This window comes from Meriones unguiculatus, chromosome 3, assembly GCF_030254825.1.
Source record: "Meriones unguiculatus strain TT.TT164.6M chromosome 3, Bangor_MerUng_6.1, whole genome shotgun sequence".
NCBI classification, from domain to species: domain Eukaryota; kingdom Metazoa; phylum Chordata; class Mammalia; order Rodentia; family Muridae; genus Meriones; species Meriones unguiculatus.
Genome location: NC_083351.1, coordinates 177,359,568 through 177,502,373, shown reverse-complemented (window position 1 = coordinate 177,502,373; position 142,806 = coordinate 177,359,568). Strand labels below are relative to the sequence as shown.

Here is a 142,806-nt window from a genome sequence, read left to right as displayed (position 1 = left end):
GAGTTTCCTGGGAAAATTATTCTAAGGTGGCATAGACCCAAACAGCAGACCCCATTTGAAAAACACGTATCATATGATATTTATTTTCTTGGGTCATGTCTCCCACCAATTTATCTTACCTCTGGGATCGACATTTCCCTAAAACAAATAGAACATCTGTGATCACTACAGACGAATACCTACACCCTAGAGGAAGATCCACCTTGGACTCCAATTTAGACAGAGATAAAAAGGCATAAACTCAGAGAACCGGTTTTCCCACCAGGTCAGAGGTAAGGTAGGCAAAGCACTACTTGGATCAGTGCCGGCTTGTAAATAAAATAGCCAAGATTTAGTCTTCTTTGTGAGAGTGGCCATGAACGCACTATGTAGTTAAGGACAATTTTGAACTTCTGATTCTCTATCTACCTCCTCATTGCTACGGTACAGTACAGGCATGTGCCGTACGCCAGGTCTATGCAATGCTGAGGATTAAACCCAGGCCTGGCTCGACGCATACCAGGCAACACGTTACCAATTTGGCTGCAGCCCCAGACCTAGCCAGCCATTCTGCTGGTTCCTTCCACTGTCCTACCTTGCTCAGTTGCAATCACACACAATCAAAGCACCGAGTGATTCATAATTTATCTCTGTCAGTGTGAGCTTGAGAGAGTATAGCATTCGAGGAAGACAGAGACCTAATGGGTAAGACAGAGCACAGGGCTCTCGTGGGAAGAAGTCAGGGCTGACAGGAAGAGTAACAGAGGGCAGTGTCTGGAGAGGCGAGGCCGGCCATGGCAGGGGGCTGCCTCATTACACAGGCAGTGGGAAGCTATTGCAGAGTGTTAAGGATCTCATATGATGAGAGCTACATTTTTATAAGCTTTTCTGCTAGATGGAGAAAAGGAGGTCAGTAGAGAGGGAGGCAGCGGGAAGGAAGCGAGAGGCCTCTCAGGTTTAAACGAGCCACAGAGAGACCCTGACCACAGGCAGGTGTTTGTTTTGTTGCTTTTGTTTGTCTGGAGAGCATCGGAGAGAGGATGAGGTGTTTCAGAAGCACGGAATTTCAGGAGCACATTAAGTTAGTTAGGTCAGGGTTCCCAAACAGAGACCACGGACAGGGCGACCTAAGCAACAGATAACAGTTAGGTTTCTTATAGCTCTGTGGCTTGGAAGGCCACAGTCAAGGTGCTGGCAGAGGAGTCTCATTCAGAAGATTTTTTTTATAGTCTATATTTTAAATCTTTTGCTATGACATTGTAAAAGCATGGAAGATCCATATTGACTATTTTCAGTATGGTGATGGAAGGACTCAAGAAGGACTCAAACATGGTAACTACATCGATGTTGACTCTTTGACGTGTGTGACCATTGTCCTTCCCAGCACCTATCTCTGCCCCAAGCGTAGGCTGCTCTCAGTCATTTCTAGTTCCCTTGCTCAGTAGACTTGGGCTTCAGTGGCCAGCAATAGTGCTAAGGTCCTGGGAGAAGGTCCCACTGTGAAGTCGCTGTCCATCCTGCTGCTGGGCTGTGCCCCAGCACTGAGCTTTCTCCTCAGGCTGCCCAGAGGAAACAGAGCCCTGTAAAGCAGCAGCCACCACCTTCGGCAGGCCTTCCGCTGTCCTTGTTTCTCTGGCCATCTCTCTCCTCCCACCCTACTCATTCTTACTTTCTTCATGTCTTTCTCCTATCGAATGCTCTGCCTTTCATTCCTTTTTGCTTATAGAAGATAGACTTCAAGCTTGGCAGAGAAAACACAAGCTCTCTAAGAGGGAATCCTGGACTACCTGGATCTCAATCTGCAGATGGTCCTGTGCCCCTACCCTGCCCTTTCTGGTTCCAGTGGGGAAGTTCCCATTCTTCTGTTCCCCGTCTCTTCTGCCTCTGCACGAACTTCTCTCCTTCTCCCTGCCTCTGACTTTGGTGTCTTGGATCTTCCTCTCTCTGCTGCAGCCTCCCCACCCCACAGGTTAACTTCGACAGCTGCATCCTCTCTGGGCAACATCCTCAATTCTGTATCTGCCAGGAACTGTTCAACCACTTTTCTTCCTCTAATGGTCAGACCTGAAGACACTGTCTATAGGTCCCTTCTCCTGTCCACAGTCTCGATTATCCTCCTGCTGGACTCTGCTGAAGGACGCTTGCTAAAACCACCCATGACCTGAGTCACTAAGTCCCACAAACACTCTGGCTTGCTTGGTTTCTCTTCAGTGTCTCAACTGACAGCCCCCGAGGATGTCTGACCTCTTGATGTTGTGATGACGCTGTCATTTATAAGTGAGGCTTTTCTCCTTGCGCTGGCCCTTGGGACATCACCCTTTACTGCATTTTTTTTCTTACTTCTGTGAGGACAGCTCCTCAGTGTTCTCCTCCCACTTTTCTCTCTCAGAGAGAAGAAAGAATGTAGGAAGCAGATCTCCTTGATAAAGTCCAGGACCAGCTCTGCCTCTTACAACCAGCCACCCGGTGGCACACAGCTGAAGGGATGGAAAAATTCTAGCATGTGTTGAGTCGAAAGTAGAAACACGTATTGCTGTTTCTTACAAGACGCCAGGCATTCTCTCAGACACAATTTACACGTTACTTCACCTGTTTTTGTGATTACACTGAGGTAAGTATTGTCAGCATTGTTTTGCAGATGCTGAAATTATTTAGCCATCCACAACCACCAAGCTAGCAAGTAGAAGAGGTAAATTCGAAGCCACCTCTTTTGAGTCCTAGGATAAGGCTCTCTTCAGAGGTAGCAGCTGGCTTGTTGGGATTCAGGGGACACCCTAAGGGCTCTGTGATGGTTACCTTAATTATCAAGTTGACACAATATAAGATCAACTGGGAAGAGAAACTCAATGAGGGGTTAGATCCAGTTGACCTGTGGACATGTCTGTGATGGATTCTTGATTATGTTCTTTGATGAAGGAGACCCTGATAGCCGGCCGCACAGTCCCTCAATTGTGATTTGGAGCGCATATTAAAAATGAGAAAGTGATGGGCTGAGAGATGGCTCAGTGGTTAAGAGGCTGCTCTTCCGGAGGATCCGGGTTCAATTCCCAGCACCACATGGAGGTTCACAACTATCTACAATTCTGGTTCTAGGGGACCTGACACCCTCACACAGAACATGTGCTCAGGAAAGACACCAACGCACATAAAATAAAATTTAAATTAAACTATTAAAAAACGAGAAGGTGAGCTGAGGTCAGGCACCCCTTCCCTCTCTGCTAGCTCCGACTGCTTTTTGGCTGTGACCTCCCTGCAATCGTGGACTGTAACAGGATTGTGAGCCTAACATAAACCCTGTGCTGTGTGCCTGGGTGCCTCGGTGTGGCTGTGGGCACTGGCCTGTGCCTGGGTGCCTGCAGCACCTGTCTGCCTAGCGGCCAGTTGCCTTCGTCACTGTTGTAATACTCTGAAGAGACACCTGACCAGGGCAACACTTACGAAAGAAAGCATTCAGTCGGGGGCTTGTTCACACTTCTAGAGAATTAGTTCGTGATCATCAGAATCAGACAGACACAGTGCTGGAGCAGGAGCTGCGGGCTTTCCGTCCTGATGGGGAGGCAGCAGGCAGAGCGAGAGGCCCTGGGCCTGGAGTGAGCTTTAGAAACTTCAAAGTCTACCTCCAACAAGGCCACACCTCCCAATCCTTCCCAAACACTTCATCAACTGGGGACCAAGTGTTCACTTACAGGAGCCTACGGGGGCCATTTTCATTCAAGCCACCACACCAGGATACAAGTGCATAAAATCTCTCACCTGCAAACAACCCCTTCAACCCTCTTCTGGCCCCTGGCACCCCTGGACCATCTTCTTTCACTGGTTGTAGTGCTTGGGCCTCACAGCTTGTTAGAGCTGTAGAGTGCCCACCAGATACACACCTACAGAATCAGCAGAATCACAACCTGCATTTGACACCGCACGACCATCAAGAGAGGGCAGGGAGGGGGAGAGGGAAGGCCTGTCTGGGTGCATGTGTGCTCATGTGCTCTCACATATGTTTGCATGTTTGTGAAGACCAGAGATCAACTGCAGGTGGCATTCCTCGGGCGCCTTCTATATCGTTTCTTGTTTCTTTGTTTTCATTTTGTTTGAGACAGGGTGGAGCTTGCCAAGGAGCCTGGGCTATGGAGCCCTAAGGGCCTGTCTCAGTTTTCGAGGAGCCAGCTGGTGAGCAGGCACCACCATACTCAGACATACATACATGCATGCATGCATACACACATGCATGCATACATACACACATGCATACATATGTATATGTCAGCATGGGCTCCGAGACCCAGCTCTCCATGCTTGCCCTATAAGCACCAGAGCACCTGAGGACCTCCTAAACCCTAGTTGGTTCGTAACACATATCAGTTTGAAAAGAGTCGCCCCGTCATTCTTGACCACAGAAATGAAGCATATTATAAGGCATTAATAAAAGCTTACCAAGATCTTGCACAAATGAACTAGGGAGATAGGTTTAAATATGCTCGGTCCTCATTACCTTGCAATGAGGATTTGCACAGTCTGTCTTTATCCTTTGCCAGAAGTACAGACTTTGGAGCCCCACCCCAAGATTAGCAAGTAAAGTGTTGGGGATCAAGTCATGAATTATTCATTGATAGAAGCTCTGCAGGTCTCGTATCCATTCTTAGGAGAGGAGTTTTGGAAAAACCAAACTAAGGTGTGGCTCTCAATTAGATTTTCTATATTCCCAGAAAGGCCTCTTTTCTAAAGCCTCCTCGCCTGGGCTAGTCACCAGCAGGTGCTCACTTAGAAGAGCAAGATCTCATTTCTCCCTGCGTCTTATCATTTGCTTCATATTTATCATACATATTCATGACACCCTTACTTACATACTCAAATTACCATAAAGAGTGTATAAAACTTTAAAAACCCTAAGAATGCTTGACAGCCTAACCTTCATAAAAATCTAGAAACTGGAAATCCAATTATCAGGTGAATGGGGGAATTTAAACCACCCAGTATAATTTAAATTACAAATCCAATATCCCTTAATCAGCAAAAACATGCCCACAGTTTTTAGGACAGAGTAAACAATTACCTCCGTGATAGAAGGAGGCATCTGACAGTTTGTGGGTGCTCAGACGCTATCTTTGGGGGCTGGGGATGAGGCTCACTGGTAGAGCATGCTTGAAGCCTAGGTTCCATTTCCAACATCACACACACACACACACACACACACACACACACACGTACACCTACAGTATGTGTGTGTGAATGTATATTCATATATTCATATTGCAAGTCCAACTTTGCAAATAACCACATAGAGGTAATTGATCAGCACCTCCAGGACCCTCAGTAGTGTGTGCTGGTGCTTTCTGCTTGAGTATTTGGGCACACGGGTGGGGTGTGTGATAATGTAGTTGGTGGGCCTGCAATCACTGTGTGAGTGTCACTGTAACACTCTTTCAACACCATCTTATCCTTGAAATTCTTATAACCAAAGCTGTGACAAAGACCTGAACAACCATCTCCCAGCAACCGCCACAGGCTAGACTGCAGGACCCTTGGGCCCCCGTGAGGGCCCATGTCCCATCCTCGCCCTGTAAGATTCTGTCCAGAGGTCAGGGCATTTCTGTTACACCTTCCCAGTACAGAACTGCCCGGGCTGCCTCTGTACCACATTTCCTAATGTCTTCTACTGTACACCGAGGGGTCCGTCCTCGGTGAAGGCCAGGCCTGCTTTCCTCTCTACGATGTATACTAGATAGTTTAGAGACTGGTTGAGTCAAGGAACCACCCCCTGCCCTCCAGCAGATGACTACTTTCACAAACAAAAGCAAACTTTCAGGAAAAAAAAATTCAGCTTTTATTCCTTTCCTTCACCTGTTTAACTGTATTTTTTTCTGTATTTCTTTAAGGGGTTTATTCATTTCTTCTCTAAAGGCCTCTGCCATCCTTATGAGGTTGGATCAAGGTCATCTTCTTGTTCTTCGGCTGTGTTAGGGCAGCCATGGCTTGCTGTAGTAGGACAGCTGAGCTCTGGTGGTGCCATATTGCCCTGTCTCTTGTTGATTGTGTTCTGATGCTGGCCTTTAGCCGTCTGGTTGTCCCTGGCTTTGGCTGGATGTTCCTGATGCCGGCAGCCCTCCTTGGGGGGCAGGCAGAGCCAGACAATGGAGCTCAGGGAGAAGAGCCCCAGGCAGCTGCCTGGCAGGGTTTTTACTGGGGTTTGGGCAAGAACCAGGAATTCCTAGCTTAGCAGTTACACGAACAAGCGACGGCAAGCTTGTTACAGAGTGATTGGCTAACTAGCATAACGAACACTGAGCGGGCTATCTACAGACCTCAGGAATGTCAGGTCGGTGGCTGCCTGGCACAGATGCCCCACCCTGAGATAAGACAGCTTCCCATCTTGTGGTCACCTCCAGGCTGTTCCTTGGGTGGGGAATTTTACGGCTTTGTTTCTGTGACTGATGAATTTTGGGGTGGGGGTGGGGAGGCCAGGCCTGGTCCTTTCACTACCACATGGGTTCTGGGAATCAAACCCAAGTTGTAAATCTTGGCAGCAAGTGTCTTTCCCCAGTGAGCTGCCTCAGCAGCTCCCAACTACCCTGATCCTATATAGTTATTTTTTTTTATAATGAAAAAAGAAAATCCTCTAACACAGGATAGCGTCTTTAAAAAAACAATGCATCTGATACTAGAACAAGGACCATGGCTATGAACTTGTCCTCTGACTTATTTAATTAATTGACCTTCGTGTCCATCCATTTTGCTGTGAATCTTAGTCTATTGTCCTCCAAGGGTGTGAATAATATTTAGTGTATGGGTATGTGTGTGTGTAAATATATATATGTCATATTTTCTCTATCAGTCATCTATTGATAGGCGTCTACTCTAATTCTTAACTATTGTAAATACTATAGCAGTAAACATGAGCGTGTGTGTTTCTCTGATTTCCTTGTCTTTGGCTATATACCTACAAGTAGGTATAGATAGATGGCTCAGTGGTGAACAGCACTCACTGCTCCTGCAGAGGCCAGGATTTGATTCCCAGCACCGCCATGGTAGCTCACAACCATCTGTAACTCCAGCTCCAGGGGATCTGGGGTCCTCGTCTGACCTCACAAGTATCAAGCACACATATGATACATATGTGCAGGCAAAACACTTATACACATAAAAAAAAAATTAAATTTAGCCAGGCGGTGATGACTCACACCTTAAATCCCAGCACTCGGGAGGCAGGCAGCTCTCTGTGAGTTTGAGACCAGCCTGGTCTACACAGTGAGTTCCAGAACAGTCAGGACTACACAGAGAAACCGGCCTTGAAAAAACAAGAAAACAAACAAAAATTTAAATGAATTTAGAATTTCAAGCACCTAAAGGAGCCAGAAGAGAAGCATTCTCTAAAGTTTATACTCTCCACTGTTTGAACTGTTTGATGAGATAATTTGTGTTGTTTTCTTTTGTGTTGAATAAAGTAAAATGAAGACTTGAGTAACCCCTGAAATATCAGCTGTCACATTTGTTCTTTATTACCGTGGAAGTTTCCCCACCTGAAAAGCCGAGTAGCATCTTGGGTCTGTCTTACAAGGAGTTGTGAGATGACAAACGACCTTGACCTCTATGTGTCTGCGCTGCTTCTCCAAGGGCTGGGTCTTGAAACCCTCCCACCTGTCCGGTTAGACCACATGAAGTTCCCCATTCTGTGCTCTTTTTGCTTTGTAAAAACTAGATTTTCATGCCATTCATCGTAAAAGTGTCCTTGTTTCAATCATGGACTTGTTCCGTTTCGCTCTACTTCAGGGAAAGCACCCATGGCTGTCGCTAAGGCTCCCTGAAGGGTTCTGCCTCCCCGCCCATCTGCTGGCAAATGCTCTGGTTTCCCTTTGCAGGCCTCCATTCCTACCCAGGCTCTCCTGGTCTCCCAACAGCGTTCTTCTACTAGCACTCTGCCAGAGCCCATTCTGCAGGGGCATGCCAGACTGAGGCCTGCACACGCTAGACCCTTGCCATACTGTCTCACACGCTAATTCCCCAAGCCCTTCCTTCTGCATTTGCTATAACATCGAACCTCGGGTAGGGGCTGGGGGAAAGACTCAGAGTGTGACCTGCGTGTTGAGGACAGAGTCCCTCTCCTCCCTGCTCTGGGTTGAGCTGGAAGCTCTATTAGGAAAAGTGTCAGCTCAGACCCCCAAGAGCAAGGTCTCAGCACACAGATTTATTTGTCCCAGAGAGACAGAGGGCAGAGATAACAGACAAAAACAGGAGATAGAGGATGAGGGAGAAGGGGAGGGAAAGGGGGCGGGAGAAAGAGAAGCATTTGTCCCAGAGCCTGACAAAGACTGCCTCCAGATAGAGAGGAGACAGACAGCTAGGAATGGGTGGTTTATAATGTTACGGTGTTGGGGGGAGAGGTTGACCCCATGTTAGAATGAGGTTTTAATTTTGATTGGGCATGTTGGTTAGGTGAGCCAAAGGGAGCTTTTGGTTGCTGGACTTCAGTAATTCCATAGCTGGACCTTGATGGTCAGCCTCAGGAGCAGGAAGTGGCCAAAGAAGGGAACAGACCTTGGTGGCTGGCCTTAGGAATGTAATCTAATGTTCTTTAGCGAGGCAGAGGGGAGGGGAGAAGGGCAAGGCCTGCCAGGCTCCAGCTGTCCAGACTCCCTTTGTACTCCATGAGAGGCTAGACTGTTGAAAGTTTGTTCCAGCGGGGAACAGGGCTCAGGGAGCAGGAGGGTTTTCTGTGCAAACATGGAAACCCGAATTTAGATTCCCAGTTACAAGGTAAAAAGCCAGGTGCCGCTGTGCCTGCCTGTTGGCCTCATGGGGTGGGGAAGGGAAGGGCTTGGAGGTGATGGTATAGAAACTGACCACGGTGGCCTATTGGTTCCCACCGAGTCAGAAAGTGGCAAGCTCTGGTTTCAGTGAGGAACCCTAACGTGGAGTTTGACTGCACAGGAGACCTGCATACACACACACACACACACACACACGTACCACACACAAGCACACGCAAAGTCCAAGACAACATCTGACAGTAGGTGCTCAGTAAGTAGCTACTTATTGAGTGAACAGAAGATCTGCGAAAGCTAGTGAAACAGAGGGGGGAGCCTTTGGGTCAGGATCCCAATGAGCTCAGATCTGCTGCTTGCTGGGTCCTTGCCTGAGCCTCCCCCTTCCCTGATGCATTTCCTTCCATTTTTTTGTGTTGCCAGAGACAATTCTTTCTTTTGATTGTTGTAGGCACCGTTGTGTGTCTAGGACGGGTGGAGGCGGGTGGCCCCGTGGCCATCAGAGGGTAGCTTTGTGCATTACATCGCTCCTACCTTTGTGTGGGATCCAGAGTCACACTCAAGTCCCCGGACTTTTGTCAGTCACTTTACTTGCTGAGCCATCTCACTGGCCCACATTGTTTTACTTTTAAAAGTGTTTCATTTACGTTTCCGTGTGTTTCCGTGTGAGTACATGCTATGTGTATAAGGAAATAGGCAGAAACAGAAGAGGGTGTCGCAGCCCTTGGACCTGGAGTTACAGGCAGTTTGGAGCTGCCTGATCATGGGTTCTAGGAACTGGGGTCCTCTGGAAGAGCAGCATGCACTCAACCATTGAGCCAGCTCTCCAGCCCCTTCTCTGTTTTTAAATACACATGATCAAAGTGTGAACTTGGAAATATCCCCAATAAAATGACCCATTCGCAGGTTTCAGGGATGGGGGTGGGAGTGTTGCGGCCCCCTGCCCCTGAGGTAAGAGTCTATGGTGACATTGTCACTATACTTAGTGTCCACTGTGGTGATGTCAGATCTCTTCCTCAATCACGCTCCACCTGGTAGACTCTCAGGGGCCTTCCAGCCCCCGGATCTTCCTGTCTCCCCCATCTCCCTCTCCTCAGGGCTGGGATAACAGGCAAGTTATGCCTTTTATGTGGCTGTTGGGACTCAAGCTCAGCTCCTCGCAGTTAGGAGAGAACTTTACGACTGAGCCACCCCCAGCCTTCCCCTGTGTCTTCTTCAATGTTGGCGTCAAATCCAGGGCAACACACACTAAGCAAAGACTCAGTCCCTGAGCCCCATCCCCAGGCCTGGGTTCATGGTCACAGGTCTCAGCATCTATCTCAGAATGGCCTTGATCTCACTGTATAGCCCAAACTGGGTCCTCCTGCCTCCATCTGCCAAGTGCTGAGATGGTGGCCATCGCACCCAGTCTGTGAGCACAGACTTCTCAGCAAGCTTGTAGACATCATGTAAACAGAATCAAAAGGGACCAAGACTGGCAATTAGGTGGCTGAGGGACACCGGAGAGACTCCATTTCCAGGGCTGGTTCCTGCTGTCCTGGCCAGCTGAACTCAGGAATGACACAAGCAGTGTCATTATGGGGGATGGGGTGTCAGGGTGGGTTTGGGGAGAACACTGATCTAGACCTCTTGTTTACTTGAACATGCTGTACATTTTGCCACTGAGACAACCATAATCTAAAGAATACTCAAGTGGTTGGTTATATTAATCATTTATGCAAGCTTTTTGAGGGACTTTTGCCATATAAAAATTTGCTTGAAAGCAATATGAGCAAACTTCACATACTCCTCTTTAGACTGTAAGAACCCTTCTGCTCTTTACACACGGTTGGTAAGCCCTGTGAAGACCCTCTGTCCCGATGCCTGTAAATGCTCTTTAGAGATGTTTATTTCCATCTTCTGTTGATGAGGACAAACACCGGATGCCTGAGAGGTGACTGACAACAGTCCAGATGCCCTAGGAAGACAGTCACTGTCCCCCAAGACCCTTATCTTTGAGTCTATCGGGCTCTTAAGGGTGTTCTAGTATGGATCTAAAATGTGCCCCCACTGGGGTTCCTGTGGTGAAGGCACTCCCCTCCCCACTCCTCTGTGCTTTTTGACCATCACAAACTGAGCAGGACAACCCTACTTCATGCCCCAACCATGATGCCTTTTACTTTTTCTGAACGCAGATCCAGATAAACCGTTGGCCGAAACGGAACCAAAACAAGTATTTTCTCCTTCACATTGGCTTTCTTCTCCTTCTTCTCCCTCCTCCTCTTCTTCTTCTTCTTCCCTTCTCCTCCTCCTTCTCTTCCCCTTCCTCCTGCTCCTCCTGCTCCTCCTCTGTCTTCTTTCTGTTTTGTTTTGTTTTTTTGAGACAGGGTTTCTCTGTGTAGCCTTGGCTGTCCTGGGCTCACAGTGATCTGCCTGCCTCTGCCTCCCCAGTGCTGGGATTAAAGGCGTGCTCCACTGATTTGGCTCCCTTATGTGTTTTTGTTGCAGAGACAAGAAGCTGACTGAGACAAGGGGCAGTGCTGGCATCTCATACAGTAAGTAAAGAGCAAACACTTAGGTCAACAGAAAGCAGCAGACCCTCCCAAATGCCTGAATCTACCCAGCTAAGACACGTGGGTTGCTTACAGCAGACCTCCTTGTTGGTTTGTTTGAAGAACAGTGGCCTCTGGCTGAGTGTCTTCTTTTATTCTTTAACTTTGTCCTTAAAATGAACCAGAGGATTGGGGCTTGTTTATCCCTGTGTTCCAAAAAAGGAAGCACAGTCTCGGCGAGGTCACACGTGTCTGAATTGCAAGGTTAGTAGCAGGTAGACTGATGAAAGACAGGGCTGATCCCAAACCTTGTGCTCTTTGCATGAGGCTCCAGGGCCAGGAGAGGAGACGGGACTTCCTAGAGACATTTAACTTCCATGACCCCACAGTCTGCGCCGAGAAGAGTGAAGCCATAAAGACAGGCTGTAGCAGCCCTGGGGGAGACTGGGAGCATCATCACTGTTAACTCCATGGATAGCTACGGGGTGAAAAACTGCATGGACGGCTCCAGGGGCAAAGATAAGAAGTCTGGAGTCCATGCTGTTCTGGGCCTCAGGACAGAATCTCGTTGTGTTCTGCAGTGTCCTACGCACCCTGGCCCCTTAGTCACTTGACAGTTTTTCTGGCTATTTGGTCCACTGATTGGATCTTCCAAGTCACCCTTATTTTCCTTAATAGCGACCCCAAAGCTCAAGGGCAGCGCTGCTTGCAGTTGGATGCAAGGAAGAGCTGTGAAGTGATTCCTTTAATGAAAAGGGCACAAGGTACGTGTTAGTTTTGCATTGCTATGGCAACAAGGCAGGAAAGAGGCATTGGCTCACAGTTTCTGAGGGTTCAGTACATCATGCTTAGGAAAATGCGACAGAACTCCTGCTGTGGCAGGCCAGGAACAGAGAAAAGCGAAGGTTACCACGCCTCGGGTCTCTTCATTTTCCTCTTTTATTCCCTCTTGCTCCCTAGCTCATGGGATAGTGCCACCTCCCTTCAGGGTAGGAGTCTGAGGGTTTTATTGCTGTGAGGAGACAGGGAAATTTTTGGTTGGGGCTGGCTTACGGTTCAGAGGTTTAGTCCATTATCATCATGGCGGGAAGCATGATAAGGCCACACCTCCCAACAGTACCACTCCCTAAGAGCACCACAGTAGCTCTGCCCCTCAGGCAAGCCTCCCTCCTTCACTTACATACCCGGTCAGGTTGGCAAAGAAGAGGGACCGTCAGGAACGTTTCCAGGCACCTCCTAGCGCTTTTGAACCAAACAAAACACAGATAAGGAAGACACCGCAATTGACTGATTTATTGTCCCCAGTCACTTCTGGTCTGTCTCCCTCTGCTTCCCACTGTAATTCACTGACAAATTCACTGACAGTCTAGTCACATACAAATGTCTGGTTTCATTGTGGATGCTTCCAGGAAACAGAAAGATGGGTGCCGGCCTCCAGCTGGCGTTCTCTCTGTGTTTGCTCTGGGCCCTCGGCCTGTGGGATGGTGGTGTCCTCCCTCAGGGTGAGCCTTCCACGCTCTGTTAAAGCTTTCTGGAAACACCCTCACATGCACACGCAAAGAAGTGTTTTCATAAGATTCTAAGTCCCATCACCTTCCATGAAATATTAACTGTCATCCAGCACAAAGGATCTCTGTGAGTTCCAGGCCAGCCTGGTCTAGGGAGCAAGTTCCAGGATAGCCAGGGCTACAAAGAGAAACCCTGTCTCAAAAAATAAAAATAAAACAAAACAAGATCTTCTTGTGGGCTTATTGCAGTTACAGCTGACAGACATTGTGGTTGACATTTGAGAACTTTTTTTGGTTTGGGTGAAAACAACCATCTCAAGACAATTTATCATTAAAATGCAGCAGGAAAAATCTTAAGGTAAAAACTTCTAAAAATCATCAATATTTTCACCTGTTCTTTATGTGTTAAAGTCATAAACAAGTCGTCCAGAATTTTCCATTGATTTTTTTTTTAATAACTGAAAACTTCAATGCTTAATCTTTTTCTTTTATCTTGTTTGTTTGTTTGTTTCTGAGATAGGGTTTCACTGTGTAGCCCTGGCTGTCCTGAACTCACCTTGTAAACCAGGCTGGCCTCGAACTCACAGAGATCTGCCTGCCTCTGCCTTCCTGAGTTCTGGAATTACTGGAGTGCACCAACATGCCCAACTCAATACATACATTCTTAATTTCTGTAAAATGATAAATTTAATGCTGACAGAGAAAGACTGATTTTCTGGCCCTTTCTTGTAATTTACTTGAGCAAAGAGAGACGGTGTTCAGCAGTCAGCGATGGGACTCCCCGGCTCTGAGCCTACACTCTGGCTACGTAAGACTAACTCTGATGTTGTTCTCCCCTCCACAGCAGACAGTGTCAGAAATGTCCTCAACAGCTGAGCTGTCCTCGTATCTCACTGCATGACAGTTAAGCTCATCGGGAACCGTAGCCACTGAGAAAGTCACCATCACTGAAGAGTAAATCATGATAAAAGAGGAGTGGATGGATGGATGGATGGACGGACGGATGGATGGACAGACAGGAAGGAAGGCGAAAGCAGGGCACATGGCCTGGAGAGATAGACCGGTGGTTAGCCTGGCCTGATTAGTGGGTTCCAAGCCAGTGTGGATCCTATAAAAAAAAGAGGTTGGTGACTATGAGATGACACCCATGACCCCGTCCCCTATATCCACGTGAACACGTGGACACCACAAACACACATGTATACAATAACTGATTAACTAGAATTCGCATATAAACCAGGTAACCCATTTCTTATACTTACCCATGAGAAGTTAGAATACATCTGTAAAAACTCCTTATAATAGCATCACTCATAACAGACAAAAGTTGGGAGCAAATGAATAATTAATTGCCTGAGGCCTTGGCCATGGAGAAGTAAACGCTGCTTCATCCATCTGATGACTAAGCGGAGGAAGCAAAGTGCTAGCACACACCTTTACAAGCACTCACCGCAGCAGCCGGATCTCCCTGACCTCACGCTCAGCGAGCAAAGCAGAGCGTGGAAGCTGCAGCTTGGATGATGCTGTCTGTGTGGGGTTAGGAGGACAGAGCACGCGGACAGAAGATGGACAGTCCTGGGTTGATGATAGAAGAGACAGACGTGGACACGTGAGGGAGTGCGTTAGGGTAGAAAAGCGTTCTGAAACTTGATTGCACCGAAGCTTGCACAGCTGTGTGCTTTGCAGGGACAGCCAGCGGGTCTTGCCTGTGAGCTCAGCTCTTGTTGAGTAAAGGCAGGAAGGTGGAAGGTCAGGAACTGGAGGCTATCCTTGGCTACGAAGAGAGTTAGAGCAGCTGAGGTTTCATGAGAACTGTCTCAAAGCAATCCCTGAGACAACAGCAAAAAAGATGTGTAAACTTACTAGGCTCATTGAATTTATTCTTAACATGGGTAGGTTTTGTGCAACATAAATTACACTTCCATAAAGTTTTTCTTTAAAATAAACACAGCTTTTAAAATAAATACTGCCAGACAGCATTTCTGATATACACCCCATCACTCCTTTAAACAAAGAAGATGACTGAAATATTCAGAAGTTCGGTGAAGGGGAGCCTTCCTTCACGCTGCTGCCAGCATGCTCTTTCACTCCCTCACACGCTTGCTTTAGTACACCTTGTAACAGAGTTGGAATGATGATTTTTTTTTTTAAGCCTGAAATGTGTTAGGGGGCTGGGGAATGTTTTGGCTTATTTGATAAGCGGTCCATGGAATCAGATTTTTAACTACAGCACCGAACAAGAACTGTAGCTTGAAGGATGGACGACGCTGCTCCTCCAACAAACAGGCTTCTTCTTGCCGCCACTCTCTTGTCTCTGAGTCTATAATTAATACTAACCTAAAAATGCCACCAGACTTCTCCCTGGGTCTCTCCTCAGTTGAGTTAGAGATGGAGTCTCAAAACCTGTCTCGCCTGGCATGTAGGTCAGTAGTGTGCCCAGAGCCTGGCTGTGGTTCCCAGTGCTGTGTAAAGCAGGCGCGGCCACGTGTGCCATTCAGACCCTGTAATGTGCAGGGAGTGAGGGCTGCTTTGAGATGTTAAATAGGCACCTCAGCCATTTGTCCTGGGTTTGAAACTTAACACTTACATAGTGTTTTCTTGGGGGTGGGGGGATATTACTATAATAAATAAATAATTACAAATTATTTAATAGTTAAAAGCTTTGAGGTGGTGGTGGCTGCTGCCGCGGCACATGCTTTTAATCTTTTAATCTCAGCTTTCAGGAAGCAGAGGCTGGTGGGTCTGAGTTGAAGGCCAGCCTGGTCTACAAAGTGAGTCCAGTACAGCCAGGACTACACAGAGAAACCCTGTCTCAAAAAAAAAAAAAAAAACAAAACAAACAAACAAAAAAAAAACCAACCACCCTTCCCAAAGCTTTGTGACCTTCTGTAAATGCAGTTTCATTAGTCAGTCTTCAAAGCCCAGTCTTGACGTGGGCTGCTCCCCATCCTCCTAACAGCCCTCCTTCCCTGCCTCTTCAGTTCGCCCTTTCTTCTGTCCTCATCTCCTAAACCCTTCTTCTTCAACCTCCAGAGCTTCTTCTCTACCGGCGAACCGGCCATCGCTCACAGATCCACCCTCCTGAGGACCAATGCAGTGTGCTGAATGTAGACCTGCCTCCCGTCCTTTCCCAAAGCCCAAGTGCAACCATGCCTGTGGGTGTGACGTGTGTGCTGGCAGCTCCAAAAGGCCAAAGGAGTGAGTTCCCGCTGGCCTACCTAAAAACGAAATGAAAAGAAGACAAGAAAGAAGCTAAAACGTCCATTAGTCTACCAGGAGTAGAACAGAGAGGCACAGGAGTTATCACTATTTTCTTTCCCCTCAGCTCCACCTGAGAACCACATAAACCGAGAAGCAGATGAACCACAGGAAAGCAGGGATCCACATGTCAGCTTTGCTACCGGTGAAACTTAGGTCCAAGAACATGGCTGGGATGTCCAAACTTTGAACTCAGCTTTGGAAGATTCACCCATCTGGCCCGGGATGCAGCTCTGTCTGTAGAGTGCTCCCACAGCAGGTACAAAGCCCCCAGCTCAGGTGCTCTTTTCAAACACAGGCTGGTCTCTTTGGAGCCCATGGTGCCCTCCCTGAAGACAGGCCATTCTAAGAGGGCAGGAAGGACAAGCTTTCCAACCCCACATCTCTCCCAAATGGTCACACCAGGGAGGGAGTGATGAGGAAGGAGGCCAGGAACATTTGCCTGTCTTTTGAGAGAGCCCCACTCTGGCTGGCCTGGGGCTCAGTTTGGAACTCAGGCTAGTCTCGAACTTACAGAGATCTGCCTGCCTCTCCCTCTGGAGTGCTGGGAACAAAGGAGTGCCAAACCACAGCTGGCTGTGGTTTTTTTGGTTTTGCAAGACAAGTTCTCACTTTGTAGCTCTGGCTGTCCTAGATCCACCATGTGGCCCAGGCTGGCCTCCAGCCCGCAGAGATCTCCCTGCCTCTGCTGGACTCCCAGTGCTAATTCCCTCAGTCTCCAGCTCTAGGCTAGTCATCTCGAGGATCGCTTTCCTGGGCTACTCAAGGCCTTCAAGCACCGAGTGCTTCCATGTCATGGTAGTTTTCACGCGCCAAGTTAAAATGTCTGTGAAGCTCTTGTTTATGTGTGTGCACATGCAGGAGGACAGGTGAGAGAGTCTGTTTTCTTCTTCCGCTGCATCCCAGACTAGACCCGAGCCTTTCCCCACACATTCGCCCACCATAAAGTTCCTTTTTGAGTGTTGATCGAATGACACTTTCTGTCTCCCCTGTTGGCTCTGAGCGGTGTGAGCGCAAGGGCTTGTCCTGTTCCTAACGAAGGCAGATCCTCCTTTCCAGACAGCAAGCCTGGCTGCAGGTTCCCGAACAGTGTAATCTTGAGATGCAGCGGACCCAGGCCTGCTGAAGCTTTCGCAGAGGGCGTGGCCTTGAAGGGCGAGTCATTGGATTAAGATGTGAGTATTCTACAGAGGAAGGAGCAAACGCAGGGAACACAAAAGAGCACACAGTCTGACCTCATGGAGCAAAGCATCAGAATGGCTGCAGCTGGGAGAACAGCGGACTCAGATCCGTGGAGGATTTGGAATTTATCTTAAGGACAATGGTGGTGCCTTTGAAGGCGTTGCTTGGTGGTGTTTAATGTGGTGTTGGAAATCACCTGGAGGGCTTCATTCCTGCTAGGCGAACCTCCCCCGGTAATATGCTCCAGCACTCTTTGAAGGGCTTTTAAAAAGTATGAACATGGCCAGACTGACATTTTCTCCTCCTGGGAGAAAAGGTTTAAACGTACGAAGGCCTCGAAGGGGTCTTGTAGAGTCTGGGGCTGGCAGCAAGAACAGGGACAGCAACTGACCTTGGTTGCCCACAGCGAGGAGAAGCAAGCCAGTGACTAAGTGATGTCACTGAAAGACTGGTGGATCCAGGGCACCTCCAGTGCTGGCGTGGATGGTGGTGGCTTTACTGAGACTGTGGGTACCGGAAGAGGCTTGGCAAGGAGGAAGTGTGGTTTAAAGTCCCTAGTTTGGGTGTTCATAAGACAATCAAAGGGAAAGTCTGCCCCCTAAGCAGCTGGAAAAATGAGTCAACTGAAAATAGAGATGATTTATGCAGGAAATCTGCCAAGTGGATAAGAATTTTGGATTTGTGTACAAGGCCCTTGACACCCCTAGAAAACTAGAGGTGTTGGATGAGAGGCTAATGGAGAACACTGGAGGAAGAACAGCCCCTCGCTGGGTCCTGAGGAGTCCCAGCACACTGACAGAGAAGGAGGACCCAGCACGGTGACCAGGAAGGATGTACTGTGAAGAACAAGAAAAACAGGAGTGTGTGGAGCCATACAGGAGCCCGGAGACACAGCATGTACCCAGCAGGCCTTTCCTCTTATGGTGGCATCAGGTCCTGCACCAGAGTTACGGACCGTTGTGAGCTGCCCTGCGGGTGCTGGGAACCGAACCTGGGTCCTCTGGAAGAGCAGAGCACCGTGCTTCAGCCAGCCTGCCTTATTTTTTTAATGTGAACATGTGGAGGTCAGAGGACGGCTGTCAGGAGCTCTCTCCCTTCATTTCCTGGGTGCCCAGCTTGAGCTGATGTCCTCAGGCTTGGTGGCAAGTGCTTTCCCTGCTGAGCCGTCTCACTTGTTGAAACACTTAGTTTTTTGAGGCAACGCCTCATCACTTAACCTAGAGCTGATGGTTTTGGCAGGAATGACCAGCCAGTGAGCCCTGGAGACTCCTGGAGACTCACGCCTCCACTTCCCAGGACTGGGGGTGAGGAGGTAGAAGAGGACCCACCAGAACTGGGATTACAGATGGTTTTGAGCCACCAGATGGGTGCTGGGAACGGAACCTTTGCCCATTTCTTCAGCCTCTGTTATAAACCTTTAAAACAAAAAAACAGAAACTGAGGGGCATAATTACTCCCACCCCCCAGATTTTGAAATGGAAGCTACTAGATAAAGTCGCTCTTCCAAAGACACACAGGCAACTGCTGGGAAATGATGGACAGCCAGCCCTTCCTGCTTCCAAAGCCCAGGCTTTCAACCACCATCTCTCCCCGAAGAAGTAAATGTTCTCACTTTTCCAGACATCTGTGGAGACTTTTTTTTTTTTTTTTAAACTGGCAGCTCTCCCAATTTATCTCAAATTATAGCACTGGCAGAGCAATCTGCTTTCATTCCAAGAATGCTTTCTTCTGAGCCGGGCGGGCCCCTCCTGAGCCGCCTTTCCCTTTGCCCCCTCCCCTCCGCCTGCCTGCCACAGCAGATTCTGGCTCCTTAATTCCAGGTGTCCATAGTGTTTTCTCAATACCTCGTGTGGTTTGCTTCACCAGCAAGCTCGCCTGTAGGCTCCGGCAGGGATGGTGTGGGTCTGCTTCAGAACTCTGTGCTCTGGGTGTCCAACACTGTAGTTCCCAGGATCCTGAACAGGAGAGTAAGTTGCAGGCCCAAACTCAATAGCACACAGGTGTGCCGTGAAGAATCCTAACCCTTGCTTACCAGAGCCATACCAAAAGCTCGGCCGAGAGACTTGGCTTCTACGAAGATAGCCTGAACTACCTGGCAGGCCAGTCCTTCAAGACATCAAGCCACCCGTCCTCCTGTGAAGAGAGGAAGCCGAGGTGCCAGTGGGGGTGAGGGGTGAAGAGGGATGACGCCCTCTTCACCACAGAGAAACCACAAAGCAAAGGCCTTGAGGAATTTAGTCAGCTGTGTAAGCATGTAAAGCTACCATTTACATTCACATACATACATACATACGCACACGTGCACACACACACACACACACAAACCACCGAAAGCTCACACTTGGGATGTGGCAATTATTTCCTGTCTCAGTAGTGAAGGTCCCAGCTGGGTAGTGGCACTAGCCTGTGTCCCGGGAGGAAGAAGAGGCCTGGTCTACACGTGAGACCCTCCCTTCTCCCTTCTGTGCTGGGGTGGACCCAGGCCCTCGTGCAAGCTGGGGAAGGAAGCTTCTGACACCCTGCACAGCCCGGAGCCCAGATCTCTGCTCTAAATAAATAAATAAATATTAAAAAAAATCCAAATAGCTGGAGGAAAGCATGAATCCCAGCACAACTTTCTTGAGTTTTGGCCGATTCTTGGGTCCTTGCTTCTTTTCTGTCACTATTTCAGCTATTTCTCCTGGCACATCTACCTGCAAGCTAGGCAGTGCTATGTGGGTTAGATTTCACTCTGCTCACTTAGCTGGTGAGCAGCCTGGACAATGGGCCGGCTGACACGGAGCTGGCCTGCCTCACACAGCCTTCTGATACAGGGTAACTTCTGATACACAGGAATCAGCTACTCCCTGGACAGATTGCTACTTTACATCAGCGTTGTCAACCTGTGAGTCAGGAGGCCTTGGCCAGTCCGAGGACCTCTCACAGGGGTCGATGTGAAAACACAGAAATTTATATTCTGCGTCCTTACAGGAGCAGAATTAAGGTTAAAAGTAGCAATGGAGTAATTTTGTGGTTGGGTCACCTGTGACAAAGGGTCCCAGCATGGGAAAGGTTGAGAAGCGCTGCCTGTCTACTCAGTTGACTTGCTGATGGCTTTGCTCCTTCTTAGCAGCAGCTCACAGCACAGCAGTCACGGGACCTCATCACTCCTAAGCAATTCCCAAACTAGGCTGCTTTTCTTGGTTCCCTGCAACATTCTTCTCAGATTAGTCAGATTGGCCATTGCTCCTCATTTCCAAAGCCTACTGCCAAACTCATCAATTTCTGTTCCCAACCCCTAGGGATCTGCCTTATTTCCCTCCTCACTAAAAGAATTAGTCCTTATGTGTTTGAGCTTTTTTTTTTTTTCCTGGTGGCTGACAACTGAAGGGGAAAGAACATTGTTTTATGAATTTTCTTGAGCTGGGCTTGGTGGCACACGACTTTGATCCCATCACTCGGGAGGCAGAGGCAGGCGGATCCATGTGAGTTCCGGGCCAGCCTGGCCCAGGAGAGCCGAGGCTACACAGAGAAGCCCCGTCTCAAAAAAACAAACCAAACCAAAACAAGAATTTTCTGTGGACTAAGCAATGGCCATCTTCCTCCTGTAAGATCCTAACGACAAAACAATGCTCGGTTCCTCCAAAGATCGCCTTTGGTGAGCCCGATCATTCTTGGTGAGAGGGTGTGTCAGGAGGGTGGCATGTGCTGGGAAATCCCACCAGCATGGATGGTGGCTTCCCTCTTGAGCTTTCCCTTTCCTCTTGCCTAAGGCCCCGGCCAGCCTGCAGCTGGGGCAGAACGACCCTGGCCCTGCTTACAAGAGAGCGGTCAGCAAGGCCGGCTATAGTGATCATTTGCCAGCAGGCACAGCTGATTCATGAAGACAGAGGTTGCGCTGAGGGAGGACAGGTATCTGTACAAATATGAACACGTCTCTGTTTTTACGGGACTGCCCCTAACTCACTTCTGGTGCACGTCTGTAGACAGCAGATTGACAGTCAACTAGATGACCACCAGACACTAGATTACCATGCAGAAACATCCCGTGTGTAACTCACTACTGTGCTCCTGACACACTCGTCTCTTTCTCTGCTTCTCTCACTGGGATTGAACCCAGAAACTTCAGCAGCTCAGTACCATTAAGCTAAGGCTTTAACCCCTGCCGTCCCTCTTTTGCGAAGATAAAGGGATAATTTAATCTGTCACTTTCATTTGATGCATAATAATGAATTATGCAATGTGCAAAGACTTTCTAACAATCTGACATCCAAACTGTGGGTGTGATAAAAATTTAGTGTTTAAAAAATTATTTACACATGCGTGTTTGTCTGAGTGTGGTTTTGCACACGTGAATGCGGTGCCTGCAGAAGCCAGAAGAAGGGGTTGGATCCCCTGGGGCTGGAGTGACAAGCAGTTGTATGTCACCTGATACGGGTGCTGGGACCTGAACTCTGGTTCTCTGCAAGAGCAGTGTGAGCTCCTAACCCCTGAGGCAGCCATGTATTTCTAACCAAAGGTCACTGATGGGGCTAAGTTGGTAGCAAGCTTGTCTACGATGCACAGAGCCCTGAATTCAACCCTCAGCACACCCAAAACAGTTATGCCAGCTCAAGAGTTCAAGGCCAGCCTGTAGAACAGGAAACTGGTTTTTTTGTTTTGTTTTGTTTTTAACCTACTTTTACTTTTCCATTTTTTAAACCATTTCCCATGCGTACACCTTGCATTTTGACAGCATGTGGACCCTCTTCCTCCCCCAAATTCTCCAGCACATTCTTGGCTACTTGTTTCCTAAGAGATTAACCAGGCCCATCTGCATAATTAGGGGCTTTGGAGCTGTAGGAGCCTCGTGGGCTCCTCAGAGGGCACACAACTAAAGTTACGATTTCCCCACTCCTAGAACGTGCAAAAGGCGCTGTGTGCCCCCTGTCCTTGCTTGGCTGTGTGGGTGCAGGGCAGGCGGCCACAGTCAGCGAGCCAACGATTTCAGTTGTTTGGAATTTGGACAATAGAGTGCTAAAGGCTTCAGTCTGTCTTCTGGCCCTCACACACTTCCTGCCTCTCCTCCCCTGCATTCCCTGAGCCTTTCACGAGGTGGTGTGAGTTGCTTGCTTGCGCCCACATCCATCACTTGTCTTCTGTGCCCTGGGCAGCCATGAGTCTCCGAATTCACCACCGTTACTGTCAGTTTCGCCAATAAGGGTGGGGCGCTGCTGCTTCTGTCCGTGGGTGTAAGTGTGGTATTCAGAAGACCGTTTGCTGCTGGGCACGCTTCCTCCAACCACCTCACTAATCTCACAAGAAAATGACTCTGCTTTCTGAAATCGAATTCCTGGAGCCCATTTTCTCAAGTATGGTGAGAGTTAGTGTCAGATGAGGTAAGTAGGTGCAGCAAGAATGCCACGTGAGTGTGAGGCAGAGGGAGAACCTCTCTGAGGGAGGGATATTTAGCTGAAATGGTGGGTCCTGAGACCTCACAGGCTAATATTTATACAATAGCGTATGAAAATAAGCGCTCGGGCTAGGGGCCCCGGAGCTGCCTGGGAACATGCGCACTGCAGCCGTGAGCTGAGGCTGTGCGGGCTCCCGGCGCACAGTGACGCTTCCGTGCACGAGTGGGTTCCCGAGAAGATTCACACTGGCCCAGGCACACAGCCTACCACACCGGGGTGGGAGAAGATAACAATCAGGCCCTATTTCAGTTGTGTCTCGAGACTCAAAGGCGTTTTAGGGGCCTGAAGTTAAAAAATGGAGACAAAGGAGAATGGGCATGGTAGTGCAACCTTCTAGACCTCAGGAGGCAGAGGCGGCAGAGATGGCAGATCTCCATGAGTTCGAGGCAGCCTGGTCTACAGAGTGAGTTCCAGGACAGCCAAGGCTACACAGAGAAATCCTGTTTCAAAGAATCACAAATCAATAGAAGCTGGGCGTGGCAGGACACACCTTTCATCCAGGACTCAGGAGGGAGAGGCAGAGGACTCTCCAGGCCAGCCAGCGCTATCTACTGAGACCCGTTCTCCCTTTGAATAGAAAACAAAGGTCCAGCCTGGGCTCTCAAGACAGCTGTCAACTGCCCACCCCCAATAATCTGTATCTTTTGAAATGCTCCATCTCCTAACGGTTCCATGACCTCTGAGATCAGGACTATGACAAAAAAAAAAAAAAAAAAAAGAATTGAAAATATTGAAGATACATCTGCACTCCCGTATTCCAGCCGGGCTCAGAAAGACAAGTGTTGCACAACTTTGCTGATAAGGGGAGCGTAAAGGAGTCGCTGCCACGGAGGTTAAGAGCAGACTGTGGTCAAGATGAGCATCTGAGATGGAGTGCTGAGATAGACAGGGGTGCGGTGGTGAGCAGACGCTGGCTTAGTCGTAGGGAGGGAGCTCCGATGCGCTCCTGCACAGTAAGGTGACTGCAGATTGTCACCTGCTTCAGAACGCTATAAGAAAAGATGTTGTCTTCACGGTATAGAAGTGATAAATGCTTGAGCTAGTTATGGAATGTACCTATTTATGAACGTGTCTCCATAGGTCTCTGGGTGACAGTATGTGCACACATGTGTGCCTATGCCCACGTGGAGACCAGAAGTGGGTGTCACGTGTCCCCCGGATCACTGTCTGCTTAGTCCTTTGAGTCTGGGTCTCTTCCTATGGCTGGAGTTTACATTGTCCTCATCTAGGCTAGTCCCAGCAATTCTTCCAGAGTCGTAGGAGCTACTTAAAGGCATGAGATGCCCAGCTTGTTAAAAGAGTGCTTGAATCTGAACTTTGTCCTCACGAATGAGAAGCAAGCTTAAGTTCTCAGCCATCTCAGCAGCCCTGAGATAATTACATTGATGTATTCATAGACCAAAACATCACATGATACTCTATGAACATGCATTGCTTCCACATGTCATTAAAAATACAATTAAAGGGTGGATGTGAGTCAGTGAAGAAAGAAACACTTGCCTCTTATGCATGAGGTCCTGATTAGAGAAAGAGACAAAGATGATAGACAGACAGACAGATGTATGATTGATAGATGATAGACAGATGATACATAGATGATAAGTAGATAGATAACAGATGGATAGACAGACAGATAGATAGATGATAGATAGAAGCGGTGAGCACACCATGAGTGCAGGGTACTCCCAGCCCCCACACCACGTGGCTTTCTCTAGCAAGCCAGATGGTTCAAAGCTCATGATTTGAGACGCAGACAGGCCGTCATCAGCACATTTCACCAATCCTACCTGAGATGGAGGTGCTGGCCAGTGTAATCATTCAGTCTGGTAATGCTGCCAGCAGACAGTGATGGAACGGTCCCTGAGAGGCGAGGAATACTGTTAACACAGACAAGGCTAGAGCTTGGCCCTGCTTGCTCCTCCCTGAAGCCAGGGACCATATCACCTCTGTGTATCCCTGGGATGTTGGTCTGCGATTAGAACTTATCCTAGAAGAACAGTGATTTGGTTCTTTCTCCCACCACGCCTTCGGTTGCTGACCTCCTTCCTCCCTTCTCAGAGGTCCTGCTCAGGTGCTCTGTGTTTCTGAGAGTCTCCTGATGAGGTCACCTGATAGGCTTGCCTGGACTTCTTAGTCTGATCATCCTCAGGCCCCATCACATCTCGTTCCTCTAGTCTCGCCTTCAGCTTGATGCTGGAAAGAAGTGATTTTATCCCTCACTGCCTGTGACTTAAAGGTGTCCTTACGGGTATTTATAGTCTTGAAGATAAAATGCCTTTAGAGAAATGGCCTGTTGTGACTGAATTCCCTAGCTTGAGCCTATGTTGTGAAACTTTGGAAAAGGTCTTTCGTTCATGAATCTTGGTTTATTTATTTGTCAGGTGGAAGACTTATTTATTAGGACCTGAGGCTAGCTCAGTTGGTGGAGTGCCATCCCGGCATGCAGAAAGGCCTGGGTTAGATCTTCAGTGCTGTGGAGTTCTGTATGTGTGTGCCTCTAATCTGAGAACTCCAGAGATGGAAGCAGGACAAGAATTTCAAGGTTGTCCTGGCTGCATAGTGAGGAATACATGAGATCTGCCTCAAGAAATAGGGGGAAGGGCTGGAGCCATGACTGCTCAGGGAAAAGTGCTTTCGGCTCTTGCCGAGAACCCGGGTTTGGTTCCCAGAAACCACCTGTGGCTCCTCGTAATCTCTCCAGTTCAGGGTATTCAACACCCTCCTCTGACCTTCAGGCACCAGGCATATTTGCATAGTACACAGACATCCATGCAGACTAGCATTTATATACACAAAGGTAAAATAATCCGATAGAACCAAGTGTCCTTAAAGTACACAAAAAACCTCTACTAAACGATTCAGCATTGAAAAAGGCCCACTTCAGTGCAGTCTGGGTCACTGCAGAAGCAAAAATAGACTTGCAGCTGAAGAATCCTTGATGTCCCGCATCCCTCCGAGCTTACCGTGGTTACGGGCGCCATATGAGCTGAGCTGGCTGTACCCTTTGAACTGTGATGGTCTAAGTGATGATCTAAGCAGTCAGACAACGGCAAAGTTCACAAAATTCAATTTACCAGAACACAAGGGATTTCCCACATAAAGCAGTTATTCTACTTGATTGATTCTAAGATATTGATGGTTGAAAGATGTGCCTTTTTGTTTTGTTTTGTTTTTGTCTTTGTTTTTAACTCTTTGGAAAGAAAACAAATGTCAGGTACAAACTATTTTTAAGGTAATTTGTAAAGATGTCACAACACTGAACAAAGGTTATAAAATTGAAAACATACGATTTTAACATATATGGACCATTTCATTTTAGTACTTTACGCTATAGTGTGTGTGTGTATATATATATATGTATATATGTATGTATGTATATATATAATTACAAGCCTTTAAGGGAAATAAAAGTTATTTTCCTTGTGAGAGCAGATCAGTGGGTCAAGCTCACGGCAGAGCACACTTTGCCATCAAAGTTTCAGAAACCATGGCTCCAGCAGGGCTTGCTCTTGCAGAGGATCCTGGTTTGGTTCCCAGAACTGCACTTCACAAGCATCCATAGCCAGTTCCTGGGGATCAGCCTCCTATATTGACCACTGTCTCTTAGCCTCCAGGCACCAAGCATGCACTTGGTGCCACTCACATGCAGGCAAAACACTCCCACACATACAATAACGTTAAAACAATTAAAGCAATTCTTTTGTTCTGTTTTTGAGATAGGGTTTCTCTGTGTAGCCCTGGCTGATCTCAAACTCAGAGATACACTTGCCTCTGCCACCATGTTTAGCTACCCTAAAACAGTTTCTAAATTTTATGAACTACAATCATTTCAGCTAATCCCATGCATATGACGTTATCAAGCAAGTTTCTGGGTGTGAGCATCCATCTTGGGTGTTAACATGACTGGATCTGGAATCAACTAGACAGGCCACTAGGCGCTCCATCAGGTTATTTGAAGCGGGAAGACTCACCTTAAAATTGCCTTCAGGTGGCAGCCCAGCTGAAGGAGATGGGAGAAGGAAGCCTCTCGCTCTCTGCTTGCAGCCGCCCTCCGTGGCAAGTCCATTCACTTTGTTTTGATGCTGGTGCTGCATTCCTCTGTTGATATGCAGAGCCAGCTTCCGGTTCCAGCGCGGACGGAGGATTAGGGGCTCTGCAGGACTCCTGGCAGCCTGCAGGACCGGAGTGGGCTGGCTGAGCTGATCCAGCCTGGTGGAGACATCTTCCTAGAATACCCAGACTGTATCAATCACGTCATAATATTAATTCTATCTGCTCTATTCCTCTAAAGAGCCCTGATTCAGACACTGGGTGTTCCTGCTATAAACCCTTCTCCACAGGCAGGAAATATTTTGATCTTTCTGGTTGAATATTTCATAGTGCCTGGCAACAACAACAACAACAACAATTTTCCATAAATTCGTACTGTTTAGCATGTGATTTATGCATCGCTCCCTTACGGCTTTTATCTACTGCAGCCTGGTAAGCTCTGACTGAACTGATTCTGCACTGCAGAGAGGCAGCTCTTGGAGGAAACTGGCTCCAGACCTTCTCATCAGATCATGTGCTGTTCTGCTTGTTGATACTGTAACATAACACACAAGGTAAGCAGCCTGTAAGAGGAAAAACAACCACTTATTTTTGTTCATAGTTCATGGGTTGCTTCTGTTGCTGTGGGGCCCAGGGAGCATGTCCTGAGACCAGGGTCTCACTTCACGGCTGGGAAACCAGGAGGAGGGGAAGAGAATCTCAGATTCTACCCTGAATTTTAAGAACACAAGCCTAATGACAGAGTCAGTCTTGGACCAGCTCTCAACAGCACTAATTCGGACTAAAGCCTTCAACACATGAGACTCTGGAAAACATTCCAGATCCAAACTGTAGCATCAGGTGAGCTCCATAGCGAGCTGTGACCTTTAAAGATGGTGTTTCAGGCATATGAATTGTGATCTGTTCTTCCCTATAGTCTAGAGTATGTGCAGTCTCACAGGCACAGTGCATTAGAAGAGAGTATGGCTCGAAATACAATCAGTTCATCAGCTGTGTGGACTGTTATGCCACGCCATAAACAACCTTCATTAAAGATGAACTAGCTAGTCAACCAGGAAGACATTTGCCAGTTTGTAAGAGAAATTTTACTCTTCTGAAATACAAAGAGAAATGGATGTTAAAACACTAACATCACAGTAGACCTGTTTTTCTATTTCTGATTACGTTTCCTAAATGTATGTCTCACAGGTGTGATGGCTATTTTGCTTGTTGACTTGACCACATATGGAATTAACAAAAACCCCCAAAGGCTGACAAGCCTGAGGGATTTTTTCTTAATTAAATCATTTGAAGTGGGAAGTTCCCTTCTTGTCCAGATCTTTGGGGGATGGAACACACGCCTTTAATCCAGATCTTTTGAGGTGTGAATACCCACCTCTATTCTGGGCCACACCTTCTGCTGGAAGCCTACTAAAAGGATGTGTAAGAAGGGAGCTTTTGCTTTCTGGCTTCTCAGTATTGTGCTCAGTGGCAAGTCCATTCCTTCACTGCCATTAGAGCCAACTTGTTCGGAATTCCATCGTATACTGAAAACCAACCAAGGCATCCAGCCTCTCTTGGACTGAACAACTACTGGATTCTTGGACTGTTCTTAGGCAGTCATTGTTGGATTAGCTGGACCGTAGCCGTAAATCATTCTAATAAATATATAATAAATTATATGTAATAAATATTCATTCTATAAGTTGTGCTGTTCTCGAGAACACGGACTAATACAGATTGATTCCAGAAGTAGGGTGTTGGTTGACAGACCTGACCACGTCTTGAGGAGGATTGCGGAAGGACTTTGGAACTCTGGGTAGAAGAGTCATTGAGCGTTGAGAGCTCAGCAGGGTGTTGTGTGGGAGCTTGGAAGATAAGAGTGTTGAGAGCAGTGCAGAAGAAGGAGGTCTGGCTTGTAGAATACCACAGGGAAGTTTGAAGACTGTCAGGGCTGTTTGTTATTTTGAATTAAGAGGCTGTGGTTCTGGTTAACTGTGGCTGAAGAATTAGCTGTGAATAACAAGTGACCAGAAACATCGATGTGAAACCTTTGGGTTACTGGGACCACTGATACTGGCCAGCTAGAATTGTGAAATCGGTGGTGATTAAGAAGGGACCCCCATCACTGAGGTCAATCTTCTGGAAAGTGTCTCCTCAGGGTCAGCAGCACACAGAAGTGGTCAAGGTGGTACCCTGTGCTGGCAGCCAAACTTGGTAGTGGAAGAGTCACACAGGTGGTTTAGGGTTTGGGCGCAGGAGCTGAGGTTTGGCAGTGTATGGCAGGCAGGGCTGGAGTCCCTGAAGAGCCCCGGAGAGGCTGCTGGTGAAAGTGCAGCTCAGCTGCAGCAAGGGAGCCCGGCCTGGTGGAGATGCCAGTGCCATCAGAAGACCCGGAACAGCAGCAGCAGTGGCGTGGAGCCAGCCTGAGCCGGGAAGACAGGCAGTGTGAGCTGCAGGGCGGAGAACTGACCCTAGCCCTTTGGAGGAGCCCAGAAGATTGTGAATGGATCTTAGACATTGAGTTATTTACACAGTTGGAGTTCGGGTTTGCTTTGATTTTATTGTGAATGTGCCCTGGTCCTTCCCTCTTGAAGTAAGAAAGTATTTAACTTATCTTTTATTTTATAGAAGCCCATAGTTGAGAGACATTATGTTTTTTAAAGACTTTGGATTTTAAAAGAGACTGAATTTTTAAATGTTTGAAATTTTAAAGGCTGTGGGACTTTTTTAAGTTTATAAAATGTTTTATATTGTAATATCTTTATTAATGTGTGGTCTTGAGATGAACAAGAAAGAAAAGGTTATGGTTTAGTGATGATATATTTTTGTGTCAAGTTAACAAGGGTCAGTTGTGCTAGCCAGTTTTAGGTCAACTTGACACAAGCTAAAGTTATCCAAGAGGAGGGAACCTCAATTTTAAAAAATGCCTCTTTGTAAGCATGCCTGTAGGGCATTTTCCTTATTAGTGATTGGTGGGGGAGGGCCCAGCCCATTGTGGGTGGGGCCACCCCTGGGCTGTGGTCCTGGGTTCCATAAGAAAGCAGCTGAGCAAGCAGTGAACAGCACCCTTCATGGCCTCTGCATCCTCTCCTGCCTCCAGGCTCCTGCCCTGCTTGAGCTCCTGTCTTGACTTCCTCAGTAATGAACTAAGATGTGGAAGCGTAAGCTGAATAAACCCGCTCCAGCAGCAGAAGTAGCCTAAATAAGACAAAAGGGTACAACGATCACTCTTTGCTTTCAACATAGTTGTAGAATTTTAATTAAATAATATTGTAGCTCAGCTGTTTTCGCGCTTGGCTAGCGTGCACAAAACCGTTGGTTCAAGCTCCAGAGCTGTATAAACAAGTGGTTGTAACTGGTATCATCCTTGTACTTAGGAGGCTTGAACAGGAGGATCTGAAGTTTGAGGTGACCCTTGACTGTGTATGGACTTTGAGACCATTCTGGACTTATAAGATGCTGTGTCTAAAAACAAACAAACAAACAAGTATAAAAATGATCGTTGGGGAGTTCATGCTCCTTTGGAAGTGATTTAATCTCGTCTATACTGAAACCACCCATCCACAGGTTACTGTTGTGTGGTTAAGGGAATCCATTTGCTCAGCATTATCTTCCTGTTTGTGAGTCCCTGTGAGCTAATTCACTGGCAAACTGTTTTACACTCTTTTTCTTTAATAAAGCAGGTGGGAGAGCTGAGATTACAAATGCCTTCTTTCTTTTGATGGATGTCAAGAAAATTGTAATATTTGGAATCTCTGACTTAAAAAAAAAAAGAACAACAAAAGAATATGTCACGTTTCACGCATGTGAAAATTTGATGAAGGTGCCGTGGGGTGGCTCTTTACCAGGAGAAGCCTGGCTGGAGAGTTCTCGAGATCTCTGGGAAGTGAGATTTACCTGTAACTTTCTATTTGTCTCTCAGCTGTATGAGTCAATTGCTTGACGTGATCAGCTGTCTTGGTCAGTGTTCTATTGCTGTGAAGGGATGCTGTGACCATGGCAGCTCTTCTAAAGGAATGCATTTAACTGGGCCTGGCTTACAGTTCCAGGGGTTAGTTCATCTTCATCACGGCAGGAAACATGGCCGCCTGCAGGTAGACATGGTGCTGGAGAAGAAGCTGAGAGTTCTACATCCAGATCCACAGTTAGTAGGAAAAGAGACAGTGACTGCCTCCAGTTTTTGAAACCCCAAAGCCCACACCCAGTGACACACTTCCTCTAACAACCAGCTACAACTGGCCACACCTCCTAATCTCTCTCAAGTAGTGCCACTTTTGGATGATCAAACATTCACTATGAGTCTATGAGGGCCATTCTTATTCAAACCACCACATCAACTTTCTGTCATTGACAGTCTCTCCCTCTCTCCCTTTCTCTCTCTTCTTCTCTTGTCTCTTCCTCCCCCTTTCTCTCCCTCTCCCTCCCTATCTCTCTCTCTTCCTCCCTGTCTCTCATCTACCACCAAAACCATTTCACTGGAATGCGTCCTTCATGTGAACCTACTATAATCCCAATGATCCTATACGTACAGTGGATACCCCAATCTTTTATAACTTTTTTGCTACATTTACTTAGCGACTCGCCTTTTTCCCACTTCCATTTACCTCCATGGAGGGTAAGAAACTTCTTGAGTCTGTCTTTGCTGGAAGAGGGCAGGTGCCTGGATTGCTGACTCCTGGAAACTGAGAAGTGTTCCCTGCCTGTGTATGATGTGTGTGTTATTCCCTGAACAGCTACTCCAAGGCCCCCTGTCCCCTTCCAATTGACTGCAGCAGAGTATGGCAGGGACAAGCCTCCTGTCACACCACTGATGCTTGGGGCCAGCTGTCTGAACAGAAGGTTGTTAGCAGCCCTTCCTTTGATCCTGTGGTACTACTCTCCTGCCTGATCTACATGTCCTTTCATTTATTTTCTTGTGCTGTTACGCTTTGACTTTGAACTGTGCCCTCATGGTTCGTGCCTTAGTGCTTAGGGCATCAGCCAGTAGGTTTTTGGGACATGATTGGGTCATGAGGATGAATGTCGCTCCAGTGGCTCAATCCACTGATGAATCCACATTTTGAAGGTGTTATTGGTAGGTGATGGGGTCTATTTGGATGACGTAGGTTGCTGAGGTGTGCCTTGGAAGAGGAAGAGTGCATCTTGACTCTGACCCCATTTTTTCATTCTTTCTGCTTTTCTGGCTGTGGTGAGCAGCTTCCCCTTATGGTGGGCCTTCCCCTTTGTTTCTCCCTCGCTCTCCTCCGGCAGGGCAGCCAGACAACCATCAACTAAAGCTGTGAGCTAACAACATCCTTTTCTGTTTTAAATTGTTTCTCTAAGGTATTTTGAGTGACTCAAAACTATGGTGTACGTCTCTGCTCATAAATATTTTATGTGTAAGGTCCCGTGGCTAGTGTTTCCTTTCTCGGGCAGACTCCTACATGCACCTGCTTTCAAGAGGCAAAGAGTGCAACAGTGTGTTTCTTTTTTCCATGTTTGAGTGAGTGATCACATGTATGAGGGGTGCATTTGCATACACGCCTGCGGAGTCCTGGGGCTGATGCTTTCTGTCTCACACACTCAGCAGTGTCTCTTCCTGTGGAGTCCTGGGGCCCATGCTTTCTCTCTCACCTACTCAGCAGTGTCTCTTGCTGATCTTAAAGCTTCATGGTGAGGCAGCTTTGGGGTCCCGTCTCTGCCACATGGGCTGGGATGACAGACTTGCCGCCATGTCCATCCAGAACATGTGTTCTGGCGCCTGGACCCCAACCTCACTTCCCACTGCAAGATGCCTCCTGGGCATCTCCCTAACTCATAGTAATTGTATAGTGAACCATTTTCTACTGTGTCTCATGAGGTTATTTATTCATTATTTTTTTTCTTGACTGGGTTTTTCTGTGTAGCCCTGGCTACCCTGAGTCTCTCTTTGTAGACCAGGCTGGCCACAAATCAGAGATCCACCTGCCTCTGCCTCTAGAGTGCTGAGATTAAAGGTATTCACCACCATGTATGGCTCTCATGATATTTTGTTTATAATTTTAAAATCTTTATTCATCTTTTCCACTCCTTACTAGAGAGTTGATTAAAAAAAATTCAACCTTTGTTGAACTATGGGAATGCATTTAGTCAATGTTATTACAGAATGTGAACACATATACATATATCCATGAATATATAGAGATCCTGTAAATGCATTCTAGATACATACACACATACACAAAATGTGCCCTGAACACTCAGGTGTAGAAGGCTTGGCTCCAGGTGATGGGCCTTTGAGTTGTGCGGTTAAATGGTCACTTGGGTCTAGAGGGATGGCTCACTGGTCAAGAGCACTTGCCGCTTGTGTAGAGGACCCGGGTTCAGGTGTAGCTATCTGTGGCTCTGGGGCTTCCTCAGGCATTCATTTAGACCCGTAACAGCAGGCATGAGGCGTGTAGTGTGCAGACATTCAGGCAAGGCCACCATGTTCAGGGTAAGCGCTTCCAACCAGTTGGCTGAAAATATGTACACATTTATATTTTATCTGTTTGTGTACATGAAGGCGAGCTTATGCTTCAACACAGCCCGGAGCCTGTGGTTTTGAACAGTCTAATCTCTCCTTGCCTCTCAGGTGGTAATTAACGTGAAGAAGTTACAGTGGTGCCTGACGCACACACTGCAGGCACTCTGGTGTCCGCAGTGATTAGCGAGGACAATAATTAGTGGGGACAGTAAAATATCTGTTATTCGGAGTACATTTGCTGCTGCTGAGGGCACCACTTTTCAGAAAAGATACTCTCCTTCTTGCCAAATAAATGCAATTTCGGTGTATCCCTTGGAATGTCAAAAATATCTTGAAGACTTGGAGGTTCATGATTACTGCCTAACTATGAGAACTTTTAAAGTTCTTCATGAGTAAAAAGTTCAGGGTTGGAAAGATGGCTCAGAGGTTGAGAGAAAAAGTTCAGCAACACCAGACAATTGAGTAAGGCGGGCCTGACAGTCTTCTGGAATGGTTGGTTCACCTTCAACAGGTCAGGAACTTGTTGGCGCAGTTCAAAAGCAAGACGAATTCCTCTAATTAGTGTTCTGCCTCCCTCAGAAGCCGACGGCTGACTGCTCATTAGAAGGGGGATTTAGAAGACCCTCTGGGGAAACTATTGATTATCTGAAGAGTCAAGCAGCATTTCAGATGTTTCTTTGTGTGACTCCAATGCGGATAATCAAGGCATGTTCGTTCCACCACTCAGAAACTGTCCTGGCAGAGTCCAAGCAGCCCAAATCCTGGGCTTCTTCAAGGTGTTTCTGACTGGGTAACTGAGTGGCTAGTCCTGATGCTTTGTGTGACCACCCTGCACCTTCCAATCGGCCGGTTTTCCATCCCCAAACCTCTCTTTGCCAGTACTCCAAGGTGAGGACTGGTAAGCGTGGCGTCCTTCAGCTGGTTCCTTCCACAGTGGGAAAGGAGACGGATTTTGGCCAACTAGGGACTGTGGGCACGGGAGATGGTCGCACTCCACCCTAAGGGGCCTAGACATTCCAGGCGCTTGGGTCTTGCAGAGTTTGGCCGCCACCATATTTGGAGCGTGCCTTCTGCGGGGCGGGAACCTTCCCGGGAGGGATTAGGTCACCGCCGGGGGAGGTGACCTTGCGTGCATCTTGGCACCAGACCACCGCGGCGCGCCTTGCCCGCTGCCCCCTGGAGGTCCGGCTGCCACCGCGCGCCGCCCCGACGGCCCCGACGTCCCGGGCGCCGCTCCTCGGCCTCCCCGGGCGGCCCGCGGCCAGGCAGAGGCGGGAAAGGCGCGCGCGTGCGCCGTGGGAGCCGAGGCCGGAGGCGCAAAGCGGGCGGCGGAGGGGGCCGTTGGAGCCGAGGAGCGCGCAGGGCGGCGTGTGACGCGGGGACGCCGCGCGCTCCCAACGTCGCCCCGGTTTGACGCACGCGGCACCAAACTGTGAGTTTCGGGGGGTCTGGTTCTGTCGTCGGCTTAGCGGAGGCCCCCGGCCGGGGTCCGGGCGTCCGGGCGGAGGCGGTGGCGGGCCCGAGGGTGGCGGAAGACGTCGCGGGGGGACGCGGCCCGCGCTGCCCGGGCCCGGGGAGCTGCGCCCTCGGCCGGCTCCCGACCCTCCGAGAGGACGCGTTTTGCCGCACAGGCTAAGATGGCGGCGGCTGCCGAGGAGGCGGAGTCGCCGCTGCACAAGGAGCTTGGGCCGCGGGGTCCGGGAGGCGGCGGCCGCGGGGGGCCCCGGAACCTTAGGTGAGCGGCGGCGGCCGCCGCGGGGCGGGACTCGGCGGCGGGTGGGGGGCCCTTCCGCTCCCGCGCCGGCGGATCCGGCGGCGGACACAAAGGGGCCGAGCCGGGCTCCGGACCCGGGGCTGGCGTGGAGTCACATGCCGCGCGGCAGCCAGTGAGCGGTAGGGGGAAGGGGGCCGCGGGCCGGAGCGCGGGGCAGCCCCGCGGTCGCCGTCGTCACGCCCCGGCTAACGGGGCGGCCCGGGGGCCGAGGGCCGGCGCTTGGCGCGCGGCTGCTCCGTCCGGGCCTGGAGCTCCGGCTCCGGCGAGAACTGTCCACACCCCTCCCCGGACTTTGGGACGAGACCGCAGAGCCTTCCCCCCTCCTTCCCACTGCTCTGCAACATCTTGTGCCGCTTAGTGCCCGGGAAGTAACTCGGAGAGGTAAAACGGAAGGAGAGCCAGCAGGTCGCTCGGAGCGTTGGGTGGCGCGGGCTTGGTGGGTGTCCAGCTAAAGCTCTTTGCCTCTCCAGGTCTGATTCCCTGGCCCTTGTGTCCCTGGGAGCTTAATCTCGGCCAGAGGAAAACAGGTGTGCTCCGTCCAGTTCTCCCGAGAACGCGAAGATGAGTTGCCCCAGACCCTTCCCCGTGATTGGAAACTTGGGTGGTTTCTTGGTGCGAGACTTCCACAGACGACTCTCGTGTTGGGATCCATCCGTGGTTTAGCGACATTAGTGGAAAAGTTTTCTTCAACTGTTTAAAGTAACACTGACACAGAAAGCGTTGTTATAAAGCTTAAATTAGATTTCAGATTTTACGTGATAAACTCGACGAGGACATACCCATGGCTTGGGGCCCTGAAACTTTGGTTCTGTTGCGTGTACAAGTTAATTTCCACAGAAATGCCAAAACGCCATCATCTGTTCTGGCCAATCCTGATTGATGCCAAGTTTGCTGCATATGGGGGATGTATTAGTTTAGTTGATTTCGGTCCCACGAAGGAAAGTGTTTCAGAACCTAAACAACCAAAGTTTCCCAAAGCAAGAAAGCCTGCTTCAGTGCCATGTGTAAGTATCGAGGAAGCTTGATGTCAGCAGTACTGTGTTTCGGGTAGGTTTGCTAAGAAAGAAATGGATATTCTCTAATGGAATTAGAGCTCAGTGTAGACTGTGTAGAGTGATCAAGCCCGGATGCCTGGCACTAACGCAGTGGTTTGTATGCTGCTGTTAACATTATGGCTGTTTTAAGCACTTCATACTGCATTTACGTCATGCAGTGTGTTGCAAGCAGCTGATACTGAAGTGTGAATTTCCAAAGAGCTGGTCCCTTGTATTTGCCATTAATATAATTACATGAAGGAATATTAAAGCACATTTAGATCATTAACTTTGAACTTTAAAACATTACTTAAAACTTTAGTTTTCCTTCTTTCTTTCCAGGTCTGTGTCTTCCCACTCTTAGCTTTCCTTCAGATACAGAACAGTTTTGTATTAGCAGGAGGTACGTTAGCAGTCAGATGCATTCCCTGGATCATACACTTTCACAAAGGAAGACTGCTAAAACCACTCACCCATTCTCTTACCAATATATTGAGGATGAGTTAACTAGTGGTGTGATGGAAGATGGCCTTTTAACTACTGTTTTAGTTTTGTTAGCGACTGGTAGCTGTTTTAAAAACAAAGGGTATTACTGAGTATACCTGTTAGTTAAAGTGTCATTAGTGAGATTTGTGACAAGTTTAATGTTACATAATTTTGTAGCAGTGAGTGCTGCTTATGTATGAATTTTGAGATTTTTTTTCCAAAGCAGACTTGACCCAGAAATGTAAAAATTAAAAACAGAACACATGTGCTTGATAAGTAAACCTGAAAAGTGCTAGATAACTGACATTATTGCTGGAAAAGGCTAAGAGATGAAATAGGTGTTGGAAACCATGCTAGTACCTTTGATTTTGTAATGTTGTTTGGTTGGACAAATAAAAAATATGCCTACTGTATAAAATGACATTAAGACCAGCTATTACTAGTACACATCTTAATAAATGCAACAAATGGTAAAGTCATCGATGATGGGGGTTCATGGTGATACTTGTAAGGCTTGTATTGGTCATATAAAGTGCTTTTGAAAGTACTGATTTTTTTCCCCCAAGAGGGTTGCAAGGCTAGTTTGTAATTTTCAACACTAAATAGGCTTAATTACACATAGTCTTGTGGTAATTAGGGTTACTTTGAGGTTATTTGTAATTATAAAGTGAATGTCACCTGCATACCTTAAATGCTTTCCAGGTTTTTTAGTTTATTCACGTTCTAGGAGAGTTTGGTTAGCAAAAGGACTAAAAAACTCCAGAGACACAAAATGGTGGCGTGTCTGTCATGCTAACTGTAGGAGTAGTGGTGTGTGACTCTGGAGGGCAGTTCTGCTGGCTAAGAGCCCCGTCGCCGGGAAGGGCTTGCCAGTGGTCCGTCTGAACCTGGAACACTCTGAGCTCCTCGAAGGCCTTTTAGAAAATTAACAAGAACAACTTTAAATTGGTGACTTTGGAAATCAAACATGGAGGTGAACGGTGGATTTTGTAATTTGGTTGTTCATGAGGTCTTAGTGTTTCTCTGCATTTATCTGGGCTACTAGAGCTGTGTTTTGTACATGGAAAGCGCAAACGTTGAGCATTTCATGAGGTGTGGTCGTAAAAGAGCTGTTTGTGATTAGCGTTGATCAGACGGAGATAGCTGCTTTTATAAGTGCTGTTTATGCCATTGACTTTGGAGGATTTGAAAATAACTGATTCTAGCACTAGCTCACCCTGCTGGTTGGCTAAAGCATCGCTCTTCTCTTACACAGACAGGCGCCTCAGGAGGAGCCAGAGGGTAGAACACCACATTTAGTTGACTCTTGCTTTAGGGAATGGAGTCCATGTGAAAGGGTGTTTTCTTGTTTCTTAAGGCCTCAGTTTCTCCATCCCTGTTTGTTTTTTTTTTTTTTTTCTCTCAGCCCTGCAAAGTTGGCCTGTGAGGTTGCTTGTGTGAACTTCCCCTGGACCCCTTGGATGGTTGTGGGGGCTTGTGTGCTTCTCTGGTTTTCAGTTGAAGATCTGCTGAGGCTAGACACATGTCAGGCTTGGAAACCACAGTGTAGTCTTTCACTGTTGTAGCTGAGACAGGACTGTGAATTTGAGGCCTTCGTGTGTTATGGATAGAGGAAGACCAACCCTTGGCCATGCCAGTTGCCCCCTCCACTCCCTTCCTTCCCATACCCTCTCCCAGGTGAGTGACACTGACAAGAAAAACAAAGAAGCCCTGTGAGGTAGCTAGCTCTAACTCCAGAAGAAATGCCGAGATTTCAGGAGAAAAAGTGACTTTGTTGGGGCTGTGGAGGGAGGCTACTAGATTAAGGCTAGCTTGTCTTGAGAAATTGCCTCTGCTAATCCTTGACAGACGTTTCTATCTGTAGGGAATCCTTTAGGATTCTTGGGTCTGTGGTTTTGCAAGTAAAAGTGCAGATGCGTGATTTATCCCATGAAGCTTAATTCTCTTCACTTAGGTTGTGGTGGAATTGAAGTTGATTAGAGTGTTATGCCATTCTTAGCATATACATCATTTATAGCATGAGAGCAACCTAAGGTGGGTGAGTCTTGGGATAAAAGTGCCGTTTACCAAACATGCTTACCTATATTGTATAGTTAATGAATTAAGAAATTTGTTTTGTTTTGTTTTGTTTGTCCACATAGCCCTGGCTGTCCTGTAATTCACTATGTAAACCAGGCTGGCCAAGAACTTACAGAGATTAGCAGCTTCTGCTTGGGGTTCAAGGTGTACAGTACCACTCCTCACTCAGTTACTTTCATTTTTTAATCTTCTTCCGTGATGTTTGTTCAATTTCCTAACAGTGTTAGATATAATTGGTACTTTCAGACCACCACTAACTGGAGAGGGAGAGTTTCTCAGTTTGATTGCAAGTGGTTTATGAAGGTAGAAGAAAGCCTTGCTGGAGTTGGAACTGACAGCATTTGCTAATACTGACAGATGGAAATTGTGTATGTAAGTTTTCCTACAGAATCACCGTTGAGGCAGGAAGAGAAGAAGTTTAGAAATGTGAGCCTTCAGGTGAAACTAACAGTATTCAAATTCAGCAGTGTGAGCACTAGGTGGACACAACAGTACCATCCAGAGTGTAGAATTTGTGTAGCGGTGGCTTTTTGGCCTGTGCTGCTCAGGAAGTGTTGCCTAATTAGTAGTAGTTATCATTGTTTTCTCCTACAGTGACTTGGAATTTTCACAGGTGGTGGTTTTAGAATTGCTTGCTTTTGTAAATGTCTCACTTTTAGGCCATGTCTGCAAAAATGAGGAATGTTCTAAAGACTGTTAGAGCAGGTATGAAAGTTGACCTTCTTTGGTTGTAGAGTAAACCTGGAACCAGGTTAAAATCCAGTGTACTCTGCTTGATGACTAGAAGCGGATGGGCAGATGTACTTGGTGTGAGTTCTTTTTAGTGTCGATGCCCTTGTTTACAATGCTCTCAAGTTCCTTACTGTCCTTTAGAATTTTGATGATGTGGCAGTGATCCTTAGAGGAGAGGGGGTGGGCTGGTTGTGTGTTGGGATGTAGCACACATATATATGTACACACATGTGTGCCCTAGGTTAAGAGTGAGGAGGGTAGGGAGAAGGCTTAGTTGGTGCCTGCTCTGCAAGCATGGGGACCCAGAGTTACTCAGCACCCATGTAGAAGCCAGCTGAGGCTTGTACCCGTGAGTCAGACAGTACGAGCGAGGCGGGTAAAGATAAGATCCCTGAAGCTATGGATCTGGAGTTTTAGGTTCAGTGAGAGGGAAAGATGGAGAGCTCCTGAAGACTTGAGGCTGACCTCTTGCCTCCATATACATGTGTGTAATACCGCCCCTAAAAACAAGCAAACAGGCAGGCAGGAAATGTGACCTTCTAGGACTTGTAATCTCTGAATGGAGCAGTGTCTCTCCCCATTTTCCTCTTTCCTGAGCATCCACGTGCATATATTTGATATTATTTCCCCCTCTTTAATATTCTGCTCTTTCCTCATCACAAACACAAATTCTTAAGCTAAGCAAAATTGAACAAGATAGTAACATTTTTATTTCAGACAAGGAGATATGTGAACATGAAATACTATGTTTCATTTATGTTAAAAGTTGTTTTTAGCAATTTAAAAAGTACGGGAAAGTCACCCATAATGGTTTTATGTAGTCTATGCTGGCCCCCAACACCTCATATAACTGAGGGTGATCTTGATCTTCCTGCCGCTACCCAAGAGCTGGGCACAAGGCTTGCACCATTCCTTGCTTGACAGAGTTCCCTGTTCCCAGCACCTTAATATGGTAATGACATTAATAGTTAAGTTGTCTGTTATGTATTTCTGTAATGCTAACGAGGCACATGCTTTCATTTTGCATATAGGGAAATACCTCAGACTTAAAATATTATAGTTAACAGATCACCAGGTTTGAGCTTGAGCCTAGAGATGAGACCTTTTTATTTTGTCAGATGGTAGTTTGCGTGGTGACTTTTTCACTCTTCCACCCCCATCCCATTGTGGTCTATGTCAGGACTGGAGAGGAGCTTCTCAGTTTGTAGTGGTTACTAACCCTCTAGTGGTCGGAGTAGTGACTGGGAGTTAGAATATAAAGGTTTGCATTGCTCTCAGATAACAGACATTATCTATGCACACAGACAAGAGGTGTGCCAGATACCCCAGTACAGTACACGATGCCTTCTGCAGTCTTCATAGTAGCTGGTAGATAACTTGGAAGGGTTTCAGGTTGCTTAGTCAGGTGTTTGAGGATTTCATGCTGTAGTTGTGGAGGCGGAAATAAACTGTACTGTTTTTAAGTTAAGCAAAAGGACGCTGGCATTTGTTAACCCAGAGCACCTGGGGTGTTGCCTTGGAGGCTGTTGCCCATGGTCTGAATGGTGAAGCCTCGAGATGGCATTGCTGACAGGGCGGTGCCAGCCGTTAGAACATGGGAGTTGAAGGTCTTCTGGCTACAAGGCTAAGGCCAGCCTGGGCTACGTGAGCCCTTGTCAACCCTCTTACTCACCTCTCGTCTCCACAGGAAGAAGAAAGAAATGGAGAAATACAATTGTTGATGATGATTTTTAAAGTGTTTTATTTTTTTTTATCTTCATTTGGAACCAGTAATTACCTCACTGTTACTAGTGCTAAGCAGTGGACGCCTTATTACAGTGTAATGTTAAACTGGTGCTGTGGAGTGAATTTCCTCTTCCCTGAAATCTACAGGATTTAAGAGTTGTAAAGGTATAAAGTAAAGAAAATATGTAGCTTTATGTTTTATTATACCCAAATTTGAAGAATGAATGTTTGTATATTCTGTAGAAATTGCCATAAAAAGTTTTATTAACGTTTAGGTTACCAATGTGTTTGAGCTAATGAATAAAAATTTGTATTTCATGTGAAGAATTTTGTTTTTTGTTTTTTGTTTTGAATAAATGTATTTAATCTATCCCCCTGGAGGACTTCATAGTTTGTCTTGAGGAGGCTAACTGTATCTCCCGGATTTCCTTAGGGTAGGTGGCCAGTGCTCATGTACACTTGGGTAGATTACACAGTGAAGAAAGGCCATGTTGCTACTTGAAAACGTTAAGATTTTATACAAAGGTTTCTTTTTCTCTTTTTTGTATTGGACTTAGGAGTGCATAAGATAATCAGACTGCTACTGAGCTTTTGGACTGAGTTCTATGTATAGAAAACCTGAGGAGCATGTTTTATGTTACTGTGTGTTGTTTGATAACCATTTGTGAATTCAGTTTTGAGAAATTTGAATTTGTTTTCAGAAACATCTTGTTTCTGTGATTGCATGCTCCACCTTTCACGTCTTTATTATTTTTTTAACTTTTGGAAGCTTTTTTTTAAAAAATATGCAAAAATGCCTTTTCACTGCAGTGGGTGTTAGGCTGCGCTTTCCAGTTGAAACTCAAATGTGTGACACTTGCATTGTACATGAGCCTGAGCAGCCTACCTCCACGAGCAGGCGGGAACCAACAAAACATTAAAAAGGAGCCAGGAGCACAAAATGCAGAGCACATTTGAAAACTATAGCGTTGAGAGTTACAGTATCAAAAAAAAAAAGGCTTTTGTTTTATGAGACATGCCTCAGTGTTGCCATCAAACACACAGTCCAGTGAGGTTAGAACAAGCCAACCTCACGCTCACAGAGATCTTGCCTCTGCTTCCCAAGGGCAGGGATTAAAGGCGTGTACCACCACACTCAGCGGAAGATGGATTTTGTAAACCAAATTGACAATATGTAATACCGAGGCTCCTAATTGTGTAGCACAGAGCTAAATCCAATTGAAACTACTTGGTGCTGGAAAAATGGCTTAGTGGGGAACACAAGTGTGAGAACTTGAATTTGATAAAAGCTGAGTACAGATTTGTATGTTTGAAACCTTGGGTTCCTCCTTGTGTGGGTGGGGGGATGGCTGAGGAGACAGGTAGATCGGGTTGTCCCCTCACAGGTCAGTGTGAGTCTAGCTGGATGGACAAGCTCCAGGACATTTCTGGCTTCCATAGGCACACAGCCCTGAACACTGGCACTCATAGGAACACGTAAATATACCATGTACCACATCAAAGTAGAGCAGTGTTACTGTTTTCTGTTACTCCACAGCTTAGTTGGTGATAAAAGTTTACATTTGAATTAAAATCTTAAGATACATAGGTCTTCTATAGACTTAAGCTTTGGTTAAGTTTGGTGTTAGAACACTTGAAACCAGCCTGGTCTACATGGTGAGTTCTAGGACAGTTGGGGCTACAGAGAGACCTTTCTCAAAACACCAGCCAGCCAGCCAACCAGCCAAAACCACATTCAAACCCAAGAAAGTTATACTGTAATGGTTGGATGTTGAATGGAATATTTTAGTTCAATGGAATGTGATGCTGAATTTTAATTAAAAAAGGTGCATGTTAGTCAGGATGTAAGATTGATATCAGATCTGATATAAAAACAGGCAATAATTGCAGTTAATGATCTGGGCTATAAGCGTGTCTGTTCTTAACTAGGTACTCACTTTGAAGACTTTAGCACTTGAGACACTTACCCCTGCAGTAGAGGTTGAATGAAAGCAGGCCTCATGACTGGCAGAGCTTTACCTCATGCTCAGCATTGGGGGAAATGGGTAAAGATTTAATTCCCTGCTTGGTACTTGTTTTTAGAGTTTAATTTATCTTTACTTGAATTTCCTCTTTCCCTCCTTCCTCTCTCCCTCCCTATCTTCCTGCCTCCCTCCCTCCCTCCCTTCTTTTGTTCCTTTTTTTGTTTTTTTGAGACAGGGTTCTTTTGTGTAGCTGCTTGTCCTGCCTTGGTAGACCAGGCTGGTATGCAGAGATCTTCCTGACTCTGCCTCCTGAGTGCTGGGATTAAAGGCATGCACCACAGGCCCAGCCTTCATTAGAATTTTTAAGTACTCTTTAAGTTGAAATATATTATGTTTTATAACATCTAGAAGTGTACGTATAGATCATTCTTGAAATAGAATTAGGAAAGACATGAAAATTACAGGAATAATAAAATTTGAATATTTTTTTCTACTTTTAAAAAGAACCAGTGGAGAAACTTTGCAGTAAATGGAGTTTACAGTTTTAAGGTAGGAATGTGAAACACCTTAATAGCTTGTAGAAACATGGGAAAGATTTAAATTTGACTCTGTCTCAGTTACCTATAGTCCCCCAAATCAGCTGAAGCAAAGGATGCTTTCCTTGGCAACTAGAGGCTTTATGTGTATTCTTCAGCCTAGGAGCTTGTGCAGATCAGATGAGTGACAAGAAGAGGCACCAGAAAGTGACCATTTCAGCGTGTCAGCACAGACACAGCTTTCCCGAAGCCCTGCTCTCTTTGCCTGTGGCCTCTGAGCTGTGGGAATAGGATCTCGGGCCAGCTTACTCTGGTGTGGGTACCTGTAAGTTGAATAGTAATGAAAAATGGCTACAGGCAGGAGCAGAGGCAGCAGCATGGAGGGACACCAGGACGCTGAGCTGATTGCAGGCACTCCCCATCCTCAGAAGTCCTGTGCAGTTGGGTGAATGTCTTCCGGTAGCACTGCTGTTAGCTAAAGTACAGGTGGCATTCTAGGTAGCACCCTGTGGCCAGGAAATCGTCTGACTGCCTCCTGGCTGGCCTGTTTCCAAGCCTGATTCACCAGTTCTCCTTCAGATGTTACCCGAGACTTAGCCCAGATTGATTTCTGCTCCTTATTCATTAAAAACGTGCTGATTTGTTTTGTTTGGTTCTTTTGGTTTGTTTTAAGACAATCTGTGTAAACTAGGCTGGCCTGGCCACAGGAATACACATGTCTCCTGAGCAGGAGTTAAAGGCTTATGTCACTCTGCCTGGCCTTGCTGTGCTTTTAACAAATGATAATAAACAATAAAAACAAAAAATGGTAAAATAATACTAAAACATTAAAGCAAACAAATGATACTTCTATAGTAAAACAGTTGAATGAAAAAAGAGGAATTGTTTCATTAAACCATAACTAGGGACTGGACTGTTTTATTTAATAAACTATTCCTAACAGTTCTAGGAGAGTCCATATTTTCTCAAATTCCTGCAATTCTCTGTTTTATTAAAAGTTGTATATTGGGGGCTGGAGAGATGGCTCATGGGTTATGAGCACTTTTTTTTTTTTTTTTGAGACAGTTTCTCAGTGTAGCTATGACTGTCCTGGACAGCTTTGTAGACCAAGCTGGTCTTGAACTCAGAGATCCGTCTGCCTCTGCCTCCTTGAGTGCTGGGATTGCAGGAGTGAACCACCATGCCCGGCTGAGGACTGATTTTTATACAGAAGAAATTCTGTAGAGCATGTTGTTTCACTGTAGTGTAGTAAAACTTGGTATTAAGTGATGGGAATGAGGAACTACTGAGACTCTGTACTCACTGAAGGGGCTATAGTTGGTCAGGAGTCAGTGGCTGCATGGTGTGTTAAAAGTCGAGAACAGGCAACATTCATGAGATCTTTAACCTTCAAATTTCTTCTCTTAGGCTGAGCTGGAAGATCCGTGTAGAAGAGAATAGGTGCAGCTCAGGTAAGGGCATGGTACCTAAACTCAGGAAGGGTAGACCAGATAGCTACATGCTGAACTAAAAATCAACACCAGCCTGCCTTCTCCTGTCAGGAAAATTCATCCTTTTATAGCAAGTTGTTGTGACAAGAGAAAACAAACAAAAACAAACCTCAGTTGATAAGAGAAGAGCCAGGTAAATGACTCCTGCTATGCATCACCTCCTCACAGACAGTGTCTAAGCAACTTAACAGAGTACTTGTTCCTAGAACCGAGGAAAATTAAGTCCACAATGATAAAGAAGGAAGTAGAAACACTGCAGGAAAGCCATAAAAAGTTAACAGTGTCTTTGGAATCTGCTGTAAAAGACAGTGTTTAGAAAACAAGGGATAGCCATAGAAATTTAGAAATGACGTAATAGAACAGGAAGTTGAGAGCACTGGACATTTATTAGAGTTGGGAGTTCAGAGACTTAATAGAAGTTTGGACAATAAAGTTAAATCTTCCATACAGGGTAGAAAGGAATGTACAATGGAGAAAATAAAATCAGAACACATTTGGAGGTTTAGCATGGGGAAAACAATTACAGACTGAGAAAATGAGTGGAAGAGATAAGTGGTTGAGCAACAGTTGAGTTTACACAACAAAGGTTTGTGGAGGCTGTTGGTGCATACCTGAAGCAGGATGGCAAATTTGAGGCCTGCCTGGGCTACGGAACTAGTTCAAGGTCAGCTTGGGTGGTACAGCAAGGTGATGTCTCAAAAAAACAAAAGTGTGTGTGGGAAGTGCAGGGGGCCAGGGACTCAGTGCTGCATGCTTGCTGAGCCTGCCCCAGGCTCTGTGGTCATTCCCCAGGATGACATGCCTTACAGAATGTTCAGGGTTTGAAAACATGTCCAGGTGGAAGTTTTAGACACCAGAAACAAAGGGAAGGTCACAAGTGCTCATAAAAAGAATTGTGAATCAGCATAGGAAAACAATCGATAGTGGGGTAAGGAGAGCTGTTACTTGTAAGTTACCCGTTTGCACTCTTCGTGTAGGAGCAGGCGTAAAAGCTGAAAACTGGTTAGAATTTTTACCTGAGATGCAGTCTGCCTCAGGAGGTTACTGGAAGGCACATGGTAAGTGAAGAATGATGGCTGAACTAAGAGGAACCATCGCACGCTAGACATGGTCAAATGGCGTTCCTGAAACAGTGATGAAGTGTGTGTGCACACACCCTTGACCTTAGAGGCTTCCACATGTGGATTGGGACTTGAACTAAGGTTTTCTGGGAGAGCAGCAAGTGGTCTCACCTGCTGAGCCCTCTCTTCAGACCCTGGAGCCAGAGCTTACGCTGTGTCAGACATGTTTTTTGTTTTGAATGTTTTAAGTGGAATTTACCAGCAGACCATCAGATGCCCCAGACTTTGTGTACTTGAGCTTTAGAGTTCAGAGTTTTGGATTAGGGGTATTTGTAGAGTGTGATTTTGTGACGTAGATTTGTAAGGGCTATTTGAATTTCTCTTGCCAGTTGTCTGCTTTTGCTATGTGACTAGTCCTGACAGTTAGGGAATGTTGTAGGTTTTGAAAGTTTGGGAGTGATGCTAATTCTCTAGACTTTTGGAGAAGATGTACTCAGCCAGCCCTGTCTTCTGGTAGGTCTGTTCAGATTTCTTCTGTCTTGAGTTAGGTCCGGCAGTTAATGTTCTTTTTTTAAACAAGAAAGTTTCACAGTTTGCACGTCATCCTTGTCTTGAGCTGTGGTACTGTAAAGAGGCTCAGATCGGGTGTGACTGTAAGGATATAGAGTTACATGCTGTTAGAATGAGTGTGCAAGCCAGCCTGGCCGGGTTTCTGGCTTTGGCCAAGGCTTGTTCCTGAGTCTGCTATCAGCAGCAGGGCAGGAGAGCCGCTGGCTCTGTGACTCCTGACTGACTTGTCTCTCATGGTTTAGGGAGTTCCTGACTGGCTGTTCTGGGATGGGGAAGGCAGCCGAGACACCCTGCCAGATGTCAGGAGAGTAGTGTTGCAGTGGCAGCAGCAGGATTCCACAAGAATGGAGTTGTGTATGTCCCGGGACCCTGCTGCAGATCCTCACAAGCCGCTCAGGAACTGTTGTGGTTGGGGAAAGACCAGCGCTTGGTGGCTTTCACTGCAGTTAGGTGGTACGGAAAACAGGCTGTGTTCTGCCGTTGTGTTTGTATTGTGTTTTATTTGTGTGTGTATGTGTATGGGTGCTTTGGCTGCCTGTATGTCTGTGTACTATGTGCAAACAGTACCCTTGGAGCCCAGAAGAGGGCATTGGATCCTCAGAACTGGAGTGATAAATAGGTGGGAGTTGCCATGTAGGTGGGTAATTGAAATAGAACCCAGGTCCTTTAGAAAAGAAGCCAGTCCTTTTTTTTTTTATCTTATTTTTGAGCTTATAATTATATTTCTCCTTTTCCTCCCATCAAACCCTCATATGCCCTTCCCTGTTCTTTTAATTTGTGATTTCTTTGTTTCACTAATTGTTATTGCATACACATTAAACATTTATATTCATAAATATACTTAGTCTGTATACTGGTCCTTGTCTGTTATCTTCGAGGTTGGCCATTCTGCACTGGAGAACCAGTTGGTGTTCTTGGTGCTTGTTCTTTGGGAAGGCCACCTGTCCTGTTCCTGGCTCCTCAGTTGCCTATAGTTCTTATAGAGTTGAGTTTTCTCCATCCACTTTGGCCTGCCTGCTGGTGTCGTCCTGGTTCAGCTCATGTTCTGGCAGCCATGTTGGTGAGACATGGGTGCAGCTTCTGACATCACTAGAGACAATCCCACAGCAACCTCCCTGACCCTCTGGCTTTTACAGGCTTTCTGCCTCCTCTTCTGAAAAGTTCCCCAAGCCGTAGGTGCGGGATGTTTGGTTGATGTATCCGCTGGGGCTTGACTTCACGTCTCTACATTCTGATTGGTGTGGTGGTGTGGTCTGTGTCTGTTGCAAACAGAAGTCTTTTGAAGGGGAGAGGACCACACTCACCTGTGGATATAGGGACAAATATGTAGACAATGGTGGGTGAGTCTGCTGGTTAGTAAATCAGTAACTAGGTTCTCCTCCAGTAACTGAGTTCACTAACACTGAGTAGTTGACTGGGTTTCCAGGACATTCCCCCCTGTTGGGTGGCTCTTAAATTCTATCAGAGCGCTGTTGGTCACTGCCACGGTGCGTGCCTTTGCTGCTCCCATAATGTCACCGTACCCTGCTGGTGGTTGATGTGGCTCATGGGCATACACATGGCTCATGTGTATGGCTTGGTTCTCTCCCTCCAGAAGCTTGGATGGTGCTTTCTAGTACCATGGGAGCGGGGTGTTCAGTTCGTTCCAGCTTAAGGAGTCTCTTCTTAATTGGTGAGCCACCTCTTCAGCTCCTGAATTGTGTTTTGGTTCAGCCTATGATAATAGGTTAATTGTGGCTGGATAGACGGCCTGGCCATTGTGAGCACTGGGTTCTCTCCCAGAGGACCAGGGTTCAGTTAATTCCCAGCACCACATGGCAGCTCACGACTGTCTGTAATTCCAATTCCAGGGGATACGACACCCTCACACAGACACACATGCAGGCAAAACATCAGTCATTGCTCTAAAAATAAATTATTAAAAAGTAGGTTAATTTTTTATTGTACTTTAACATGAATTTTGTGTTGTCTATTTAATAGTATAGATAATTCCACTAGGCTTGTCTAATAAAGTATGTTAGGAGACTTTGGAAGCATTGTTTATATGTTGAATTACACTCTCTACCAGTTGTCTTACAAATTATGAGAGAGAGCTCATTTGTACTTCACCTGTTTGGTTATCAATTACGTTATTTGAGTTAATTTATTACTGTTCTAATCTTATTTGAATAGGAAGTTTTCTTAGATTAAAATTTGGCATGTTCTGACTATTTTAAGTTATGGAGAAATAAGTGTCAAGCCATACATTTAAAACTAATTTGAACAGATCTGGTAGCTATAGACACCATGAAATTTCCACTCTGTCCTGCTAATGAACACGCCTGCCCTTTACTTTGGGAGTTTTTCTGTCCCATCACAGCAGTCCTTTCCTGTTGTACTGCCCTGTGAATTCCTGGACACATTTTGACATTTGACACAAAAAGACATTGCACTTTGTCATTTATGGGATAGTTTGCATATTCAGGTTTTATTAAATTTCCTATTAAATAAAACCAGAATTCTTCTGCATGGAGTTTTTTACACAGCATAATTATTTTGAAATTCAGACATCTACTTCACCAATGCTTAGTTTGATTGCTTTAACAGTTGCGTAGCATAGTGTTCCTACTAGCTAGCGACACAGGGTACCGTGTATCTTTTCATATCCTTAGTCATTCCTGAGTGAAGTCAAAATCTACTTCAGATCTTCTGCCTATTTTGTAGTAGGGTTATTTTGTTATTGAAAGTGCTAACAGGCGATAAAGCACACACCTGTAGCCTGTTTTATGCCCCTGGAGGGTGGCTTACAGGCCCTGCAAGCCTCCAGAATATGTGGAGTTGAGGTGTCTTATGGTGATGTAGCATTAGCATTTAACTTGGGCACGTTCTCCTGTATCATTAGTCAGTTGGTGACTTAGTACCTGAGGCCAGCTGAGTGCTGAGTGTCCTCCAGAGTTTGTGCCTTGTAATCCTCTGAAATTCTCCCATTTCTAGCCCCCTTTTATTCTACTTTTTAAATACCCTGTCATTCAGTATTTCTTTTTCTACTGAGTCAGGATCCCCTTTTGTACTATTACCTAAATTATCCTATTTTCTGTCTGAAGGGAATGAGCATGATTTCTGGTTCTTTTTGAGACAAGGGCAGTCTTCATTCTCTTCTTTTGGGTTGACTTTCAGGATTGACTGGTTTCCAGGTATGGTTGCATAACTATCATGGCTAGGCACAGGCGCGCGCGCGCGCGTGTGTGTGTGTGTGTGTGTGTGTGTGTGTGTCCATTCTCCGTTTGGATTTTGATAACCATCTTTCTGTTACTGTGGTTGTGACTAGATATTTTACAAAAGTAGAATCATAAGGTTCTAGTTTTATTTCAGTTAGAATAAGGCCCTCAAGTTTCATCCATGTTTTTAATTTTTTTAAATTTATTTTTATGTACATTGGTGTTTGACTGTGTGTATGTCTGTGAGGGTGTCACATTCCCTGGAACTGGAGTTACAGACAGTTGTGAGCTGCCACGTGGGTGCTGGGAATTGAACCCAGGTCCTCTGGAAGAGCAGCCAGGGCTCTTAACTGCTAGCTGGCTTTCCAGCCCATTCATAATGTTCTTATATATGACTTGTGTATGGAACTTTTGAAGACAATATGGTATTTCACTATATATAGTAATATATAATCTTTATTAATGTATCCATTAATGGACTGATGAGTTGCTTCCATAGAATGAGTACTGTGGATAATGTTACTATAGATACGGGTATGCAAATACATGAAGTTCTGCTTTGAAATTTTTACCTATGCACTTACCTATCACATGCTAATTTTATATATGTTTATATCAGTAGTATATTTATTATGTTATAAATAATTAGTATGTTTATATTATACTATTTATAATAGTAGACTTTTTTTTCGGTATTGCTATTGTTCAGAATAGTCACCTGTAGCCATCCTACGGACTGGGGGAGCATAATATAGTTTTCAGCTGTATTTTTCTATAATAAATGATGTTGAAAATCTTTTTGTAGGTCTCTTTTTTATTTGTCTTTAGGGAATTAGTTTTTCAAATCCTTTACCCATAAAAGAGTGAGGTCATTTGTTACTTGCTGTAAGTCTTCTGTGTAGTTAGATTGTAACACCCTGCTCTCCCATTCCATTATTGTTTGGGTGAGATGGGAAAGTCTTGAGTTGAGGAAGTCCTGTCTGCCAGTGTTGACTTCTTTTGGTGTTGAATCAGGGAATCGTGGCCAATGCCCTGAAACTTTTCCTCTAGTTTTTTTAAATGGGAGTTTCATGTTTTTACATCATATGTTTTGATTTTTATCCATTTTGAGTTAATTTTTGTATGTGGTGTGAATTGTCTGTTTTGCATGTGGATATTGGGTTTTACTAAGATCATTTTTTGAAGAGATGTTTTTCCCTCTTTTGTATTCATGCTGCCTTTATGAAATACCAGTTAGCCTGTGTTAGGGTTTCTCTGGGTTGTTGGTTATAGTGGGTTTCATGGGTTTGTCGATTAAGTCATGATTCTAGTCTGTTCATAATAATGATTTTTACTCTTGTAATCATAAAGTGTTAAGTTTCCAGCCTCATTGCTTTTATTCAGGATTGTCTTGGCTCTTTGGGGTCTTGAACTACATTCAGGTGGCTATTTCTATTTCTACAAAACTCATGAGATTTTTGATAGGGATTGCATTTATTGTAGATTGCTTTATGTGATTTTGCTATTTTAGCTTTATATGTTTATTCATGTCTTTAATAAAAAATCACTATTGTGATTTTTATAGTACATTTTTTCTTGGTTAATGCCTAAATATTTTTATGCTATTATAAATGAAATTGTTTTCTCGTTTTTTTTTTTTCGATCATTGTTGTATATATAAATATTGGGCGTTTTTAATGTGTTGAGTGTACTTTGGAGTCTGCTACATTGCTCAGTGTGTTAATTGGTAGCAACAAGATTTTATTTTGGACTCTTTAGAGTCATCTTCATTTAGTGTCATCATCATCTATAGGCAGAGAAAGCGTTCCCTTTTCTATCTGAATTTTATTATTTACGTAATTGTCATGTAATATTTTATAGTGCTATGTTGGATGGGAATGGTAAGAATGGGAAATTTTGCTCCTGATCTTTTTTTTTTTAATTATTATCATTTATTATGTTCCTTATCTTAAAAACTTCCAGTGTTTTACTCTTGTATGTGTTTTTTGTGGGCTTTTTCTGTATGTAATCATGTCCCATCTGTGGTCTGTGGACAAGTGTCCAGGATAGCCGCGAATGTTGCCACACTTGTTTGTAGTCGACAGCATCACCCTACAGTGTTGGGTACCCCTTAATTGTTCATTTTTTTTTTTTTTTAGCTTGACGTGTTTTCATACTTAGGTTTATAATAAAGCAGTGCTGAGTTTGTTGTGTAGGTTTTGTGCATCCACTGAGATAAAGCTGAGCCCCATCCCTGCCCCTCACTGCTGTTGATTTCATTGCTTGCCCTTGTGTTGAGCTGTCCTTGCTTCCAGGAATATGACTCACTTGGTCGCAGCACATTCTTCATTACTGTGCTGTTGGATTTGTTTTGCCAGTTTTGTTCACGTTATTTGTATCCTTCACTAGAGATGCTATATGTGTTTTCTTCTTGTGCTTTTGTCTTGATTTGGTTTCAAGATACTGCCTCATAGAGTGAGTTTGAAGTATTCTTCAATTCTTTGGAAGAGTTGAGTATGATTGATATTAACTCTTTTTTAAGTGTTTGGTAGAATTCTCTAGAGAGGCTGTCTGCTACTTAGTTGGAAATGATTTTTAAAGACTTAAAGTCTTAATGTGTTAGTGTTTGCTTACATGTATGTGTGTCCATCCCTGAGGTTGGAAGAAGGTGTCAGATCCCCTGAGCTGGAGTTAGATGGTTGTGAGCCACTAACTCACTAATTCCCAGTGCGTGCTAAGAATTGAACCTGAATCCTCTGCAAGAGTGCCAAGTGCTCTGAGTCACTGAGCTGTCTCTCTAGCTCCTTAGCTGAAAGTTCCTAATAACTGCATCTGTGCCATTCATGTGTCTGTGGACCAAAGTACTTGACAAGAGCAGCATTAGGGTGGAAAGGGTTAATCCGGCCCATGATTTTAGAGGTTTTTCAGTCTAGCTGCTGAGTTCATGGCAGGGTGGTTTGTGGCAAGAACGAGGTTCCCATAAGTTTCAGAGGCCCACTCCACCTGACCTGCTTCCGACAGTTGGGCTCCACAAAATGAAGGTTTCACAGCCTTGAAAAATAGTATTACTACCTGGAGACCAAGTCTTCAAAGCATAAGCAGTTGAGAGATAGCTCACCTTCAAACCACAGTACCACCTAATCTCCTTCAATGGTTACGGATTATCCAGAGGTTTTACTTTTGTGGCGAAGTTTTGGCATATGATTTATTTTTGATTATGCGTATATACTGTGTCTGTGTATGGCTATGTGCATTTGTGAGTATAGGTGCCTACAGAGTCCAGAAGAGGGCACTGTTTCCCCTAGAGCTTGTTGTGAGTCACCTAACCTGGTGCCAGGAACTGAACTCTGGCAAAGCGGCCTATTCTGTTAACCGCAGCCTCTTGTCCCGAGTAGTTAGGTTTTAAGCATGCGTTCAGCTGTGGGTTTTCTGATTTGTTGCTCACTTGCTCACTGTGTTTCATACTAGTCTCCAAGAGCTTTTCACATCAGTTTCTTTTTTTTTTTTTTTTTTATCTTCTTCTTATTCCTTTTCTGTTCAGTGTAGCAGCTAACATTGGTGGTCATTTTTCCATAGACTCCTCCTCCTCATGCTTTTAATGACCTTAATACTTTTGAGAAGTTTTGGCTAGTGATGTGCTAGCGACGTTAGAAGATCTTGTGGTTAGAATATGGTGTGGGCTGTTAGGAAGATTATATATGACAGCTTTGAGTCCTTTCCCAGACCTTGCTGAGGGAAACTAGCCATGGTGCCTGCTCTTGCTTTCCTCTTTTCTCTATCCCTTTCTAGTGCTTATGTAGAAGTATTCTTCTGTTTCTGGTTAGGTGTGACCTTGAAAGTGCCTGTGACACTGCCTTACATGGTCCTTTGAAAATAGCAGGAATAGTTGACGGTAACTGGTGTTTTTTTTTGGTAAGGGTGCAGAGAAAAGTGGATGCTTGTGCCCTGCAGTGGGAGTGTGATTAATAGAGCCTCAGGAGAAGAGCATAGAGTAGGGGAACCAGAACAGAATTACCAGCGAAGGCCAGCCGCCCCACTTCCGCGTGTATTTCCACAGGAATTGAAATCAAGTGTGCAAAGAGCTCTCTGCCCCAAGTGTGTTGCAGTACTGATTAGCACAGTTAGATGGACGGATGGACGGCAGCCGTCCATCAGCAGGTAGATGAGTAAGGACATGTGTGCAAACAGAAGAAGAGAGCTGTGTCACCTGAGACAGCGTGGATAGACGCAGAGTGAAAGGAGCCGCTGAAAAGACAGCCCCACACGACCTCCCGTGTGTGAGCGGGAGAGTGGGGTGTGCCTTGGGCTGGGTGTAGAAGAGCTGGGGAAACGTTGACTATTGATGAAAGAGCATGAAGTTATGTTAGAATAAGGGATGCAGTGTTACCCAGAATGCTGACTGATAACAATGCCCCGTGCACCTCAGAATTTCCAAGAGTAGACTCAGTGTTTGAGCACCCAACCTAAGACTGTGGTGATTTCTTAGTGTAATTTTGTCATCTGACAGTGTGCCAGGTCAGACATTTACCGGATCACTTATATGCATGATCTTTTTGTTTGTTTGCTCTTGGTTTTGGTTTTTTGAAACAGGGTCTCTCTGTGTAGCCCTGTCTGTCCTAGGACTCTCTCTTTGTAGACCAGGCTGGCCTCAGACTCAGACATTTGCCTGTCTCTGCCTTCCAAAGACTGGGGTTAAAGGTGTGTGCCACCACTGCCTGACAGTATGTGTATAAATGTTATTTGTTAACTAAAAACAAATTAAAAAAAAAAACATGTTTCTAAAATGTGCTGGTGTGATTTTGGGTGCACAGATGCACTTGGAAAGGTTTTTTTTTTTTTTCCTGATTTTGAATAGAACAGGATAAAAGAATAGTAGGAGCTACTTCATTTGTATTGAATCTTTTTTCTTTTATTGTGGTACATGTACATAATGAAATTTAATACTTTAAGAGTTTTTCATGTGTACTTAAGCAGACTTACATGTGTATCCTGTGTATAGTAGTCCTCTCGGGCTACCTTGATAACACACCTCCCTGATGGAGGCTGGAAGGTGATGGGCAGTGCACGTGTTTCTTGCACTGAGGCCTCTCTTGAGGGGAGCCAGCCCTTCCTCCCGTGCGCAGGTCTCCCTTCTCGAGGACGCTCATCGAGCTAGCCTGCAGACTCATCTTAGGGCCCTGCTCATTATCTGCCCCGAGGTGCTGTCCTCCACACACAGTCACACTGTCTCAGGCCTTCCACACAGGACATTTGGAGGCTGAGTCTGACTATAGCTTTTCAGGAGGCTGGGGCCCAAGGTGGCAAGTTCAAGGCCAGCCTGAGGAACTTACGAGATTCTTGTCTGAAAAGCTGGGGGGTGGGGAGGAGGAGCCAGCAATAAACCCAAACCAGCTGGGGATGTAGCTCAGTATTTCTGTATGTGTGAGGTTGTAGGTCTAGTGCCATGTCTGTGTGTGAGTACATGTGTGAGTATACGTGTGTGTTCACTGCCTAGTGATGCCGAGGGGCAGTTGTCGTTGTAGGTCCAGGGTCCGTGTTTGGCACCTCTTCTTGAGGGGGCTCTCAGCAGCTGGCTGTTGCCCCTTCACAAGGCTGTGGTGGTGTCCCTGCTTGTGTCTGTCTTTCCCCACTCGCAGACTTCTGTGCCATGTCCTCCCCTGTCCCCTGTGCAAGTCTGACTTCTTCCTGCCTCCGCACACAGCTATGTGTGCTTTCACTAGGACGCACTCAGATAATCCAGGATAATCTGCACCCCCAGCCGGCGGAATGGTTGTCAAAGTCCATCACACCCTGGAGAGATTGTTTCCAAAGCTTTGTGCATCTGGAGTGTAGATGTGTTGCTGTCTCTGCCATACATCTTCATATCAGCATCCTCTGCTCCTAGCAGTAGCTACCGACTTCCTATGTGGGTGCCGTAAACACCTTAGCTGGGCGAGACTGCTTCATCTTGTCAGGGTCTGCTGACTTCCTGGTATAACGGGCCAAACTGTCCGTCTTACCCCTCAAGGCAGGTTTCCTGTAGGAGACCACACACAGAGGTGGCAGAATCTTATGCGGAGATTCTTGCAGACCATGCTTTAGCCATGCAGAAACTTAGAGTGGACTTTGAATATTGTTGCATTTTGTTTGTGAAAGGTCTGTGACAGTTCTAGGCAAGGCATTGGGGAGCAGAGAGTGTTCTCAACCAGACATTGCAGGAATGTAGATTTGTGTTTTTTCAGTGTGGTCTCTGGACCAACATCACCTCTGGAAATATGCCACTTCTCAGAGAGATGTGCAGGTCTCCATGTGGACCCCACAAAAGCAGGAAGGGCAATGTCAGAGCCACATAGTCTGAACAGAAAATCCGCAGAGTCAGAACCTCTTGTCCAGAGTATTGGCATCACTTGTGCCCAAACTGTATTTTTTGGTCTCTTCCAGTCTTTCCTGCTTAATACTATCATTGGTGTAGGATTTGTGGTTTACAAACTTTCTGTAGGGCTAGAACCCCTCACTGCCTAAATCCTGGTCTTGATGAACGAACTGACTCAGAGAAGGCGGCTCTTGGCTGACTGTGGTCATCTGTGGTTGTGAAGGGATGTAGTTATTTCTTAGTGTTGATATGTCCAGAAATGCAAGTGAATTTTTTCTGTTATTTATTTATTCATTTATCTAATTACATTTGATCCACTTTGTAGCCCAGTTGTAACCCCCTCCCTCAACCCCTCTCAATCTCACCCTCCCTTTTCTCCTCCCATGCCCCTCCCCAGTCCACTGATAGAGGAGGTCCTTCTCCCCTTCCTTCTGACCCTAGTCTATCAGGTCTCATCAGGACTGGCTGCATTGTCTTCCTCTGTGGGTTGGTAAGGCTGGACCCCCCTCAGGGGGAGGTGATCAAAGAGCCAGCCACTGAGTTCATGTCTGAGTTTCACTTGGTTATTTTACATCTATCACATCTTGGAATTCCAAAATTTGAATCTTTTATTCACTCTGCATTGCTTCTGTTTTAAATTGTGCTAGTCGGGCCTGATGGCACACACCCGTAGTTCCAGTGCTCGGTGCTCGGGAGGCAGAGGCAGACAGATCTCTGAGTTCAAGGTCAGCCTGGTCTATTGAGTGAGTTTCAAGACAGCCAGGACTACTTAGGAAGGCCCTTTTTTGAAAAAGCAAACCAAAAACAAACAAAACCAAAATGCAAAAATTGTGCCAGCAAGTTGAAGTACTATACTGAAGTAAGGGAGTTTATGTCTCCAATTTGTTCATACTGTAGGTCAGAAAAACAAGCAAATGACCTTCTCTACTTTAGAATCACACAGGTTTCACAATTCAGTTAAATAATTGATACAGCCCTATTTAATACAGCTGATGGGATTAAAAACCAGTCTGTGAGGATGGCTGCCAGGTAAAAAGATATTTGCAAAGTTAAAGAGAGTAGAGGGTAGGGAAGATAGATAATCAACATATGAAAATGCTTGAAAGCTGAGTCTTGGGTTCTCTCCTGGGAACTGGAAACGGTTAGAATGGCATGTACATGGAGCAATGCAGAAAGTGCTGTGTATGTGTAGGATAACCAATGTAAAATGATTGCAGTTCTGGGAAGGGCAGAGTTAAGCCAGTAAGTCTGAAGATGGCCCAGTTGAAGTAAACTAGGTTAAGAGTTGGAGGAAGTGTGCTGGTATCGTCCCCTCCATTGAGAGTATTATATTAAAAATAATAGATTGCCTTTAGGTAAGGAGAGCAGATTATAGAATTTTGGGTAAGACAACACTCAGTTTTCAGAATTGGTAGAAACAGATTTTTGGTAAATCCATTTTTAGTGGATTATTAGGATTAAAAGTGTTATTAAATTGAGGAAGAAGATTGATCATAAAAGTCTCTAATGGTGTTTAACATACTTTTATACTTAGTTGCTGTTAGCTGTTATTATTGTTGATATAGTCTATTAATGTATCCTTTATTTTGGTTGTACACAATATTAGGTAAACACCTGACATACAAGTGTGTTTTATTAATAAATACTCAGCCTTCCTCATACCTGGGTTCTGCATCCATGAATTTAACAAACCCTGTATTAGAAATATTTGGGGGAAATTGTATTTGTATCAAGTGTGTATACACTTGTCTTTGTTTTATTGTCCATCGCTAAATAATGTAACATCCATGTCCACAGTGTTCACATTGTATCAGTTTTAGAGGTGCTGAAGCAGTGACTTAAAGTACATGAAAGAGTGCACATAGGTTGCACCCCAAGACTATGCCATCTTATCTAAGGGATCTGACCATCTGCAGACTTTAATATCCTTGTAAGGGTTCAGAACTAATTACCCATAGTTTGAGGACCAGTATTACCCTTGTTATGTTATTAAAGTTGATGAAAGTAAGTTACATAAAAAAAAAATTTAAGAACTACAAATTATGATTCTTTTAAGATTTTTATTTTATTTGTCTGAGCGTTCTTCCTGTACCTATTTATGTACCGTGTGTGCAGTGCCCACAGAGTTCAGAAGAGGGCATCAGAGGCCCTGGAAGTACAGACAGTTGCAGCCTTGTGGGTGCTGGGAACTGAACTTTGGTCCTCCCTAGGAGAAGCAAGCGCCTTTGAGTCACCGAGCAGGCCTTCTGCCCCCAGACTTTGAAGTTTCTTGCTGGGATAGATTATTGCTTCCCTTGAAAAGTTAGTTGATATTTAAATTAGCCATGTTAGTTGTTGAATACTTTTAGGTGTTTTATGAAGTAAATAAACTTACACTTTTTAATTAAAAGAGTGTATTGTAGATAGTTTTTTTTTTCCTACCTGAAATGAAACAAAAAATCTAAGTGATGGTTTTTACATGTATTTGTTTCAGGCTTGATTTAATTTTGGATGAGATTATTCTTGCATCAAGATGTTAATAAGCCAAAATTTAGGTAAGTAGAACACTTTATTAAATGTTGCATATCAAAGTAGGAATGATAAAAAAAAAAAAGAGTTTATATTTTGGAAAGGTGCCCAAAAGGCTAGAATGAAAGAATTTAGTAAAGGTTTGCAGTATGCCGTATCAGCTTTTGGCCGGCTTGGTTCAGTTGATCTAATAGCAGTGAACAAGCAGCATAGAGAGGTGAAGCAGCCTTCTTGCTTTCTTCAGCCTTGAGCTGTTCGGAAGCATGCAGGCTCCCAGTGCTAGTGGAACATGTTAGAAAACCTGGCTGCGCTTGCTGAGCTCGCACGAGGTACGGGGTTACGAGATGCTGACTGCTACTTTCGCTGTCAGGAGAGAATATGGTGTCTTCCTGTGAATTTTATCTCCTTAACAGAATGCTGAAAGCCATGACTTCCTTCTGTCACTGTCATGTTCGGCACTGGTGTGTTTGCTCACATGATGTTTGTGTCTGGAGGCCAGTGGTTGCCACTGGTGCCTTCCTTAGTTGCTCTCCACTATGTTTACTGAGGAGAGGCTCTCCCTGAACCTTGTCCAGCTAGCCCGCTTGCCAAAGGGACTCTGCCTTCTGAGCACAGGAGTTGCAGGCAGACCACCGTGCCAGCCTCTTTGTGGGTACTGGGTCTTCAGACTTGCACAGCAAGCCCTTGGCTTTTCCGATGTGGCAGTCAGACTGGCCTTCTAAGGACTGATGCTCATTTGTCCTGGCCTTTTTTTTTTTTTAAGACAGGGTTTCTCTGTGTCTTGGCTGTCCTGGGCTCACTTTCTAGACCAAGCTGGCCTCAAACTCACACAGATTTCTGCTTCTGCCTCCTGAGTGCTGCGATTACAGGTGTGTGCTACCATGGGGAGCTAAGACTGTTGACTTAAAAACTTAGTTTTGGTGTTATTTTGTGTCTGATGTGTGAAAGAATCACACATCACACTTTGTAGAAGCTTTTGAAGTGGTAGAAATCCGTCATCAGTAAGTGAACACGGCCTTAGACTACAGGGCAGAAAGAGCAGCACATTGGTGAGCTCTCGGAGCCTCTTGCAGTGGAGAGGAAGCTGGCAGTGCGTGAAGGTCCGCCCCCGAGCCTGCTTCAGTTGCTGGCTAAACACGCAGTGCCTCTAAAAGCCTTCCCTCTCCGCTTGCACGTTTGCTGACAGAAGCTTGGCGTATTTGAAATTGGGCAACACTGAGATAGGCACTTTTCTTGTTTGTCATACTATATTTAATGTTTAGTGTCCTGTGAACTTTAAAGTACAGAATTGAATGACCATGTTGAAATTTGCATTGACCCACTCGTGTAGATAAAAATACAGAATTTTTCATTATCTTGAAAAGTTCCTTAACTCTTCTCAATCTAATAGCCTCCCCCTGAGGTAAGCCTTGCTAAATTCCATTGGCCTGGTTTAGTTTTAGCTGTTTTTGAACTTCATGTACATAGAATTTTATAGCTAGTGCTTTTTTTAAAAAAAAGTCTTAATTTTGATGTTTTTGTTTCATGTTGTGAGAATGCCATTATTTCTCTTGTATGAATATAACGTTGTTTGTGTATTCTGTAAACCTTTGTTTTCATTTGCCTTTATTTCTTCTACCCCTTTTCAGACTCCTGTCCCTCTTATTGTTCTCTGCCACCAGCAGAAGAAAGTGGAAGCTCTCTGTATGGTGGCATATAAGTACTTAGCTGTGCCATAGAGTTAGAGGCATTGCCAGCATTCTTACCAAAAGGTATAGCGTTTTGTCTGCAGAGTTGGTGTTTCTGGGGTTGTCTCATAAACAAGGAGCCAGGCCTGGCCTTACGTAGTACGTTGTTGTCTGAGTTTCGATTGCTGTGAAATGACACCAGGGTCAGGGCAGCATATAAAAGTAAGCATTCAGGGAGGCAGAGGCAGGAGGATTGCTGTGAGTTAGAGGCCAGCCTGGTCTACAAAGCAAGTCCAGGACAGTCAAAGCTACACACAGAAACCCTGTCTCAAGAAACAAACAAATAAATAAAATAGAAATGAGTAGTGAGCATTTAGTTGGGGCTCATAGTTCCCAAGGGTTAATCTGTGCCCATCGTGACAGGGGCATGGCGCTGAGCCGTAGTGGAAAACTACGAGAGCTTCTGTGTTGAGGCAGTGAGGCAGGGAGAGTGAGTTGGTGTGGACCCCCACAGTGACAGAGCATTCAGACATTCAGAGCAGCACTGTGGGCCCCTTACCTGACCGTGACCTTGTTGAAGGTTGGCGCCGGCCAAGTCTCACTTATTTTTCGTGGGCCTGGAAATAGTGTGTGTGCTCAGTGAATGTTTGTGCAGCATAGGTTAAGAACAGTTCTTTTCCAAGCACGGTTCAGGACTGTGTCTGAGTGGGCACTGGTGTCCTGCTGCTGTTTGGCTGGGGAGTGCCAGTGAGGGCAGCCTAGGGGAGCAGTGGAACAAGAATGTTCCTGCAGTTTTCTGACCCACTGAAGAAATAACCTTACCTTCAGACTTGAAGTTAACTTGAGCGTCATTGATTTCTTGTGTTTTATTATTATTATAGTTTCCATGCAAAGGTGTTACTGTGCTTTGTAAATATTCTCTTTGGATTTTTTGCTAGTTATTTCTGTAAACTGAAGATTTAAAAAGATCTAGCCGGGCGTGGTGACACACGCCTTTGATCCCAGCACTTGGGAGGCAGAGGCGGGGGATCTTTGAGAGTGTGGAGACAGCCCTGTGTACAAAGAGGGTTTAAGGACCACCAGGGCTGTCACAGATAGAAACCGGGTGTCCGAAACAAAACAAAAGATTTAAAAAGATGTTACTAAGTAAAGAGAGAGGGGCGGGCCTGTATGTAGGAGGGGAAGGCAGCGCCCTCATTTCTGGAAGGTAAAAATGAAGGGAGAGACTGAAGCACCGTGGTCTCGAACTTGTGTTTTTGATGACTGTAGCTTAGGCACCTTGCTAGCCTGGCCTGTGGCAAGTCCAAAGCAGGAAGAGGCTCTTCCCCACCGGGATCAGTTTGTGTCCTTTCCTCACGGCAGCTTTGGCAGTGCCAGCTGAATACAGAGTTGGGTACTGACCCACTCTCCTGCTGTTCCTATTTCTAGAAGGATTTTTGTTGTTACTGTTGAGCAGCTAACCCTGACTAAAGTGTGTGCTTTCTTGTGGACACTGTTCAATTTGCTCATCTACAGATTTTAGATGAGGTCTCTAGTTGTCCCCCATTTTCAGATTCTTCATCTTTGAATGCAGCCCTCGGGGAAAAAACTGTTTTTATTGATTGGGGGTGGAAAATTATGGGCAGAGGGAGGCTTGCAGTAAAGTTTTAATATCAGGAGTTATTTTGTGAAGGTTTCATTTAACTTGATATTCATGATGCCAAGTTTACTGTGGTTCTGAGACAGGCCTCAGTGCATAGGATAGGGTGGCCTCATACTTGGTGCTCTCCCCATTTCCTGCCTGGGTGCTGGGGTTACAGCGCAGTGCACCACACCTGGCTTAGAAACGCATTCCTAGATGGTTTATATTGTAGTAAAGTAGAGGAATTATTTGGATGGTTAATTTTTTTTTTCAATTGTTTAAACAAGTCTGACTTTGAACTCATCAAAAATAATGTGGTGAAAGTCTTCAAAGTGATATGTAATTATTTTACTTTTATAGTTAATGTCATTGTTAGGAACCAGTCTGACCTTCAGCAACTCAGCGCCAGCAGCCATCACCAGCTGCCAAATGTGACACCTTTTACTATGGTTGCAAGTCACATAAAGCCCCCATCATCACACACACTCCCTCTGTCTTTCCCTCTCTCTCTTGTCCCTGCTCAGAGGCAGCCTTTCTTGCCTTCCTCCCCCCATGAACCTCTTGTGTGGGGTCTTTACATGGTATGACCTTTGTGGTACTTCTTGGCTTCTATTTACCAAGGTATTCTTCTACCGGGAGACCCTAACAGTCAGAGGTTCAGAAATGCTAAGTGACTAGCTCAAGGCCAGGTGGATAATTGCAAAGCTGGAACCCACATCTTTTGACCTCTTCCATACTTTGTTTTGAGAAAACTATTAAAGCTGATATTTGACATCTAGTCGGGCTCCTAGTCTAAGGATTGTGGGCCTTGCTACCATATGACTATCCATTTGTAAAATGTTTCTAACTATCAGGTGGTTCACTTACTGTTACCTGAATTTGTTACTGTAGTTAAATTGCTGAATTTGTTACTGTAGTTAAATTGCTTTTAATTCGTCGGTCCTCGATGTTAGTCATTAAACTTGGGGAGAAAGATGACTAGGTAGGTAACAGTCGTTGGTGATTAGTGTTGGGATACAGCCTTGCTTCTGAAAACAGGAAGTGGGCTTTAGGACTTCAGTCTGTTCTCAAGCATCGAAGACAATACCATTCTCCAAGTATGTAGTTGTTTAATTTTGGGGATGGTCTTGTCCCCACGTCCAGGCCACCCCTGGACTTTACTTTATTTCTCCAGGATTACTCTATTTAGCCTTGCAAGTTCTGGGATTGGTCTAAATTCTCTTCAGACTAAGTGGAAATATTGCAGGCCTCCCACAGAAGGGACAAATGGAAATGTAGGGAAATGTCGAGATTCATCTAAATAAACCTTCAGGGGGCTGTCCTCCTGAGCCCTGTAGGAGCCTGGTACTCAGTCGGGAAGCTTGGACCCACCGAAGAAGCAGGAATGGAACCGGAAGTGGGCTCCCTGGACAGAAAGGGTGAATCCAGGGTCAGGAGCTCAGGGATCCAGAACACATGCCAGGCGGCCACCGAGGCCCTGGCCTGACTTGGGCAGATCAGTGGCTGCTTCATGAGTTTGAAACTGAGAGATGTAGAGGTGGGAGCCAGCATAGTTGGGACAGACAAATGGCTGTTCTAGGAACAGCAGCCGCCTGCTCCTGCTTCTGCTCCTGCGAACTGAACTGTGGTGGGCCAAGCAGCGAGAGAGAGATGGCAGCAGCCAGCTGAGCTGGCAGCTGCTCTGATGGGCTGCCTAAGTGGCCATGGCCAAGCTCTGGGGGATCCAGCCATGAGTTCTTTGGAGAAAAGAACTCCCTGCCATGGTGAAAAAGGTGCTGCTGCCTCCTTAGTGCGAAACAGGGACTTACACACCTTGGGCAGTGGGAGGAATTTTAGGGGTGAATGTGTTTATTCTCTGGTGCTGTGGGCGCCAGGGATGCTTCATCTACATTTAACAACACAGTCCTATCTTAAGAGGAAAGCAGTTCTTAATTACCCTGTGGGTGGGGGAGGAACTCCAGGTATGCTCAAAAGGTCATTGATTGAAAGCCAAGACACCAAGACAGCTCATTAGCATAGGGTGGTTATTTTCAGGAATCTCTCTGAGGGCCACGTGACTGTCATTGGAAGATCTGGTCTCTTCCCCCCTCCCCCATCAAATGGAGAGGGAGCCAGTCATCTTACACTGAGCTCTGAGGCTGTCTGAGCTAGACTTCAACCTTAACAGCAGGGTCCCACAGACGGTGTTTGCAGAAGAGGCAGCTTGAGAAGTGAGGTAAGAAAAAGGAAAATTGGTGGAAACAAGACATCCCGCCCCCTTTCTCTCAATGGGAGTTCATAGGGAGATGAATTGGGGGTGGGGAGAGGCTAGTGCTTGGTGCCAAGCAATAGAGAATAGGCTGGAGCCATTTTACTTGGCTCATATAAGCCATTTAAAGAGTTTAGATTAACAGAATAGTAATTAGCAGTTGAAGGAGTGTATGTGGAGAAGTGATGCAATTACATCTGATTTACAATTACATTTGTTCTGGTTTTAATTCCAGGGCCATATGCCATACTCTATCTTAAACATCTCTGGCAAAATAGTGAAAAAGTAGAAAACAGGGCACAGGAGTGCTAGATTGTGCTCAAGATGGACTGTCAGAACATGTGGTTGCATTTGAGAGTCGACAGCAAAATAAAGGAGCTTTGGTATTTACTTTAGCAGAGCTGGGGTTAGGGAAGTTCAGGCAGCAGTTAGGATGACAGAGGTTTCTGTATTTGGCAGTGGAATTGCGCTCACAGATTGGAACCATAGGGAAGGTGAGTGTTTGGAACAAACAAGAGCTGAGTTATATTGAGCTTGAAAGGGTCCAAGCCTTGTGAGCTGAAGTGCAGGAGGGCATTGAGGCTTAAGAGAGATCATTATTGTGTTCCTCTTACTTTGTTTATTAGTATTTGATCTAAAGATTGTTGAAAACAGATTTATTCCAGCTTTTATTAGATTCCTGCACAGAAACAGACCTTTTTGTTTTTGGCACAACATGTTGACACCTCCTAGAACGGCTTGTGCAGCTTCACAGCTTTTTATATTTTGGATTCTCTGATTAAAAAGTAAGACCATGGTAAGCTTAGATTTGCTATTTTTAAAAATATTTTATTTTATGTATATGAGTATTCTGCTTGTATTTATGTCTGCATACCACATGCATGCCTGGTGCCCTTGGAGGCCAGAAGAGGGTGTGGAGTCCCCCAGAGCAGTGGTTAAGGACAGTTGTGAGCCACCATGTGGGTGCTTTGTCCTCTGCAAGAGCAACCAGGGCTCCTGACTGCTGAGCCTTCTCTTTAGTAGATGGTGGGGTTTTTTGTTGTTGTTGTTTGTTTTGTTTTTAATTTTTTTAATATTTGAGACAGCATTTCATTGTATTACTCCAGCTGGACTGGAACGTGCTACATATACCAGACAGGCCACTGAATTCACAGATGTACTCTGACTCCCCCAAATAAAGGGTATGTGCCACCATGCCCCAGATTTACTTGTGTAACAGAAATTCCATAGTTTTTGTTCTTTTTACCCTTGCCAAACTTTTACATATTTTTTGCCTGGTTTAGTAAAGTGATGGTACCCAAGCTTACTTTATTTAACATTTATTCAGTACCAGGCATTGTTACTAATATTTTATAAGGATTAATTCAATCTTTGTTTTGTAACTAACAAGATGGAAATTGTTACAGCACTTCTACAGCACTAAAATAGATGTAAAATAAGATATTAAAAATGGGGTGGGCTTGGTGGTCCCTGTAATCCCAGTACTCGGGAGGCAGGTGGATCTCTGTGAGTTCAAGGCCAGCCTGGTCTATAGAACAATTCCTGGACAGCCAGAATTAAATAGCAAGACCCTCTCAACGAAAACCAAACAACACAAAAGCTAAGCACAAATAAAATCCTATGTTAATCTCATTTAAATGCTTATGTACCCCCATCTTTCTTTTATTTTGAAAACACAGATATGTAATTGCTTTCCAGACACAGAAATTGTTAATTTTTTACTGATATTAATTATCACTTAAAGAGAGTCATTTGCTGGACCCTGCTGGCAAAGTGGGGAGTGAGAATTGAAAAAAAATAACACAGATCACACGGGATTAGCTCCAGAAGGCTGTCAATAGAAACTGCAGAGTTTATTCCACAATTCCTTTTTATAGGCAAAGCAAAACAAGTCACATCAATACAAGGAAGGGGTTTGTGGAACAGCCAAACTTGTTTTCTTAAACCACTTCCCCATAGCAGATATGGTCCAAGGTCACACAAACAAGTTAAAGGAACTTGGCAAAAGCACCTGCTTATATCTGTCTCAAGGTGAAGGTGAAGGCCAGGGTGGAAACAGGTTTTTCTGCTGAATCTCAATAGCAGAGCAGCTTGACAAACAAGCAGCTGTACACAGTCATCACATACTTTTCTTTTTATAAGTGACTTATTTCACTTTGTACTTAAGGTTTTTCCCTGTTGTGCTTTGCCAAACTCCTTTTTAAGGCTATTGGGTGTACATGTCACATTTTGTCATCAGTGGACAGGTGGGTCTACAGCTTGTGACTAATACACATGGGTGTGTAATCCAGCCTCGGTTTCCTGAGGAACCACCATATTGTTCGCTGTGGTGTCACACCACTTGATGGTGTCACAGTGTACAGATGCTTCTTTTTCTGCGTTTTTGCTCATTCTTTGTGTTTTCCGATTTGAGTGTGTATATGGTGGTGTTAGCTGTTGATAGCAGCTGTCCTGGTGGTAGTGGGGTGATGTCTCCTTGCAGTTTTGTTTGTTGGTGTTGGAGCCTTGCTGTAATCTCAAACTGGCCTCAGGCTCCTGTGCAAGTGATTGTTATGCTATAGCCTCTGCAGTGTTGAGCTGCCAAGCCAGATCTTATTGCAGGATTGGCTGATGATTAATGATGCCGAGCATATTTTCATGTGCTTGGTGGGATTTGTGTATGTGTTGGGAAAATGTCTATTCTGACTCCTTGCTCACTAAAAAGAGATTATTGGGTGAGTGTTGCTTCTGGGTTGTGAAAGTTCTTTATATATGCTGGGTATTTCAAGTCACGTATATGACTTGAAAATGTTTTCTCACATCTGAGAGGTTAACTCACTGTTGACTTTTTTTGTTGAAGAAAAGTATAACGGTTTGATGTAATATAATCTCTCCACTTCCACATTTGTCTGCTTTTGGAATCACACTCCCAAGAAATTATCCAAATTATCGCCAAATTCATGTCATGAAGCTTTCCCCTCATTTTCTTCTAAGAAGTTGTAGTTTTAGCATAGTCTGTCCTTGAACCTGCTATGCAGCTGAAGTTGACATTGAACTTGTGATAAATCCTGCCTCTCACCTGGTATTACCACACTTGGTTTATGCAGTGTTTGGGCTTGAACCAGGGTTTGGTCCTGCTGAGCAGGCATTCTGCCAAATGATCTACATATTTAGACCTTGTGTATTTGACCTTATTGATTTTAAGGTTGTTTCAGTTGTTTGTTACCTGTTGAGAATTTAAAAAATTATTTATTTTTATTTTATGTCCATTGGTGTTTTGTGTGCATGTAATGTCTGTGTGAGGGTGTCAGATTCCTTGGAACTGGAGTTGCAGACAGTTGTGAGCTACCATGTGGGTGTTGGGAATTGAACCCTGATCCTCTGGAAGAACAGCCAGTGCTCTTAACCTCTGAGCCTTCTGCCCAGTCCCTGTCCAGTGAGATTTTTATATGAATTTTAGGATGAGTTTGTATATTCTAACAAAAATGTCCTTGGGATGCTAATGGGGGGATTGCATAGAATCTGTACATTTCCATATACACTGTGGACTTCTGTGATGCTTACTCTTGTCTGCCAACTTGACTCTATCAGAATTAAGACAGAATTAAGTGATATTTTCTGATGCTTTCTTACAGATACATTATCTGGTTGTACTTCACATTAATCACAAAATGTGACAATTACATGATACTTGGATTGTAGATCTCATAGCTGCTTGTCACAGGAGATGACACACAGGCACGTGTGTGCATATGTGCTATATTGAGAGTGATTAGGCCAGGTGATGGCTCACGCCTTCTATCTGGGCACTCAGGAGGCAGATGAGGGTGGATCTCTGTGAGTTTGAGGCCAGCCTCGTTTATAGAGTCAGTTCTATGGCGTCTAAGGCAACACAAAGAGACCCTGTCTCCAACAAAACAAAACAAAACAAAACAGTGATTTAGATTGGAATTTTTTAGACGAGGACTGAGTATCAGTACTTTTTAAAAAGGTCTTCAAGTGCAGACATCTTTGACCGCTGACCTAGGTGATTCTGACCATCTGTTTATAAAAATGGAGCTGGGCTTGGTAGTGTACACTGGGTATCTCAGTACTTGGGTGCTGGAAGCTAGAGTTTGAGGCCATTGTGGGCTACCAGAAGCCTTAATGGCTTAATGACACAGAATCTGATCTCAGGGCAGGGAACTGTACATGTGTCTCTTGCAGAAGTTTAAATCTTTTTTTCTGCAGCACATCTAGGGCTTTTAATACTGAACTGGAACTGTTCCAGGCACAGAAAGGACCTTTACTATGGGGTCTAGGACTAAGTTTTCTGAAACATGGGTCAAAATGGATATTCCCATGTTTTTATATCATATCTAATTAAGCTGTTCCTTGACATGGATGCCTATCCAAGTTGGGATTTCCTTCACTGCTGTTTTGGTTTGTAGGGATATGTGCAGGCAGGGACCACTGCTTTTTGGGGGCAAGTCAGTTTATATAATTTAGCAGGTACTCTGTAGCAACATTTAGTGTGGTAGAGACGACTTTAGTTTGGTATTTTCAGAGGGTAGAAATCACAAATGTATTGGACTGGGTACTGTGATGTGTGCCTTTAATCCCAGCCCTCATGAGGCAGAGGCAGGGGGATCTATGAGTTGGAAGTCAGACTGGTCTACACAGTAGTTCCAGGATAGCCAGGACTCCACAGAGAAACTCTGTCTTGAAAGAGAGAGAGAGAAACCACTAATATCTTTACGTTTCAGTTGAACATTCCTACAAAGTTTGAGAACATGTTTCAATGTGTTTGTGTGCTCGGGCTGCCATACATGGCACAGACAGTGGCCTCAGCAGTAGAGCTCTGCCTTCTCACATTCTCAACACAGGCAATGTGGGATGATGGGATTTGTAGGTGTAGTTTGCCCTGAGGCCTGGCGCTTTGACTTGTAGTTAGTCGTTGTCTGGCTTTATATTTTGGACCTTTTCTGTATTTGCCTATCTTTGGTGTCATTTCATATGTGCCAGTGTGCTCTGAAGGAGATGTTTCAGACTGGGCTGGGGCCTGCCCATCAATTTAATTTAACACCATTCATTCAAGGCCTTTTCCAGATACTGTCTTGAGGTACTGGAGCCCAGAGTTTCAACATGTAAATTTGGGGTGGACACTGATTTGTAAGAAAATAGTTGTGTGCAAAATGCTCTGTTTGAGTGATTGTGTGTGTGGAAGTGTGGCTATCAACAACCCCAAAATGTCTGCCAAAGAGGATAACTTTGCTCTTTGCAAGGAGGATGTGTTTAGCCATCCCTTTAGAATGTGACAGAATCCGTGACTTCTGGTTTGTTTTGTTCAGTGAAATATATGTGCTTGCCAGTGTCCGGGAGGTGTGCGTGGAGAGCTTAGGAGAAGGCCGTTGCGTGAGGCGGAGCTCTAGTGATAAGGTTTGGAGGCGTTGCCATGGGGATGGGACTAGACTGCCAAGCATGTCCTCTGCTACTGAGCTACATCCCTGATCCACCACTCTTCCTGCGCTTATTTCATTCTTACGACACTGACATAAGAGAAGATAAAAGCCTGCCTTATCTGTCACAGTTACAAGTTAAACTAGGGACAGGCAAGATTCATCCTCAAGAAATAGTAATGGCCAGTATTAGAACCATTGTCTAAAAGCCCTCTTGTTTCTATATCAAAATGAGAGACTCATCCCCCAAACTGAAATACATTAGAGACCATTTTTATCTAAAGAGAAATTAAGGCAGTTAATAATTTTTTAACTTGGGAGCTTGGAATAAATTGCCTTTTTTTCCTCAACAATCTTTTGTCTTTATTTTACACTGTTGTAAATTATAAATTACATACATGGCACATATCAGTTGAGGCATGTGAGTAAGGTGCTGGCGTTGTGCAGCCGTGAGAGGAGACGTGCGTTGTCACATCCTGTTTACCAGGCTGCATAGCTATCAGCTGAGTTGGTGCTGGTGAGCATGCTGGCGGCTGGAGCCATTGCAGTTAATAAGGAGAACTTTACTTCCTGACAGGCCCTAGGCCTTACATGTGTCTACAGTTAGCTTATTTTCCTCAGCATGTCCACTTATGCTGTCCAACACTGTGATGGCTCAGAACCCATCCCGCAGCGGCTGTGGCTTCTGTCCGTGCGCGCCATGGGGAAGCCTTTCCTGGCATTTTGTAGGTGAGAGAGGAGGATGATTACTAGTCATCAGCCGGACGTTGGAAGACAGCTGTGAGAGAACACGCTACAAAGAGCCTGGCCATACGGAGGTAGAAAGCAGCCCTAGCTGTCTGAGGGGCTAAGGATAGCTAGGCTTGTGTGAGTGAGAGCTGACGAGAGAAGAGGACTCCAGACAGGAAACCACATGTGCAGGCCCAGGGACTAGGGCACACTAGGAGTGTGAGCAAGGAAGGTGAGCAGTGACTGCAGAAGGGCTGAGCTTGGTGCTGTGTGCCTGTCAGCTCAGCGCCTAGGGTCAGACAGACGTTGGATGCCACCTGTCTCTAAGAGAAGAGGACTCTGGGTTGTGCTGAAAATAGGTGATGCTCTTTGGGTTTTGTTTCCATTATACATACATGAAAGGTAGCCAGATGCTTGGGGCTGCTGTACATGCAAGGGCGTGTCCGTCAGTGATCAGCAGAATTTGTGTTCTCAGGAAGCTTGCCTTGTGTCAGAGCTGAGCCATGGTTGGAGGTGTGTACATGAGTCCAGGGTTAGCACTTGCCTTACGGAGAGAACAGGGCCAGAGTGCTGTCATCCTTCATGTAGGATGTTCTAGTCAGAGCTAGAGACGGCCAGGTGCGAGGTGGCCCACACATGCATTTGGGCAGAATACACGGAGTGTGTCTAAAGAGCATTGTAAAGGCCACACAGAGAAAGAGTGTTGAGGAACGTGGTTTGAAGTTTACCACTACGTGTGTTACAGTTAAACTGCACGTGAGCTTTATGATAACCACCGCTTTGCTGTTTCTTACAATCCCATGCTAACGTTTCAGTTAATTTAAAATTCTGAATTCAGTTAATTTACATTAATTTAAATAATAAGTTGGTAAAATGTAATAATTTAAAATAGCATTCTGGGATTTAATTTTTTTTATTCTTTTAAATAAGAAAATACACTCATAAAAATGTCACATACAGAAAATGTACTGTTTTGGATTGAATTGTGATTTTTTCCTAATCCCCTGCAGACACGAGGCCTTTTCCCTGCCCTCAGATTAAGGTGGATGGTAGCACAGACGTGGCCCGTGTGGTGGCTGGTTGTGAGATGAGGTCACCTGGGTTCCAGTACGCTCACGGATGTGAAGGAAGGAACGGATGGCTGTTCACAGGCCAGGGCAGTTGCTCTGCCTCAGCTGTCCACACCTGGCTTTGCATTTCCAGGGTCCAGGTCTGTGACACAGTCCCTGTGTCCTTTTACACCACCCAGCCTGTGCGACTCGGTTGTCGCTGTGCAGCATGTGCTAGAAAGGCTTCCCGTGGCCTGGCTGTGCCGCCTTGGTGTCGAAAGCAAGGAGGGGAAGTGTGGGTTGAGGCGCCGGGAGCGCTCAGTGTGGCAGTGCTATGTAGTCGTCCCAGAGCTCTTGGAAGGCACCATACACTTCTTTAAGAAGTAAAGACCTGGTTTGATTTCTAAACTCTGACAAAGTTGTAAGGTTGATTCCCTCGCCCATTTTGATAAATCCTGTAGTTAACTTTCAATAACTTGAGGTGTTTTAGAAAAAATAAGTGTTGCCACTTGGTGGCACTACATGGCTTGAAAATGGTTAGATTGTTAACTGTGCATTGTTATACGTGATTACAGCCATGGAGGAAACTCTCTAAGACAAGAAACTTGATATTGTGTTTGATTCTTGTTTGTAAATACTTATTGGTATTCTAAAATACGGTTTATAAAAATGCCATAAAATATAAAATATAAGATCACGCTGAGTTTAAAGGGTAGGGAAGTATGCTGTCTTTTGCAAGAGACCTGCAGCTAATTCAGATACCATCTGCCATTCAGCCTCAGTGCAAGATCTTAGTCTAAATGTGAAAAATAATTTTGTATTAGAAAACATTTTAAAGTTTTCTTTATAGTAGTCGTTTTGAAGGTGAACATTTTATATTTTCTTATAAAGCTAAGAGATGGTTATTTTAGGTAATTAAGGTAAACGTTTGGAAAACGGTTAAATATTCTTAATTATGTCTTCTTACAGAATATTGAGGGCTCCAACAGTTACTTTTAAGATCTTTTATTCACTTTTATTCATTTGTCATGTACTTAGACAAAGTGTAGTTGAAGTATGGGAAGTGAATTATGTTTTCAGACATGCTTTTACTGCACCAGAAGACTTGTACTGCTGGAATAGTGTTTGCAGGGCATGGTTTTCCGGGTTGCCACAGAGCAGGCGCCTCATGACCACAGGGACAGATCTCCCTGCCTGGGCACCCTGCCTTCCTTCCTGGTCGCCAGGCCTTTCTTTGAGAGGAGCATTGCCTGGCTTCGAGGACGACACCTTTTAGCTGCTGTACAGCTTTTACGCAGCTGCCGGTGTACAGTGTCTCCTGTCGGCCGTGTGTCAGGTGGGGCTGTGCTTCTCCTGTTAACTGACGGCTTCCCTACAGAATGTGTGGCTGTGTGCGGCTGTTGTCAGCATGCTGCACACGCGTGGAGCTGTGCTTGGATCGTTGGTGTGTGTGGGATGGAAATCAGCACTGACACTTGAGTTGTTTCCCGGTGTGTGGTCTCACCAGCTCTGTCGTGACTCCCGTTTCCTTACCGGTGCTGGACGCCCAACCTCTCAGTCCTGCCTGGTTTGTCACTTGTTCAGTAAGCTGGCCTTTTATGAAACTCGTCTTTTTGTGTGTGTATTAAAAAACAACAACAACAACAACAACAACAACAAAAAAAGCAGTGTATATTTGTGTGGGTGTGCATAGCACACGCCCAGGGAGTCAGAGAGGTCATTGGCTCCTGGGGAGCTGGAGTGAGTAGTCAGTTGGGGGCTGCCCTGGGAGGGGCAGATACTGGGTGAGGGCAGTGTGTGCTCCTGACTTCGCAGCCCTGCTTTGCCTGTTCATTACAGTCTCCCTGTCTCTCTTCACCCGGGGCCGCTGCCCCTTCTCTGAGCTTTCTTCCTTCTAGGTAGAAGCTGTTTTGTTCCGTAAACATAGCGGGAGCCTGCTGTGGCTTGACTTTGAGTGTCCTGTCGCCACCTTTGTGACCCAGAGGCCTTAACTTTAGAGTAGTGAGTCGGTCTTCCGTGTCTAGCCAGTGCCTCTCGTGTTCCGTTTATTGTTCCTGATCGGAGGATGGTAGTGCATCATCCTTAGGTTTACAGCAGCGCTTCTCAGCCAACACCTCTCTCTGCTGGTGCTTGGAGACATTTTTTGTCTTCACAACTGAAAGGATCCGGTGCATCCGGTTAGGGATACTACCAGTAGCATACAGTCCACCAAGTGCTGAGCACCTCCAATCCACAGGACAGTTGTGTCGCCAACACCATTAGCAGTACAGGTGAGAAGCTTTCCTAGCAGCGTTACTAGTCGACCAGGATGGACTTTCACATACTGCGTCACCTTTTTATGGACATACATTTTATATGTACTGAAAAGACTCTTGCCTCAGTGGTGTCGCTTGTCGTAAGTAAGGTGGCCACACCTGCACAGAGCTGTTTCTCCTTCTGTGTTTTGTCTTTGGTGGGCTCACCCTGGTCAGGGCCACTGTGCACTAATTCACATGACATGTGAGTCTATATACACAAGAACCGTAAATGTTTGCCTGCATTGTCAGTTTTATAAAATTGAATTTATTTGTTACTGTGATGTAGAATCAGTATCCTCATGATACAGTTTTCTGTTTTTATGTCATTTCTTAAACTATTTGTTCCTAGAATCCTTTAAATTCTGATTGGTCTGTGTGGTGTGTGTGTCTCTCCACTGTGGTGCAGCTGACATTCCAGGTACGATGAGGGCTGTGTCTCAGAGAATGCTTGGTGGCCCTGCTGCCCCTTGCTCTCCCAGTGTGACAGTCCATGTGTCCCCAGGCAGGTGAGAACGTTACACGTGGATGTGAGCAGACGGTGCGTAAGTACTCAGAACATGCCAGCACACATAGTGCTATCTCTACATTGTGATTTAGTGAGAGCAATAACATTATTTTATGTTTGAAAAATCCTTTAAATGTCTTAATTGAAAACCTCGGTGTTCTTACACTTTTTTATTTTAAAGTATGTTGAGATGTAACAAGACATACAGCCTCTGGAAAATTCTCTTATACACTTAGGAGAGAATGAGAATGAAAAAGGCAAGGAAGGTGTTAGTGTGAAAATTGCTTTAATTTTGAGGACTCTGTGCAGAGCCTTGGGGATCCCTAGTGGTCCTCAGAGCACACTTTGGAGACTTCCCCTTGAGGATTACGTGCTTGTCTGTAAGATTTTAATTTAATTAAATTGTTTTAATCTTTTCAGAGAATCGAGATCTAAAGTACTTTAATGCCACGTGCAGTCCCTTCCCCTTGACTCAGTTTATCTGCATTACAGGCGAGCTTAATGACATGCGCTCTAGTGTCCGTGAGACATTATTTGGCCTTTTTCTGTCCTCGTGCTGGACTAACCTGTTGTCTTAGCAGTGCTTGCAGCGCTGCCATAGACGCCTCGGACTGGCTCACTTAGACGAGCACAGATCCTGGGCGGCACAGGCTACGAAGGCCAGAGCTCAGGCTTTGGTCCTTGCGGCACAGCTCAAGCATCACATGGCTGTAGGGAGAGCAGCGCCTGAGTACGCTGGAGTTGCCACCCAAGACAATGCCCTTCATGTGTTCGCTTCTCACTGCCTGGTCATGCTGCTGCATGAGGGACCAGGTTTCCACACATGACTGCCATGGAGCTCGATCCCCACCTACTGTTACTGATGTCTCTCTTATCTAGGATGTTACCCCTGGCCTGGCTTCTGTTTTTCTGTTGAGCGCTCTCTAGCCAGAAAGTTTTTCACCTGTTCCTAAGAGAAAGACCACACTATGGGGCATCTCGGTAATTTGCATTACAAAGAACCTGTTGTGTGATTTGGAGTTAGGCTGGGTGAGATCTAGGAAGTAAAAATTTCTTCTATATTGGATATTGACAGGATGTACCACATTTTATGATTGCTCTTCTCTTTAAGAATTGAAATGAAATTCACATAACATATAATTAAGCATTTTTAGTGATGTGTAGTGTATTTACATTTTTGATCAATCGTCAACTTGTAAAGTGTCTAAATTGTTTGGTCACCCCATAAAATGCATGTCTATCAAATGATCATTTCCTGTTCTTTCCTTCCATTATCACTTGGTATGTTTACTTCCGTCTCTGGATAAATTTTCTTATTCTGTGTATTTTATATGAAAAAGCTCAGTTAGTGACCGCTTGTGATTAGCGACTTCTACTTGGCTTATTGATCCGAGCTGTAGCTTGCGTTTGTCTCTCTTTGTGCTTGAAGAGCATTCCATTGTAGATATGGCACATTATCCATTCATCGCTTGCTGGCCAGTTGGGTTTTCCCATCTTTTGGCTTTTGTAAATACAAGCTATAAATATCTCCATGTGAGTTTCTCCGTGGTGCAGCTCCATGGTGCAGCTCCATCACTTTGGGAGCCCAAGCTCGGTTGCAAGTTAAAGGCATGCCTGGACTGCCAAGTGAGGTGAAGGCCAACCCCGGGCAAGTTGGTGGGACAGTCTCTCAAAAGGTAAAGACTGGGTGTGCGGTACAGTTCAGTGTTCTAGTACGAGCCCAATCTGTGGGTTCTGGGTATAATCGCTGGTATTGAAGAACAAGTTCTCTGAACGCAAGTTTTCCTTTTTGCTGGGTATGTTGTCTAGGTGTTGAGCAGCTGGTCACATGGTTTCATTTAGCCATTTCAGAACCAAAGATGGGCGCTTCCCTTGTCATCAGGGTGTGAGGGTCTCTGATCTCGCAGTTTTCTCTACACTGGATGTTTCTAGTGTGTTGTTTTTGTTATATTAATAACTAATGCTAATACAGAATACCTATTATATAATAATGTATTATTATAATGGATAACATTAATAACGGATATTAATCTATAATGATCTTATGAGTATTTTTTTGAGGCCTTGATTTTTATTTCCTTAGTGACCATAAAGTGAAACATGTTTTCATTGGCTTGTTGGCTATTTCTAGATCTTCTTTAAACAGACAATTTGATCAGATCTGTTGGTTGTCTTCCATTTACCTTGACTATTTAACATTTATTCTAATGCATTTAAATAAAGCTCCTTAATACACAGGTACATTTTCAAGATGTGGGTTCCCTCTGTGGCTCTCCTAGAGCTTGCTCTGTAGCTCAGGCTGGCCTTGAACTTGGAGAGCTGCCTGTCTCTGCCTCCCAAGTGCTGGGGAAAAAGGTGGAGGCCACAGTGCTTGCATAAGTTCTTTATTTTGATAAAGTCTGTGTTACTCATTTCTCTCCCTGCTCCTATGCTTTTGATATCAAAGATAAGAATCCATATCTCATGCCATCTTCTAGGAGTTTTATGAATTGGACTCTACTATTCAGATTTGCTCTTGTTTTGTTTTCTCTTTTCCTTTATTTTTTTTAATTTTTAGTTGTTACAATTTATTCACCTTGTATCCCAGCTGTAGCCCTGTCCCACATGCCCTCTCATTCCCACAATCCCTTCCTCTTCTCTTCCCATGCCCCTCCTCCAGTCCACTGATGGGGAGGTTCTCCTTGCCTTCCCTCTGACCCTAGCCTATCAAATCTCATCAGGACTGGCTGCATTGTCTTCCTCTGTGGCCTGGTAAGGCTGCTCCTCCATCCTGGAAAGGATGTGGAGAAAGGGGAACCCTCCTCTGGTTGCTGGTTGGAATGTAAACTTGTACAACCACTTTGGAAATCAGTCTGTTGCTTTCTTACACAACTAGGAATAGCGCTACCTCAAGATGCAGCTACACCACTCCTAAGCATATATCCAAAAGATGCTTAAGTGCACAAGAAGGACTTTTGCTCAACTATGTTTGTAGCAGCTTTATTCATACTAGCCAGAATCTGGGAACAACCCAGGTGTCCCTCAGCAGAGGAATGGATACAGAAATTGTGCTACATTTACACAATGTTTTGTTTTCTTTGCTGTTTTTTGGTTTTGTTTTCAGAGACAGGGTCTCACCGAATAGCCCTGTTGGCCTGAAACTCACTCTGTGGACCAGGCTGGCCTTGGACTCATAGAGATCCTCCTGCCTCTGCCTTCCAGTGCTGGGTATTCTGAAATAGAGTCCATCAGTCTTGCTTTTCTGCCACTACCCCTCATTACTATAGCTTAATAAGAACTTGAACTCAGAATGTACTTGGCTTGTCTTTTTCATGCTAGATTTGCTGCTCAGGGCTCTTTGAAATTTTATACGAATTGAAGATCAGTTGAAATGGAACATTTCTACAAAACCTTCAGGATTTACTTTTCTTAATTGTATTTATTTATTTTTTTAGAGAGTAGCGATACTTCAATATCTTCTCACTGATTACAGTGAATTTTAACTAGAAATAAAACCAGAGAGGTATTCGGAAAATTCCCCCAAACCCTCAGAGTTTAAACAGTCACTTACAAATGGCAGACAAGTCAGTGAAGAAATATCAAACAAACTTTAATAAGTGGTTTTAACTATAATAAAAATGATGGGTTTTTAAAATTAAAAAATACTAATAATTATTTGAGACTCCTATATGTTTGTAATGTATTTTGATTGTCTTGACCTCTTCCTTCTAACACTAGATCACCTCTCCGGAGTTTTAATTTGTGTTGTCTGTATATTCAAGAGCGTAGGACCACCCGCTTAAAGAGCATTGCCTGTCCTCCTCAGGCACCGTCATCTGTCCAGGGCCCCTGGGCTTGAGTGCTGACTGGCTTGCTGTGCACGGGTCTTGTTGAGGCAGCCACAGCTGCTGATAGCACATAAGTGCAGCGTCCTGTCCAGGACAGTGCTGTGCGCTGGTCCTCCCTCACCCCCACTCCCTAGAATATTGCTCCCCCCACTCTTCGAAGGATTGGGGGCCGCTGTTGATGCAGGTGTTCTTTTTGTGGCTCCCAAGACACTCACATTGTGATGGCTTGTGAGTTCCTGTGTTCACCCTTATCCACTTACAGAGAAACTTCTCTGGTAGGGTCTGATTGCTGCTCTAACCAATGGGTGTGGAGATACACATTTTAGAGGACATTTTGATACTACATCCATTAAGCAAAATAACAGTTAGGGTCACCCCTAGGGCCTGTGCCCCAGCCAAGGTTTCTTGCTCAGATGTACAGAGGCAGACCAGCATTTCCTCAGATGTTAACATACAGTCCTGCCGAATTTCTGGTTTCTGAGTTTTACTTCTAACACCAGGAAGTAGTAGGGTGGAAGGATGTAGAATAACTGTATAAAAGAAGAGCGGGTGGGTGGCTCAGGGAGGACAGGCTCTTGCTACCAGCCTGAAGATCTGAGGTCTGCCCCAGGCCTGCATGTTGGAACGGGAGAAGTGACTCCGTGAAGTTGTCTTCTGACCTGCACGTTTATCTGTGCTGGTTGCAGTACAGAGAGAGAGAGACGTGCTCGGAAATCTTGCCTTGCACCGTTTTTACTAAAACCAAGACTATACACAATTTGTCTTTCTACACTGTTTTTGTTTCATCCTGTGCCCCATCGTACGCACCATTTTTGTAGTTATCTACATGTGTTTGCTGTTTGGCCTTAGGATTCTTAAAAGTTTTCACAGTAGGAGATAGCTCTGTGGTTTCAACGTGTTAGTCACTTTGGTGCTATATTTTCATTGCCCAAGAGTCATTGTATCGATGTGTTACAAGGCCTTACTAAAAGATTGCTTCAGATAATTTTGAAATTGGAGAGTGTTTAAGGTCTAGTAGTTATGTTCTCCTAGTTTCCAATCTGTTGCAGGTTAGTGATGCAGTCACATTAACATGTATCATTCATGTTAGAGAGGACCTTAGTTAGAAATCTTCCTTGATCCTCATCCTCACTGCTGTTCCTCAGTCTGGCAAGTTGTACAAGTATCTTTTATTCACCAGATGTATTTGCTGTCAGTGTGGGTTCCTGCTGAATCACTGGCCTTTTCTAGCTCTTTCTGAGCGCTGGCTGACTGTTTCAGCTCCGCTGTTCTGGCTCACGCTGCTCTCCTCGCTGGCTGATTCAGTTTGGTTTCTCTGGGCTTCTCGCTAGATTGCTGTGCTTGGACAACGGCCACTGCGCTCCACCTTCCCGCTGCCTTTCCCTGTGCTCTCTTAGTGGCCTTGCTTTTCTGTGCTGGTCCCCGAGGAGTGGGAGTGTCTTGTTTGGTTGAATCTCTCTGATCCAGTCATTTTTAATTAGATGTCAATGTTTGGGGTTAAAGGTATGTACTAAGGGTCTGTCTGTATTCCAACCAGAGGGATTAAAGGTGTGTGGTAGGTCTGTATTCCAGATGGATCACACAGACCTACAAGGTCTTTGGAAGTGATCAGAGCAGCCAGGTTATTGGGTTAAAATTCCTCTACACAGTAGTTACCTGCTGAGCCATTTTAGTTGGCTTTTGTATAAGACGACCATCTTCGGTGTCAAGGGTTTCCTCTTCATGGCTATTCTTAATTTAAGGTAAAATTCCATCCTTATAATCCGAACATACTAACTATGTGTTCTGCTTTCTATGACAGGCTTTCAGTAGTTTAATTGTGAACCCTTTCCAGTAGAATCTGGGTGAAACTTACGTTTCTGTGTTGTTACATTGGGTATAGTACTTACAAGACTTACTTGCCATAGTGACTTAAATGTAGTTAATTTGGATTTGTTTTGCAGTTAAAGATGACAATTGGTGAATGGTTTTCTCTCTTTGACCCAGTCTTACATACTGAAGTTGTTATGTGTTCTAAGGATAATGTAAATGAACATAGGGTTTTGTTATGTGTTCTAAGGATAATGTAAATGAACATAGGGTTTGGGGAAACCTGACTAGGACTCAGCTAGTGGGCAACATTATAATTTATTTATAGCTGTGTAATACAGTTACTAATGAACTAACTTAGAATGAGGGCAGAATTATACTACTTTTTATGTGAAGTTATACCATATGACAAAGGTTGACCTTATGTAATAAGTACCACAAAATGTTAGCCTACTTGCAATAAATACAATTAATAATGTACATAAGAGAATGAAATTACGCTAATTTTTATCAGAAAAGAATTATTCATGAACAGAAAGTGGACAGCATAGATTTGATGACAGGAAGGTTGTATCTAATCTGAATTACTGAGTGACCTAGGAAGCTTGCTCAGAGGGATTACAGAATAATTATGTTAATATGCAATTATCACCTCATTTCTTCTGTAGTAACCTCAAGATGTAGTGTAGTGAGGGTGTTATAGCAAGTGCTGATAGTTTGCAAAAATACTGATGTTTGAGATTTCTGAGACAATAAGACTAGCTTGAGGCATGTAAGTGATGATCTGTCATGCTGAAGACAGCTCTGACCTCTGTACTGTTCTCCGTGCTCACGCTGTATGACTGGAGGCGGCCATAGCTGCGGAGCTCATTATGCTTCTAGACGCTGAAGTGCATTTTATGTAGATTTAAACCCCCATTTGCAGCTTTAGAAAAAAATGTGTGCATTTTTAAAAGAACATGCTTAAATTCAGTTAAGAGGAAAGGTCTGTGATTCTGTGATTATAGAAGGATTTTAGTAGTGCTGTCTAAACATTAAAGAATCTTAAGGGTTACTTTGAATTAATTAAATTCAGGTTCTCTGAATTTGAAAAAATTTAAACATTTGCCATTATAGTATGTTTTAGTTTGTTGTTGGCTTCCTTTCTTTTTATTTTTAAGTATATTTTAATGATTTATTTATTTTTATGTGCATTGGTTTTTGCTTGCCTGTTTCTTTGTGTGAGGGTGTTGGATTCCTTGGAACTGGAGTTGCAGATAGTTGTGAGCTGCCATGTGGGTGCTGGAATTGAACCCGGCTCCTGTGGAAGAGCAGCCCGTGCTCTAACCACTGAAATAAGCCTCTTGCCCCAGTTAGCTTCCTTAAATTTAATGAGAATGCTTGTCTCCATTTGGTTTCTTCTTTGTTAGAGGAACAGACTGCGGCCAGTAGCTCAGCTGTACGTACGTACGTACTTGTCCATATAGAGGTGGTTGAAGACTTTGAGAAGGTGTAAAATTATTATGAGTCAAATGCTTTCTTTCCTGGATGAGCACAATCCTCCTTCAGTCCAAGGCAGTAGATGTCAGGACTATAGATCCTTCATTCAGTGCCTCAGAGGGTGATGATGCATTGTTTCCACTGTGCCTAAGGATTATGTAAAACACTTGAAGCATTTTATAGTCAGAATAGCATAGGAAAATTAAACCCAGAAAAATTTTAGCTGTTCCTAAACACTGATTGCAGAATCCATTTCTTACGGCAGGTTTTCTAGTTGGTGAAATAAATTGTCATTTTCCAGGTCTAAGAAAGCCTTGCCACTTAACTAAAAAGTAATTTCTCTTGAGTAGAGATGGTTGTGAATTTGTGGATAGTCAAGCCATATTTCATTATGTAGACGTGAAGAAAAACTGACGGGTAAAGACCTGGTTTTATGTTTTAACAGTGTAATTTAGTTTTCCTTTTTTTTTTTTTTTTTTTTTTTAAAAAAAACTAGCTATGTTTTGTAGATCAAATATGTTGTGCACATGTATTTTTAATGTTTTGAGAGAAATGACTTGGTATGTTCAGAGTGTGAAGTTAGGAGATCTTATTAAGCTGCTCTGGTAATAAGAATGCTGCCTCCAAATCGACATGGCATTCTCATCGTTTGTCACCCTGCTGTTGAGGGGGACCGATGAAGCTGCTTGAAATGGAAGGCGTCTGTTCCCTCCTTCAACCCCTAACACCAGAACAGATGGGGAGAGCACAGAACATGGAAGGCTTTACCTCTGAGGTGGTAACAGTGAAGCCACTCATTAACGCTGAATTTACCACTTCGTTAGCAACGCTGCTTCCTGTTGAGAAAAGCTAATACAGGCTTCAAATTGACTGAGCATATATTTGACTACCTCTGATTATAATAAATAGAAAAAGAAAGTGTCTTTCAGGCTAGTTAAGAAACTATCATTCATCACAGATTTCTGAGGTTGTTAACAATGAGGCATTTTTACTTTTCTCCTAACCAGGACTGGTCACAGGACAGCATCAACCCCACTTTGCTTTTGACATTATGCACTTCCCTCACGCGTGCTTATGAGCTGCCCATCTTTAACTTCTGTGTTTGTGATGTAGACGCCTGCTGGGTGCTGCATTAGCACCATTTTGGGGTGATGTTGTTGAGTATGATCTTATTGGAAGTCTATTTTTATTACTGTGGAAGTTTGCCAGTTTCAAAGCAGAATTCTAAAATGTGTGAGGGAAGGAATGATTGGTATAAATAATGCCATAGAAATGTCTTTATTATAACTTGTTAGTAATCTTTGATACATTTATTAAACATTTTGTTGAAATAATAATGTATTTTTCTAAGTTTTGAAGTGACATAGTTATTACAAATCTTTTATTCTTGTGCTAGAGTTAATGTTTTATTAAGCATGAAATTTATACTCCAAGTGAAATTTACTTAAAATATCTTAATTTCTGAGTTGAACTTTAGAGCCTTGCTGTCTTAAAATAGTATTGTTCACTGTACAGGTGTAAAATACTGCCAAGACGATGTGAAAGGTTTGCTCTTAACTGAAGAGCAGAAACCAAGTCTGTTCTGTTTACTACTGTGTCTAAATACTGCAGCTGTGCCTGGCACATAGCAAGTGTTCAGGAAGTGTGTGTGTGTGGAGCAGGAATGAGCCGTGCTGACGGCCGTGCGGTTGGCCAGTACTGTTTAGGCAGTGGCATAGTTGCCAACTCAAGAGTGCAGACTGTGGTGGGGCTTGTGTTTGAATGGACTGTCCAGATTTCATAGGTTTTTCTCTCGATTTTGGTTTTGCAATTGTTCTTACATATCCAACCCTTAGTCCTTTATTTAATGAACACTGCCCAGAGCCTTTACCATGTGGTTCTGCGAAACCTGATGGCAGCCAAGTCGTGCCCTGCCCTGAGAGTTAAGGACCAGCTCTTGTAGGGTGTGCCCACTTCTTGAGGAGCCATGTGGAAGCCCGCCCTCACAGCTGCGTGGGAGGCTCCCTGTAACAGTTCAGTACACGGTCAGAGCACTTGACGTGTTCATCCACACTGTGAGTGAAATACACTATTTATGACATCTCAGTGTAGAAAAGTTTCAGGCCTCTGCACTACTGTTAGATTATAAAATGATCTCAGAGTATGAAATTTTAGCTTAAAACTTCATTAATTTTAACATTAGTGACTTATAACTAAGAATAACTCGAATAAAGAATAACTGGAACCTCATGAATAAAGCACGTTTATAGTTGGTAGAGCTTTGACAGAACACTATCTTGAGCAAAACAGTTCTAAATAATTCATGGTAAAAATTACTATTTTATACCTAAGTAAGCCAGTGATGTTGATTGCAAATATATATTTGGCCCAACTTGTTTACTGTATAGTTTTTTGTTAGTCTTCCTCCAGATGTGAGCTTTCAGGTGATAAAATTGTTTTGTTTTATAGTATTTGATAATCCCTGTTCTTCTACTGTACATAGAGAACTGTCCTTAGTAAATCTATTCAAGCCAGAGAATTCTTTTTATTATAAATTTATGCATGATATTTTAAACTTTTCAATGTATAATGCATTCATTCATATTGTCTGCGGATGTATGCTGCATTTCTCTAGGTGGTCTGTGTGTGTGTGTAAAGAAAGCACAGGAAGCACTATTTGCTTTAAAAATATTTCTAAAGTGTTTAATAATTCCTTGAAAATTATTAATATCTCCAATATAAAGAATAGAAAATTAAGCCAACTTTCCATACGTTCCAATAGCATTTCTTTCATGCAAATCTGAATATTTGTTTTCCATTTTCTAGACTAAATGTGTTAAATGATCTTGCCAACAATATGGATGAATTGAAGATAAACACCGATCTTACTGGTGCTAAAGAAGAACTCCCAGACGACAGCAGTGGGGTCCATAAACCAAAAGAGTGTCAGACGTCATTACAAAGAGACAGCTCACTGACTCTGTCTGAAGAACTGTCAGAGGACGCCTCAGAAAAAGCCTTAACTGGGGGCCAGTCTGCTTTGTTTATACCTTCCGGCTCTCCTGCTGTTTCTAGTGAAAACTTTACCATGGCTGCAGGAGCTGTTGTTAATGGACCAGTTTCACGCTCCTCCTTAACAAAGACTTCCAGTGTGAATGAAGGTAGTGTTTCATTAAGCACTGGACAGCCCGTGGACCAGCCGGCCACAGAGTCTTGTTCGGCTCAGGCAGCAGCCGACCTGCAGCTAGAGTCTACGCCACAAAAAGCAAGTCCACACCAAGTCCTGTTCTTGGTATCAGATGTAGCACGTGCTAAGACTCCAACCCATTCCATTAAATTACCTACCTCTGCTTTAGCTGGTTGTGATGTTCAGAATTCAGGAGGGAGTGGTGTGAAGGCAGAGAGCACTTTACTAAACCAAGTAGAGGTGGGTGAGGGCAATGAAGACATATTGGTGGAAGATGGTTGTGTCAATACATTAGCAGGAATTTCCTCAGGTACAGATGAATTTAGGTCAGAAAATGATGCAAACTGGGATCCCCAAAAAGAGTTCATTCAGTTTCTTATGAGTAATGAAGAAACCGTGGATACACCCCCAGTTCACTCTAAAGTAGCAGGTCTAGAAAAAAAGAGAAAGCGAAAAATGGATGTAAGCAAAATAACACGCTATACAGAGGACTGTTTTCGCGATTGTAATCGTATACCCAGTAAGTCAAAAATGGTAGAAGTGGACTTTCTAGGGCAGAACTCGGAGGGACAAGCCGCAGACTCACAGAAATACACACTATCGAAGGTGAAGCCCGAAGCGGCGGATGAAGACGGGGAGTCTGTGGACACTTTCCAGCGTCTGGTTTACGGCTCCGACAAGCGTGGAGACGAGGGCTCCCCAGTTGATACTCGCACTTTTATTTCCAGTACCTTCAAAAAGAAATGTGAAGAGAGTGACTCTGAGTCACCTGCCGCCTTCAGTCCGGAGGAGCCGTCCTTCTACCCCTGCACAAAGTGCAACGTGAACTTCCGGGAGAAGAAGCACCTGCACAGGCACATGATGTACCACCTGGACGGGAACAGCCACTTCCGCCACCTCAACGTCCCCAGGCCGTACGCCTGCAGGGAGTGCGGGCGGACGTTCCGCGACCGCAATTCGCTGCTCAAGCACATGATCATCCACCAGGAGCGCCGGCAGAAGCTGATGGAGGAGATCCGCGAGCTCCGGGAGCTGCAGGACGAGGGCCGCAGCGCGCGCCTGCAGTGCCCGCAGTGCGTGTTCGGCACCAACTGCCCCAAGACCTTCGTGCAGCATGCCAAAACGCACGAGAAGGACAAAAGGTACTACTGCTGCGAAGAGTGCAACTTCATGGCCGTGACGGAGAACGAGCTGGAGGGCCATCGCGCCGTGGCGCACGGGGCCGCGGTGAAGTGCGCCGTGGTCATGTCGGACGCGGCCCACAGGAAGGCGCAGAAGAAGGCCTCCGCCAAGGAGCCCGTCCCGGCAGCCCGAAAGCCGGCCGCCCACCTGTGCAAGCTGTGCCCGTTCAGCGCGTCGACCAGAAGCGCCCTGAAGAAGCACGTGCAGTACTTGCATTCCCCCGCATGCGTTGACCCCTTTGGCAATCCTCTTGGACTTGACAAAAGAAAAGGCGACGTCCCCGAGGAAGCTTCGGATCCCGACGGCGCTAAGCCAGTGGTCAAACAACCAGCAACCACATTTCCAAAGAACTCCGCTCTAAAGCAAGACGTTAAGCGACCCCTTGGGGTGAGTGCACAGTCAGGCCACTTCTCAAAAGTCCCTAAGAGGCCACACAGAGTGCAGAAGGCCCGGAAGAGCATCGCCCAGTCTGCTGTCAGTACGTGCCATCAAAACAGCTCCCCTCCCAAGAACGTCATGGTTAAAAGCAGCACTGACCAAAAACCAAAGTATTTCCATCAGGCAGCAAAAGAAAAATGCAATGCCAAGGCCAATAGCAGCCACTTCTATAGACACAAGGATGAGAACTATAGGGTGATCAAAAGATCAGGTGAATCAGACCCACTTCCTTTCCAAAAAGAGGGTGATTCATTAAGCTCTTTACGTCTGTTTTCATCGTCAAGTAATTCTCATAATAATTTTATTTCAGACCTTCATAACCCAGACCCCGAAAGGCCAGAAAATATGAAAGAACACAAGCGTGTGCCCGGAAGAAGAGCAGCTAAGGCCTCAAAGAAGGAGCGCTCTTCAGGAGAGGACCTGGACAGCTACCCCGACTTCCTGCACAAAATGACCGTTGTCGTTTTGCAAAAGCTCCACGGTGCTGATAAGAAGGACAGCTACGAGACAGAGGACGACAGTTCCTGGGAGAATGTGGAGCTGGGGGAGTACACCGCACAGGCCATGGAGGAGGACGCCTACGCCGACCTGAGCCAGGAACACGTGAACTTGCTGCCCCTGTTCAAAAGCAAGATGGAGAGCCAGGGCCCTGGAGACGGTGCCACCCTTAGTTATGATCAGAATGACGGCTTTTACTTCGAGTATTATGAAGACGGTGGCACCAACAGTTTCTTACACGACATACACGACGCTCAGCATCTGGAAGGCGCAGAAACGCCTCTTTCGAAACACGGCTCCGTTTTTCACTGGACCGATCTGTCTCTGGAGAAGAAGTCATGTCCTTATTGCCCAGCAACCTTTGAGACAGGCGTCGGGCTGTCCAATCACGTCCGTGGGCATCTCCACAGAGCGGGGCTAAGCTACGAAGCCCGCCATGTTGTATCCCCAGAACAGATAGCCACAAGTGACAAGATGCAGCATTTCAGAAGAACTGGCACAGGGACGCCTGTGAAGCGGGTTAGGAAAGGTAAGTTCACGTGCAGCTGCCTGGGGCCTGACCTGTTCAGAGTCAGAGGAGGTGAAGTTTGTGTTTGAATCTGCTCCTTCTTAGAATCACAGATTTTTCTTTTTCTGAGTTTATTCATTTATGGTGATTTGAAAAAGAGTCTGATACTACTCTTACAAATCTTTTTTTAGCTATAGAGAAGTCTGAAACTACTTCCGAACATACTTGTCAGCTCTGTGGTGGTTGGTTTGACACAAAGATTGGGTTATCAAATCATGTCAGAGGCCATCTGAAAAGACTTGGGAAAACTAAGTGGGATGCTCATAAGTCTCCAATCTGTGTTCTGAACGAGATGATGCAGAACGAGGAGAAGTACGAGAAGATCCTCAAGGCGCTGAGCAGCCGCCGCATTATCCCCAGACCGTTTGTAGCTCAGAAGCTGGCGCCGGGAGACGACTTCCTGTCTCACAATGGCTTTCCTCTGGATGACTACCGGAATGGCCTGAAGACAGAGGCGCTCTCGGTGTCGGCCTCAGAGGAGGAAGGGCTGGCTTTCCTAAATGAGTGCGAGGAGACCAAGGCCGAGCTGCCCGCTGGGAAGAAGAGCCAGTCCCTCACACTGATAGAACTTCTGAAGAGTAAAAGGCTGGGGGAAGACAGGAACTCTGCCATCTCTCAGAAGAGCCATAACCAGACAGCAAGAAAGAGGTTTGTTCAGAAATGTGTTCTTCCGTTAGGCGAAGACAGTCCATTGATGTATCAGCCACAAAAAATGGACTTGACTATGCACTCAGGTAAGAGGACACTTGTGAGTCTTTAAACACAGCTGAGGTGTGCTGCCGGAGGCGGAGCCTCTGCTGCGCTTGCTGAGCTGACACTGCTGCCCTGCGGAGCACATTGGTTGGTTGCTCTGCTGCAGCGGCCCAGGGGATGCCCAGCAGCACTGCGCTTTCTCCCACGCGCACACACACACACACACACACACACACACACACGCCCTACACCAAGCCACCTGAAATGGCATTGCTGTGGTACGGGAGGCTGATGGTTAGCAGCACTGAACTGTGGAAAGGCGGGACCCCAGCTAGCTCTCCCTCGGGGTTCATCAGAATGGAGCTGCTGTGTCCCCGCAAGGCGAGGCAGGGCAGGGCAGGGCACAACAGCGTCTTTAGGCCGAGGGACTGGTGCCTTGTTGTGTGGTGCCGCTAACCCTCTGAAGCCTGGTTGTGTTATGGGATGGCGTGACTGCAGAGCACCGTAGTAAGTACTTGGCTGTGTTATCCTGCTGCAGAGCAGGCGCTTTGCCTACTGCTGGCAGGCCGGGCTTCTTCCCATTGAAGGGGTTTTAGCTGCGTTGGGAGAGGACACGGTGGGTAAATAACCAGACTCCATTTTGGTGTGCTTAGGTTTGCTTTACACTCAAGCACTAGAAGGGTGTTGTGGGTTTGTTGGTTTCTTTGTTTTGAGGTTAAGAGTGTTGAAGGTTTGCGTGTATGAGCCTGTGTTGAGTGTATCTCAGCTAATAGAAACTGACCAGTTGGTTAGTAAAGACTCAGGTTTCTGCAATTCTGATTTGCTTCTTGGCAAGAACTGAATATCTCAAGTATTTGTATTACAAATTTGATTTAGGGGAATGTTAATCGTCTGATAAAAGTGTTCTCTGATTTAGGATTCTGGAGGGTAGGGTGCTCTCTCCAGTGTAAAGGGTCTCTCAAGGCTAGTGGTATTTGTTTCTATAAGGATAAAGTTCAGAGGTCGTGTTGGCTCTGTTGACCGTGGTGTGGTATTCCTTGTGGCCATCATAATGCTTGCTGACGACACCTATTGACAGGTTTTCTTTCCTGTGAAGGTATTGGCTTGTTGATCATTTATTTAGCGCAAAGATTCTAGTGAAAAACTTGAAATCATTAACTTTCATTATTGATTGCGCATTCCGAGTAGTGAAGATAAAGTGCCCTGAGTAAAATGTTGTGTCTGACAGCTGTTGAGTGGTGTGTTTTACCACCTCTTCTCCACCCTTCATCAGAAAGCCTAATTTAGAATCGAGCCTTTTACGGTTTTGTGGGTAAAACACTTTAATTACCACTTTGTCAACCAGACTTTCTAATTCTTTTTATTGGTAATGCTGTAAGCTTTGAACCTTCCCAACAGAAGCCTGCTACTCACATCACAAGATTGAATTTTAGTAGGTCTAAGAAACTATCTGCGTAGCACAGAGATCTTCTGTGAAGAAGATTTCTATCATCCCTTCACAGAAAGGGATGATAGTGTGGGCTCCGAATACTCAGTGCCAGCTACTTGGAGTTAGCTCTCTGTCCGCAAGTTAGCAAAGCTAACTCAGGAAGCATCTTGAGACCATCCTGATTGTGGTGCTTTTCCACACGTTTCACTAAAACCATTTCCCTCTGGGAAGTGAGACCTGGGTTATAATTTTCTTTTGAATGCTAGGCATGCCTGTAAAGCTTAGGACAGGTGTGCCTTGCAGTGCCTTTACAAGTGCTGTGAACGCTCCTGTGCCTGTGCACAAAATATGAGTGCCAGGCCTTGGACTCGCAGTGTGCGGCACAGCGGCCGGCCCTCACTTGTTAGCCCGGTGCCACTAAGGCGCGATGCCCATAGTTCCTGCTGGAAGCAGCAGTTGAATGCACATTAAAGTTCAGCAGCTTGTGAACTGTCAGGTAGGATTTCAAGAGATATTTGCATCTGCCTCGTACTGATTTGGTTTTGGGGAAGATAGCCCATTTGAGATGAACTTTTGAGTCTCTGTTCCATTCTCTTAAAAATCATAGAATTTTTAGTTTTTGAGTTTACTTTTCTGTGAGTAGATTTGGTTAATAAGCATGAAAAAGATTATAGTAGTGCTACATCTGAAAAAGGTGCTTTGTTAGAAAAGGAACTCACGATAACATTTCAAGTATGTAGATTAACTCTGAAATGTGAATCTGAACCCTTGTGACAACTCTGTAGGTTTTTATCTGAAGGCCCCTAACCCACCTTTCAGATTAGCACACCTGGTTGCACCCATGACTGCTAACACACACAGTTCTGTGTGATTTTTGGTTGGCTCATCCAGCTCTGCAGATTATCTCTTTGTTCTGCCTTTTTGTGAGCATTTATCAGCTTACTCATTTTATGCTTCTTATACCTTTCAGAATGCCGCGCTCTTTCATTTGTACTCTTTTAAGCTGCCTACTTAAGCAAATTCCTTTTCTCTCGAATCTTAAAATACACTTTTTTTTTTTCTAAATAGAACTGCACAAATCTTTTTTTCCAATAAAATCCTTTCTAATGTTTTTCTTTCTCTTGCTCTTTTGAAGTCGTTGCCTTCTGCCTTCTCGGAGTTGTTTGCCTTGCCTTGTCCTCTTGGAGGACAACCCACACCTGCTGTGTGCTTGCTGCGCAAGAAGCACTGCAGTCACACCCCTGTCTTCCTTCTGCTTCTTCGCTTATTCTGGGCTTGGCATACCAATGACAGGGACCACTGCTTAATAAGAAAGAAACAGTTTAGTTCACTGATAGACAGCTCTGACTGTGAGGTTTCAATTTTCATACATCTGTGCTATGTAAGGCATGCAGTTATGGACACTGAAGATGGGAGGGAGTGCAAGTAAGAGCCTTGTTGTGATGGCTGCCCTCTGCTCTTCACAAGCATAATGCTTAGGGACAGCCTTGAGAAATGCAGGTCCAGGCTTCTCCCCTGTTGTGTAAGGACATGGTACTCAGAGCGTTGCTGCACAGCAAAGCTGGAGTTTTGAAACCAGCTTGTGACCTTGCCTTTTCCCTGCTCACTGTTCTCTACTATGTATGAGAAATGTTTTCTTGGATCTCTGTTGGATAATTCTAAAGTGAAAGTGGGTTTAAAGTAGGGAACATTTTGGTGAAAGTAAATAAATGAGTCTAATTAGAAACAGCAAGGACCCAGGAAATTGACTAGGCCTTCTTTAGACTTTGGAGGGCTGGTAAAAAGTAGTTCACAGAACACTGAGCAACTTATTCTGATAGTTAATGGACGAGGTGTTTCTCCACTTGACGATTGGTCCATTTTAAAAATACTTTGTCTCATTTGAAAATTTTTTAAAATGCAATCATAGTTTAAGGCACTGGTAACTGATATCACCTTTCATTAAAAGAACAACAACAAAACCCCAAACCCTTCATTATTAGAAAGAAAAGGACTATAAAGTGAACTGGATGAAGTGTATGAAGTGTAGACCATCAAGGAACAAAAAGAATATTGAAGTTAAATACCAAGCGTCACATCAGAAGTGCTGAAAAATCAAGTCATGTGTCAGCTTGAGGCATAAAGAGGGGGAAACACAAACATGAAGAAAGTCTAAGTTGATGTTTTCCATGACTGATGCCCACTTCCTTAGGCAGTCTGAAATAATCTGTCCAACTTAAAATTACCTTTCCTGCTTTCTCGTGCCAACTAAAAGTTTTTTATTCAGCTGTATTTTTGTTTCCCAGATAGAGAACCCTGTTATCTGTGAGCTTTGCGTGCCCATTCCTTTCCTAGGGTCTGTGTCACAGAGGCCCTAGAGAGTACTGCATTATTGTGAGATATTCATCAGTTCATGTGAGGAACAAGCTTAACTTTGAAAAAAAATGGAAGCATGCATGCATGCATACACAGAGATGGATACTCATACCTTCATACAAGCACATCACAAAATTGAAACAGTGAAAAATAGAAACTGGCAGGAATGAAACCTCTGTAAGACTCTGGTGTTTTTATTCCTAGGTTAGCCTTTGTTCATGAAGATTTTTACTGTGTGGTCTCAGTCTTGAAGAAAAAGCTTCAGAAGGGGCTTTGAAGGTGGCTGGTTGGTTAGAGTGCTTTCTACATAGGCAAGGACCAGAGGTTGGATTCTGGTGTGCATGTGAATAAGCCAGGCGTGGTGACACTTGCTGCAGCCGCAGTGGGGAAAGTCGGAACTGCTGGCCACGCTGTGTGCTCTTGGAACTGCTTCAGGTTCCGTGAGAGGAGGGACATCTGGAAACAAGCAAGTGCTGCGATGAAGAGGCAGGTTAGAAAGCACGCCAGCGTCAGCCTCTGCCCTCCACACACGCGCCAACAGGGGAGTGCACACGAGCGTAGACTCTCTCTAGACTGGGAAACCTGCAGAAACGTGTGGTAGGATGGAACTTTTAATAAGCTTTTCCAGAAGCTGTCAGCTCCGGCATCGCGTGTGCAGGCCAGTGCGGCCAGAGACTAAAGATGTCCTCTAAGTCCTAAGATAGCAATGCAGTGATGAGGAACATGCTGGAACATGCTGGCTCTTTATTTTAACATCTTCAGGTTTATACCTGCATGCTATTCCCATTCCTTTATTCATCTGAAACACTCTAGTGTTTTTGTTTTATTCCTGTCATGAAAAAGTAATGCTTATCCTGAACCAGTGAGTGAGTTTACTCCCCACTAAAAACCTGCTGCCCGCATTTGAATACACTGTCCGAAGTTCCTCTCTTTCTGGACTGCTGCAGACCAGAGCCAGTGATGGTGGGTACCTTAGAAACCCTAACTGCTGTGGCAGCAGCGACCTGCTCATTTTATCTATCAACTTTTTAAAGCGAGATACTAACGTAAATGGGAATTTCTAGTTACTTATTTAAAATTAATGGGGAAAATATTTTCTATTCCGAAAGTACTTTGGGGAAGGATCTTACTTGTCTCTGGGAAGAGCATGTTTCCACAACAATGTAAGAGAAATACACACCGGTTCTCTAAAATGACCAGCCGCCATAGCTGAGGACATGAGAACAGGTGTTAAAAGTTGGTGGCACAGCCCCTTGGTCGGCCCCACGAATACCATAGGCTGCTTTTCAAGGATTCTTTCTCTCTCATAGCATCTGCTTCCAAAGCATAATTGTGGGGTGGATCTTACTAAATAGATGGGTTTTTTTTTTTTATTTTTTATTTTTTTCTATTTTCAGCTTTAATGGTATAAGACGCCTGCACATGCTAATGAACTAGCCAGGTGCTGAGTGGGCCCACAAACCAGAAGAACCACTCCTGTGCTATAGAAATGCCACGGGATGCTCTCTGCTGAGACATTGCACAAGGTTCTCATCCGTGTCACATGATTTGTGCATTCATACATGTCTGCTATTCTCTAATGCTGAAGGCTGTGAGTCAGTCTGATAGCGTAGAAGCAGCAATTGTTGATCTCAAAACTAGTTAGAGCAACTTTAACTCAAAGCCTTGATCATTCCTCTCGACTAGATTGGCCTTGAAATGAATCAGAGTTTAAGGAAGGGCTACAGTAACCCTCGAAGTTAGCTGCTCAAGATGGGTGCACGGCTTAGGGCCGCACATCTGTCCCGTGGAGTTCAGTGCCTGCGTGCTGAGGCCAGCTGGTGAGCAGAGCCAGGATTGAGGGGCACGAGTTTGTCTTGCTTTGCCGACACAGAACAGGACCACGCGGCGTGTTCCAGCTTGTTCTCAAAGGCTCTCCGCAGGGACGGGGTCCATATCTCAGCTGTAGTGTGTCTCTACACTGCTCAGTGTGAGAACCAAGAATACACGGGGCAGTAATGAATGTGTCATTTATTCAGACTTGGCAAGACAGTGAGTCACGCTGGTTGAGAACACGTCTGAGGTTAGTTCTTCGGTGTCAAACTTGATTTTTTTCCCCCCAACCATGTTGATGTTATTTTTGCCTTGTGAAACAGATGGGTAAATGTAACCTTCTGCCCTGTTAGAATAACCTGTGAAGGGAACCAGTAATTGTTTTGTTATGCCAGGGAAGATGCAGGCTCCTTGCCCACTGCACTGGAACGTGATTGGCAGATGACTCACTAATTCAGGAGGCATTCCTTCAGCTCCTGCTGTGGTCCAAGCATTGTTGCGGAGTGCGACAGGCAGACCGGAGTTTCCGAATAGCAGAAACACATGTAAACACAACTGTGACATTAAGACAGATGGGCAAGTGCCATGGCTGAGCTGTGAGTGTAGACTCGGGAGGGAGGAGAGTGCCGTGAGCTCAGGCCAGGACTGGAGCCTCTCACAGATGGTGTTTGTTTGCGCTTTGTGCTGTTCCCATTGGCTCTCTAAATGCTGGAATTTAGATGCCTCTGTGTGTGTGTGTGTTTATGCTAAAAACGTGTACCAAAAAGTAGCTCCCCGTCCCAGAATATGTCATTTTCTTTGAGCCTCAGTGATAGCTGGTTGGAATGGAACCATGCTTGAAAAAAGAGTAATGTGGGGAAAGTAAATGTTTATTTAAAATATTGGGAGGCAGGAGGTAAAGAATTAAGTTAGATGGGTGCAATAAGTCAAGTAGAAGACACAGGAAGCTAATTAAGTGTGGGAACTGGATTTGTAATGAAGGAAAATCTGTGTGTGTGCGCGCACAGTGTCTCTTCTGTGTAGTTCTTGCTCTCCTGGACACATTGTAACTCAGAGATCTGCCTGCCTCTGTCTCCTGAGTGCTGGGACTAAAGGTGTGCCCCAGCATGCTGGCCTCAAAAATCCCATTTCAGTCCTTCTTAAAAGGATTTATGAGACACTTTGAAAACTATTTTTTTTAAATAAAAGATTTGGTTAGGAAAAGGAGAAATTTATTTTAAGAGCCACAAGACATTAAGAGTAGTTGTAAGCTGTGAGTCATTAAGAAAACTGACAATCAGTATGAAGTGGCGACAGTGTGGAAGAAAAGTAAACAGGTGGGGGCCACGCTGGTTAGGATTGCAAGAGCAAGAGGCAGGAGAAGAGGCATGTCCTTTGTTTACTTCTGTTTTCCACCAGTCCAGCATGGTCTAGTAACTCTGCTGCTTTTGTTACTTGCTCATATTCTCGGATTTGGTCTCACGTGTTGTAGTTTTTACTGTGCTGTGAGTTATCGTGTAGCATGGATTGTTGAGTGCTGGTTATGGTCTATAAGGTACAGTTACGAAATACATTGCTGGCCAGAACTGATTGAGGAGTTTTGCTGTAGTTGGCTGTGGGTAGTGCCCTGCTTGGTTTTTGTTGGTTTCAGTAGGCTGGCGCTCTTTGACGAGCTGGGACCTCAGGGGAGAAAATGCTTGCACTGGGTTGGCCTGCGAGGCAGTTTTTGATTCATGGTTGATGTGGGCCTCAGGCCATTATGGCAGTGCTACCTTGGCCCCGTGGTCCTAGGTAGTGTAGGGAAACAGGCTAACCACGCCGTGAAGAGCCAGCAGCAAGCAGCATTCATCTGGGGCTTCTGCCTCAGTTCCTGGCTCCAAGTCCCCACCCTGAGCTCCTGCCCCCCATTCCCTCAGCAAGGACCTGAGAGGTAGAAGGCGGGAGGTTAAAGAAAACCTTTCCTCCCCAATGTGCTGTGGTCCAGCAACAGAAACCCTAAGATAGTACTGACTGCCTCTTGCGCGGTGAGGGCACAAAGATGGCTGGTTGGAAACGTCATTTCTCAGTTATTTAGAAGTGCAAAAGAAGAATTTACTATTTCTTTGTTTTATGTAGAGGTTAAGGAATAATAGTATTATTCAATGTTATGTGTATGTGTCTATGTCTCTGTCTCTTTCTCTGACACACACACACACACACAGCCATACCTGGAAGATGGTTCCAAAAGGAAATACCTGGTGAACACCATATCTGCTTTGAACTTTGTTAGAGTAAGTAAAGTCTAAAAATGACTAAAAGCCAAATCAAATGCACGCAGACCATAAGTGTGTGGATTTAGATTATCTGTGGTATTGAAGTTGAGTGTGACTATATGAAAGCTAATTTGACTTTCTAAATGAGCATTTGTTTAATTTTTCCTAATATGGCGGCATCTCAGAAATACAGAAGCGTATAGAGGGCAGGAATTTGGTTAAAATGCTTGAGTAATTCTTCTTTAACAGGCAACTCAAACAGATTCTTTATTCTTTCTTTAATGTGTGTTCTGTGTTTTGTATGTGCCTCAGTCTAAGAAAAGTAATTGCTCTTCTTGGCAAATACTCGCTTTGCTGAATAAAACAGCATATAACCCCAGCTCACCTTAGAAAGAAAATTTTAACTCTTTTTCCTTGTTAACACAGAGAAGTAATATATTTATTGTCCTGTTGTTATAATTTCTGTCCAGTTACCCTCATATATCTGGCTATATTTGTATTTTGAAACAGTGGGAGCATCTATAAATTATGTGTTGTTTTTCTTTTTTTCCTTCTCCCACATACACTTTAAAGTGTAAATAAAAGGCTACTTTCCAAATCCTTTTCATGTCATCCTCTTCCAGGTGAAATAGTAAAATATTTTTAGGTACATTTGCCCTTGATTGTTTTGATTTGGGGCCAGTGACTATTGTATAGTCACTGAAAGTGGAAAGCGGTAAAACTGTTGTGAGCACCTTAGGGTACCAAAGAAAAATACCTACTCTCAGAGTGAAAGTATCGAGGAAAAAGGTGGTGGCACACCTGTGATCCCAGCACTCAGGAGGCAGAGGCAGGCAGATCTCTGTGAGTTTGAGGACAGCCTGGTCAACAGAGCAAGTTCCAGGACAACCAGGGCTACACAGAGAAGAAACCCTGTCAGAAAAGACAGACAAACAAACAAACAAGATGACACTGTACTAGTTGTCTCTATGCTTAGTTCCTGGAAAGAAGGAAATTGCTTTTGAGATCTTCGCCCACTGTTTGCTCTGACAATACGGAAGGATGGTTGTGGTGCTGGAGCAGTGTGTGGGAATCCATGCTGGCGAAGTAGAGGAGGCCTTCCATTGTTTTCTTTTAATAGCTTCACTTGCAAGCTGCTCCTGACACACCTTTCCCCATTGTGGTACTAGGTACTCAGGACACGGCACTGGATACATTTGTACAGCAAAATGATTCTATGGCAGCCTTTGTTTGAAAATCACTAACCGTTTCTGGACTTCAGGAGCAGAGCATTAAACCCAAGTTTGGAGCCCTGTGCAACTGTATATCCGTAAAGCTAGTCCTGTGCACTCTGCAGACAGAAAGCTTATATGCAAGAATAGGTTAGTTTTTAAATAAAAGCCCCTCACCTTCCCTTGATTCTTCTTATACCAGCTGACATGCTTCTTTAAAAATAACTACTCCCATAACCTAGTTCTCTTTCCGTTGAAATGGAAAAAAAGAAAATGCTTATTTGAAGTCATTTATTTGCTTGAGTCTTAAGAACCCTGGAGAATTACTGGCAGCAATGAAAGTGGAGTTTGTCAGACTCACACTTGAGCATACATTGGGACATCTTCCACGTCGCAGCTGCTGCTGCCACCTGCACCACCAGCTTTTTAATGGCACTAGAATGGTGGTTTACCTGCTTTTGATGACTTAATTCCTTTCCAAGGAAACTCATAGCTGCTTTTGCTTGAACACACTAACTGCATGGGAGAGGCATTTTCTTCCTCACCGAAGGGCTGTGCCATACCTCTCTTCCCTCTCTCTGACGTGGCTCTCTCCCTCAGAGGTGCTCTGTCTGACGTGCCATGTGGCCACCGTAACCCAGTCCTGTGTTGTAGCCGCAGAGGCAGGAGCCGCAAGAAGCTCCTGCGCCGGCGAAGCTGAGCCATGCAGGCCTGTGTTGGGAGGGACCGGGTCAGCTGTGGAAGGACAGTGTTCATCACAGGAGGGGTGCTCACCAGCTCTTAGTGGGGACGGCCCACCCTCCGAGTTAGGAACGTTCTTATTTAGAGGTTTAAATGGTTGCCGAGAAGTAGACTGTTGTCGTAGGTGCCTAGAAATGTGAAGACCCCTTTAGCATGGCGTGACCCGTGGAGGCTGGAAGATTTAGGAGCGTGTGCCACGAAGATGCTGCTTGGTGCTGAGCGCTGAGTGATTCTGATGAGGGCTGGAAGAAAGCAGCCATCCTCGGGTGTTTGGGACTGGAGTACTGGTAGACATGTGGACAGAGAAGGCCATTCTGTGAAGTCTCAGACAAAAGTGAGAAGCCAAGGTGTGGAAACTGAGTGTAGAGGTCACCCTGGTTATAGTGTGAAGAACCGGGCCAAAGTGTGTGTGGCAGCAGGACTTGGTGCACAGAGCACAGGGTGAGGCTTCTGGGGCCCAGAATTCCGGGAGCAGAGTGCTGGCCGAGTGTCCGCCTCGAGGGCCAGGAGCCAGCCACTGCCTGACTGGGCCGGGTAGGGCTACAGGGAAGCACAGCCTCGTGCAGAGGAAGGAAGTGTGTTCAGGAGAAAATGGCTGCACGTGTCAAGAGAGTGTTAGGTGTCGTTGGCACCTCCGGCCCGTGGCGGCTCCCGCCTCAGTGGCCTGTGTGCTTGCCAGGCCCGCTGCTCTGAAAGATTCGGTCTCAAGCCCCAGGAGAGAAGACTACAGGAGCATGTCCTCCTGGGACAGGGGAGCCGCCAGTAGACACGGGCCAGGACCCAGCGGCTGCAGAGACACCCCAAAACACACAGTGCAGCGCTGGGGAGTCAGACCCCTGAGAGCCCAGGTCTGTGGGGAGGAGCCGCACATGGGAAAGGTCGTTCTTACATACTCTTCTTACTGCGGTGGACGTGTGTGCGGCAGCTCTCCTCGTTGCTCGTGCCCTGTGATGAGTGTTTGTCTTGTGCTGTGTTTGCAAGTTGAGCGCTGGTCTGGTGTCTCCGGAGAGTCACGGCTTGAGTCTCCCCCATGTGCCTCTTGAGCTGGTCACAGACAGATGTGTCTGCTGTGTTGAGGAAGAGAGTAGAAGGACAGGTGAAGTGTAGTTTGAATGTCCCAATAAAACCCAGTTTAATTGCCAAGATAGGAATTTAACCACTGTACAGACTTGGATTTGTTTCAGTGTGTGTGTACATAATTAAGTTTGTTTTAAAGATTCTCAAGGGATGATTAGAGTTTGGGGCTCCGTCCTCATGAAGGGATGGATGCTGTTATTGTGGAAACGGACTAGTTACAGCAGGGCTGATAGAAGTAATGAGTTTGTCGAATGTCCTCCCGGCTTTCTGTGCACACACCCAAGCAAGAAGGTCCTCAGCAGATGGTGGTGCCACAGTCAGAGACACCCCAGCCTCTGCGACTGTGAACCAAGTGCGCTTCTGTGACCTCCTCACCCAGCAGCAGTCAACACACCAGAACACGTAGGACACACAGATTTATGCCAGTCAGCCAAAGAAGAAGCAGATGAAGTAGAGCCCTTAAATCACCGGGCAGGGGTGAAGGAGCGATTGAAAGTGTTAGTGGTGCATTTTCCCTCAGTCACAGTGTAGTGCCCAACCGTCGAACCTTCGGGCAGCACCTGATAAGTCCTCGTCCTCTCAAGTCATCTGTACAGTGAAGAAAACAAACTTTCTTCGAAGTGGTCACTATCGACAATGGACAGCGATCACAGCACAATGGACAGCGAAAAATTTGTGTGGAATTAATCAGTGCTGAAAATAACCTGTTTTTCTTCTGTGTGTAAATGGAAATGATTGTTCAGAAGACGGCTCACCCTGGGATGTGGCTTGTTGTCACTTGTCTGCCGTCTTGGACTCTGTTTCATAGCACAACACAGTGGAGTCTTTCTGAGTTTCTTCCGTATTTAGTGAACCCAGGTGACTTGGTCAAGCCTGTGTGTGATTGCAGCTCCAGTCACAGTCTCGGCCAGGAGTGGCGGGGAGGCCTTCTGTGAACACAGCTGACCTCAAAGGCTGTGACCAGTGCTTTGGATGACCGGTTTCCTGTACATGTGCTGCAAGCTACGCAGGCACGGGAGGGCCGGCGACCCTCGGCCTGTTTCTGTCCCACAGCAGCAGCCTGGTTACAGACGGGAAACCAGGGCTCCTGAGGCCAACACACGCCCAACACGAAGACACGCGTTAGACCTAAAATGTTGAGGCTTGGCTGGTCCGGAAGGCTTCTGGGACTGCCGTGTTTGTTCATGGCTCTGTATCCCGTGGAACACTTGGGTCCTTTGTCTTGATGTAGCCGGTGCACGTGACTGTCTTCCTTGTGTACATGTTTCTGTTACTGGGGTTTACAGACTTTTCTAAATGTGTGGACAGCGTTGCGGGGAGGGAGGTGCCACTATTAAACAGACTTCTTGTTCGGTGTACTCACTTCACTTACTAAACAATGTTTTGCGAACCACGGGAGTTTCAAATAATGGAGCGGCTAAGACATTTAGACATCTCAGATTGTATTTATTACCAGGAGCCTGAGAGTGAAATACCTTGATTTTAGGAGTACGCGTATAAGCATTCTCAGTGCAAGCACTTCTGTAGCCTGTCCTGGAAGCCTAATTACTAGAACTTAACACCTGCACAATGACAGTTGCCCTTCTTTCTGATGTCACGACACTTCAAATATTAATGTTGGAGCTTTGACGGCTCTATTTACAGTTTTAAGTATGATCACTTATAAAACCGCTTATAAGCAGTTTTCTGTACAGCATCAGAATTCAGGAAACATTGTTCTTCCTTGTTCATGTAAATACCCTGGTCTTACAAATGCAGGCTGTCCAGTTGCATATTTCATGTGTCACAGTGTCTGTGTAACTGACTTTGGTGGCTGATGACACATCCCTTGACCTCCTTTCTTCCCATTATCTTTCCATTTGCTGACAGCGGAATTCTGAGAAGATCCTTCCGAAGGGTTGGAAATGCATTCTATTCATATTCTACCATAATGTACTTTACATTCTACATGATTTTTTTTTTTTTTAATGTATTGTGGCAAGTTTGACAACCAGTAAGCCCTTCAAAGAAAAATTGTGCCTGTGAACTAATGCTGACCCTTGCTGGGTCCTCCATCCCAGAGCAGACATTATGTGTGCTACCTCATGGGTAGAGGGTGTACCTTATCACTCAGAGAAGTCACTTAAATTCTGAATTGTTCACCAGAATTTGGCTATGGAAACAAAGGAGGTGGTGTTTGGCCTCTCCATAGCAGATGTGTTGAGCACCTGAATGTAGTGGGTGTGGCTGCGGCAGTGCGTCTAAACTGCTGCGGCATAGGGAAGGCGTGGCCCACATCCCATCAGTAGAATTGCCTCCCGTTCACACACCGTCCTTAGGTTTTTGCTTTGATTTTGCTCCAGAAGCATTTGCTGAGTCTCTGCTGTTTACGGACTGAGGTAACTAATGACAGCCTTAGAAGAACTTTCCAGAGCTGGGTTATTTGTCTTTGAATTAGCTGTTCTTCAATGCCTGACTTCTAGTCGTTCTTTGCTTGCTGGTTTCTTGTTTCAATAATTAGAAAAACCCCAGGAGCCTTAGATTTTACTTGTAAATAGACATGAGGCTGGAAACCAGCTTCTACTGTCCCTGCGGTATTTGGTTGGCAGTGTGCATCTCACTCTTTGCCACTCACCTGCCGGCAGAGCTGTGGTCTCTGGTCGAGTGGTAGCGGCGCCTGCTCCTTTGGAGTTGGCCGTGGAACAGCCTACATCACAGGTTCACTGAGCAGAATGTCCCTCTTCTCTTACTCAGGGGATTTCGTGGAGGAGAGAAGCCATTTGAGTGATTCTTGTGTTACCTTTGGATCCTCCACTTGGATCCCTAGGGATGAGCTTTCTTCTCTTCCTGCTCCTTGACCAGCAGCACCAAGGTTACTGTCATCCCTTTGTCCATAGGATCCAGGACCTGTAGCGCGTGCGTCCCATCTGCTGGGTCAGCCAGTAAAGACCTCTGCTTTCATTGACACACACTTCTGGAATAAATAATCAAAGGGAAAAGTAATGCAAAGATGTCAAAACCAGTACTAAAATATTTGGTTTACCCTTAAAAAAAAAACACTTTTCTTTTTTAAGTCACAGTTAAAAATTGAACTAGTGGAGAGTGTACAGTGTGAAAAGCTGTAGAGACTAGCTGCCATCAGACACCCATCTGTGAACTTAGACAATAAAAGTTTAGTTATTTTCTAATAAAACTCATGTTCGCATGATTGTATGTAATACAGGTTGGGTTGAAAAACGAAAACAGCTATATTTGGTCTTGAATTTCAGCAGAAATTGATTTTTCATTGAGCTTTGTATTACATTGTTGATATTCTGTTGCTCAGTTTGCTAGATTTACTTAACAGAGTAGTAACCAAATGCAAATTTAATTAAATAACATTAAAAGGCTGTGATTTTCCTGGAAATAAGATGTTTACAAATACTGGTGATCAAAAGTAAAGATTCTCATTATTGTAATTATTGACCAACTGAGCTCCCAGTTCTTTAGCCACATTTTCTGGGTTTTCCCCGGGTGTGAGACCTGCACAGAACAGGCGTGCGCAGATGAGATGCCCTGTGAGAGGCACTGAGGTTAGTGCATGCCCGAGAGCAGGCGCGGGCCAGGCTCCTCTGCTGTGAGGCCGCCTCTCTGTTAGGTGGGTGTGCTGCACACACTCGAGGAATTTTAAGTTTTTCTCTTCCTTTTTTAGCCTTAGATTGTAAGCAAAAGAAATCACGGTCAAGATCTGGAAGCAAGAAGAAAATGCTCACGTTACCTCATGGTGCTGACGAGGTGTACATCCTTCGCTGCAGGTATGCGCTCTGCTGCCAGGGGCCTCTCTCCTACGTGTCCTGTGAGACACAGTAGGTGGCGTTTTTGTTTTGTGCCCTCGCAACAGTAAGGGTATAAATGACTTTTCAGAGACAGGCATAGAATCTTAATTCATCATATAATTAGTTTGCTTTAACAACTAGTAAAATTAGGTTTGTACCTTAGCCAAATGCTATTTTACCCTGTACTCTTTAGAAGTGCTGTATGAACTCATGCGCTTTATGTACTGGATTCATTTGCTTTATTTCTGCTGTCTTTTAAGTTCCTGTGTAGTAAGAACATAGTTTCACGTTTCCTTTTCGACCATAACACACCTGCCTGCAGGCACCCTCACAGTTACACGCATGAACACGCTGTACTGTGGAGTTGGAGGAGGGCTTTTCAAGAGCTACACTTTGGAAGGACCCTTGTGAGTGAGTTTAGGTGTTCTAAAAGTCCTTAGTAGGGCAGGGGAGACGGCTGAGCAGCTGGGGGCACTGGCTGTTATTCCAGAGGCCCGGGCTTGACTCCCAGTGCCCACATGACAGCGTGCAGCCATCTGTGAGTCCAGGCTCGGCATCCTACACCTTTGTCTGCTCTCCAAGGACACCAGGCCCGCACATGGTGTGCAGACATACAGGCAGACAAAGTACCCACCATGCACGTAGATTGGTTTTTAGAAGCTTATTAATTTTAACTTAAATAATATTCCAGCTTTCACAGAGATTATTGGCATTTACTAACTCTGTTAATAAAGGTGTAAATTAATTGGTCCAACTTAATTTTAACCAGCAGTTCTCAACCTTCCTGGTGCTAGGACCCTTTAATACAGTGCCTCATGCTGTGGTCAGCCCCAACCATAAAGTTATTTCTGTGGCTACTTGCTGCTGTAACCCGCTGCTGTTGCACATTGTAATGTGAATGTCTGATGTGCAGGATGGCCTTAGGGACTCCGAGGAAAGGCTTGTGTGAGCCCCAGCAGGCTCACCGCCACAGTTGAGAGCTCCTGCTGTCGCTGCTTAGGCCAGTGTTCCCCACAGTGACTGTGAGGCTCGTTTCCCACCCTGTGGGCTTTATGTGACCTTCGTTGTAGTGAGAGAACTGTTGTCATCTTCTTTTCTTACAGGTTTTGTGGCCTAGTCTTTCGGGGACCACTGTCTGTTCAGGAGGACTGGATTAAGCACTTGCAACGACACATTGTAAACGCTAATCTTCCACGGACTGGAGCTGGCATGGTGGAAGTCACCTCACTACTTAAAAAGCCGGCCTCTATCACAGAAACTTCTTTTTCTTTGCTAATGGCAGAAGCAGCGTCATAGAACAAGGAGTTCTTTTAAATAGCAAGTTTAATTGGATGTAAATTTAAAATTCTTTGTCTTTTTTTTTTTTTTTTTTGTAAGCCACATGAAAGTATCCATTTATAAATAACCGAAGTAGGAAAAAATGGGGGAATGTGAATCCCAGTGACGTGAGAATAAGACAGTAAGTAGCCTATATTTTATATAGGGTGGAAGAGTGTTCTTAAGGGTCACTAAGTTGTTGGCTGAGTTGACTCAGCTAAAGGTCTCACACCCGAGAGCCACTTGGGAAATGCTGCATAAGGGTCCTCACGGACACACGTGCTGAAGGTGACGTTCTGCAGTGTTACACAATCAAGGCTCTGGTTTCCCTCACTTGCATAGAAAATAAGATACTATATTTTGTTGGTATGTATTTAGTGTTTTGTATAATACCAGGAACTGCTAACTAAATTTACTCAACTTAGGGCATTAAATATCATGTACTTCATAGTTTGAGACTGTTTACCCAAATAGGGCAGAGTACTATTCTATCTAGATGTGTAAGTGTTTTTTTAAAACCACATGGAACGGTTTTTTTTATACTAAAAAGTTGGAGGGAGATTTGTTTAAACAAGTATTTCTAAAAGAAATATGTACATAGTCCTGGAAATTATTTGTGGTAAGGAAGTTTTCTTTACTCCAGTTGCATTTCTCAGACAATGAAGCGGTGCGCCCGTGCTACCTCCTGCTTTGTCAGCAAAGATGCTAGCCCTTTCCATTTTTGTATCATAATAGATTTTAAAAATCTAATGTTCTTTATTGCAAGACATACTTTTGTTAACAGATTTGTTTCTTTGTAACGTTTTACGTACAGTTTGACATGCTTACAGGACAGGGTTGTCTCTATTTAACGTTGTAGACATGTACTTACTAAACAAGACTCACTACACAGTTTAGAATAGGCTTTCTCGTTTATATCATCTTCCAAATTTGATCAGTTAGCAAGATACTAATGCTCAAGATACTTCTACATATGATGAGAATGTTTACACTTTCAACTTTAGAACTTGTTTTGGATGTGATTATATGTATGAAAATTGTGTAACACTATGCTCATGCTAAGAACCGACATAACGGAATTACTGAAATAAATGTGCTGTGAGGAATGGAAAATACGGTGCAGGTGTCTTGGGTCATGATAAATTGTGACAACTCCTTTAAACAGTCTCCTGTAACGGCTTAGTTCCTTTAATCCAAAGCTAGCACCCTTCACAAACAGCGGTTTGTGTGCAGGCCCCGTTCCACATCATTCCTTGTAGTTGCTAACGTAGTGGAATCAAGGATATGCATTGATACTTCTTCCCTTGTAAATAAAGTGAAAAACAGGTAAACGAAGGAGTATTTTGGTAGAGTGTATACATACCTCACTGCTGGTGAAATTACTTTCCTATGGTATATCTCCCTATCAGAAATCACTAAATAAAAACAGTTCAAGAATTACAGTGCCTCTAACATGAAGCATTTCTTACTTTTTATTGTGGAAAATAGTGCATGAGGTTGTTTCATTTGTTTGGATTGTTTATATTCACCAAGTTACTTTTGAAATATATATATATATATATATATATATAAATATATTTAATGTTCTGTCTGCATGTACACCTTCATGCCAGGAGAGGGCACCAGATATCACTATAGATGGCTGTGAGCCACCATGTGGGTGCTGGGAATTGAACTCAGGACCTCTGGAAGAACAGGCAACTCTCTTAACCTCTGAGCCAGCTCTCCAGCTCCCCAAGTTGCTTTTGTTTTCTAGAAATAGTACATTGGTCATTTTTGTAGGTGAAAAAATAATTTTTTCCTGTTAACGGTTGTTGAACCTTTTAATTTGGGGCTATTTAATGTGTAAAATCAGGAGGTTGGACTGTTTTATCCCAGCCAAGGGTCTCCTGAACTATAAAGTATGAGATAATGAAAACTGACTTTTGAACTCCCCGAGAAGACCAGAAAGAAACTTCACGTTTGTCCGAAGCGATGATGTAACTAAATCATCACATTTTCTCACTTTGGACTGAAAATATAGCACGTGTGTGTCAGTACTGATTTCCTCCTATTGAGGATCTTCCATTGAATTTCCATTTGTATGTTTCAGCATGTGTATGTGTAATATGTTCTGTTTCTCTGTTCTTGTTATGGAAAGAGTCTCACTGATTTCCCTGGACTAGCTTTGAACTCAGAATCCTCCATCTCAGCCTCTGGCTTGCCTGAGACCACACACCAGTGTGGCACTGTGTCTGACTCCATGTAATTTTTGAACTTGAGCCGTATGTTAACAAAGCTAGTAGAATGTGGAGGTTTAGGGGGGGAAAAAAAGACAGAATACCTAATGAGAATACTTGGGATTTTTAGAGCCTCTTAGATTTACTTATTTTTTTTCTTGTCATGGCAGGTATCAAAATGTAGGGATGCAGGTCGAATTAGTGTAATAACATATTTCAGAATTAAACCGAAGACTTTCCTAGCATAGTATAGAATTGTGTCATTTACAAATAAAGATGTGTGGACTTTTTTTCTTTTGTTATCCTGCTCCCTCCCTCCCATCCTTCTTTCTTTCATTATTTACTTTTCAAAAACCGTTTATTCAGTTACTTTTGTCGGAGGCCCAGCAGCACACTTTGTGGCACTGCAGAGGATGCTTCCGAGAGTTCATTCTCTTTGCACCATGTGGTTCAGGGGTCAGACTCAGGTCGCCTGCCTTGTGTCATGTACGCCCTGCTGAACCATCTCACCCCCTGGCCCCATCCATTTCTTGATCTTGTTTTATTACTCTAGCTAAGGTTTTGATCATTATACTGAATAAGAGTGCTGAGGCACATTTGCCTCACTCGTGGCTCAAAAGGCTATGCGTATTTGTAATGTTGGGAGTAGGTTTGTGTAAGCACCCTTTGTTACATTTCCATTGTGCCTGGCTTATTGATCAGGAAAAGACCCTTGAACTCTTTCAGGCCATTTCTCCACCTGTGTGATGGCTGCTTTTAAGTCTGAGTGTTGTGTTAACACCTGTCGATTTGCCTACTTTGCACCGATCTCGATACATGCTTGGGATGGAGGCAGATTGGTCAGGGTGCATGTTTGCTCTTGGTGTGTTCTTGAATACCAAATGGTTTACATGGATTTTTTTTGAGAATTTTTGTGCTGTGATGGCTATCTTGGTTGTGAGCTTTACATACCTCTAAAAAGGGAACTTCAGTTGAAGAATTGCCTGCATCAAATTGGCCAGTGGGCCGGTCTGGGCCATTTTCTTGATTGCTGATTGTTAGAGGGCCTAGCCCATTGTGGGTGGTGCCCGCGCTTGGCAGGTGGGCCTGTGCTGCACAGGGAAGCCAGGAAGTGTCGCGTTCCTCTGTAGTCAGCCTTCAGTTGCCCCTTGGCTGATCTGTGGTTGCCCTCAGCGATAAGGGTGTCACTGAGACGTAGAAGGTGAAAACCCTTTTCCTCCCAGAGATGCTTTTGGTCATGGTGTCTCTCCACAGAAAGGATGTGCTCCTGTGCTGGTGGGGAGGTTGGTGTGTAGTTTTCTTTTGTTGTGTCCTTCTCTGGCTTTGGTGTCGTAAAGTGGGTTTGGGAGCGGTTTCCCTTCCATTTTGTAGCTAGATGGAGCAGTTGCCAGCGCAGCAAGGCTGCCTCGTCCTTAGGAGTTCCGTGCAGCTCACAAGGAGCAGGTCAGAGGTCGTGGGCCTCCCCTGGGGTCGGGTATTAGAGCTGCGTCAGCCCTGATGCGTATTGTGGGTTGGAGTTGCTCGGGTGATTTGATGCTGCTGTGTCTACACTGTCTAGAACTTGATCTTTTTTTTTTTTTTTCTTCTTCTCCTTCTTTCTTATTTTTCTCCTTTTTTTTTTTTTATAGTTTGTTTTCAAAGTCTTTCATAATCTTCCCTGTGGATTTCATTGGAGTTTGTTGTAAGAGCCTGTTTTTTATCTGTAATGTTTTCACTTCTCTCTCTCCCTTAGTTCAGGTAGGATTTTTCAGATAGTCTTGTTTGTCTTTTCAGTAAGTGCACTTTTGTGTGATTGATACTGTGAATTGTCATTTTAGTCTATTAGTTTCTGGCCTGATCTTTTTTATTTCTGGCCACCTGCTTTAGGATTTAGCTTGTTCTTCTTTCTCAGACCTTGACTGAATTGCATCATTACGTTATTTACTTAAGATTTTTTTATCTTAATATAAAGAATTATAATTTTTTTCCTAGAGTTGACCTCGCTGTGTCCTGAGTCTTAGCAGATTGTGCTTTCATTTTCACTTGATGCTAAGAATTTTTAAACAACTTCCTTGATTACTTCATTGGCCCACTGATCAATCAAGAGTGTGTTGTTGAGGGCCTGAAGAGATTAGTACGAGCCTGTAGCAGACCTGGCTTCGATTCCCAGCTCCAACATTGTGTAGGTCACACCCACCTTAACTCCAGCTGCAGAGGAGATTGGATGCATCTGTGCTCACGTGCCGGACCCACAGAGACATGCACATAACCTTTTAAATAAATCTTTTTAAAGAGGAATATGTTGAGTTTCCCAAGCATTTCTGCAGTTTTACTCTACTCCCCTTTGATTTCTGCTTATACCATCTGATCTGTTAAGAGAATGGGAATATATATATATTTTTTTTGTAAAGAGTTGCTGCTTTGTGATGTAGAATTTGATCTAATGCTGCTAAGAAAAATGTGTACGCTGTATCTGTTGAAAGGAGTATTCTGTAGACCCTTGTTAGGACCATTTGGTCTCTGTGCAGTTTAACCTAAGTTTCTTTGTTGATTTTTAGTTTAGATGATCTGTCTGACGGTGAGCATAGAGTACTAAAGTCTCCCACTGTCTTATTCCTTGTTGCTTTGAAGAGAACACAGGCAAAGAGCACATTTAATCAGGGGCTTGCGTATAGTTTTAGAAGTTAGTAGTGCTTATAATGGTAGAAGCAGGCAGGCATGGTGTCAGGCAGGAGGCAGGGGCTAGGAGAAAGGACTGAGAGGGAGGACAAAGAGAGGAGAGGGCACAAAGATAACTGGCATTTGAACTACCTTCCTGAATTTATGTCTCTTGCCTCAGAATTGGAGATAGACTTTTAGGTCTTTTGGCATCATAGTTTTGTCAGTTCGAGAGAGAGCCAGACAGACAGACACACAGAGAAAAGAGATTCGGCATGGTTTTTTACACCTCAAAGGCCATTCCAAGTGACACATCTCTTCCAGTGAGGCCACACCTCCTAGTCCTTCCCAAACAGTTCTAGTCCCTGGTGGCTAAGCATTCAAGCATGAGCCTGTGAGGGCCATTCTCAGTGCAAACTGCTGTAACCCCTATTCGAGTTTCAGGACCTATCAGACCCTTCAAGCCCATTACAATTTGTCTTATAAAAGTGTAAGCCTCAGCATTCTGTGTGTGTGTGTGTGTGTATGTACACCCTCTTTATTGATATGTTTGGACCTTTTCAGGTCCTTTTTATTAGATAAGAATAGCTACATCAGCTTATTTTTAGCCTCTGTTTCCTGCATTGACCTTTTGATTCTCAGGGTGGGTATCTTAGTTGTGTTTTCTTAGAGGCAACAGGTAGTTGGATTTCACTTCTTAAGATGTGTTTTTCTAATTATTGTGTTGTGGGGCAGTGTGTACCATGGTATGTAGGGTAAGAGGAGAATTGTTTATGCCAGGTCTCTCCTTGCACCATGTGGGCTTCAGGGCACCAACTCTGGACATTATGCTTGGCAGCATGGCCCTTACCCGCAGATACCCGGTGGCCATCTCATTGGCCACCAGTTTATACTTTTTAATCTGTTCAGGCCGTCTGAGGCTCTTTATAAATTGGTTTTTTGCATTTTAAACTACTGCTGAGAGACACGTGGTAACTTCTGTGATCTTACTGGTTGTATTTCTGGGTGGTTTTACTGTTGTCTTTCTTTCCCGCCTGTTAGTAGGAGGGTATGTTGGGTTGCTGTGCTGGGGTGGCGGGTCTCTTCCTAGCTCTCTTTACAGTCCTCCAGCGGAGGGCGCGCCTGTGACTGTGGTAGTGTCGCCTGCAGTGCTGGCGTGTTTGTGAGCCGCCTTAGTTTGTGCTTGTCTTACAGTGACTTTGTTTCTCTGTCACCCACTAGAGAGAGCTTTACGGGGTATGGCCATCTTCCTTGGTAGTTCTTGCCCTCATGGCTTGAAATACATTGTTCTAGGTGTTGCTGCCTTTTAGGGTTGCTAGTAAGAGATCTGATGATGGTAAGTGATGTTTTTGCCTTTTAGGTGGACATCTTGGCATAGTGTGTAATGAACAGACTGCTCTGGCCATGTCTGTTGGGCAGTCTGAATGCCCCTTGTATTTGCTATTCTTTCATTAGATTTTGTGTCCCTTGAATTTTAATAGACGACCTTTTTATTCTTTGGCAGTTTTGTGCATGTAAACAGTGTGTCTGGTCACTACCCAGCTCCCCACCTCCAGGCAACCCCAATACACCCTCTCCCCATTGTGGCCTTTTTCCTTCTTCTTTCTTGTAATCCATTGGTCCGGGTGCCAGAAGATTGCAGCCTGTCACTTTTAATTGACCTTGTAGGTTTTTGTTTTTCCTAAGTGCTGATTTTGAGCCTGTGATAGACAAGATGATAGTTGCCAGATCCAACTTTGCCTGAGTAGTTTTGGGGGTTGCCCCTGTGGTTGCTTTCTTTAGCTTGGTAGTCTGTGATCTGGCCAGGTCTGCACCCCAGTTTTCATCGCTGCTTTGGCTGGTGCTGGAAAGAAGCTTCCAGGTTGATTGGGAGACTAAGAAGCAGCCACAGTACTGAGAGCTAGACAGACAGAAAACCTCGGTAACTTACTTTTCCCCATATGCATGTGAATAATCTCTGCCTCCTGCCTGATGTGAAAAGGCGCCAACACCGTGCCTGCTTTCTGAAGGCACGGACCATCACAAACTGTAAGCAAGCCCCCGACTAAAAAGCCTTCTTTCCAAGGTGTCTTGGTCACGCCCGGCTGCCCTTCGCACTTGGTGTTCCTCCAAAGTGGTGCTCCCTGCCAGAGTGATTGGCTGCGGCTCAGGTGGGCTGCAGAACTCCTGCATGTTGAGTGCGCAGCAGGAAACAGAAGGTGTGCACCTGCAGAGGCTGGCCGTTCACTGAACTGAGGGTGGGAGGGAGCTCTGGAGCTCTAGGGTTGTTATCGGTTGACGGGCTGGCTGCCTTTCCCTAAGCACTGTCTGAGTGGATCTGAACGGCTTGTGTCTGTCTCCCTTTCGACTGTCTCGCTGTCCTGTTCTCAACTGTCTTGCATGGCTTTTACCTTGTGGTTTCGGCAGGCTGAATTCAGACTTTCTCTCAAGATGGCAGCTGCCACCCCCTGCCCTGTGAATCATACGAAATAAGGCTGGTTTGGAGGCTCGTGGCTCCCATGAGGGAGCATTCAGTTCCCTGCCCTCACAGGGTCTGTGTTCCGCTTGGACTCCAATGAGATCTTGCCTTTCTCTCTGCACTCTGCAGGGGTCGGTCCTGTGATTTCTGTGCTCTTCCTCCCCTTTTTAGAATCATATTCTTGTTCTGACTATTACGGAGGCACATCTCTCATGGGCAGGCATTCTGTTTTGAATAGTAAACGTTCTGTTATTTGCTGACACACACCACAAAACTGAGTACATTAGCAGCAAACAGTGTCCTGAGTCGCTGTCTGTCAGAGGCACTACCCGCTCAAATGGGCTTTCGTTTCTTGGTGTGTAAACTTTTAGTGTTCTGTTATATCCACTTGGTTGGCTATGTGCTGACCTTTTATATTGTCTTGGGTTTTAGCTTTATAAAACACTTCGGATAAATGAGTGTATGCTTTTTGAGACTTTTATCCATGATTATGATATACCCTGAGAGTATCCACCCTGCCTCCCTCCAATGCTTTTCTCTCCCAAATTCATGTCCTATCCCTCCCTTCCTTCCTTCCTTCCTTCCTTCCTTCCTTCCTTCCTTCCTTCCTTCCTTCCTTCCTTCCTTCCTTCCTTCTCTCTCCTTCCTTCCTTCCTTCCTTCCCTCCCTCCCTCCCTCCCTCCCTCCCTCTCTCTCTCTCTCTCTCTCTCTCTCTTTCCTGTTATTACTGTATTTTTTTTTTTACAGCCCATTGGGTTAGGCTGGGGCTGCGCATGTCGCTGTGTGGCCTTGCACACGGCAGCAGGAGCAAGCACGTAGGCTGTGAACACTCGGGGTTGCGTTCTTGGGGAAGTGTCTAGTGCTGTGGTCGCTACAGCAGAGCTGGGTGTGCTCCCCTAGTAGAGCCTTTGCATGGGGTTCCAGGTGTGCCGGGCTCACCTAGTCACGGCCCTGCAGTGTTGGAGATCGAATGCTACCCTGTTCTTGAGGTTTTACTTAACACCTTCAGTTTCTGCTCATTCGTTCAGTTCTGAGTGATGGATGAAACACAGTATGTGCGCGCTGGAAGTTAACGGTGCTTGCTCTCGGGCCTGAGATGAATGCACTTGCCCTTTGCTGGAAGAAATGTCAGAGTTGGTCTCTAAGGCCTTGACCTGAGCTCTTCAGGGCAGCCACCCCTTGTGCTGATTAGGAAGGTTCTCCTATGCTTTCTGCTTGTGGTTTTCTGGGAGTTCTACAGTGCTTGTCACGTGCTCAGGCTAGCCAGCGACTTTGTCATCCCGGGAGTGAAGAATAACTGTTTGAAAGTAACACATGCCAGGCAGTGATGGTGCACGCCTGTAATTCCAGCTGTCGGGAGGCAGAGGCGGTCGGGTCTCTGTGAATTTGAGGCCAGCCTGGTCTACAGAATGAGTTCAGGACAGCCAAGGCTACACAGTGAGCTGTCTCAAAAAAAGAAAAGAAAGAGTAACACATATTGCCCATGCTATGTTTCAAAACTTTCGTGTACTTTTGTTTTTTAGTGTAATTCTAGGCAAATTATTATTCAACCAGGATCTAGCATAAAGCTTTGTTACTGTGAACTGTGTGTACTTCTGGTCACGTGGGTTGTGTTTGCAGTGGCTCACACCTGTGGTCACGGCTGCTCAGGAGTGTGAACCAGGAGTTCAGGCATGCCCAAGCAACCCAGGAAGACCTTGTCTCAACCCAGAAACTCATGCCCAAACTATATTTTTGCCTTTAAAAATGGTTTAAAATATAAATTTAAAGGCTATTTCTTAAGCTTTTAAAGTCATACTGGTTTTGTTTTTTTTTTTGTTTTTTTTTTGTTTTGTTTTGTTTTTTCTGTTGATGAATTAAACACACTTTAGCAAATACTTTAAGGAGCTTTGGGGTAATGTTTCCTTTCCTTTATGATGTAGTGTTTTACAGATAGTTTAAGCTACGTTTATTAATGCAGTCAGTTCCTTTTTCAAGAACTTGAGCTCCCTGATTTAAAAGTGTCTCAAGTACATAAATGCTTCTTATAAGTATAGTAAATTCAGTATGTTTAACCTTAAATTCTTTTGAGCATTTCAACGTGTCATGTATGACTTAGCAAAGTATGTACTTTGTGGTCATAGCTCAGGGTTGGTTACTCATTTAAGTTGTGTTTCAAGATTAATGTTAGTGGAAAAGTCCAAGGGTCTTAAATAGTACAGAGTACCCCAAACAGTGAAGTGTGCCCCGGATTGTTTCACTGTGATACGCAGTCTGGAGACACTGGTGGTCAAAGAAGTGCTTTAAATACTGAGCAGGTGTGGGGGTGGAGAGCTGCCTCAGTGGGTAAGAGCATTTTTGCACTCTTGAGGAAGAACCAAGAACAGTTCCCCTGCACCCACATGGCAGCTCATAACCACCCATAACTCCCAGTTCAGGACCTCTCTGACTTCTTCTGGCCTCCAAGGAATACACAGGGTGCACACACATGCATGCACAAAAATACTCAATACATACTTTTAAAGGCCTTTTAAAAAATGCTGAAGTACATGTTAGAGCATTTCTATATCCATGGGTCTGTGGGCCTCTATCTTTTTTCTTTTCCTGTTAATTCTGTGGCAAGTGTCTTTGATCTTTGCTGAGGCTTTTATTTACAATTCTTCCCTTAAAAATATTCCTTTATTATTTATAAAGTGCCTGAGTGCCAGAATCTCACTATAGATGGTTGTGAGCTACCATGTGGTTGCTGGGAATTGAACTCAGGATCTTTGGAAGAGCAGCCAGTGTTCTGAACGCCCGAGCCATCTCTCCAGTCCCAATCTACAATTGTTTTTAAAAGCTTTGTTTTTATTCTTGGGGGCGGGGTGTGCTGTGTGCACATGAATGCAGGTATTTGGGGAGGCAGTTGTAAGTTGCCTTGAATATGTTATGGATGCTTGAAGCCAAACTCTGGCCCTTTGAACAGCATGTGCTCTTAATCACTGCGCTGTCGTCTTAACGTCACTTAACTTGTTGGTTGTGGTTTGGCTGTGGATTTTGTTTGTTTGTTTGTTTGTTTGTTTGTTTGAGACGGCCTCTCTGTGTCAACCAGGCTGGTATAGAACTCATAGACTGTTTCATAGAACTCACAGGACTCTTCCTGCCTCTTGTCTCCTGGTGCTGGGTACCACCACCACCAAACTTGATTCTTGAATAGAGTGTTTACTGGGTTTGAAATTGTAGATCAGCAGTTAACACAAACTCTACGTTAAACTTGTTATTCCATTTTCCACCTGCTCTTTCCAAGACAGCTGTTGCTCATTTTAAAATAAGCTGAGGTCCATTAATCCCACCACTGGGTAGGCAGAGGCAAGGAGATCTCCGTGAGGCCATCCTGGGCTATGCAGCGAGCTGGGACTTGGTAAAGAAAACGTGTCACAAAAACAATCTTCCCTAATTTTTCTGGCCATCCCTAAAATACTGCTGATTGTTCTAATTTCCTATAATATATGTATATGGGTATTTTTTTTAAAAAACTTGTCAAGTTTGGGATTTCTTTGGAGGTCTGGAAATTTCCTATCTCTAAACTTTTTTCTCTTGTTCTTTTGAGATTTCAACTTAAACACATGCCAAGTCCTCCTCATTGTGTTCTGTGGGATTTTTTAGAACCTCTTATTTTTAGTATTTTATATATACCCTTGTGTAGTAGGTACCTGTCAGCACCAAGGACAACCTACAGAAATATGTTTTCTCCTCCCACCATCTGGGTTCAGCTCCATTTAGCTACTTCGCCATCTCGCAGCTCGAATCTTGTTGTTTTTATCTCTTGACCTCCCTTTTGACTCAGTTTCTTTCACGGCTGCTGTTAAACCCACCACTGCCCGTCTTAATTATGTGATATTACTCAAGTCAGAACTTGTGTTGGTTCTCTCTTCAGAAACACTGTTTTAGGACCCTCCTGCCCCCATCGGATAAGGCTCAAATCTGAGGTAATTGAGGGTCGGGTTCCATTGCTAGTTGTAGCTGTGTGCGCTGCGCTGTGGCCGAATGCTTGCCTGTATGATGAGCTTCGTATTTAAGAATTGTTTAACTGTCTCGCGGCCTAGGAGAGCATCTTTTAGAGGAGGATTTACTCATGATGTTCCGATGTTTTGCTTGCATGTGTCTCTGTGCAGTACATGTTGCCTGGTACCTGTGGAGGTTAAGAGTGTGCCCTTTCAGAGGCCCCTCTATAGTAGCTCCCATCCTGTTCCCTCTCTTCCACCGCTTCTGCTGTCTAAACTTTTTCCTATTCTCAAGTTTAAGCTTCCTCCCCAGGGTCCTCCTTAGTGTTTAGCTTCTTTAGGTCTGTAGATGGCTGCCCTATATTATACAGCTAATATCCGCTTATTACTGAGTGTATACCATGCCTGTCTGTTTCTGGGATACCTCATTCAGGATGATGTCTTCTAGTTCCATCCATTTGCCTGCAAATTTCATATTTCCTTGTTTTTAATAGCTGAGTAGTATTTCATTGTGTAAATATGTCACTTTCTGTATCCATTCCTCCGTTGAGGGACATCTGAGTTGTTTCCAGATTCTGGATATTACAAATAAAGCTGCTATGAACATAGCTGAGCACATGTCCTTATTGAATGGTGGGGCATTATTTGGGTATATGCAGGGGATTGAAGCAGATGCTGAGACTCACCGTCAAACCTTGGGCCAAGCGCAGGGAAGTCTTATGGAGAAAGAGAAGGGTGTGAATAGAGCGACATGGAGGGGACAGGAACCCTACAAGGAGACCAACAGAACTAAAGGATCTGAGCCCAGGGGGTCCTGCAGACACTGATGCACCAGCGGGGGACCATGCATGGAGAGGACCTAGACCCCTGCTCAGATGTGGCCGATTGGCAGCTCAGTCTCCATGTGGATCTCTGAGTGAGGGCAGCAGGGGCTGCCTCTGTCATGAACTCAGTTGACTGCTCTTCGATCACTCGCCTAGGGTGATACAGCCTTGCTAGATCACGAAGGAAGAGGATCCAGGTGGTGCTGATGAGACTTAACAAGCTATGGGCAGATGGCAATAGTGGAGAACTTGCTTTCAGTGGACTAGGGGAAGGGGGTGGGGGAAGAGGGAGGGAGGTAGGACTGGGTGAGAGTTGAGGGAGGGGGCTTCAATCGGGATATATATAATGAATAAATTGTGAAGGAAAAAAATAAAAATTTTAAAAAAAAGTGTGGCAGATGCCCTGACACTAGACCTACCATGTGGGTGCTAGGAATCAAGCGTGAGTCTCCCCAGGAGTGGTGTGAGAGGAAACTGCTGAGCCGCCGCCTCTGCCCCTTCTGGGCGTCTTAACCTCTCAGATGTTTATTGGCTCCTCAGTGATTGGGGTGTTGCTGCTTTAGAATACTTTAGCTCAGGTCATGTTTGGAGCTTATTTGGCCTAGTCAGAGGGCTCGGTTTGGGCAGTAAGGTCTCTGTCGTAGCACACCGAGCGCACTTAGGCGCTCTTTGCTGGGTCCCCTGCGGCCAGCAGAATACAACGGAGACTCGGCGTCTTCTCCCACCCAGCTCTTCCCCGAGAAAGGCGGCTTACCTGGCTTCTCTTAGATTTTGGCTCAATATGTCTCCACTGTGTTTCTAATGCTCATGTGAAATTTTGTTTATTAAGCCAGTATTTTTGTAAAGCAATGTTTTTGTTTCTGTTTCTGTGTCAGTGCGGGTGCCCTTAGAGACCAGAAGAGGCCATGATCCTCTCGAGTGGACTTCAAGTAGTTTTAGGTCCTGTGAAGAACAAGTGCTCTTCCATCTCTCCAGACCCTGTTAGCCCAGCATCTTAAGAAACCCTTAGAAAATCTTGAGTGGGGATTTTGTATAGTTTATTTTTATTTTTATTTTTTTTTTATTTTACTTTTGCTTCCATTCTCTTCAAAGACCCCTGGTATATAGTTTACAACTAGTAAAAACACTTACCCAATGATAAAGCCAATGAGATGCTTAAAGGCAAATTTAAAGGACTGTAAAATCCATTTCTCCTTGTTCTGCCCTTGACCAATGGCTGTGGGTGCTGGTTTTCATTTTCTTGTCTTGCATATGTTTTCAGAGGCTGCTCTGGTGCCCTTTGCCTCTGACTGTAAGGGCAAACTTGTGTCGCTGTGGATCTTACCAGAGAGGACTTGGCTCTTTGTGGTAAAGCTCTATCATCTTGGCCAACTGCTCCCCCGCCTTTCTTAGATTGTTGTGTGAGCAGTCTTCAGCTTGCTGGTGTTAAAATACAGGAATTCACTGTCTCTAGATTTCTCCACAAACTTGATTTACACCTATCTTATTGAATTTTTCATATGTTTACGGGTAAATTTGCTCTGTACTTAGGTTTTACTTGTCTGGATTTTGTGTTGAACTAAGTTGGGCTTGCCTGAAAAAATGTGGTGACGATTGTCCTTAGTGTTCACGTGGAACTTCCTGCTGGAGCTTCCTGCTTTCCCAAGGAGCTGCCTCTCACCCATGGGCTGCCGCAGCTACATCATGGCTCATTAAAGTTTTCTTTAAAATCTACTTTAGTTAGTTTTCCAAGAAAACCCAATATTTATGTTTTAATTGCCAGCTCAACTTTTATCTTTTCTAGTCTTTTTTGATTCCTGGTAGATACATGGGACCTTGTCTCCTGTGCGTATCCATTTGACATTGCAGATTTAGATGCATCAGAGGTGTTCTTTATTACAGGATAGTTAAGCGTTGGTTTCATCTTTCAAATTTCCACTTAAGGCGTGTCCTAGTCAGGGTTACTCCTGCTGCGATGGAACACCATGACCAAAAGCAAGTTGGGGAGGAAAGGGTTTACCTGGCTTACACTTCCGCATCACTGAAGGGAGTCAGGACAGGAGCTCAAGACAAGGCAGGAGCGTGGAGGCAGGAGCTGACGCAGAGGCCATGGAGGTGCTGCTCACTTGCTCATCATGGCTGGCTCAGCTGCTTTCTCATAATGCACCAGCCAGGGATGGCTCCACCCACCGTGGGCTGGGCCCTCCCCCATCAGTCAGTAATTGAGAAATGCCTTACAGTTGGATCTTGCTGAGGCATTTTCTCACTCTTGAGAGGACTGCAGCTTGAATCAAGTTGACATAAAACTAGCCAACACAGAATTTAAATTTTTCTCTGGGTTTAAGCTATAAATGCATATGTTGATAATATGTACATCTATATATAAAATCTCTTGAATTGTAGATTACTGAATTTTCATACATTTTAGGTAGTTCATATACAAGCGTTTCACTTGTGGTTTGTGGCATGCACATTCAGGAGTGAAGTGGAGCCATTACAGTTGTCTGCATCATGTCCTCCAGGTTTTGCTTTGCCTGTTAGGCTCTGAAAGCTTGGTTAGGAGCCCAGCATTAGTGCACGTACTCAGTTTCTTCCCGTCCTCAGCTTTGCTCTTTATATTTCCAAACTTTTGTTCTTAATTATAAGGAGTTTCGTAACTATTTAATCAAGTGGATCACTTGGTATTTCAGATACAGAAAGACAAAGATGTCCTTTTCCCTTCCCGTCTGATGTCTTCTAGGCTTGCCATTGATGCATAGGTGGGTTTTACTGATTCCCTCTCCTGAGGCACGTAAGCGACATCCCCATTCGTATCCAGATGTAGGTGGGTTTGCACTTGTTCTGCTGTACAGTTCTGAGAAATACCCCTTTTCACGTGTGATGCGCAGGCTCCCTAAAGGTCCCTGGCTTTTAGTGACATTCAGTCCGTTACTCACGGCATAGATTTCATGGCAGTCTCATCCCAGGCGGACCTTCAGCACCCCACCCCTTGTTCCTTGTCATATAGCAGTCCCCGAGTGCCCTGGCACCGCTTTGGAATGGGTTCTGTCGACCTGTCCTCTGTCTTTTTCTATCCGAGTCAGAACAACAGTGATTTTATTACAGTTTCATAAGTGACAAAATAGACTCTCGGGTCTTTTAAGTGTGCTCATTGACTTTACTCTCCATGTAAAATACTGTCACATCTTTCAATGTCTCTTCAATGTAACCGTGACAGTGACTTTGTTTTTTTTAATTAATTTATTTTTTATTGATTACAATTTATTCACTTTGTATTCTAGCTGTAGCCCCCTCCCTCATTCCTTCCCAATCCCACTCTCCCTCCCTCATCTCCTCCCATGCTCTTCCCCAAGTCTGCTGATCCCAGAGGTTGTACTCCCCTTCCATCTGATGCTAGCCTATCAGGTCTCATCAGGACTGGCTGCATTGTCTTCTTTTGTCTCCTGGTAAGTCGGCTCCCCCCTCAGGGGGAGTTGTTGATCAAAGAGCCAGCCACTGAGTTCATGTCAGAGACAGTCCCTGTTCCCCCTACTAGGGAATCCACTTGGACACTGAGCTGCCGTGGGCTACATCTGTGCAGGGGTTCTAGTTTATCTCCATGCATGGTCCTTTGTTGGGGTATCAGTCTCAGAAAAGACCTCTGTGCCCAGATATCTTGGTTCTGATGCTCTCCTTGTGGAGCTCCTGTCCCCTCCAGGTCTTTTATCTCCCTCTTCTTTCCTAAAATTCGCTGCACTCTGCCCAAAGTTTGGCTATGAGCCGTAGCCTCTGCTTCAATACCCTGCTGACAGTGACATTTTAACACTATCCAGTTCTCCAACGTTTCTGTCTCATTCCTGTGTTGAGGTTTTACTTGTAGTTTCTGTTGTCCTGTTGTTTCAAAAGGTGAAGAAGAAGTTGAAAGGGTTGGGTGCTCTTTCCTCCTCAGGGCACCCGTGGCCATCACCAGTGCACACCTTTCCTTAAGTAGCTGAGTCTGCGCTCTGGGTTTATCCTAGCATTCAGGAACTTTACCAAGCATATGTGTATCTCTCTTTTTCCCGTGTATGTGTGTGTGCTCGGGTGCTCGAGTGCGCATGCATGCTTTGAGCCTAGCCTGAAATTCAATGAGCAGACTCCGGGCTTTTCTTAATTCAGATAAAAATCTCTCCCTTTATCTAGTGAATAAGTTTTTTCCCTATTCCCCTTTCTCCTTCCCAGACTCTTCATTATCTGTGTATCAGATTAGAGATTTTCCCTTCTTGATTCTGCTTTGCACTTGAGCTGGCTCCTGTACTTAGGAACCCTCTGCTTCTAAAGCGTCCTTGGAGATCATGCCCCGGGGTCTGGAGAGCGTGCTCAGCAGGTGCGCTTGCTGCTCTTACAGAGTGCCCTTGATTCCCGTGTCTCTGGGTTCCAGTGCCCACGCCCATGCATGGTGCTCATAAAGTCATGCATGCACATGGACCATGCACACATACATCCTCAAAAAGTTTTGTAGCATAATTTCTGTAACAAATTTTTGTAAAAGCCTACTTCAGAAATAACATTACTAAGCTTCTAGAAGTAGGTTTTTCTTTTTTTTTGTGTGTGTGTGTGTGTGTGTGTATACACATATGCTGGGTTTTAAACTTCTGAAGTGCTGTTTTTGTGTTTCTTTTGTAGCATTTTATTAAGATCATTTTAAAGTTACGTGTCTGTTGTGTGCCATCGTGTGTACACATACACAATGCAGGAAGAGAGAATACTGGAACTGGAGTTCTGGGCAGCTGTGAGCCTCTCTGTGGGTCCTGGGAACCTAACCTGGGCACTCTGACTGGTGAGGCTGCCACTGAGGGCCCAGGCCTCCAGTGCATGCCAGCAGGGTGTGGCAGTGGGCCGGGTGTCGGGGTGAAAGTTTAACAAGGATCGCTAACTTGAACTTTTGTGCCTCTTTGGCTCTGCTTTGTCTCTTTCTCTGGGTGAGCTCTTTGGTGTTGGAGTCAGGGCTGCTTCTGTCTGTGGTGGAGGCAGAAACCTGTTTTTAGCATTACCTGCATTGCGTGAGCTGAACCGTATCCACAGAACATGGATTTGTTTATTTATATACCTTTATGGGGTACAATTCTTCCATATAATTTGGTAGCAACAAGTAGGACATTTGAAAAAAAAAACAAAAACAAACGAAACCTCATACTTTGAAAGGATATGGGAGGAGAAGGAGGTCTGCTGGCGACATGACTGGAGTTACTCTTCATGGCGGCAGCTTAGGTCCCTCGAAAACGCCTTCCTTGAAGTGTCTTGTGTGGCTGGAGAGACACTCAACAGCACACACCGCTTTGTGTGGTTGGCTGGCTGACTGGTTTTCAAGTCTCGCCATGTAGCCCTGGCTGGCCTCAAAGACTCACGGAGATCACCTGCCTCTGCCTCCCAAGTGTTGGGGTTAAAGGCTTGTGCCACTGCGCCTGGCTGCAAACCAGTGCGGTTCCTAGTGAACTCTGAAAATCGGTTATGAGTTGAAGTTCTGAGAGCGAGGAAGATCAGCAGGCAGGACGAAGACAGGCTCCTTCCTGGCCAGTCACCAAGAGGGGAAACACTTAGGTGCGGATCATCTTAGCTCTGCTGTGTGAAGCTGGTCACAGGGATGGGGGCTGTTGTCACAGCTGATGGTAAGAAGATAATGGCCGAGGTGCTGACGGTGATGTCTCAGTCTGTAGAGAGGGTGGCTAGGAGAAGGCCTGCAGGGAGAGGAAGATTACTAAAGCAGGCACCATGCCCAGTTGGCAGGCTGTGTCCAGCCTGTGTTAGCCAAGCACTGAACCCCAAATCCATACTGCTGTGAGTCTCTCTCACCCCAGGACTGTGCACACGTCCTGTGCCCTTCCCCACTAAACTTCAGCCATTACAGCAGCGTCAGGAGGGTTTAAAATGGCTTATGAAATGCAAAGTATCTTCACTAAACCCATGCCTAATTGTAATTATGTTTAATTATAATTGCTTTATGTAACAAGCTTTTTGGGCATGGTCCTCCTGGAAGAGGTGCAGAGCTCATTTTGGCAAAAATAAAGAAGCAGAGCTGTTAGCACGTCATAATCGCCACATGGAGACTGGCAGTTAGATATTAAAAAGCTCGACAAAATCATGAGGGCCAGCCATAAACAAAAGGGTCTTAATGTGATTTAGATACCGTGACTGAGTGTCAGCCTGGTCACCGAGGTGAATGCGACATCATCCTCTATGGAAATGTATTCCAGCAAAAGACTACTGCGGCCACCATCTGTCCCCTGATTGAGGGGACACGTCCCACTGCTGCCCATCCCGGTGGGATGTGCCGAATTTCCTTAAACCTAAGTGCAAACATCACCCGGGTTAGTGGAAACTTTGTTGTGGGAATTAGCAAGGCAACACTGACAAAAGACTTCTGACAGACCTAGAACCACTCATTGCTCTTACATACGCTCTTCAAATGTGTCCTTCTTTAGGTAAAATGTAGAACACATTTTCTGCTAAAACTGTTTCAGACTTCCAAACACCAGAGTTTAAGCAGAGAGGTCCAGATGCCAGTCTTTGGTTCACAGCGACAACTTCCAGAGGGCAGTGCCAAGGTTGCCCCCGGACACCTCGCTGTGCGGTTTCATTGCAACACTTCCAACTGGCCTCAGGAGCCTCCTCTGGGGAAGGCCACAGCCTGGCTCTCAGGCCCCGAGGTGGAGGCCTCTGGGCTGCCTTCTGCATTTCAGAAGCAACAGTATGATTTGCTGCATGGAAAGTGCTCTTCTCAGCTTTTTTTTTTTTTTTTCCTGTCAGACTGCTAGGTTTTTTACTCACTGCTGGAAGGAATGAAAGTATCTTGCCTGTTATTTAGGAAGCACCCCAAGTCTGCAGATTCCTAGTCAGTCCCTTAAAAGCCTTTTAATGGTCTGTGGCGGTCCCGCTGGCAAGAAAGATCTCATAGTGCTAGTAGGGTGTTCACACTGAGGGGAGGGGGAACCGTTTATTGTATAAGGTTGTAGAAACCTGAGCCTTCCCAGGAGTCAATGAAACTATCTGGAGCTGAGCTCACTTAATAGAAGCAAAGGAAAATATACACACCATTTTGTAAGCACATCAGGCTCAAAATGTCGTGAGGGGCAAAAAGCAACCTGAGGAAACAACGATTAATGAGGTTTGTTGCCATTTACTTGATGTGAGTTGCTGATTAGGAGACAGCAGCTGTGGAGCCCGTGACAAGTGACGCAAATAGAAGAGGAGCCTGGAGAAAGCCTTCACAGGTTGGCCTGCCCTGGAGCTCCAGGTGTGGGTAACTTACCGCAGTGTGCTGTGCTGACAGAACTAACCCACGTGCCTGGAGCCAGATGATGAGAAAGCTGGTGAGGCGGATGGATGGAGGTGGCAGGAGGATCTTCCTGCCACGTCGCCTCCTGGCCCTAGGAAACCAGTGACGTGGCAGGAAGATCCTCCTGACGTGGGTGCAGGGGACAGAATTTACGACACACGTGAAATTCGAGAGCAGTAGGCTGGGTAACAGCAGGCTTGACCAAAGCTGTGGCCAGGTGAATACCAGCCCCTAGGCTCCCACCTCGAGTGTGAGGCCTCAGCCTGGGAAGCACCACCAGCAGCAGCTGCTGTTCTCCATACCAAGCAGGCTTTGTGCCTGTGACAGAAAAAGTACATCCAGAAGCATGGCTGTGTGTGATGCTGAGAGCTCCACCGGGCGTGTCCTTGCTGTTCGTGGTAATGCCACCCAAGTCCTTACCGCATCTGGCTGAGAAAAGTGGAACCATTTGACTCGACAGATCAAGATCTGCTGATCAGGAGCAGTAAGCATAGGAGACTGAGGCAGGGGGATTCCTTGAATCCACACTATGAGGCCAGCTTAAGCAATATAGGGAAACCCCGATTTCAAAAACAAAAGTCTTGGAAGGATGTTTTATTTGGATTTTAAAGTGCTGGTGTTTAAAAGAGCTGTGGCAGCCGAGGGCAGTGGCACACCCCTGTAATCCCAGCACTCTGGGAAGCAGAAGCAGGAGGATCTCTGAATTTGAGGCCAGCCTGGTCTACAAAGTGAGTCCAGGACAACCAGGGCTACTCAGAGAACCCTCTCTCAAAAGACAAAAAGAGGCGTGGCGGGTAGATAGCCTGGGGTGTTTGCTGGCTCTCAGGTTCCAGCCTGCTGCTCTGTGTCTGCATCCTTAAACCCGCACTTACCTGGGGAAGGTGTGTCTTACAACTTCCCTAATGCCGCAGTGCTAGAGGCTTGACTTCCTCTCTGCAGAGCACTTGGTAAGGACTGGAATCCGGTTGCTTCCCCTCTGTCTCCCAAGCTGGCAGTGCAAGCAGTCCTGGTCACGCTTGTGCACTGGTTCTGATTGGCTTAGGGGAGCAGACGTCAAAGACCAGAGTCTGCTCGTCCTGGAGTTTTTTCTGCATTCTGACTCCTGGAAACGGCTTTCCACTGCACGGTGCTGACAACAGCAGTGTCGCCCTGGCTCAGCCTGTGCCAGCGTTCTGGTTTGTCACAGGTAAGAAAATGAGCAGCCCCTCCTCTCGGGATGTTTCACTCTGGATGGGCGGGAGTTTGGAACGCACATCAGACTACGAGAAATTCTGCCTTTCCCATTGACAGAAGTTATGCACAAATAAAGGTGCCCCCGTACACAGTTTGATGTTGGCTTTGGGCTGTTTTCTCATCCTTTTGCTCCTTGGTATTGACCTCTGGGCCTCAGTGCTTGTCCTCTCTTGAGCAGACATTATTACAAAGAGTTCTATTAAGTCAATCTATGAGCTGGAGACATGGCTCAGCAGTCACGAGTGCTTCTTTTTCGGAGTACTTGAGATCAGTTCTTAAGCACAGGGGCGCGCACGCACACACACACACACACACACACACACACACACACACACACACAACATATGCATGGTGGCTCACCACCACCTGTAATCCCATTTCTAGTGGAACCAATGCCTCTTTTCTGGTCTCCAAGGGTTCTTGCTTACATGTGGTGCACATAAAATCATGTAGGCAAACACATACAAATAAAGTGTGTGTGTGTGTGTGTGTGTGTGTGTGTGTGTTCCCCTTGAAGGAGTTCCACAGTTCTAGAATACATGGTCAGGTGCCGCTACCAGGGTAAATAGTTACAGGTGGATCGAGAACTGTGATTCTGTTTCTCACATCCCGAGTTTTACAAATGGAGACCACGGTTGGGTGTAGAACCACCAGATGGCAGCATGAGTGGACTAAGGGAGCATTTATACACGGTGGGCGTTCCCTATCTTAGTTCATAAGAATGTCTTTCTTTCTTGGCATATGTGTGCATTTCTCTCCTCTTCTTCTCCCCCGTTTTGTGAGTGTGTGTGTGTGTGTGTAGAGGCCAAAAGTTAATATAAGAGGCCTTTTTCAATCTCCTTCCATCTTATTGAGGCAGCGTCTCTCATGGTGCCTGGAGCTTGCCAATGCCGGCTCGTCTAGCCAGCCAGATTGCCTGGTGTGCTGTGTGCCTCCTGAGGACTGGGTTACACGTAGCCAACGTCCTTCTTCTGTGGGTCCATATTCTTCACCCTGGCAGGCAAACACTGCAGCGATCTGCCAAGCCCACAGAGGAGACTTTTCCAAACAGCCTGAGGGTGAATGGTGGATAAAGTCTGCTTAGCGAGTGTGGTCTGGCTGGGTTCTCCAGAATCTATGAGATAATCGATGAGTTCTAAGAAAGCCTGAGGTGGCATTAAGCCATCGTGGGGGAGAGCCTAACAAAAACGGTAAACTGATCTGTTATCATTTCCTTGTTTGATGAAAGCCCACTAAAGAGCAGCTTCAGGGAGGAAGGGTTTGCACCTCAAGGTTTGAGGATGCAGTTCCTGGTGGGTGAGGCCTGGTGCCCGGATCTGAGGGAGGCTGGTTACATTCTGTCCACAGTCAGGAAACAACGGGAGATGACTGCTTGTGCTGAGCTCACATTCTCCTTTCTGTTCAGAACTGGAGCCCAGCCAATCTGGGAACATCCAGAAGTGGGTTTTCGTGTCACTGTAAATCCAGGCAAGCTGGTGGTGAAGATTAGTTACCCAAGATGGAAGGCCACGGGAAACACGTCAGCAGGTAAGCAGAAAAACAATGGTAAATTGTGCTTCTACCAAATCAACGAGTGAGTGAAGAAACGTACTTCAAGTGTGCATCTCAAAGGATGAAGGAGAAGGGCCAGTTAAGCTCATGGCGGTAGCCGGGAGTGATGATGCACTCCCTCAGTGCCCGATCTCGGGAGGCAGGGCAGGTGGGTCTCTGTAAATGTGAGGCCTGCCAAAATCACAGAGACAGCAAGACCCTGCTTCTCAAAACAAAGCAAACAAAAAACAAAAGAACAAACCACCGCCTGATGGAGTGCTGGCTGCAAAGTTGAGAGCGCTTGTCTCTCACAGTGGACCCAGCTTTGGATCCTAGCACTGGCATGGTGGCTCATGACCATCTGTAGCTCCAGTCCTGGGAGATCCAGTGCCCTCTTCTGACTTCCATGGGCACCAGGCACACACATGGTATTCATATAAAAATGCAGGCAGATAACTCTCTCCCCTCTGTCCTGTGTGTGTGTGTGTGTGTGTGTGTGTGTGTGTGTGTGTGTGTTTGTGTGTTTGTGCAAGAGGAGGAGGAGGAAGAAAAAAGTGGGAGGAAGAAGAGGGACAGGTAGGGAGGGAGAAAATTGGACAGTCTCAGAGACAGTCCCATTTTTTTAAATGATGTGAATCCAGAATAATAAAGAACTTTTACAACTAACTGAAAAATAAAGTGTTTAATTAAAATGTGAATAGCTACTTTACCAAGAAGACTGTGGAAAGTAACAGTACCAGTCATCAGGAAAATGCAAATTAAAACCACCATCATGTTCCAATTTCCTAGTGTTATGTGACAAACCCGCCACAAAAGTGGTAGCTTAAAATGACAATGTTTTCTACACGTATTTCTGCCAACAGGGTTGGCCTAAGGAGTTTACCTCCGCTTCGCTTGGCACTAGCTCAGGCCTCTTGGGTTCGGGGCTGGGACTGTCTGCAGGCTCATTTGCTCTGTTTGGCGGTTGGTGGTGGCTCTCAGCTGGGATAATAGCTAAAACCATTTGAACGTTTTCACATCACCCCCCAGAAAGCCAAGATTCCCCTCAACACTACTGGGTTCCAAGAGCCAAGCACCCCAGGGTCAGGACCAGCGAGGAGCCGTTCCACTTCGGCCCTCATGTCTGCCTCGGGAGGAGTACGGCACCAGTCTGTCTCACTCTTCGCCAGGTCAGTCACAAAGCTTGGTCCGTGTTTAAAGGGAGGGGAGCATGTCAACGTGCTGAAAACAACCCCGCTGTCAGAGTTATCTGCATTCCTAAATGCAGCCATTAGTCCCCACAGCTCCCCTAAGACCCCTGGAAACCTCAGCATCAGGGTCAAGCTCAAGTCAAGACCTTACCGCCTGATGCAGACACTCCAGAACATGCCATTCAGACCGGGAAACAGGAGGACACAAAGCCATTGTCCCACTACGAAATCTAGTATGAATGTGTTGCCAGGCCTAAATGAGAATAAAAGTGACTATGTGGGAATTATTATACTTCCTGGTGTCTCCTAGGCTCTGTGTCATCTTTTCTTGAATTCAAGATTCATTTCTCCTTGCGCATAAGAAAAGGTGCAGTTAATACTGTCGCCCTAACAGGCTCTGGATCACTGAGGAGACGGCCTCTAGGGACGCCTGTGATTCTCTAGATTAGACTATGGTTGGAAAACCCACCCTACCTGCCAGACAAATCAGAAGAACCAGCATTCCCCTCTGCTTCCTGACGGCCCCCGACTGTGGAGGCAATGTGACTCACTGTGCTCTACCACTAGGGTTTCTTCACAGGGAAGGACCGTACCCTTGAACTGTGAGCCAAGATAACCCCATTCTCCTGGGAGTTGCTTTTGTCGGGTGTTTTTATTGAGAAGCGAGCGAGCCCAGTGTGTTTCCGGGTCTGCCTCCTGGCCTGAGAAGTTCACGGATCCACAAGTTTTATTTCAGTGAATGGAGCTGGAGTTACAGACAGCTGTAAGCTGCCTGACTCCATGCTGGTAACTGAACCTGTTCTCTGGAAGAGCAGCCAGTGGTCCTAACTGCTGAGCCATCTCTCCAGCCCCTGAGGCAGTATTTCTAACTGCCTGACTGAACAGGGTCCTTGTGTCTCAAGAGAAAGTAAATACACATGCCAGTGCCCTCAGCAAAAGACAGGAGGCTTTTTTCCCAGACATTTAAGTGTCTCAACTAAAGTAAGAAAATACTATAGTCATTTTCCAGCAACAGAGAGGCAGCATCCTGGCTTAGTTCAGGTCACCTGTCATCATAATCAATAGACTGAGAGAAGAGAGAACTAGATTTCCTAACTTACTTTCTAGCTTGTCCAGTCTCCTGCTACAAATTTCCAAAGCATGTAAAGAAACAAGGGAGAAATGATGCACGCTTAGGAAAAACCAACACTGGAAAATATCCATAAGAAGCCCAGGCATTGGACTTTCCATGCAGAAGTTTTGTATCAGTCACTTTAAGTTCACAGGTACCCATTTCGAAATAATGTTTTAAAGGTGCAAGAATGATGTCTTAGAAACAGTGTACTGTGGAATAAAATATATTGAAACACACAGACATTCTATTCTTGAAAGGGATAGTAACCAGTACATTTCCCTGAAAGTTCTCAATGATGGAACTGAGGTTTCAGGAAAAGGAGTGAGTTAAGGATCGGTTACGGAAACTGAGGAAGAGAATTTGTTTTTAAAAATGAAGAAAATGAAAGGCGCCTCAGATTTAAGGGGCACTTTCGAGCATGGCGTTAAAAACTTAATGGGAATTCAGAAGGACAGTGAAAAGAGAGAAAGGAAATCAGCAACAGAAGAAAATTAGGGAAATTCACAAATACTTGAAAATCAATACAACTCTGGTAACTCAGAGTCCAAAGAAAATCAAATGCCTAAAAATTAAATAAAAAATGATCAAAAGTAAAATGAGAGTGAAGAAGGCCTGGTTACTCCAGAGACAAGAGAGAGATCCTGGCTGCTGATCTGCCTGACAGTGGGAGGTCTGGCAGTAACTCACAGGCTGACAGGACCTTGGCTTTGTACAGTACTTGCTTCTCTGAGGATGTCTGCATGGCGATCGCCTGTGTGGCCCTGAATGATGTCATTCATGATAGCCATCTGCTATAGAAAGAACTTTTCTTCTCCTTTTTCAGTTGTTGTCTTGGAGGCTTACTGCCTCTGTCTACTAGACTCAGCTTAGTCCTGGAATCTTCTAGCCTCCATACAATCTAACCTAGGCCAAGAATGTTTTCAGCCTCTGAGACTCACTGCTGAATAAGCTCACCCTTTCTTGTTCTTACTGAGCTCTGGGCTGGCTGGTTCAACTCAGCTGTTCTGGCTCAAACTCCTCTCCCAGCTGACTGATTCCATCTGGCTTTTCTCTCAGCCTCTCACTCTCTCTCTGCTTGGCCTTAAACTAACTCCAGGAAATATCCTGGCTCCTCCTCATTCTGTGACTCATTCTGTCTTCACCTGAGTTCTTTCTTTCTCTCTCTCTCTCTCTCTCTCTCTCTCTCTCTCTCTCTCTCTCTCTCTCTCTCTCTCTCTCTCCTTAAGGGTAAGGGTAATCTTAAGTAGCTTCTCTTCCTCTTCCTTCTTCTCCTGAGAGTTGGGCATATCCTATTCTGTCAAATCCCTCTCTGATTTGTCACCTTTCCTTCAAACATGGGTGCTTCCTCCTACAAACTAACTTTCCCTTCATTGTTTGGTATTAAAGGTTTGTATCACCTCTCCTGGACCTAAGCTTTTCTCTACCTGAAACTTTCTCTATACTAGGCTGGCCTTGAACTCAGATCTACTGGCTTCTGGCTCCTGGATTAAAGGCTTGTCTGTATTCCAGCCGGATCACACAGACCTGGAAGGCCTTTGGATGTGATCTCTTGCCAGAGCAGCCACATTCTGAATTAACATTCCTCTCCAGTCTGCTGGATGGATCACGGCTCCAAATGGCTTCTGTCATCCCTCTTTTTTTTTAATTAATTTATTTTTATTAATTACAGTTTATTCACTTTGTATCCCCCCATAAGGCCCTCTCTCCTCCCCTCCCAGTCACATCTTCCCTCCCCTTCTTCACGCATGCCCCTCCCCAAGTCCACTGATAGGGGAGGTCCTCCTCTCTTTCCTTCTGATCTTAGTCTATCAGATCACATCAGAAATGGCTGCATTGACCTTAAGAATTCTCATCTCCCTTTGCACAGTTGAAATCACAATTTACCACAATCCTGTTTCTAGTTGAACTTCTGAATAAATTAAGTATAATTGTTCATGTTAGCAATTAGTAGGCAAAACAGTTTTCAACAAAGGAGGTCCTGGGCCAGGTGCCTGCACTGGTGAATTCTTCCAAACACTTGAAGGACATTGATTGGTGATCCTCAGCCAAAGTAAGAAGAGAGAAGAGAAGGGGCAGAAATACTTTCTAACTCATTAAAAATATATAAAAACTACCCACCAATATCTCTTGTGTACACATGAAAATCTAAACAAAATACATGCACACTTGAGCAATATATAAGGAAGATTATACACTAGGATGGAAAATGGATTAAAACTCTATAAAATCCACGTGAGGTGGTTCAGTGGGTCAAGGCTCTCACTGCCAAGCCTGAGAAGGAGAGAACCAGCTCCCCAGACCTTCCCCTATAGGCAAGTTCTGTTTGTGCAGTGAGGCATATATGCACACTCATACACAGGTTTAAAATTTTTAAAAATTTAAAAGACAATAAAAAATTGTTGACAAGGATGTGGAAAAACTGTTAACCTCATATATTGCTGGTAGGAATAAAAAAAATCTACTACAGGAAATACCTTGTTTGTTCCTTGAAAAGAAAGAACTGAGAACATAAATGTACACAAAATTCTGTAGGTGAATTTTCACAGTGGTGTTTCTTAAAATAGCCCCAATCTAGGTGCAAGTGTCTAGACAAAATGTGATCAAAACCCTGTCCAAAAGCAGTCCTGGGTATGTAAAAGATTGCAGAGGTGAAAGTATAAAGCGAGTCCATAGATCCAGCTTGCATTGAAAGGTAGGGCGTTAGGCAGATGGATGTTTAGAGACTGTCCCGGTCTGGTGTTTCCAAACCACAGGCATCAGAATGGCTGAAATAAACAAGATACAGAACAGCTGAGCTCCAGTGGCTGATGAGAATGTAAAATAATGCAGCCACTTTGTAAAACATGTTGTGAGGTTATTTTAAACATCTTACCATGATTCATGACATCCCATGACAGCCATGTTCACGGGTCTTAAAAAGAAACAAAACGTGCACATATATGCACAGATGGTTTATTCATGGAAATTCCAAGCTGTTAATCCCTTAGATGTCCACTAACAATAAGAAATAAACAAAATTTTGGCTCCCACAAATAATAGAATAGTATTTGGAAAAAGTAGACTAAGTAATACATGAGAAACCAGAAATTTCAAACAAGCTGAGTAGAGGAAAACACACACATACACCATAAAGAACAGTCCAAGTTTATTGGAGAGTACAGAAATGAGAGACCTAGTGACAGAGCTGGTCAGTGGTCAGGCTGGGCGGGCTGCATGGACAGCAAAGGGATGCCAGGGAAGTTTTCAGGGGGCCGAGCAGTCTGTCCCTTGAGTATGGAAGTGGGACACACAACCCGTAAGTGTGGCTGCCTGGGTTACTCTGTGTACAAGTTACATCTCAACAAAGTTAATGGGAAAAGCCTTGAGAACACAGCTCAGCCGCCCGCTGAAACCGCTGCCTTGCTTGTCTGGCTTACAAGCCGCTGCTTGCTCTTGTTTTCTTTGAGCCTCCTCCTGGCTGCGCGGTCACCAGCGCCTCAGGCAGCGCACAGACTACGCGTGCCCAGGGATCCAGTGCCCTCTCATGGAATATACTCGATGTGGCATAAGCCAAGCGTACAAGTAAATAAAACTGAACGCTAAACTTAAGCAGAACTCACATTACATCATTTATTGGCTCTGAATATAGAGCGCTCTAGTATTTGCAGGTGACATAGGCACATCATCTCAGATACTTGTTTTTGAGACTGGGTCTCCTGAAACCCAGGCTGGCCTCAAAGCCACTATGTAGCTGATCATTACCCTGAACTTTTGATCCCTCCTGCTGGTGTCCTGGCACTCCCACTAGCCTGCCTTTCAGGGGCTGGGTAACCTCTCACGACATCACTGCCTGCCACCCCACCTCTCTTCCTCTTCCCCTCTCTTTCTCTGTCCTCTCTCTCTCCCTCCCTGCTTTCTCTCCCCCATTCCCCGTTTTCCACAATAAACCTCACTTACATGTTGCGGTGGCATAGTAATCATCATAACGCGTCCTCCTCTGGTTTCCTGGTGCAGGTGCTGTAGACTTGCACCACAGCCAGTGCAAGGAGGGGGAAGGACAGAGCCTGTGGCCTCACTGAGGATGAGACGATGAGGATGAGACGATGAGTGAGCGAGCTCCACCCAGCCCCTCCCGCGTGGGGCCAGCACGGATACCACTGCCTTCCAAAGGGTTTTAACCGCAGTTGATTGAATCCCAGATGCACAAAACTAATACAAAGCATCCGCTGTTTGTCATTTAACTTCTAAATGTTGGGACCTTTACAAAATGCCTTAGATTTTGTATTTTACTCAAGAAGCTTACTTGGTATGCACTCAGTGTACTCTAGTTTATTGAGACATTTTATGGTCTAGCAGATGGTCCTTAACGGTGAGTACTCCATGTGCCCTTGACTCTTTGGCTGGTTGTCGTGTTGTATGAATGTCAACTATGTCAGGATGGGTTGATTGGGCCATTCATTTTCTCTATATCCTTAGTGGCTTGGGCAAGGCCTACTTGTAAGAGGATATTACCTTTAATTAAAATTCTAAACCCTTCATTTCTCTTTAAGCATTTGTTTCTCAGTATAATTTGAAGCTGTAATTTTGACACACAGTTGTAAAATCTTTCCGATGGATCAGCCCTTTTATTATTGTGGAGACATTGTTCTTTTACTTTGACAATGGTGTTTGTCTAAAAGTTTCTTTTAGTCTGATGTTAGGCTATCAATTCCACTTGTCACTTGTTTGCGGTTTGCATAACCCATCTTTCCTGGTCTTTCGGTCTAAAGCAGTGATTCTCAGCCTGTGGGCCTCAACCCATTTGGGCTCCAATGGCCCTTTCACAGGGGTCATCTAAGACCATCTGCATATCATATATTAAACCTACAATTCACAACAGTAGTAGAATTACATTATGAAGTACAACAAAAATAATATTATGGTTGGGGTCACCACAACATGAGGAACTGTATTAAATGCTGTTTAACTGTATTAAACAGCATTGGGAACCTGTTAATGCCTTTATATTTTAAATGCCTTGATCCTTGATTCACATTTTGGTATGCTATGTAATAGATAAACCACTCCAAATCTTAGAGCCTGAAAACAACCATCAATCTCTTTTTTTTTAGAAATTTATTTAATCTTATTTTATGTGCATTAGTGTGAAGATGTCAGATCCCTTGGAATTGGGGTTGCAGACAGTTGTGAGCTGCCATGTGGGTGCTAGGAAATGAAGCTGGGTCCTTTGGAAGAGCAGACAGTGCTCCTAAGGACCTCTCTCTCTAGCCTCAACCATCAAGCTCCTGAGATTCCTCTTGCTGTTTGTTGTTTGTTTGGTTTGTTTTCTTTTGAGACAAGGTCTCTCTACCTTGCCCTGGCTGTCCTGGGACGGGTCTCTAACTCACAGAGGCCTCTGCCTCTCAAGCGCTGGGGTTAAAAGCGTGTGCCACCGAGTCCAGCCATCCCTTAAGACTCTTTGGTCAAAAATGTTGGCAGGGCTTGGATTAGCGTTTTTGGTCCTTTATCGTGGGTCATTGGTGTGGCTGTGGCACAGATGGAAGGCCCAGCCAGGCCTTGGGCAGCTCACTGGTGCCTCAGTCTTTCCCATGTGGTCCAGGCTTGCTAATCAGATGGCATCCTGATTCCTCAGCTGACCGGAAGCTTCTCAGAGCCATTGGAACTCACACGGTTGTTCTGAGTTCGTGTGTCCTGCTTTCTTCTTTGTTAATAGACACCCGCATGGCAAGTGATCTTTCAGCATGGTGTTTCCAGGGAGGCTGCAACTCCTGTCAGAGGATAAGGTGAGATTCGCTCACTTAAGTCACAGTGTTTTCCTCCTGCTGGAAACTACATTAGGAGTAGACATGAGACATAGCTCCAGATAAAGCTGGCAGTAAAGTCAGCACGGATTCTTGAAAAAAAAAAAAAAAAAAAAAAGTTTAAGATTTAAGAAAAAAAAGTTCCATCAAAAGAATGCCTCTGAATGTGTTTGTGTGTGTCAAGTTGCCGAGGAGCAAATCCAGCAGAAGAACACAGTTTAGAAAGGTCTTTCCTGCTGCTGGGTCCCAGTGTCCACACTTTGACCAGAGCCTTGAAGCCTAGATCTCCTAGCTGCCACTCTGACCTACTGTGGGAAGCTACAGCGCAGCAGGGTCAGTGCTTCCCTTTACCAAGTATTGTAGGTTCATAAAGGTACAGATGCTGCTGAGTTTGTCTACAGTCTCCCTTCATTTCTGTTTCGGCCGCCACCTTGTATGCCTTTACAAAGTGACAGGCCTGAGCAGTGTTGGCTTTGATGGTGGAGTATTCTAGGGGTGACGGAATCATAGGCCATAAAGAGACCTTTATGGCAGAGTGTGCAGACAGCAAAGCCCTGTGAATACAGCCCTGCCACATGAGCGGGCTCAGCACCCTGAGGTCTGTGCGCCCCGGCTTCCCCGCTGAGACCTCTGTGTCCAGCCCTTCATGGTCTCCACACTCTCTGATTGGCTCCCTGAGACACTTCTGCTCACAGTATCTGGATTTGATCAGGACCAGGCGGTGGCTGTGTCGTCACCATCGTTTGTGAGCTAAGCCACTGGGTCGGCACTGCCGCTCGATACCTGTTTTTCTCTCTCTCTTTCAAGGGAGGCTCCTTCTGACAGAGGCCAGCAATGCAGGTCCTGCCATGAGAACTCAGCATGGAAGATGGTGTTTTCTCCATTTCTCTACCCGGAAAAATTGCAAATCTGGCTTAAAAGGAAACCACTCTTTGAAATGCACGAAGCAACGCTTGATGGGATTTTTTACTTTCTTTTTTAATTTTTAAAGAATGGTCTGTTTTATTTTGTATGTGTGAGCATTTTGCTCGCCTGCCTGTCTGGGCACTGTGGGCATGCAGTGCCCGAGGGGGTCAGAGGAGGGTGTGGGCTCCTCTGGAACTGGGCTGCAGATGGTTGTGAGCCGCCATGCTGGGTCCTCCGCCAGAACAATAAGTGCCCTTCTCAGCTGGGGCAGCTCTCCAGCTCTGTTCCATGATTGTTGTTGTTGTTGTTTGTTTGTTTGTTTGTTTTTTAAGGAAATTTTGAAAATAAAAACGAAATGGTAGTCTCCCAGACCCGTGTAAGGCATCTATGTGCACGCCTGCATGATTCTCAGGACATCCTTTTCACCCCAAGCAGATTAACGAAGCACAAGCAACAGTTGTGTCCCACATCAGGACCACTGGACAGGCGATATGTTTGGGGTTTCTTTCAGCTCTTCATTTTTCCTGTGTCAGGGGCTGGTGGTGTGGCTCATTTGTTAGATGCCTGCCGAGTGGCAGGCCCTAGGCTTTACATGTAGTGTTGCAAAACCAAATCAATGTTTCAAACACTGTCCTCCCTACTTCCCCCCACACACACACATTTCTTGACTAAGTGACGTATGAGGTTTCAGTTCAGCTACGAACTCGCTGACCTCCCCTCGGACAGTGTATTTGTAACCCTTGGGGCGGACGCCTTTTATGGACAAATAGGCATCACCTAAGGAAACCACCCAGGAAATGGGCCGCCTCTTCCAGACACTGTGAGATTTTGAAACGCTATTGTCAGAAAACCCAGGCAACCCTGAAACTTTTCCCCCGGGTCATCAAGAGTCTGAGACAATTGATGACATTGCATCGGTCGTTCATTTCAGATTCGTGGAACCCACAAAAATCAATAGTTTTCCATTATCAGGTCCAGCTGGGTCACTGGTCTGTCAATGAGCTGTTACAATTGCTGCACGGGGTGAGCCTGACCAGTCAATTGCTGCTGACAAGAGGAAAACATGCTGACAGGCACGGGGACAAGTCAGAACACGGATTTGCACTTCAAGCTGCCATCCGAGGAGAGTCAGTGCGAGGCCATTTTCAAGACCTAGGCCTCACTCCTTGGGAGGTCCGGGGCAGCCCGGGCCCCCGGTTTGATAGCACAAGCACCTCAGGGCCTGCCCTGGCTCCAGACAAGCAGCTGGAGTGACTTCTCCATAGTCCGCATGGGTGCTGGAAGGCAAGGGGCCCAGCCAGGAGGGCCCCTGAACACTCCTCGTGGCCTCTGGAGCAGGAGCAGCGGGAGGGAACGTTCTCCCTCGGTTCCCGGGAAGCGGGGCGGGGCGTGCTTCCAGAGAGGTGCTCCCGGGTGAGGGAGGTGCTCACTGCGCACGCCTGAGGGCCTGGGCCGAAGACAGGAGGCCGGTCGCTGGCCAGCTTTCCTGTCTGTCTGTCTGTCCGTCTGTCTCTCGGAAAAGATTGGTTTAATTGTACTGCATGTGTCTGCGCATTGTGCCTGCACGATGTAACTGTGCCATGTGTGCCTAGACCCCAGGAGACCAGAAAACGGTGGTAAATCCTCCAGAACTGCAGTTTCAGATGCTTGTGAGCTGCCGAGTGGGCGCTGGGAACTGATCGTGGGGTCTGGGCAGGAGCAGCCAGGGCTCTCACCTGCTGAGCCATCTCTCCAGCCCCAGCTAGTGTGATGAACCCACAAAGGTTCAATATGAGACCTTGTCTCAGAAAACAGCTGGCTCTCTCTCTCTCTCTCTCTCTCTCTCTCTCTCTCACACACACACACACACACACACACGATGTCTTTAAAAGGTAAAAGAGGGAGAAAATGGGCCCATCTGGCCACCCTGACTGAGCATGCTCAAAGGAGTTCTGAGGATGGAGGGACCCGGCATGTTGAGGCCGTCCACACTTTGGTCTTAGTGTGTATTAACCAGACTCCGCAGCGGCGCCTTAGCCACAGCCCTCAGTGAAACAGCGACGGCCATGGTGGCCAGCCTTGCTTCTTGATGATTAGGAGGAGGGGCATAGAGTGGTGAGCCCGGCACAAGCATCTTCACAAGTGTCTGTTGGCGTGACGCCATGGAAAGGCAGTTGTGGAAGGAGGAGTTGGGCTGGCAGGTCTAGAGGATGAGTCGGTCAAGCCCAGGCAGAATGGCAGCAGGGAGCAGGCCCAGAGGCAGGAGCAGGCAATGGAGGGTGCCTGGGTCTGGCACAGAGTGGACTGGATGTCGCACGAGGCCTTCAGTCTCAGCCTGCTCCCAGGGACATGCTCCCTCCCTCAGGCTGGGCCAGCTAAACTTCCCCAAATGGCACCACTGCTTGGGACCAAGTGTTCAAATGCCAGCGGTGATGGGGGCATTTCTCATTCAACCCACCATAGTGTGTGTGTGTGTGTTTGTGTGTTGCTCTCTAGAAGCTACCTTGTGATGACAGCTTTAGAATCAACTGAAAGAAATCTTGTTGCAAATTAGCTTTCCAGGAGCTTCCCGAACTTTGTCCTTCACTGATTTAACACAGCCCAACGCTGGGGCCCTTTAATACCGTTCCTCCTGTGGTGCTGACTCAGCCCTAAAATTATTTTGTTGCTGCCTCAAAACTGTAGTTTTGCTACGGTTCTGAATCGTGGTGTAACTATCTGAAATGTAGGACATCTGACATGCCATTCCTGAGAAAGGGCCGTTCACTCCCAAACGGGTCATGGCTCCCAGGTTGAGAACCGATGATTTAACATATAAATGGGCTCAAAACGCCCCCATGATGGAACCACAGAATTCAGGAGACCGCCCAGAACCTCAGGGGGCTGGCTGTGTCCATCTCCTTGATTCACAGCGAGAAGGGTTTACAAGGCCATGAGGGGCGTGTGCCAGGATCCAACATCCTGCAGGGCTTGGGGGCATCGCAGACTCTCGCCCTGTCTCCCCTTTGGGGGCATCACAGACTCTCGCCCTGTCTCCCCTTTGGGGGCATCACAGACTCTCGCCCTGTCTCCCCTTTGGGGGCATTGCAGACTCTCGCCCTGTCTCCCCTTTGGGGGCATCACAGACTCTCGCCCTGTCGTACCCCCCTCGCTTGCTGGCTTCTGTACATCAAACTTTAAGCGCTCCAAAGATAAACATTTTGAGTGTGTTTCAATATTATGATTGTTAATTTTCTGCTCTTATTAGCGTATTTCGAGCATTAGAGAGAGCCCCGATGCCTGCAGTCCTGGGCTGGACCTCGGAAGTCAACGCTGTGCTCTCTCACCAGAGCTAGTGTCCAGCTGCATTACTGGAAGCTCACTGGCTGGGTCCCCCAACATATTCTAACCCCCAAAATCATTTTCATTAAACAAGGTTTCTCTCTCTCTCTCTCTCTCTCTTTCTTCTTAAAGGAATTTTAACAAGCGCAAATTTGCTCTTGTAATTAGGCGAGTCAGCCTCGTGTCTTCCAGCGTTCGGAAGTACGGAATTCACCAGAACCCTCATAGCATTAATTAAAAAGAATTTATGTTTTTTTAATAAAATGCTTCATGTTTTAGCTCCCCTCTTCCTGCACCAACTGTGATTATGTGGGGGCTGAAGGGAATTCAGGTTAATATGTTGACACACTTAACAATGCCAGGTCACGCGGCACCACGCGCCTGCCTGCTTCGGTTCAGTACACCCCCTGACAGGCCTAATCATCCCGTGCCCTAAAGGCAGAGGGAGAGAGAGGATTTTAATTACTGCTCTGTATGCGAGTTTGCCAGCGTTAAATTGAGACATAATTAGGCCTCTGAATTTTAATAATTGTCCTAGCTAATTGGGCAGACAAGTGTGTTATGCGGCATGCCGTGATTAGATAATTAGTATTTCCAAATGACAAAATTGGGCTCTTGATTACAAATTCTACATGAAGGGGAAGGTAGCAAGCAGATCTTTACAAGTCTATTAAGGGAGAGTTTAGCGATGTGGTAATTTAACGTTCATTAGGAAGCCGCGTTTCACTCTCAGAGCCCGGTGTCTGGGACAAGGGCCTCTGGCCCACGCTGCCTTCCAGTTCGCCTGCTCCCAGAATGCTCTGCTTTGGGTTCTACAAGCTTTCCCCTCTCACTAGCTTAGTCGCCTTTACTGACCTTGGCGTAGGCAATGTGGGTTATAGCATGTGACAAGTCTGAAAAAGAATTCGTAGGATTTGGGAAGAAAGTAGAGAGGATATCCCCAGGTCAGGGACTTTCCACTGTGGCGTTCTCTTGAAAATAGCAGTTAATTGTTTATCCATTTCTTTAAGAAAGATTTATTTATTTATTATTTATACAATGTTCTGCCTGCATGTGTGCCTGCACACCAGAAGAGAGCACCAGATCTCATTATAGATGGTTTGTGAACTATCATATGGTTGCTGGGAATTGAACTCAGGACGTCTAGAAGAGCAGCCAGTGCTCTTAACCTCTGAGCCACCTTACCTGTTTGTTCATTCATTCTCCCCCAACCCGGAAAAAGCAGTCATTTCAGAATGTCCTGGAGCTCACTGTGCTGCCCAGACTGGCTCCTAGCTGCTGCTCAGCCTCCCACGGCCTGGGATTGTTAAGAATAAGCTCCCTTGCCCAGCATTCTTTCTTTAAACTACATCCAGAATTCACTTTCTAGCATTACCCCACTAAAATAGTTTGGGGGGAAAAAAACTAAATAAAAATTTAAAATTTTTGCCAGGCAGTGCTCTGTACCATATACTCTCAGCTCTGGAAAGGACGAGGCAGGAGGACCACGTAAGTTGGAGGCCACTAACTCAAGAAAGAAAGAAAGAAAGAAAGAAAGAAAGAAAGAAAAAAAAAAAGACCAATTAATCACTATTACCATTTTAAATTATAGGAGACTATATTGTTGGGATGAAGGCCATGGGCATTCAGGACTGTCAAGATCTGGATGCCCCAAAAGCATTGTCTGGAAGGCTTGGTCCTGTAGTCATGGTAACAGTTGGCTGGCTCCTGAGGGTGGTCGGGGCTGGCTCTCTCAAAACTGAGTGGAGTATTAGGATGTCCCCAGACTCAGGCCAACAGCGGTGGAGCCCACTGAGCCCTCCCCGGCTGTGAACCTGAAGAAATCTTTGCTCCCTCGTCTTCCTGAGTATTTGTCAATGCAGCAAGGAGCTAACTAATACCGTCTTCTCTTGCTTTGAGGGCATCCTTTAAGAGTCACGGGACCCTTTATAATTTCTGCCTCACTTTGTCCCTGGCAAAATGAATCTTCTCGGTTAAGATTGTTGACGGGATCAAACCAAATAGCTTACAGCGCGCTGTAAGTGTCAGTATGGAATCAGGAAAGGTGCGGGGAACCGGGGCTGGCAAAAAGCTGGGCCAGCCTTCAAACGAAACAATGCCCCGTGCTTTACCGTCCAGCCGGAACAGCTCACCAGCCCGGATCACAGAACTCACCCAGACGGCGGCTAGAGAGGGGACAAGACCCTGAGGCCCGAGGAGGAGGGGACACTGCGGGGGGGGGGGGTGGAGGCAGCAGTCCTGTGAGGCGCTGGGAAGGTCCTAGGGGGGGGCGGGAGGGCGAGGGGTGGTCCTCCCGGCCTGCGCCTTCGGGGTGGAGAGCGCCCGGTGGGGCCCGCCAGCCCCAGCCCTGCGGCTTCCCCCACCCCGGTGGGGCGGGCGTGGGAAGTCGCTGCGCGGCCCGGGCTGCTCCTGCCAGTTGCCAGCAGAAGCATCCCCGGGGAGGGAGGGAACTGTCGGAAGGGTCTCTCCGCCTGCCACGCGGTGCCGAAGCTTCTCTCCCTCTCTTCTTTTGAAGAAGTGCGTTTATGACTGATCGCTCAACACCTTGTTGGTTCTGATTGCAGAAAACACACCTTATAAATATATGATAACCATCCTGTAATAGAGAGTGTGACAATTTACTTCACAGCGCGTTTCGGGCTGCTAATTGATCGTTTCAGTCCAGGGACGATTTGGAATAAATTATAGCCATCAAAAGGATATCACAGCTCATTTTGGTGGAAGGGTTTCCACGTCGCTTCGCGTTCATCTCCGGAAGAGGGCCGATTACACCCGGCGGGCGGAGAGGCGGGGGTGGGTGTCGGGGGAGAGAGACCTGGGAGGAAGGCGGCCGGTGGGCGGAGCCGGGGGCGGAGCCTCGGCGGGGCGGGGCCTGCGGGGCGGGGCTCGGCGCGCGCCCGCTGCAGCTCCGCCGCCCGACAGCAGAGGCCTCCCTTCCAGGGCGGCGCAGGCTGAGCCCGGCGAGGTCCCCGCGCGGCCGGCTCGCTGTCCCCGGCCGCTGTCTCCCGCTGCAGGCGGCGGCGCCGGGTCTCGGAGGTGAGCGTGGCCCCCGGGGCCCTGCTTGGGGCGGGTGCTCGCTCGCTCGCGCGTGCGCGCGGGGAATCGCCAGCCTGGGAATCGCCAGCCTGGGCCCCGCGTGCGGCCGGGCGTGCGGGGCGTCGCGGGCGGGAAGGCGGCGTGGGGCGAGCGCGGCCTCGGGGGGCGCCCTCAGCCGCCTGCGCACCCACCCGGGTCTGGCCGGGCGACGGGCACGGCCCCGGAGCCTCGGGCGCCCCCGGGTGTGCGACCCTTGCCCCGGCCCGCGGCGGGGTCCCCCCCGCACCCGCTCCGCACACCCCCGGCTCACTCGTGTGCTGTTCCGTGGACGGCGGAGCACACTGGCCCCAAGCCCGACCCGCTGGATGGCGCCGGAATTGGGGGAAACTCGCTGTCCTGGTGTCGCGGACCCTCGACGGTCCCCAGCCCCGCCCCGGAGACGCACCGCAGGAAGGACTGAGTCCTCTCCTAGGCGCCCCTGAGCTGCCAGCGTGCCCCACGGCCGCCCTCTCAGCAGGTGCTCAGTTTTGTTGTGTTGTTTCTAGTCTTCTGTCATGCCGAGACCGTATGTCACTCTAGGACAGGGCTGTTTCAGTGGTGGCTTTGACAGCAGCCATCATCCCGAGCCATTAGAGATGTGAGATCTGTGCGTTCCGGAAAGACCGATAATACATAAAGCAGTTCTTGACACGGCATCTAGAAGGAAACATCTAAGGCTATCACCGAGAGGCATTTTAATTCACACACTAAAAATATTTTGTGGTTGGTTGACACCTTTCAAAATGTCGAATGAAGCAGGAACATTTAGCATTTTGTAGATATTTATCCATGTGCTCACCACAGCCCTCCCTCGGGAGGGAGGAGGCTTTCCTCTTGTTCTATCATTCATACAAAGTAAGGAGCAGGCAGGTGTTACGTGACGTCTTAAATACTCCACAGTAAGGTGAGGAGAGTTCTAGGAGACCAGATGTTCTCTAAAGCTGGAATGATTGGAAGAGCCAAGTCAAACTCAAATGCTTTAGGCTTGACAAGTCAGAGTTGTATTTCCACGGACCGAATTCGGGGAATGCCAGTTGTGGAGGTTAGTTTCACAGTGAACCCCATTTGCATTGACCACGGTACGTTTTCCCCCTTCCTCTATGCTATTCTTTAAGCGCTACTCATTATTTACCATCACAAGTATTCTACTCAATCCTGCCAATGAGCAGGGTCACTACAAACGTTTAATAGCTGTTATAATGTCACACATTATTTCCTGGGTATAAAAATCCCAAGCAATATTATTAAAGAGCTAAAAACTGTGATCTTTTATTTATACCAATGGAAAATTTATGCTGACCAAGGGAATAAAACATACGAGGAATCAGAAAATGTTCTCCAGCTTCTGTCCTCTCCAAGGTACCAGGAGTTCTGCTTCCTTAAACTTTGTAAACAAAGTGATTCATGAGTGAAAGCACTAAACGTTAAAGATTGAAGCCACTTACCAACTCAAAATAGGAATTGCGTACAATTTAGTCAAGCAAACAAAACATCCCAAG

At 45.6% G+C, this 142,806-nt stretch overlaps 1 protein-coding gene and 3 long non-coding RNA genes across 13 annotated transcripts in view; 3 read left to right on the top strand and 1 right to left on the bottom strand.

Annotated features, from left to right (window-relative positions):
• Positions 1-12,475: 12,475 nt before the first annotated feature.
• On the bottom strand, positions 12,476-27,196 carry LOC132653220 (uncharacterized). Its single transcript, XR_009590999.1, has 5 exons — positions 26,615-27,196; positions 24,431-24,503; positions 19,244-19,344; positions 19,056-19,166; positions 12,476-18,626 (listed from the first exon to the last, which is right to left on the bottom strand). It is a non-coding gene; the product is annotated as an uncharacterized LOC132653220 (long non-coding RNA).
• Positions 27,197-34,348: 7,152 nt separating this feature from the next.
• Znf644 (zinc finger protein 644) lies at positions 34,349-105,248 on the top strand. Of its 10 annotated transcripts, XM_060381081.1 has the most exons (7): positions 34,602-34,894; positions 35,404-35,937; positions 58,612-58,672; positions 84,100-87,107; positions 87,278-87,880; positions 102,366-102,468; positions 103,593-105,248. In XM_060381081.1, exons 3-7 carry the CDS (start codon positions 58,629-58,631, stop codon positions 103,783-103,785), a joined length of 3,951 nt encoding a protein of 1,316 aa, XP_060237064.1. In that variant the 5' UTR covers positions 34,602-34,894; positions 35,404-35,937; positions 58,612-58,628; the 3' UTR covers positions 103,786-105,248. The 10 variants fall into 10 exon arrangements, with proteins under 10 accessions (XP_060237069.1, XP_021493553.2, XP_060237064.1 ...); XM_021637878.2 differs by lacking the exons at positions 34,602-34,894; positions 35,404-35,937 and adding an exon at positions 34,485-34,591; XM_021637880.2 differs by lacking the exons at positions 35,404-35,937; positions 58,612-58,672 and having other exon boundaries at positions 84,100-86,291; positions 86,391-87,107.
• A 19,991-nt stretch (positions 105,249-125,239) lies between these two features.
• LOC132653219 (uncharacterized) lies at positions 125,240-135,295 on the top strand. Its single transcript, XR_009590998.1, has 4 exons — positions 125,240-125,939; positions 126,972-127,111; positions 132,240-134,008; positions 134,834-135,295. It is a non-coding gene; the product is annotated as an uncharacterized LOC132653219 (long non-coding RNA).
• Positions 135,296-141,122: 5,827 nt separating this feature from the next.
• Positions 141,123-142,806, top strand: part of LOC110549081 (uncharacterized) — a 26,858-nt gene continuing 25,174 nt past the window's right edge. Inside the window, exon 1 of the long non-coding RNA XR_009590997.1 lies at positions 141,123-141,268. This is a non-coding gene — a long non-coding RNA (uncharacterized LOC110549081). The remainder of the gene's footprint in view (positions 141,269-142,806) is intronic.

Bases quoted from the DNA above. Each gene is read 5' to 3' on its own strand.
- Znf644 (XM_021637877.2), top strand. From the start codon at position 34,797: ATGGCGGCGGCTGCCGAGGAGGCGGAGTCGCCGCTGCACAAGGAGCTT. The intron at 34,895-84,099 runs GTGAGCGGCGGC...TCCATTTTCTAG, and splicing joins GGGGGGCCCCGGAACCTTAG to ACTAAATGTGTTAAATGATC. The intron at 87,108-87,277 runs GTAAGTTCACGT...ATCTTTTTTTAG, and splicing joins TGTGAAGCGGGTTAGGAAAG to CTATAGAGAAGTCTGAAACT.